Consider the following 128,054-nt stretch of genomic DNA (forward strand, 5'->3'; position numbering starts at 1 on the left):
GCGGGCATCAGTTTGAGACGTTAGCGGTTTCATCTCGGCGGTGATTTATGAAAATGAGTGCCTTCGTCATCTGTCCCTTGGTGACCAGACTTGTCCCTGGCTGTTAGCAACAGACTGCTCTCAGGGCAGAGTGATTGAGAGTAGCAGCCCTAATTACATGGCTGGTACCCACCAGCGGCACGGGAGCCTGGCTCATAAATCCCTTGAGGATCTGTGGTCCAGGCACTTGTTCTGCCAAATCCCCGGGGCCTGCCTGGAAGAGTCCTACTGAACAGCAGGATCTACCGGGCATATCTGTGTTCTGACCTCATGCTGACTTAGCTCTTCTGTTCTCTACTTCATCCAATTTCCATAGTCACTTATCTATATACTAGCTATGGTTTTTCTTCATATTTTGAGAGCGTTTTTGTTCGTTGTAGAGAAATGAGAAAATATAGATCATTACCAGGTGGCGGTGATGCACACCTTTAATCCCAGGACTCAGGAGGCAGAGGCAGGTGGATCTCTGTGAGTTCGAGGCCAGCCTGGTCTACAGAGTGAGTTCCAGGACAGCCAGGGCTATGCACTGAAATCCTGTCTGGAAAAACCTTGTAGTTAAGATGAAGTCTAACATCTGTTCACATCAGTTTAATATCCGATGTACCCTCCACCTGAAGATAATATAGTAATGGGACTCTTGGAGCTGGGGAATGGAATAGGAGCTGGTTTGCCCAGCCCACACTTTGGCCTGTCATATCAGTGAGTCCAAGAATGGTGTACTCCTGCCTGGGACTTGGAAACTTACACACTGGATACGGTAACCCATGCTCAGCACTCAGAGACCAGCGAGGGCTGTGAATTTGAAATAAGCATGGTCTGCATATGGAGATCCTGTTTTGAAAAACAAAACAAACAAAAAGCTATTTTATATTCATAACAACACTGAGTCAAATTACTTAACCAGGAACACATTACTAGTCACTTAGTTTAGTTCCAATTTTTTGCTTTTGGAAGCAAAGTCACTGTGAATATCTCTGGCTAGAATTTATCCAATTCACATTCTTTATTTCTTAGGACAAATACCTAAGTGTGGAATGGCTAGGTCAAAAGAATACACATTTTCTAAAAGATTTATTTTTACCTTTTGAAAGGTGTGTGTGTGCGCGCGCAAGTGCCCTGAGAGACCAGAAGAGGACGTCAGATCCCCTGGAACTGGAATTACAGGCAGTTCTTAGTCCCTGTGTTGAGGCTGGGAACCCAACCTGGGTTTTCTGCAAGAGCAGTGTGAACTTTCTTTCTTACTGTTATTATATTTTATTATTCTTCCTCTTCCTCATCCTCTTCCTCTTCTTCCTCCACCTCGTCCACCACCTCCTCCTCCTCTTCCTCCTCCTCCTGCCTCATCTCTTTGCAGTATGCGATCTTAACCACTGAGCTATCCCTCCAGCCCATTGATACTGTTTTTAACTTCATACTGTGAACACACAGCCTATGGTTTGGGATACAGGGCTGTGGCAGGATGCTTACCTAGTGTCACGAGGCCCTGGGTTTGATCCTCGCGCCACAAAAAAAACACCAAACCCAAACAGCATCCATACACGGACATGTGAGGCTGACTAACAGAGAGCCCTCCTCGGCCCGCTCAACAGTGATTAGCTTCTGGACGTTTCCCCACTTTCTCTCCCATCTCCAACCCATTCCTTCATTTGTTTTAGGAGCAGAGCCAAGACACTCTGCCAGAAAGAATCATTTCTGCTTTTTATCCTGCTCCACCCTTGAGGCGATGAGCTATTTGAAAGTGGGAGAGAGGTTCTTGCTCTCCCACTCCAGCTTCCTCTTTGCCTCTCTCCCCACCTCTGAACCAGCGCGTGCATTTTAAAGCAGATCCAGCCAGCCCACTGCAGAGACTTCGATTAAACTATTCTTCTGCCACCATCCCCGAGGAGTGCCCACGCTTACTAACCCTCAGGTCATTTTCCTCCACTCCTCATGGCTTCTCTACACCCATCCTTTCTCCTTTTTCAGTTCTTTTTCGTAGAACACAAGCTGTGTAAGTGCTCTGTCCTTGAACACCACTGTGGTGGTTTGAAAGAAAATGGCCCTCAAAGGGAGTGGCACCGTGAGGAGGTGTGGCCTTGTTGGAGTGGGTGTGGTCTTGCTGGAGGAAGTGTGTCACGATGGGGGTGGGCTTTGAGGTCTCTTGTCTCAAGCTTCACTCAATGTGACAGTCAGTTGACTTCCTGTTGCCTCTGAGTCCAGATGTAAGGACTCTCAGCTCCAGTTCCCTGTCTGCCTACATGCCGCTGTGATGATAATGGACTGGACCTCTGAAACTGTAAGCTGCCACCCCAATTAAATGTTTTCCTTTATAAGAGTCGCCGTGGTCATGGTGTCTCTTCACAGCAATAGAAACCCTAATTGAGACAACTGCCAAGAGTCCTCTTTTCCATTTGGAAGAATACCACTGTTACCTGTTACCGTGGGGAGTTATCTGGTTATGAATGAGTTCTCTCATTGAATATTTGCATTTCCTCCTTTGTGAATTGTCCTCTGTTAATTTTCCTGAGGAGTGTTTGCTGTTTTTGAGATTGCCATTTGTGTTTACCCAATAGCATTGTGCTTGCACCAGTGAATTGCTGGGACTGCTTTTTCAGACTCACAGTCACAGATATATGCTTTCAGAGGAGTCAGTATGCTTTCTAAAGCCAACAGCTGATCCGCAAATCACAGCTCACAGCCAGACCAACAAGCAGGGCAGACTGCCTGGAGGTGTGTGCATGCACGGGGTACCGAGGTGTGGGACAGGAGCCTGCAGGCACTGGAGATCCCAGCAGGGCATGGAGAAACACCCTGCATGGCTAGTTTATGTCAACTGAAAGGAGGAAGCCTCGATTGAGAGAATGTCTCCCTAAGATCTGGCTGTAAGGCATTTTCTTAATTAGTGAGTGATGGGGAGGGCCCAGCCTATGGTGGTGGTGCTATCCCTGGGCTGGTGGTCCTGGGTTCTATAAGAAAGCAGACTGAGTAAGCCATGGTGATCAAGCCAGTAAGCAGCACCTCTCCATGACCTCTCTGCATCAGTTCCTGCCTCCAGGTTCCTGCCCTGTGTGAGTTCCTGTCTTGATTTCCTTCAATAATGAACAATGATATAGAAGTGTAAGCCAAATAAACCCTTTCCTCCCCAACTGGATTTAGGTCAGGGTGTTTCATCACAGCAATAGAAGCTCTAACTCAGACACACCCCCGGGTCACTCAGTCTCTCTCCCTCCTCTCACAGTTATTATACCTGGGACAGGTAAGACAGATAGCATGCTTACTACTCCGAGTTCTTTTTTTTTTTTTCTTTTTTTTTTTTTTTTTGGTTTTTTGAGACAAGGTTTCTTTGTGTAGCTTTGGTGCCTTTCCTGGAACTCACTCTGTAGCCCAGGCTAGCTTCAAACTCACAGAGATCCGCCTGGCTCTGCCTCATGAGTGCTAGGATTAAAGGTGTGCACCACCACCGCCTGGTGCTACTCCAGTTTCTTATGATTTTAGGTCACACTCATGTAAGATCCTGTAGTTGGAATTTTCCTATCCTGACCACCCACTCCCCATCCAGGTAGCTTCTTCCAAATTACCACACAGAGACTTAATATTATTTATAAATGCTTGGCCAATAGCTCAGGCTTATTACTGGCTAACTGTTACGCTTAAATTAACCCATATTTCTGTTTATGCTTTGCCACGTGGCTCATGGCTTGTTACCTCATTTTCTACACATCCTGCTGTCTCGGTGGCTGGCTGGTGTTTCTCCTGACTCCACCCTTCTCCTTCCCATCATCCTTAGTTTGGTCGCCCCACCTATACTTCTTGCCCAGTTACTGGCCAATCAGCATTTTATTAAACCAATTCGAGTGACAAATCTTTACAGTATACAAGAGGATTATTCCACAGCAAGATCCTGCAAGCCCCAGTCTGGGAACTTTCTATCACATCATTGATGATGTGTTTATTTGTAGAAGGCAAATAATGCTTTAAAACACACCAAATGTTAGTGAAAATAAACTCTCTCTCTCTCTCCCCATTCCTTTTTAAACTATTTTTCAGCACGAAGGCCCTGGACCAGGTGAATATAACTTAAAAGCACCCTCAGTGGGCTGCATCACTTCTTGTTTTCGATCTAAGGTTCCCCGATTCTTGCCTGTCGGCTCAGTAAGTATTCCTAGAGAGAATGTGCGTTCGGGGGGGGGGGTGGGAGTGGGGGGGATGAGGGGGGAAATGGGCGGTCTTAGGATTCCACCTGTGTGGGTGGGGGTTGTCACACACAATGTAGGTTGCACTGAATTCCCAAGGCTTCGGTTAACCCTTGAGTTACTTCTGTCTTAAAGGCAGGCCACTGAAGGCTCTTAGGTAGGCCAAGCCTGGGAGTTATTCCAGAAAATAACATTGTAATTACCTCAGTCACCTTTTCTGTTTTACATGGGAAAGTCTCCTCCCTGTGAAAGTGTCTACCAAGGCTGGGAGATGTTTGGAGTTAGACTCACCAAGCACAGAGGGGTCTGCTTGTCAGTTTTTTTCAGGGAAAATGCTCTGTCTCTGGGTTCCTGAGGCTGCAGGCATCTGCTCAAGGGATTACTTTTTTGACACATTTCACACCTTGTACTGCCTGCTGGATCGTCTCACTTAAGCCTTGTCCTAGAAACATTTTTCCCCCCTCTCAAAAATAAATGTGTTTTTCTGTCTCGGGTGATAGATCTGATGTAGGGACTCCACGACGTTCCTTTGTAGGACACTGGCAAGAGCAGTTGGTCCTTTGGATGTTAACCACCTCCATGCCCTGGGGTCTGGATGCCACTCTGTCACACAAGCAAAGGCCATTTCCTCTGAGGGATATTCGGGTCTCCCGAGAGGCAGCAGGGACCCTTCCTGAAGGGTGGGGCTCTGTAGGTGTCTAGTGCAGCTCTCCTGGCCTCAGAATCAGCCGTCTAGTTCCATCTTGTGTAGGGCCATCCTCCCTGGTGCTCAGGGCAGTGCATCACAGCCACTGAGGTGGGTAAAAGGACCGCATCTGGAAGCCCGACAATTCTTGGGAATGTTTTACAGGGGTCAGGTCCCAGCTGTACTGGGGAGGCCTCTTTGCTTCCAAATAGTGTCATGGGCATGGAGGACAGGGAAAGCATATGTGGAGTCTGTGTAAATATTAACTCTCTTTCTTTGGGACCCATCTAGAGCCTGAGTGAGAGCTATCAGCTCTGCTGAGTCCTCTAGTTTCTAGGTGTCGGTCCTGATCCAGGCACCTCGAGGTCAACGACTATTGCATATTCTGCATATCGGAGCCCCTCTTTTACAAGAACTTTGTCTGTATAGAGGACCAAGTCAGGGTTTGCCAATGGTTGGTTTGAGAGATCGGGACGAGCTGTATAACCATCCACGAGGACCTCCTCACAAGAGTGGGCAGGCTCCCCTTCCTCTCCTGGTATATGTGAAGTCTGTTACCAGCCAGCCAGAGGTTTCCCTTGGAATTTTAGAATGTTTGTTACGTGATGAGGTTTATGGACCTTCAGGGGACAGCCAAGAGTCAACTTTTGGGCTTCAGGAATTAGGAGTCCAGTGGCAGCCACTGTCCACAGGCACCTAGGCTAGCCCTTTGCCACCTGATCTAACTCTTTACTTAGGTATCTTACAGGCCGAGGAGAGGTGCCTTTGAGCTGGGCCATCACCCCTGAAGCTGGGCCCTGTCTCTCAGCTATGGACTCATGATTTTGGGCTGAGTAGGTAACCCTAAGGCAAGGGTTGTCGCCTTCAGAACGTCAACCGCAGAGCGGCTGGACTACACAATTGGTAGAGGGACCTTGGAGAGTTGATGCAGACAGTCAGTGTAATTACAGACAGATGGACAAGTGGCTGGAGAACTTCCATACTTCAGCAGCATCAGCACTATCCAAATCAGACATCCGACTAGGTCTCTAGGGCAGACCTTTCCCATGATAACCAAACTGCCAGGAACACTGATAAAGTTACCAGAAACTACAGTGCCCACCAAGCAGGGGCTGGTGTCTGGGGTTGCTGCTTTCTCATAGAGGGAAATTTCAAGGTCACCTGGTGACCGTGAAATTAGAGCCAAGGGATCCTATTGGATGTTCTCCAGCGGGATGACAAGGTGACAGAGCCACAACCGTCAGCCTTCCGAGGTGTGGTTTTCTGTGTGTGAGTGTGTGTGAGTGTGTGTGTGTGTGTGTGTGTGAGTGTGTGTGTGTGTGTGTGTGTGTGTGTGAGTGTGTGTGTGTGTGTGTGTGTGTGTGTGTGTGTATGCACGCGTTCTGTGGGCCGGCCTTCCAGGACTGCACACTCTCGCTGCATCCCCATTAACAGCACTCATAAAGGCTTCCGCTTCCCTTGACGTGTGGCCGGGACTTGATTAGATTTCCAGGCTGCCCCTTTGCTTTTGGCCAAGCAAACATCCTGTCTCTAAAAAGCAGCTTTTGTCGGCGGCTGATGTCATTCACCAGGCTGACTGCTCCGTTCCATGCTCAGGGGTGATGCTGTTTCCACCCACTGCCTCCCAAAGGAAGAGAATGAGAAGCAAGGAAGGGCAGGCGTGACCAGGAGTGAGATTAGTGAATGACAGTGATGGAGCCAAGACGCCGAGTGCTGGCCGGCCAGAGCGCTGTCTGATTTGGCAGGGCTCCTGTGAGCCTTACATCCCCCTACCAGGCAAAACCACCGTACAAGTTGGCGGCTTGGGGCCATACTGGGTATTGGCACCGGGATTCCAACCCAGGCCTGCTGGATGTGGAAACCTTATCATTGTCCTTTCCTCCTTCCTCATTCTTTCTGTGTGTGTGTGTATGTGAGTATCAAGTGTGTGTGTGTGTGTGTGTGTGTGTGTGTGTGTGTATGAGAGAGGGCTGGAAGAGGACATTGTCTGTTTCTATCATTCCCTGCCTTATCCCTTTGAAGCAGAGTCTCTCCCTGAATGTGGAGCTCACATTTTTCATCTGAGAAGGCAGCCAGCAAGCCCAGAAGTCCTTCTCCCTCTGGAGTTATGAGCACACTCAAGATCATGATCGCCTTGTTCCGTGGGTGCTGGGATCTCAACTCAGTCCCTTCTGGTTACACATTCAAGATCATGATCGCCTTGTTCCGTGGGTGCTGGGATCTCAGTCCCTTCTGGTTGCACAGGAAGTCTTCTTGACCTACTGAGCTTCCTCTGAAGCCCCTTTCTTCCTCATCTTTTTTAAGACAAGGTCTTACTATATAGTCCAGTTGGGTCTTGAACTCATGACCTTCCTGCCTCCACCTAAGTGCTAGGATTACAAGTGTGTACCACTGTGCCCAGAAAGCCCTGCCCTTGGCCACCGCACTGATGTTCTTTCAAGGGGCCCATGATAATGACTCTGTGGCTTTCAAGAACATGTATGTGTGCATCATCAACGTGAGAATCAATGACCAAGAACTGGTCTCAGTCTGAGGGAAGGATATTCATTTCTGCTTTAAAGACAGACTTTGACTAAATACTTGATAAAATGTTTTGTTCAAGAATTTCAACAGCCAGGCAGCAGTGGCACACGCCATTAATCCCAGCACTCGGGAGGCAGAAGCAGGCAGATCTCTGTCAATTCAAGGCCAGCCTGGGCTACAGAGCTGGTTCCAGGACACCCGGGACTGTTACACAGAGAAACCCTGTCTCAAAAACAAAACAATCCCAGCACTCGGGAGGCAGAGCCAGGCGGATCTCTGTGAGTTCGAGGCCAGCCTGGGCTACCAAGTGAGTTCCAGGAAAGGCGCAAAGCTACACAGAGAAACCCTGTCTCGAAAAACAAAACAAAACAAAACAAAACAAACAAACAAACAAAAAAAACCAAACCAAAACAAAACAACAAAAAAGAATTTCAACAAAACAAACATATGATGTCTAAAAACAAGCACTCAGGCTGGAGAGTGGCTCAGGCTAAGAACCCTTGCTGATCCTTGCAGAGAACTCACGTTAAGAGGCTCACGACCATACCCTTGTGCATATGCCCACAAACATACACACAATTAAAAGAAGGTAATTATGGGAACTCACGGAGTCCATAGAGGGGGCTAAGATACACCTCACTCCATCATACTGCCCGTGGTGGGAACAAGGGAAGCAATCTGGGCTATGGATTTAGACATGTTGTTGCAGAATCCAGGCTTTCCAGCCACTTACTGCTAGACCAGGGATAGTACCAGAGGGGAGACGGCATCCTCTATGACAGGAACTGCCTGGGCCAGTGCCACGGGGAGAAATCACACTTTGAGGTATCTGGAGAGAGTAACCATTCCCTCACCCCCAGCAGGTGTCAGTGGTCTCTGGCTTCCCTGTCCTTGTCACAGCCTCGCAGTGACTCCAACAGGAGCCCCTTCAGTTCCCAAGACACACTCCTTATCTCTCTCCGCAGGGGATGGGTCAGCCACAGCTCATCCAGCAGCCAGACCGGGAGTTCAGACTGTCAATTTCACCAACCCCTCCCCCCTTTTTTTGTCTGTTTCAGAAAACACCGGGTCCAGGAGCATACACAGCTTCAAGACAATTCCCTAAGCAGTCCCCAACCATTGCCAAAATGGGTAGAGAGCACAGCCTTTTCTTCAATAACACAATTGGCTTTTAAAAATAAAAGAATATTGGTGCCATGCTACTTTGAGCTTTAACAAGTTCTTTTGTCTAGAAAGATCTTGCCTATTGTAATCCGGCCCGTTTCTATGGGTGCTGGCCCCGGATCAGTTGCCTGGGTGACCACCCTGCAGGGTCCTAGTCTGAACAATCGGTTGCTCTGCTTAATCCAAGAGGACAGCTGTCCCAGAGGCCGGCCCAGGCTGTGCCTTGAAGCAGTGTGCATGGCCGGTATGTCCAGGCTATGCGGTGCGTGGCCTTCTCCATCACACTAACGTTGGAAGACCTCCAGATCCCCTCGAAGGCTTCTATGGGTCGGTTGCTTCAAGCCACAGGTAGACTTGGCAGGCTCCCAAAAGGTGGCACTTTTTTCTTTTTCAGCTTCTTGAAAAGAACAGTTTGACTCAGCCATGTGTCACATCACAGCTAACATCCTGGTCACTGATGGATATATATGACAGAGGCGTCTGGACACTACAGTGTAGCAGAAAAACCTCCATGGCCTAATGACACTGTAGTGCAAGTTTGTGGTGTCAAAGCCATTAGCCTGCCTGTCGTGTGCAAGTATGACACTGTTCCACAGGACTGTTCTCCTGGACAAACGGCCACCATCTTCACCGTCTGCTTGGTGACTACCTGTGTTCCCTCAGAAGGAGGGGCCTGGTCGTGGGCCACCCGGGTGTCCAGCCACGCCACTCTGGTTGTTACATCAACTCTGTCCTAGTTGTACGTGGCCTCAGTGAGGAGCTTCCCGGAATGCAGGCTGGGAAGGACTAGGGAGGACGTCATTGTCCACACAGCCGTGTGGGAGCTATCATCCACGCTGGCTGCAGACCTTCCAGCGTGGATGCCTTAAGGCCACCCATTGCTCCTTTCAGTCCATAAATCCTCTGTACATGGAAGTTTCTGTCCTGCTAACAACTACCAAATACTCAGCAGCTGCTTCCCAAATTACCACACAGAGGCTTATATTAATTATAAATGCTTGGCCGATATCTCAGGCTAATTACTAACTCCTACACTTAAATTACCCGTAGTTCTCATCTATGTTTAGCCACAGGGCTTGCTACCTTTTCTCAGTATGGCATTCTCATCTTGCCTCCTCTGAGTCTGGCTGGCGACTCCTGACCCCACCCTTCTCCTTCCCAGCATTCTGTTTGACTTTCTCACCTAACTTCCTGCCCAGCTACCAGCCAATCAGCCTTTTATTAATCAATGAGAGTAATACATGTTCATAGTGTAGAAAGGATTGTTCCACAGCAATCCTCACCCATTACTCTGTAAGCCAGCCTAATAAACCCACTGGTTTCCCAGAGTGAACTTTAGAATTATACCCTAGTTTGTCATTGGGACCTTAGGAGGTGTAGACATTGTTTGTGTCTTCCTCAGGAAGGAATTTTATCCATAGATACATTATAGCTATTGTACAGAGCAAAATGCTTGGTAATAGATGGCTATATTACTGGTTTGATTATTGTATTACAACTTTACCCCTTCTCTTGCCAAGTATCACTTTCTATATGTTTAACCTATGTATGTGCACTTGTGTATGTGTGTGCGTGCATGCGTGCGTGTGTGTGTGTGTGTGTGTGTGTGTGTGTGTGTGTGTGTGTGTTGGGAGTCACACACAGGGCCTTATGTACGATAAGCATGAGTTTTATCACCAAGCCTCAGCCTGGCTAATTTATCATTAGTTTAGAGTGTATACCTTTTACTTATTAAAAAAAGAAAAAAAAAGCAAGTTCACAGTAAAACAGCATATTATGGGGTAGGGAGATGGCTCAGTAGGTTAAAGTACCAGAACCACATAAAAAAGCTGAGCATGATAGTGTGTGTATAACTCCAGTGCTGGGCAGAGGGCCAAGAGGCTGGGACAGGAAGATCCCAGGGTTCTCTGGCCAGTCAGTCTAGCTGAATGGCAACCTCCAGATTCAGTGAGAAGTATTGGCTCAAAAAATACTGTAGAGAATGACAGAGGAAGACACTCAAAGTTGACCTATGGCCTCACACGCAGGCATGGGCCTGTGGGTCAGTACACACTGGTGTGCACACATGCACAAATATCACACACATACACAAACACCCCACTGTACAATGTTATACCCATAGCAACCTCAGGCACTTCATGTTCACTCTTGATTATATCATTTTCTTGTATTTAATTGAATCTCATATTTTGTTCATCACAGCTATAGAAGCATGAACTATACCAATCACATAGGTGTTCCATATATATGCACACATATATATCATATAACATATGACATCTAGGTTTACGTTTGCATACAATAGTAAAATCAATTAGTGAGTGTGTATGTCCCCATTCTGATTCCAAGTCAACGGTAATCATAAGTATCTACTATGTGCTGGGTGCTGTGCTGGGGTTGAGGGGCTTGGATCAGAGATGAAGTGTCTTGGGATTGAATTTGGCAGGGCAGGAAGGGAAACCAGGCCTGAGAAGGAGCCTAGGAGCTATGCCAAGAAGCTCCAGCAGGTCTCTGAGGTCTGAGGCTCCAAGAATGTCCTCATGCAGGTGACGGCTCTAATGTAAAGACCAACCCTAGTCTTTGAAAGATGTCAGATCACTGCCAGTGCCCAGAAGAAGACCGCGACCTGCCACACGTGTCCAGTGGAGGGAGAAGACATCAGAGTCAAGCCCCAAGACATGCAGACAGGAAGCCTGTCCAGCACCCAAGGGACCCAGGCTGAGATGAGCAGGGAGGAAGGGGAGGCTGGTCAGGAGCAAGGACCACCCTCTGGGTAAAGGGCCAAGGCAGGGACAGACATTTGTTGAAGGAGGGAGCCGAGGAAATGTGTCTCTGAAGTGGGGGGAGAGGGCATGGAGCAGGTGTAGCTGTCAGAAGGCAGGACTGTGAGCCTCATACACCAGAAAGTCCTTTCCCAAGTCCAGGAGGATCAGCAGATTGGTCCTATGAAAGGTAGTAGGGCTCAGGGAGGAAGAACAGCCCAGAGTTTGGCAAACACTTTAGAAATTAATAAAAGTAAAAAAAAATATCCTTTTGCGTTGTGATAAGCAAAGAGTGGAAAAGGCCCCAGGGCCCCTCTCTGAATTTAGAAGCCCTTATAACACATACTATTCCTGTCTTCAGTTTTGGGGAAGAAACTCCCCTCCCACCTGAGAAAGCATCCTGGGCACGTGGGATGTCAGAGTTTCTTGCCTGTTTTGATCAGAACACAGTGACATGGCAGAGTTGTAGCTGGAGTTTTCTCCAGTCCTGCTCAGCCCCACGGACCCCACAACCACTTATAAAATAATCACTCAGAAGCTCAAATTAATTAAACTGCTCGGCCATTAGCTCAGGCCTACCACTGTCTAGCAATAACACTTAAACTCAGCCCATTTCTGTACATCTATATGTCGCCACGTGTTCTGTGGATTTACCTGTGTGCCATTACATGCTGCTCCCTGGATGGCAGGCTGGCGTCTCCTCCCCTCAGCCTTCCACTTCCCAGAATTCTCTCTCTTTGTCCCGCCTATACTTCCTGCCTGGCTACTGGCCAGTCAGCATTTTATTTAGCTATCAAGCATCCACAGCATAGAGTCTCAAGTTTTTTTGTTGTTGTTTGTTGTTTGTTGTTTTTCAAGACGGGGTTTCTCTGTGTGGCCCTGGCTGTCCTGGAACTCACTCTGTAGACCAGGCTGGCCTCGAACTCAGAGCTCCGCCTGCCTCTGCCTCCCGAGTGCTGGAATCAAAGGCGTGTGCCACCACCACCCGGGAGTCTCAAGTTTTATTCTCTGAATGGGCCAAAGTTCCTGCAGGATAATTCCAAGATGAGGAAAGAGAGGATAGACCTGGTTTGACATTGAACTTGATGAAAAACAGAAAACAACAAAAACACTCAGGAGGCAGAGGCAGGCAGATATCGTATAAGGTTCAAGGCTAACCTGGTCTACAGAGTGAGTTCCAGGACAACCATGGCTACTCAGTGAAACCCTGTCTAGGGGGGTGGGGAGGGGACTTGACACATTGAGCTTGGCTATAAGACTGGAATACTGACACTTAGCAGCTAAGAACACCCCGCTCATAAAATGCCATGTCTCAGAGGAAGCTCTCCACAGAGCACTAAGGGACTGCAGACCTCCCTGGACTGGTCCCCACCCCATCTTAACCCATCTTCAATTCCTGAGGGTCTTCCTTTAGGGTCTGAAGGAGGCAATCCTGCCTCCCCTCCTCCATTAGCTCCCCTAGGTCTCTGCCCTGGTTCCCCTGAGCAGCTTCCCCCTCCCCACCCCCACCCCCCTCCAGCTTCTCTGTGAGTTTGGCTCCAACCGAAGGGAATGTGACCTCTTGGCTGCAAATGTCACATGCTATGTCCATGTGAGATGTCCTCTTCATCAAGCAGAGGACGTCGAAAGTCACGGCACCGAAGGGGACAGCCAGCCTGGCCCTTTTCTCGCTTTCCCATCCCTGTCCCGTCTCTGCGCTCTGGACCCACAGGCATAATAACTCCTTCCTCCTCAGTGGCTGTGTGGCAGATGTCAACACTGAGGCTAAGGATGGCAGGTTGCCTGAGTGAGCAGCCCTGTGTCCAGCCTTATAGGAAACAGGCTAGATGTCATTTACACACACACACACACACACACACACACACACACACACACACACACACACGAGCTATGCTTAGCTTACCCAGTCATTTGTCAATGGACATGTGGATAGCTTCCATGGTTTAGCTTTTGTGAACAATGCTGCTATGTACACGAATGTATAGATATCTCTCTCTAGGACTCAACTTTCAATTCTTTGGGGAATCCCAGTAGAATTGAGGATCACAGTCGTCCAATTTTTAATCTTTTGAGGAATCACCATACTGTTTTCCACAGTGAAGGAACTGTTTCATGTTCCCAAGAGTGCATAAGGGTTTACAGTTTGCCATATCCTCACCAAAATGATTTCTGTCTTGGTAGCAGCCATCTTAATGGGTGTGAGGCGGTACCATGTAGCTGTGATTTGCATTCCCTCGAATCATTAGTGATGTTGGGCATCTTTTCTTAGACTTACTGGTCCTTAGTAAATTTTGTGGAGAACTCTGGAGAAATCCTCTGCCTGTTTTTAAAGCAAGCTGTGTGTTTGGGGTTGTCACTGTGTTTTAGAAATTCCTTGATAGTCTGGCTCTGGGCCTTACACATCCCAGGCAGGAGGTTGACCACTAACCTGTATCCCCAGGCCCTGGACTGTAGTATCTTTTTGTTTTCTTTGTTTTGTCTTGTTTTTCCAGACAGGGTTTCTCTGTGTAGCCTTGGCTGTCCCAGAACTGGCGCTATAGACCAGGCTGGTCTTGAACTCACAGAGATCCTCCTGCTGTGAGAGCCAAAGTTACATTTTAAGTTTTCATTACTATGCCTTAGAGATCCATGAAACAAAAATGCCACTGGTCTGCAAGCCCCTTGCCCAAGGATGGATAATTCCTGAAATGCTGGAGACTATTGTTTATATAAAATAACAAGTCACATGTTTTCACTCCCCCAAACGAGTTTGTTTGACTCATTTGTACCCGATGTGCTTGATGATATGTGGGAAGCAGGAAATATGTCAGGATGTATGCTTGCTCCTGATTGGACCTGACGGGAAATGCAATGAATCATGGGTTTTCCTTCTTAAGTCCTCGCCATACTTGATTCTGGGCCATTTCCCAGGAACCTGGGTATGGACTAGGCCAGAGCCCATCCACCTGGCCAATATGTAATTAAAGCTTGCATCAAATTTGTCTTTAAATTGTGGTAGTGGTCTTAGTCTCGATCAGTGGGATTAATGCTGCCTCTGCCTCCTGAGTGTTGGAATTAAAGGCGTGCACCACCACTGCCTGGCAGATTGTAGTATCTTAACAGAAACAATACAGTTTGCAAATATTTTCTCCTGCTATGAGGAGCTTTTTAACACTGTTGATAATGTCTTCTACGTAAGATTTTTAAATATGCATAAAATAGTCTCTTTTTTCCTGTTGCCTGTGCCTTTGTTACCACAACCAGGAAGTCTTCAGAATATGTTCTCAGGCTCCCCGCTGTGTTTTCTTCTAAGACTTTAATATTTCAGGTCTTATGTTTAGGTTTTGATCTCTTTTTACTTAATTTTGTGTATGGCTTTAGGCAGGAGTTCAACCCCATCCATTTGCATGTGGATATCCAGTTTTCCCAGCCTGTTTATTGGAACATCTATCCTTTCCCTATGGAATAGTCTTGGTGTCCTCGTCAAGTTATTTGGCCGTATATGTTGGCGTTTATTTCCGGGTAGACTGTCCATCCTACTCTGCTAGCCTGTATATCTGTCTCTCTGCCAGTAACTGGCTGTTTCGGTTTCCATAGCTTTGTAGCGATTTTGAAATCGGAACATGTGATCCTCTAGCTTTATTCTCCCCTTTAAGGGGTGTTTGGCTTGAATGAGGGATTCCTAACTGTGGCTGCGTATTAGAATCCCCCAGGTGTCTTTACAGATCCTACTGCTGGGTGGCTCTGTTAGGTTTTGGTGGGAGGGTGTTTTATGTTTCTGTGGTTGTAATAAAATACCCAGAAAAAGGGCAACTTCAAGAGGAAAGGGCTTATTTTGGCTCACAGTTCAAGTACAGTTCAACCTGGTGAACTCAAGGTGGCAGCTTGAAGCATCTAGTCCTGCCCACAGTCAGGAGCAGTGGGTGGTTTGGATGAAAATGGCCCCCATAGGTCCACAGGGAGTGGTACAATAGGAGGCGTGGCCTTGTTGGAGGAAGTGTGTCGGTGAGGGCGGGCTTTGAGGTTTCAGATGCTCAAGCCAGGCCCAGTGTCACTTTCTCTTCCTGCTGCCTGAGGGGTCGATGTAGAACTCTCAGCTGCTTCTCCAGCACCATGTCTGTCTGCGTGCTGCCATGCTTCCTGCTATGATAATGGACTAAACCTCTGAACTGTAAGCCAGCCCCAATTAAATGTTTTCCTTTATAAGAGTTGCCGTGGTCATGGTGTCTCTTCACAGCAGTAGGGCCCCTAAGACAAGCAGAGACAATGGGCTAATCTATGCATGCTTATGCTCAGCTTGTTCCCACTGTTTATGTAGCCCAGGTCCTAAACACCAATCAACATGGGTCTGTCCTTATCAATAAACACAAGATAATCCTCCACAGGCATGCTCAGAGATCCATTTCTCAAGTGATTCTAGATTTTGACAACACCAATCATCCCATTGGATAATGTCTTAGCCACTGTTCTATTGTTGTGAAGAGATGCCATGGCCAAGGCAACTCTTATAAAAGAATGTGTTTAATTGGGGGCTGGCTTACAGTTTCAGAGGCTCAGTCCATTATCATCACAGGTGGCACAGGGCCAGACACCAACATCTGAACTGAAACACTGGTAGTTTTAAGGAACAGGGTCCTGCTGGAGGAGGTTGTTCCGAGCTGTTGAGGACAAGATGGATTCATTTTGGCATCTGGCTAAGGGCTAGGGAATAGGAAGGCACAGCACAGAAAGTGTTCTGGGGGAAGCTGGAGCCTGGCACATTGGCAGGGGTTGGTAGTTCTTGCTAAGTAAGACAATTAGGGGCCTGACTCCTGGCTGAGGTCCCCAGACCCTTTGGTTTTAGCCAAGCATATGTGGAGTCTACCAAGCCCAAGGGGAAGGTTCCAGGCTTGGATTCAGGGCCTGCCTGCTCCACCTTCTCCTTACAGGAACTGGGTGGGGGTGGGTGGGTGGAACTATGCTTGAGGCTCCAGACAGGTTCTCCAGTGGCCACATTATTCAAGGGTTTTAATAGTATACTGAGAACAACAGTATACTTGGGTGAACATAAAAGCAAAGGTTCTGACAGTTGTCAGATGGCCCAAGTGTCCCTTTGTCTCATAGACGAAGATCCTAATGGTGACGGTACACATTTCTAACGTAGTTTATAGACTAGGCTGTGTAACTTTATAATATATATAGATATAGATATAGATATAGATATAGATATAGATATAGATATAGATATAGATATATAGATATCTCCAATTTGGGTCTCAAGGCACAGGCCTGTAGTCTCAGCTACTCTGAAGGCTGAGGCAGGATGCTTACAAATTCAAGACTAGCCTAGGAAACTTAGTTAAGACCTTGTCACAAAATAAATATGAGAGGGGCTGAGGGTAGCTCAGTGGTAGAGCACTTGTCTATCATGTACAAGGCCCTAGATTAATATTTTTAATATGGAAAGAAGGAGAGAGGAGAGAGAGAGAGAGAGAGAGAAAAGAGAGCATGCACAGGCCCCATAATCTTAGTATCTGTCACACACTAAGTAATAGTAGATAAGACATGATGATCTTTTTCTTGGAGACAGAGTCCCCCCCCCAACCTCCCCCACCTCCCGCAAGTTTGCGGACTATCAAAGGGGTGATCAGCAGTCGATTAGGAACAGACACTCAGGAGGTCCCAGCCCATGCATCACTGTAAGGATCCTAAGAAGCCAGTTCAGCTGCTGGAACTGGAGAGGCACGGGGATGGAATGGAGCCTGCGCTCCGGCCGTCCTGTTGCCCTGGAGAGCGGGCAGCCATCTCCAGACCCGAGTGTAGAGATCCATCCGCCCCCCACTCTGCTCCCATCCCCTCCCCCTCCCCGTTCCCAAGGCAGCTCTTCTCCGCTGTCCTCTCCACCAGGGCCTCTGCTGCTCCTCAGCTTCCTCAGCCACCGGCAGCCGCTTCTCTCCCTGTCTCCTGGTTATCCTGAGGTCAGACCTCCTGCCACCTCTGGGGCTGTCAATGGCCGGAGGAGGCAGAGAGGAGGAGGAACCGGAATGACTGAAAGACCAGAGAGAGGACAGAAGGGATTCCGGGCTGCTGGCCACCAGGAAGTACTGCTGTACAGAGCACTCCTGCGAAGCGGGAGGACGGAGAGAGGACTGGCTGAGAGCATCAGGTCAAAGGGAAGACAGCGAACTTTGGTTTGAAAGACGCCCCAAAGTGTGAAAGAGTAAAGGGGGCATGGTCGCTACACATATTTACCTCAAGTGGTTCAAAACCAAACAGTGGTTTTGAAGGTGATGTGTGACAGCTTGCCAAAGTCTGAAGACGTAGTTGAGAGAGGGAAAGGTCAAGTGATGGAGAACAGGAGGATGATGACCATCCGTACCTGGATAGGTTCTCCCATGCGTGTGTACGCCCAGTCCATCTGCCAGCCTGTGGACCGGCACATGGACTCACAACGGTCCATCCAGTCAGCTGGACATCAGGGTTCTGGAGTCCCACAGCCTGACACACAATTCCCATAGTCTATCTATACTCCTCTTCTGAGCACCATTAGTATTTGGGGAATCCACAGCCTCGTGAGTGACCTTTGCTTAAGGAACTACACCGCTCTAGCTTCAGAGGGGCCGGGTGATGGGCACCATGGAGCTCTGCCTTGTCTCCTTGCCAGACAGCCTGGAGATACTGATAGTGATGGTGGCGGGGGCCCTTCTAGGTGCTCAAGGCCCCTGGACTGGTGCGGCCTTCCCAGGACCCTGTCAGAGAAGACTCCCATGGTGCCAGTGTCCAGGAGCCCATTTTCCTTCTACCGTGGCAGTGAGAAATTGCTTGTGTCTCCTCCCCAGAGCCCCTGAGCTCTTTGTGTCTTTAGAGGATAACAGAGGGCGGAACACAAAGCCTGTATTCTCAGAGCAAGGATGGGTAAGACATGACAGTCTCTTTCTTTGGGACACAGCCTCCCCCTACAGGGCCGTGGACTACCAAAGGGGTGATGAGCAGTTGACTGTGAGTCCAGCGTCATGTAAGTGGCTAAGTGCTGGGCATGGATATGTGTTAGGTTTGTCTCCATCAACTTCATCCAAGAGAAGACCTAGGAGGAGAGGGACCCACCACGCTCCACAGGTAACAAGGACAAAGAGGAAGGTGGGTGTGCTCTCCTGTCTGCCCCTCCAGAGGGATCCATGCTGTACCCACCAAACGGAGGCGGCCCGGCCTTAGGAAGGACTAGCCGGTGGAGCATCTCAGCAGGGACTAGAATTCTAGTCACATAAGCTGCTATCTTTTGTGTCCTGAGGCCTATGGCTTCTGTCACAAGTGACTGGATCAGGGCAACGCACGTCCCCAAGGGGAGCCAGTCTGTAGGATGCCGAGCGACCCACACAACAAGTGGGACCAAGTGGACCCTCTGGCCCAAGAACCGAGTGCTGGGTGGCATCATGCTGTAGGAGTAGGGCAGGGGAGAGGGGGGCTGCGGGCCAGTGTGGTGGCGGTCGAGTCCTCGAAACCATGCTTACATAACCATAATCCACAAAGCAGGCGCTAGTCCGCGGATAGCTGCAGGTGAGAAAACAGGAACAGAGGTTCGGCAACGTGCTCAAGGCCACCCCACCAGGCGGGGACAGAGAGGGGTTCCAGCTCGGCCGGTAATCACAGTTGTCACTGTTCTGCCTCATCAGGGTACGATGGAGGTCACGGCCGCTTTCTACCAGGTCTGCTTCCAAGTACCTGACCTAGGGCTCCCCGGAGCAACTCTCTCGCCCGCCGCCCCGTTGTATTATTACCTCCAGGGAACCCGTCTTCTTTACATCTGAAAGCACTTGGGGACAGTTCCAGAGGACCCCTGGCAGGGCACAGCAGGAATTCTCCAGGCACCTTCCTCGAGCCCCAAGATCCCCGGCTCATCACTGCGGGGCTGGCCTCGAGGCCGCTCAGGGAAAGGGGAGGAAGAGTCCGCAGGTGGGGTGGGCAAATGGGAGGCTTGTTTCCCAAGGCCAGGAAATATTTGCATGGTGATGATATTTGAATCCCCGGTCAGGGTGCTTGTACAACAAAGCACTCTGGTACCCAAGAGGAGTTGGGAGTGGCGACATCTGAAATTCCATTCATATTCGGGTCCACAGATTAACACTGTTAATTGGGACGCCCACAAGTGTGTGTGTGTGTGTGTGTGTGTGTGTGTGTGTGTGTGGTGTGTGTGTGTGTGTGTGTGTGTGTGTGTGTGTGTGTGTGTGTGTTGGGGTGGGGATATGCCTTAGAAAGTGGAAGGTGGGTTAGAGGGTCAGAGGGAAGAAGGAGCATGGGGCAGCCTCAAGTCTTGTCCCCAGACTTAAACCCTTATGGGGCACAACGGGTTTAAATAGGAAGCTGGCTTTTTTGTTCTCTAATGAGAGCTTGTGAGCACAGGGTCTGTGGACCGGAATGGGGGCAGGGATGGGGTGGGGGTGGGTGTCAGGAAATGCCCGGATTCAGTGAGTCTCCAATGTCTGACCCTCCAACGTTTGACTAGTTCTAGGTCAGCATGGCAACACTTTCTCAGATAGAAGGCTGTCTCCGCCCTTCCCCTAGCCCCTCTCCTAGACTGGCAGACTCACCACCATTGTGTCTACGACAGCCTTAAAGGGCAGAACATTGAGGGCTCGGGCGTGTAACAAGTAATATGATCATTGTCAGCTGTCAGTCACTAAAGTTTGTGAGCCGCCTGAAGAAGAGGGGAGAGCTAAGGAAGCTGGTCCACTTGGGAGAGACAAGAGGATCCAGAATTCGAGGTCATCTTGGCTACATCCTGATTTCAGGCCAGCACAGGCTACATGAGATCCTGCCTTTGAAAGAAGGTGGGGAGGGGGCTAGGGATGTAGCTCAGTGGTAAAAGGCACACACATGTTTGCCCTTCTTAAGGCCCTGGGTTCAATGTGCAATATCACCATTACTGAATGGGGAAAAAAAAATCCAAAAACAGTTGGGCTCCCCCAAAAGCCCTTCCTCCCTTGGCTACCAATGTCACGTGACACGGGCAAGGGTAGGGATGGAGGCTGGCTGCAGTGGGAACCTGGGGCAGCAGAGGCCTCTGGGGGAAGTCACATAATGGCCGTCCTCAAAGTATGGGAGGGGGGGTGAGGGCTGCCGTTCTGGGGGTATAACAGGCAATCCCTTGGGGTCATGATAAAATAGAGCTTCCCTGGGAACTTACATCATTCTTTGAAGATATTTGGTGCATGTTTTGTAATAGCTTACATTTGTATAATTACATAATTACTGAGATGCATTGTTATGGGCTTCTCAGCAGACAGGTCCACCTGGATGTGGCCCAATCACCCCCAATCTTAGAGGTTCCCTAGTGGGCAGGCTTGTTTGAAGGATAGACCACAGGCCAGGACCAGACCTTGCTTAGCTCCCTCTGCCTCCTCCTAGCTCTCCCAGGCATTGGCCCTGACCCCTAGTCTCCCTGCTCACCCGACAAGGCTTTCCTCTTGGAGCTCCAGACCTTCTCGGAGGCTGGCCCATTTTTCCTCCTCCTCACCCTCCTCTCCATCACCCTCCCTGTCCAATGCCAGCCTTCGGGGCTTCTCCTCTCCCTTGTGTGCATGCCAGATAAAGGAACACACTGCTTCAGACAGTCCTGTTTCCCCGTCAAGGGTCTTTTATTCAACTTCCAAGGTCACTGTCAGGTACCGGGCCCTGTCCCCCACGGCCTCCAGAGAGGGAACTCTTAGTCAGAATGCATTTGGTGTCTCTCCCACTGCCAAGACTGACCATCTCTTCAAGATATACCAATAGTATCTGCTTAGGTTTCACTCTTTTTCTAACAGAATTCCATAAAAATATAGATCTCTAGCATATATATCTATCTATATTTATATATACACACACACATAGAGACCCTTCAACCAAGAAACCAAGGATTGAATGTCCTCCCTCTGGCCCGGGGCTGTGGCTAAGGCAGTATAGCATGGAGCCAGGCTCCAGTGGTCTTCTCCATCCAAGGAAGCTGTGGCCGGCCATGGTAAACCGGGCAGTTCTCAACCCCTTTCTAAACATTTTAAAATGAGAGCAAGGTGAACCTGAGGGAGATATGAGAGTGTGGGGCAGACAGAAAGGAACTCTCTGCCAGGCCTTGGGGGATGGTCTCCTAAGGGAACGTTCCAGAAGCAGAGTGGCGGGTCGACAAGCCAGCCAGGAGCACCTGCCCAGCGGCCTGGACCCTGGCAAGCAAAACACAGGGGCACAGCACAGGGAGCAGGCCAGGTTCCTCCTCCACCCATCCAAGCACGGCTTCTGTGGGGATCGGGGCAAGGGAGCCTACAGGGCCAAGCTGGGGTTTGGGTCACTCGACAAAGCCCAAGGTGAAGACCGGGCTGTGGGTGATGATGAGTATTGGGGTGAGTCCTATAAATCGTTACTTGGATATCACTCACCCGAGCGGGACCTGCATGGTAGGGAAAGCCTTGAAGGAATGTGTACTCAAGGTACTAGAAATGGCTAGGCCAGAACCCTGTTTTATATCCCAAGGCCCATCCTAGAGGCCACCGGCGTAAGTAAGGTCCATGGAGCCTACTGGCTGGGGCATGTTTCCAGGGAGACGGGAGTGGGTAAAAATGGAAGACGTAGGGACTGTGTTTAGGAGGTCTGGCCTGTCATGAGCCCCAAAGGCACTTAATGGCACAGAGAAAGCTCTCTGGAAACCTCCCCACGGAGGCAGCATCGGGCATCAACAGTGCTAATTCAGTCTATAGGAACCTCCTGTGTCTGAGACCTCACGCTGTGGCTGTCCTGGGCAGGGCCCAAGAACAGTCTTCAAGGTTGCCCTGCCCCGAGGCTGGGAGGTTCTCGAGCCCGCCACAGCTCTGTAGAGTCACTTAGATTGAAGCCAGTTTGTCTCCCAAGGCACCACCAAGAAAGGCCAGGAAAAGCCTGGCCCAGCCAGAGGCCCAGCTGGCAGGTTCATTTCTATGGGTACATCAACTCAAGATTGGTTCATCCCAAACCAGGAAATCTGGGAAGCTGAGGGTGGAGCTTGGGTCCAAACACACCTTGTATCTAAAGGGCCCCCCCTGCTCAGCAACATCACAATGCCAGTCTCCAGGGAGCAAGGCATTTGCCTTTGGATGCAAATCTCGTCCACCCCAGCTTCAGAGGGGATCTCAGGCCTAGTTGGCCCTGCAATGGGGGTGGGGGTGCAGAACCTGGCTACACAGCTTGTGGAATGTTCACTAGTCATCTATTCCCTGAGGCCCCACACCTGAGTGCGGGGGTCCTTCCCTGGCCCCTGCTTGTGTCATCTGCTGCGTGCACGGGACAGCCCGCAGCTGCTGTGGAGGCTCATAGCTCTCTGGGGATGATGGAGAAGGGGAGCACAGGGCTGCTGGCCTCCAGCTCCAGGGCAGTGAGGAAGCAGTCCACGGCAGCCTCGTTCTGGCCTTGGTCCTGCAGCACCTCACCCAGGCTCTGCCACGCTTCATGGCAGGTACTCTGCCTCTCCACGGCATCCCGCAGCACCTTCTGGGCCAGGCTCTTGTGGCCCAATTGACTCAGCATCAGACCCTAGGAATGAAGCACAGGGCAGGGTTAACTAGACCTGGGCAGGGGGAGCCTAGCAACCAGGGTGAGCGCAGCAGAGGCTAGCTCCTGGCCACCAGCCAGAGAGGCCCTAGGTCTGGCTTGGCCACAGACAAATGATCATGCCCTTTATTCATGCAAAACCTATCTGTCCTCCACCAAGCCCTGCTTCAGCTCTGCAGGAACTGGGTTCCTTTTATCTTCAAGAGACAGACCTTCAAGTCTAGACCTGATTTTGAGTGGCTCCATGGGGGCAATTCCTGGGGCCCTCAGTTCACCTTCAACAAATGGGAGAAAAGTTAATGAAAAATATCACAGCATGGCTGTTTAGCATGACGCAGCTGAAATGAGCCGGCGGCTACAAAGCTGTCCAAGAAATCCGGCCAGGAGCATGCTGCCTGCAGCAGGGAGCGGTCCCTCACCCCAGGAGCACTGAGAGCACAAGGCACATCTAGTCTGTGACAAAGAGGGGAAGCGTCTCTGCTTGCATCCGCATCTGGGGACAGCTGGGTCCTGAGAGCTGAGCACCCGGCAGAGTCCATGCTGGCAGGTGAGGGGCAGGGGCGGGAGAGGGCCGGGTCAGAGTTAGACGGGGCTCCAGGATGAAAGACCCTGGGTGTCCAGGTCAGGAGTCAGGAAGCGTGGTCCTGCAGTTTAGCTCCAATAACTATTACCAGAGAACTAGAGGGAGTGCCAGGAACAGTCACCAAGCAGGTGGGCAGTGGAGCTGGCAGCCTTGAACATCCTCCCCCTTCCCCCTCAACACACACACTGGGGACAAGGGACATGGTGACGGGGGACAGGAAGGCCTCGGGTTCCAGAAAGGCTGCTATGGACCATTCTACTGATCCCTTTGTCAAGCTTTGAAGGCATCCCAAGATGCTGAGAAGTGGGCCCTTTTCTTGTTCCGAAGAGAGGAGGTAAACCTCCAGCTCTGACTTCCTGGGTAGGCAGGGGACCAGAGTGGGTGTGGGGAGCTGTCTTTGTGCTCGAAGCCCCCTCTCTGCAGCCCGCCCACTGACGGCCATGTACATTTTTAGCTGGATTATTTTCCTCCTCCCTAAGCTCCCTAGAGTTAGGCCTTTGGTTTCTATGGAGACGCACCAGGAAAGATGTACATGGCTGACTTCATAAAGTCCTGAGAGAGCTTGGAACATGACCAATTAGGCAAGAAAGATGGTGCTCGGGAAGACCAGGAAAAGCTGTCTCCAGAGGTGTGGGCTGCAGGCCCCGAGGCCAGAAAGTAGGGAGGCAGAACTGACTTCCGGGATGGCACCCTCCTGTGACCCTAAGCATAGACACACCCAAGGAACTACTCAGCTCAGCAATCTCCAGGGAGGCTGTAGAAGAGCGGGTGGGGGCAGGGTATAACCTCAGAAGGGCTCTGGAGCTGACCAGACGCGCACAGCATGCTGACTCAGGGTTGCCGGAACCAGGGGCAGTGTCTGTCTGGCTAGCGGTGCCCCAGGCCACACTGTCCTGCCCACATGGCCCAGGGCAGGACCTTGAGTAGTTCGCCATGGAACAGGGCCCATAGGGTGGAGGAAAGGAAGGTTCTAGCTGATAGCTGCCAGACACCAAAATGAGGTACCCGAAAACGGGAGGTCTGGAGCCTGTGAGCGCTGACCGCAGGGAGTGACCGAGGCCCGAGGTGGCCAGCAGGGCCTACCAGAGAGGGTGTTCTGAGCTTGCTTTCTGGCACTTTCTTCCACAGCAAGTTTTACTGGCAAAAAAGAGTCCCACTGCAGAGGAGCTGGAAATCCCATGGATCTCTAGCTGAGCCTGGTGGTGCAAGCCTTTCATCCCGGCCACTTGGGAGGCTGAGGCAGGAGGATGACAAGTTCAAGGCCTGCCTGGGCAGCAGAGTTCCAGGCTGGCCTGGGGAACTTAGTGAGGTCATATCAAAATAGAGAACTGGGGGTGTAGCTGAGCGGTACACCGCTTGTCTAGTATGTGGGAGGCCTTAAATTCAACACCAGGATGACGAAGGAAGGAAAGGAAAGGAAAGGAAAGGAAAGGAAGGGAAGGGAAGGGAAGGGAAGGGAAGGAAAGGAAGGGAAGGGAAGAAGGGAAGGGAAGGGAAGGGAAGGGAAGGGAAGGGAAGGGAAGAAGGGAAGGGAAGGGAAGGGAAGGGAAGGGAAGAAGGGAAGGGAAGGGAAGGGAAGGGAAGGGAAGGGAAGAAGGGAAGGGAAGGGAAGGGAAGGGAAGGGAAGGGAAGGGAAGGGAAGGGAAGGGAAGGGAGAAAGAAAGAAAGAAAGAAAGAAAGAAAGAAAGAAAGAAAGAAAGAAAGAAAGAAAGAGAGAAAGGGAACGGGTGTTTGGGAAGGAGCCAGATGTGTCTGCAGGCTGAGTACGTGTGTCTCAGTAGAGGACAAAGCCCAGGGCTCAGCAGTCAGAAGGCCTGGCTGGGTTGAATCCCAGCTCTGCCACTGACATGTACTGTGACCCCAGCAAACAGACATCACTCTTTTCCCTATCTGAACCTGGAGATGGGACAGTCCTTCCTCACAGGGCCATTGGGATTCCGGAAGGACGGAGTTGGAGAATCCAGACACCGGGTAGGCAGCTAGCACACGACAGTCTCTTTAGGAGGAGCACAGGGGTGTGGGGCAGGGAGAGGCCAGCACTGCCCACGTCTGGGAGACGGCAGGATCCTCCGTTAGGGAGGGCTGCGCCGTGGATCTGGCTCATGGCCCCCTGCCCCAACATGCTGACCTTAGAGCCTGAAAGAAGACACCAGGCCAGGCCGGGGTCAGGCTAAGGCCTGGAGGCCCAGGGCCTGTAACAGGATCCGTGGCCACCTGCCCCCGACACCAGCAGTGTTTGTGTTTGGTAGCAACTCGGCACTGTTTGCTGCCCGACAGCTGGGTGGGACCCAACCACGGCAAGACGCAAGATCTCACCTGCTGTCCCCAGCCTGGCGCTACCCCAGGGGCCATCAGCACCCTCCGGGGCGCTTCGCGGGCTGCGGGAACAGGTCTCCAGGGAGATGGTGGGAACACAGAACTGGTGTCTCAGTTCCATCCGCATGTCCCCATTAAGTCCCCTCTCCCTCCCTGCCTGTCCCTCATCGGCTGAGAGGGATCTAGTCCTGTGAAGAGGCCCTTAGCTGCTGACCCTGCACTGGGGTGCCGTGACTGGGCTGCCGAGTCACAGGGATTTGGTAGCCATGGACAAGTCATCTGTGACCATGGAATACTATAGCTATAAGGCGTACTTGGGCTAGAAACAGCCACCACCGGGGGACAGGCCTGTGTTCAAAGCCTCCAGAAGTTCCTGTCTCTAGGCCCTCTTTCCCCAGCTCTCGGGGCGGGTACCTGCCCATATCCACGTTTCAGGGCTCTGCTCTCCCAGGAAGCCTTTCCTGAGGAGAGCAAGCCTCAAGAGACACCACCTCCAAATCACATTAGGTTACTGTGGGGCTCTCGCGTGTCTCCCCTGGCTTGTCCTCCAGGAGGAGAGGGACGGTGCCATTTGCCTGCCAGCCTCTCTGCTCTAGGTAGGGCAGCAGCTTAACAGAAGGAGGGACCTGGACGCAGAGCCAAGGGCACCTGGCTCTGCCTTAAGGGCTTCCTGGGCTGGACTTCAGGCCTCCCCGAGCCCCCAAAGCAGGCAGTCTGAGGGGTCTGCGCCTTGCCGAGGTCTGCTCAAGTCAGTCTGGAGACCAAGGGGGATGTGGGCATTTCCCTGTTAGCAGCCAGGTTTTCTGTGGAGCTACAGGTTAGAATTGAGGCTACAGTTTGGCGTAGAGAGGGTCTTGTTAGTCTTTTCCTGTGCTCTGCCACTCAACACCACCTCTGTCTCACCCCACTGATCCAGTGCCCGTGGTGTTTCCTAGAGTTGAGGCCAGGCCGGGTTGGGTGCGGCTTTATCGTCTTTTGCGTCTATTGCCTACCCTGGGAAGCAGTCCTTAGTTCTAGGCCAGCTGTGGGCCAAGCTGAGTGTTCCTCCCCACCCCTGCCCTAAAGTATTTATAGAAGCTATTTTGGGAATTTTCTTTCTGAGCTCCAGGCACATTCCTGGGATTCTGTAACAGCCTTTCCAGCTGGGAAGCTGGGAATCAGCTGGGAGGCTGCGGGAGACAGCAGGTCCCCGGAGGCCCCGTGAGCCATTGCATAGGAAGTCTCCTCTTCAGGCACGTTTGGGGAGGCTGCATGCTTCCGGGCCAGTGCTCCAGGTCTGATCAGGTGTGTCACCGTCAATCTGTCCAGCCAGACTGGGGACATACCCTTCAAGTCCCACATCCCGTCCAGAACATGGTCGCTGGAGTCACAGGCCAGTTCTACTTCCCTGTTGGAAGTGAAGGATGCAATTCTTTCCAGATCCACCCAGTGCCCAGCGGATATGCTAACCCCAGGTCTCTTGAAGAGGCCCTTACTGAGAAGGTACCCAGATTCACTGGGAGCCCAGCCCAGGAGGAGTCATCTAGGGTAGCTGGTGGCTGCTGACCTTGTGTTACCAAACTCATGCCCTTTCCTTTCTCTTGTGGGTCTGCGGGGTGCGGTGTAATGGTCTAGAGACCCAGCTGGCTTCTCTGACTGGCTGGGGCTATCTGTCTTCAAAGGAGCCTCTGGGCTAAGAGGCCAAAAGCACTGCCCAGAGGCAGGTCACATCTTGCGATGCTGTGGCTCACAGAGACCAGGAAATAGAAGCTTTCGAAAGCCAGGCCCACCTCTGGCCAAGGCTGGCCTTGACTCATCCTCTTAAATCCTCAGGGGTCCAGTAGGAGGCTGAGATTTAGCGGAGTGACCAACAGCCATTTGAGGAAAGGGTGGCTTATTGGACAAGGAGGTTAATTAGGGGGGTTGCACCCTGTGGCAACCTCCAGACCGTCTTTCCCGTTCCTTTGTTGATAAAATGGATTCTGGAGCTAAATCAAGTCAACTGTGTCCAAATGCCATCATGATCCAAACCTGTGCCCAGGCAGGCAAGCCAGGCTGGGCAGGGTGGGGGTGGGGAGGAGATTCTAAACCCTGGCCTGTCTGATGCCGGGATGGTAGCGCCTTTCACTACCACCTAGGGAGCACCCAGAACTCTTCCCCACCTCCGCTTCTGTTTGCCACCAGGAGCATGCCTCCAGGGAGAAGTGGAGAGGGACTCACAATGAAATCACCTCAGCTGGGGGTCGGATGGCCAAGATGGTCCTACCCAATGAACTTGCCTGCCAGAGGGCAGCAGAAGCGATCATGGCTCCCCCGACCCCCATTCTCCACAAACAACAAGATTTCTCCTCTTCCCACTCACCCAGTTGCCTGCACTTCTCAAGCCATGCACTGCGGCTCAGCTCCGGAGCCAGCAGCACACCGCTTTGGCCCCTGCGACCCAGGGCGCATGCAGCAGAGGCAGACAGGTCTGGGGGCCCTGAGGTCCGGATGCTCTGGGTGCCATTGCTCTGCCCATCCCTAGAGAAGCCCCCAGCCCCCAAACGGCAGGGCACCAAGCTTTACTTCTCAGCTTCTCAGGACACACTTCCTCTGGACCGCCAGCAAACAGATGGTGAACCGGCCTGGCAGGGTGACAGCCCAGAGCGCAGGGCCAGCAGAGCCAGCAGAGAGTCTCCTCAAAGCCAGTCAACCACAGTGCCTCTTCAGCTACCTCAGCTCAGCCAACTGGAGGCTGCAAGACGAAGTCGTAAATCCCCCCTCTTCCTGGATCCTCTGGGGAGGCAGCCACTCCTCACCTTAGCTAAGGTCAGTGTGGCCTTGCACTCAATTCATTCAGTCCCATCCAGGACACACATGGGGTCTGTGCCCTGAATACCTGTGCCCGGGCCACCTTTCTCTGGGGGACTTGGTGCAACACGCCTCCGAGCTTGGCTCAACCAGGAGCAGTTGAACACGGCCCAGGAGCTCCACTTCATAGTGACCAAGGTACAGATGACCTCAGCCACTAGCCTCTGACCTTACACAATTAGTTAACGTCATTCTAACAGCAGCCCCGTGTACTAGGCACAACCATGCCCATTTTACAGACAGGAACACTGAACCTCTGAAAAGGTGAAGGAACCTTGGCCAAGGTTAAACAGTGAGCAAGGCAAGTGCAGGTCAGGTGGGCTTGAAAGCCACGTTCAACCTCGGGCCACCTCTCCCCGAGCCAGCTCCTAAACTGCGGTCTTAAAACGTATTCTAGCTAACCAGTGCCAGAAGCAGTCCCAAAGGGAGTTCTGACCTCTCTGTCTTGGCTTTTCACTTCCTCCTCAGCTCCCTACCGATCATCAATATTCCCTGGAACTACAAAGCAATCTGTACCAAAGACCCTTACCCACATTGATACAATATGGTCCAACAGAAGTCCACATAAAGGTACGGCTAGAGCTCAGGCTGCTTGCCACTGTGGGACCCATGCCGATTCTGCACAGCTTTCAGCTCATCTGAGCCCTAAAATATGCTTTGAAGTAACAGGGGCCAAAATCGTTATTCCCCGTGACATAAGGAAGAAAAAAAAAAAAATCTAGCCCAGCAAGCGACATAATGCCTCAGCTCTCTCATAAGTTGTGGGTGGGCAAGGCTGGCCACTTCTGGTTTGCCACCCCTAGAATCTAGTACCACTCCTCCAGGACTGGGATGGCTGGGTGGGGATGCCACACAGGCCATAAAGGTTATAAAAACCAGAGTCCACCTCTCTGGCCTCAGAAACCAGTCCTCAGTGCTGTAGATGTCAAGAGTTGTGGAAGATGTGCAAAGATGTCTCTGAGGTCACGGCCATTTCTGATCCCCTAGGGTGGCTGCTGCGCGCTGTAAGGAGTGGATCAATGAGGAAGAATAGTTAAAGTCACTCTGCTTTCAGGGGGGAAAGAGCTGGAAACAGTGCTATCTCCCTGCCTTCCCAGGGCATGTGGAAGAAGAGATGGCCACAGAAGCTGCATCCCTGGGCATTAGACTATGAGCCAAAGCTGGTACAGAAGAGTTTCCCACTGTGACTGCGGTGCCCAAGGCGGAGAGGTTCTGGGAGAACCTGCAGCTAATTCCCAAGAAGTGAGCAGGAAGCTGTGTCTCTGGGGTCTGTCCATCCCTGGGAAAGCAAGGCAGATGCTACCCGCAGAGACCTTGCATGCCCATGAACACCCACTCAGGGCTGAGGGCCTCAAGTTGTCCTGGGAGCAGAGAAGCACCTTGAACTCCTTGGGCAAGCCAAGGGTGGAGGGAGCGGGGCCACCCGAGGCTAGAGCTCGAGTCTTCAGTGGAGCTGAAGGGCTGCAGAATGTACTATCCCTACATAGGCCACCTTGGCAAAAAGGCTATTTTGAGCTAACGGCAACTAAAGAGGAGCAGACACAGGAAAACCTCTGCCTTCTGCCCATTTGCCCAAAAGCAAAGACATTTACAAAGCCCGCTTTCATCTCTATCAGAGGGACAAAGGTTGGTTACAGAAGTCAACACTGTGTCCTTACGGGCCCCAGAACGGCACCATAGAACGTACACAGCCAAGCTCACTCAGGAGCCTCTGTCCACCATTAACTTCCCATTTGTCTTCCCCAAACCTGCTGTCCCCAGAGATTCGAGGTCCTACCCCTTTGTCTGGCCACCTCTCTAAAACCTCGTGAACGAGCGATGACCCGTTAAGGTGTCAACATAGGAACACCCCCTGGGAGGGCCCTCACTGACACGGCCAGTCCGTTGGCCACTGTCCGGGCTCCTGTGTTCCATTTTTGTTGGAGGTGTCCAGTGCTGCTGAGAAGTTCTGTGACAGAATGTAGGGCGGGAGCCCGGGGTCCCTTCCTGCCCTCCCTGAAGATCAGTCCTCCTCTGAGGACACTGGCAAAGGCCCTGATTCTCTACTCATGCTCTGTGGAGCAGGCAATGTCAGGCTTCTCAACTAGATCTGTACACCAACAGACCCAAGTAACTCCAGCTGAGGGGGCTTCCGGTGGGGGAGGAAGGTGGAGACTGCCTGGCAGACACTCTTATGACCTGCTCCTGTGGTCTGATTTTCATTCGGAAACCCCTGAATGTGGCATGGGTAACCGTGGATCACTGCTCTGGACACAGTAGAGTGTTTCTGGGTTTTTTTTTGTTGTTGTTGTTGTTTTGTTTTTTTCTTTCTCCTGACACAGAACTACCATGGAAGGCAATGCCTTCTTGCCTGGTCTGGTGCAGAATCCTAACTTGTGTGGAGGGTGAAGTTAGAACCAGGAAGAGCTCCCCCATGGCATCCAGGGAGGGTGATGGCGGAACAGAGCTACTGAACATCTTAGCTTTGCAAAGGCTTCTGCCCCCAGTGAGCATTCCTCTCCTGGTGCTTGCCAGCCCCACCCTGTGACAGTGGGGTCAAACCTGGCCCCCTACTACACAGTACCCTAGGAATATCCCCACCTCCTTCTTTCCAGACCCCAGGGAAGGGGAACTTCCCCATGACTTCAGAAGAATTTTCCAGCCCAGGCTTGTACGTGGCTGAAACACCACAGGGAAAGACGGCCCTCCTAGTTGCACCTACTACGGGTTGAGTTTATGTAAAGGTTCAGTGGTGTTGGAACAGCTAGACTGTCTTCCCTAGAAACCTGCCTTGGCAATGGCTTCATGGTGGGGAGCCGGTACCCACCCCTCTATGTTCTTTTCTTTGGATAATTCTCTAAGGCTGTATCTATCCCAGAATACACGAAATGATGTCTCTTTCATTCTCTACGGATACTTTCACAAGGAATTCTTGGTAGAAATAGCAAGCTGACTTAACCCACTAGAACTATTTTCCATTGTGTTATAACACATTTAAAAGGAGCCCAGGCTCCACTGATGCTCGGTGGAAAGCAGTGATATGATTGATTACTAATGTCTGTCGGTGGTGGAGGGGGCTGGAGAAGAGTGGTCTGTATGCTGTCTTTCTTCCTTTCCCATTTCACTGCAGACTTTCATGGGCACGATCTCATTTGATTAGAAAACCACTATAGTCTGGGGACAATCATTATCCATTTACAAAAGGGGGCATTGGGAACAGGGAAGTTAAGTCTCTTCTTAAGTCACCCAAGTAAACCAAGGCCAGAGCCAGGATGAGCACCCGCCCAGATGTCCTGAGTCGCAGGCCAGCACAAGGAAGGCATTTGGATGAGGGGAACACTCGAGATCAACATGCTAAAAGCATTCACACGTCTTTAGGAAAATATGCTTAGTAAATCTTCTCCAGGCTCGCAGTTTGCTATTCTTTATGCATATGTGTGGGAGGGCTGGCAGGAACAAAGCCTGTGGAAAGGGGATGGACTGCCCACGCAGGAGCCGACTGCCCCTCTCCTCGCGGGTAACCGAGAGTGGGCGACCTGGCTCCGACTCGCTCCAGTTTCATTAAATCAGCAAGGCACCCCAGGAAGAGAGAAAAGGGACCATTTCAGTAACATCTGCAGGGAGCGACTCTGGACAGCTATTCGGTTACCATGGAAACCCATGGTTGGCAACCGCTTCCATTTCAAGAAAATAGCTACAAACAATAATAAGCATAAATGAAAAAATGGTACGCTGTTCCTTCAAAACTGTACTTGTTAGTGGACGTTGTTGGGCTTTGGGGCTGAGACCGCAGGCTGGCATTCGCGAATCACGCCAGCCCAGCCCTCCTCGATAATGGGGTTTTCTGGACATGACCCCCAGTGAGGCATTAACCAGCAAAGCTGATGTCTGAGATGCAGGAGGAAGGGGGATGTGCCTTACGCTAGCGGGGGTGGGGTGGGGTGGGGATGGGGGGGGTGGGGGGTGAGGGGGGCCCGGGAGGGAGCTATGGGAAGGGACAGGGCTGTGTGATGCTGTGGCCTGTGATTTCTTTATCTGGGGCTCAAAATGCAAACAGCTGAAGGAAGAACGTGGCGGCAAGATGAGGGCTGAGCAGGGAAGCTTTGCTTGGCTCTGTTTTCAAGGACTGCTGGGGTTAGAAAGGATATAAAGATGCTTTGGTCCAGCCTTTCCCCCATTCCCTCAAGTGATTTCTGAGTATACACCCAAACTCTTTAAACCCAGTTTGAAAATCAACTCCTATGGCCTTTTGTCGGGGCTAAATTCCCTTCTGGCAATGAAAACCCTCTGACCACACGGGACTATTCCCATCCTGTGATCTCCACGTGCCAGATGTCAGGGATACTGCAACAGCCATCCTCAAGGTGAGGGGGCATCCAATCGGAACCTAGACCTCAACAGGACCTCGCTCACTGTGGGCTCCGAAATGGTCCTTCAGAGACCACTCGGGCCTCAGCAGGTGGGCTTACTTCATGTCACTCCATCTGTCCCGATCTCTGTTGTCCAGAACACAATGATGTTTCCTGGACCATAGACTCTTCACTGGATGGATAAGCAAAATTAAGGTTCAGAGGTGGTGACTCACCTACCCATGATCACCCAAGGTAGAAGATAGCTGGGACAGGATAAGCACTTCTCAGCTACCGAACCTCTCCACCCATGGGTGTAGGTGTATTACTGTGCCCTTGGTACCCAAGTCCTGAATCCGTGTTCTAGAACTAGCATCTTTTACAACCCCGGGGCCATTCTCCAGATCCACTCATGCCAGACCTGACATGGCAAGGACACAGAGTTGCCATGGAATGAATGGAAGAGGCAGCCCAATGTCTGGGGAAGAGTCTGAGGACCCTCATACAAGGTATGTTGGGAAATGCCTAAAGTCTGGGGTAGCTCCCCGGAGAAGGCTCTAACAAGTGACTATGGAATCTTGGGGTATAGATCACACATAGAATTTCACAGCAATATGGAAGCCTCAAAAAAAAAAAATGCCAACCAACCCTTCTGGATTTTCTTTTTCATCAATGTAGACTCTGGTGGTGGGGGAAACAGCTTACCCCTCTAAGACACACACAGATGCCCCTCCTTTCTAACCCCAGCAGTCCTTGAAAACAGAGCCAAGCAAAGCTTCCCTGCTCCGCCCTCATCCTGCCGCCACGTTCCTCCTTCGGCTGTTTGCATGTCTTGCAAGAAGAAGCCTAGAGACGCCCGCCCGGCAGCAGCAGCCGCAAGGGGCTGGTGTGAAGGGTGAAGAGATGGGAAAGGAGGTGGGGGGAGGCGAGGGGGACTCACCAGGCTGTGCATGATGCACACGCCGTCCGGGTTCACGGTGAGCGCTTCCTTGTACAGCTGCTTAGCCTCTTCCAAGTTGCCCTTCACCTCAGCCAGCCGGCCTCGCATGTAGAGCACCGAGTGAGAGGTGGGGAAGAGGCCCGCAGCCTCCTGGATGCAGAAACCTGCTTCCTTGAGGTGTCTCTGCTCCATGAACAGCTCAGCTGTGAAAACAGAGGGGCCGAGGGACGTGTGAGGGGCGGGTGGTTAAGTCAAAGGCAGCGAGCAGCCCCAGCCCACATCCCTGAGCCAAGAAAGTCACAGCACAAGGCTATCTTGCTGGGAAGTGTAAGGATGACACGGGGTACCGGGCTCTAAGTGCCTACTCTGTCAGTCACGTGCTGGGCACAAACTGTCTCGGCCAATGCCACACAGACCCTGGAGAAAGCACTTTCACCACCCCACTTTAGAAACCCGGAACTGCATAGGCAGAAACTGATCGAGTCAGGGTTGGTGCCAGGCTGTCTGACTTTAGACCCACCCGGCAGCGGGGGAATCGCGTGGCCCGGGGTGGAATGCCTGCTTGCGTGTCTCTGACACACTTCGGTGTCTGCCCACTGCCTTTGTCCATTGCTTCTGTGGGCGGATGACAGGGTGGGGACAGACCTGGTGACTCTCCCGGAGGCCTCTCCATCCAAGCAGATTAGCCGAGGGACTTACTAGGCCCTGGCACGCTCAGGATGAGGTGGGAGTGTGCTTGGAGGCCTGGAGGGTACCAAGTCCTGTGAAGGATGGGGGCAGTGAGATCTGGGGCCTCTGATGAGGCACCCAAGGCTCAAACCAAGTGGCACAGTGACATGACTTGTACTTAAGGAGGCCAACTGGGGGCAAGCCTCAACTTCCCTTATAGGTAGTCTTGGAGGGAGGCACGCGTAATTAGGATCTTCACTATAAACAGTTAAGCTGAGGTGGCTCTTAGAAAGGCCAACTGCTGGACTGGCCTCCCCTCCCCCCACAGCCTGTCTCTAACTCTGTCTGTCTCTGTCTCTGTCTCTGTCTCTCTCACACACACACACACACACACATCCCTTGCGGCCAGCAGGCAGCATCATCAGCCCCTCCTGCAGATCTAGGGGAAGAGGTGCAGTTTCTCCCATCCCCGGGCAGCCCACAGAACTGCGCATTTCAGCCCCACACGGCCCAGGCATTCGCCCACCACCGACGCTTTTAGCAACGCCGCCGCCGCTCGCTGGCCCACTCTGCCTTTCTTTCCAAGCAGCTCCCCGGGACTGGGGCTGGGGCTGGGGCTGGGGCTGGGGCTCGGCTGCCCCCTCCCGGAGCTGGTGCCCATACGGAAGTCACAGGAGGATGGCAAGGCAGATGGGGAGCGCGGGAGGCCAGCGGAGTCTGGCTTGTGGCTCTGCCAAGAGCTTTTCCTAGCGCGGGCTGCAGGCTGAGGTTACACCAGTTCAGAGCATGTCTGGGGTGGGGAAGGTAACAGACGTCCCCAATGGAAACTCCCAGAGAGAGGTGGACAGACCTGACTCAGGCGTCCCTTCTGCCCGTCAGGGAAGACAGCCTAAGAACTGTAGTAGGCAGCAGGGGGGTTCTTAGGCAGGAAGGCCACCTAAAGTTCATTGTATAATCCAGTCAGCTTGCCTCATCCCAAAATATGACAGAGAGCGTTTGGAACACTTTTTTTTTTTTCTTCTAATGTGGTAAGACGCTGGGATAATCAGAGGAGGCAAACTCTCATGCTGTGGTTACAGGGACAGGTAGACATCCAAGGCTCCTCTCCTTAGAGGCAGAGGGACACCAGGAGATGGGGGCTTTGAGCCAGGGCCTCACGGGGCGGGGCTGGCCAGTGGTCAGGGATCCGGCTCCCTCCCTTTTCTGCTCTCCTGCTGAGCTGTTCCCGGGGCCTTTGCACAGGCTGTATTCCTAACTGAGTGTAGACTACCCAAGTATATTGAACACTGACTACATGTCCAGTCCACCCGTAAGGAAAGACTCTGTAGTGGCAACTGAGCCACCAAAACACCTGAGGGGTCCAGGACAGTGACAGGACAGGAACCATTTCGCGGTGTTACAGGGACGGGGCGGGCCAGGTCGGTGCCACTGTGGTGTGGCCGGGGAGGTGTTTCTAGAGGAGTTCACATTTGAGCGGGTAGAGAGAAGGGAGAGGCCAACCTGTAGGCAGGTTCTGCTGTGGCAGAACCCCCAGGGGCGGTGGAGAGATTGGGGGCTGGGTGAGCCTTGGTGCAGGGTGGATGCCCCCCCCACACACACACCAGCACCTGTGGGGGGCTTCTCTGTGGATAGGAGCTCTGAGGATCCAGAGTCACACTCTTAACGCCTAGATCTCACTGAGCAGTCCCAGCCAGGCTGGGCCCACTTGGCTCCCGTCATGGCTCATTAAGCTGTTTACAACTTGCTGCCCTGCGCCTCCAAGGCCCCAGGAGACTGTCCCTAGTCCCAGCCTTGGGTACTCCTCAGTGTGGTCCTATCAACAGATTTCAATTAGTGCTGGGGGCCCTGGGGCGTTCTGAGGCCCTGGACCCAGGCGGGAAGCCACACACCAAGGACCACTCCCCGAGAAGTAAGTGGGGCTACTCTGCTCTCCCACGGGTCTCTATATCACTTAGGAAGCCAGGTGACAGAGTCAGAGAGGCAGGTCTCCTGAGGGCTCTGGCCACGCTGTGAACAGCCCCTCACACACAGGTCCAGCCTCCTTGGCAAGGCCTCAGCCTTGGAACCAGCCACACAGGTTCTGGGGGCTTTGATGTACCATGTCTTCCTGCCCTCCGTCCTCTGGGCAGGTGCCCTCAGCAACTGCTTGCTGTTTTACCAAACATGGTGCTCTTAGCCAGCCAGCCGGCCAGCCAGCCGAGACTGCAGCAGGAGCCTGGTGGCATGGTGCCCACCACTGCCTGGATCCTCTTCCTCCTGGCTGTCGGGCTCGCCATGCTCACACCCGTGCGCTCCCCTGGCCAGGGCTGGGTTAGTACGCATTGCTCCGAGCTTAGCCTTATCTAGGGCAGCTAGCAAACCTTTGTTCTTCCCTGAGTGCCAGGGCACATCCCTCCCCCAGCTCCTTTTCTCTCTTCCTCCCTTCTTTTCGCTGGTCTCATTAACCTCCCTGCCGCGGGCTCTGCCTCCTCTTCAGTCTGTTTCTGGTTCTCTTCCTCTTGGCTCCCGGGTTCCCTCCACTACCCTCCACAGGGTACAAATGGAAAACATCTGCTCCCTGGAGCTTTGCAAGCGGCCCTTTTATTGTTCTTCTCGGAGACATCCTGGTCTAACCCTGCCCCTCCTGCTAAAACCAGGGCTCTAGGCCCCAGGCTGGGGACTGAGTTCTCTCTCTAAGGCCCATTTCCACACTCTTGTGCAACAAGGGGGGGGGGGGTCTTGTCCTCAGGCTGTTCCTACACTAAGAAGCAGGGGGCCCTTCCAGGACCTCAGAAAAAGGAGGAGGTTGTGCAGGGCCTGGGACAGGAAAGAACTAGACACAGCTCTAAAACAGTGCTTCTCAACCCATGGGCCATGACCCCGGTGGGTCCAACGACCCTTTCTCACAGGGGTCGCATATCAGATATTTCCATCACGATTCATAACAGCAGCAGAATTACAGTTATGAAGTAGCAATGAAATAATTTTATGGTGGGGGGGTCACCTCAACATGAGGAACTGTATTAAAGGGTCGCAGCGTCAGCAAGGTTGAGAGCCACTGCTCTAAAAGGAATCTCCCCTGCCTGGCCTTGACCTCCACAGTGAGGGCATTTTTATCCATCTCAAAGGAGGTAAGCGTGGCTCCCCCATGAAGCAGGCCCTCAGGAGATACGGGATGCTCAGAATAAAAGTAGAGAGAAAAGGAATGTGGGTAGAGAAAGGTCAGAGGGTCACAGAGACTTCACAGAAGAGCATGGCCCTCCAGCACTGAGTCCCAGAGAGCGTGGCTGAGGCGCGGGCAGTCAGGGCCCGGGACCTCACTAGTCCTGACTGTGGGAAGGGGGGGGGGGGCAGTGTTGGAGCGAGAGAGGAGCAAGCAGGGTAGGAGCCAGGCAAAGAGCCAAGGAAGACAGAACGAAGAATAATGAAGGGCAAAGAGGGATAAGGGGAGGGAAGGTTGAAGTCAGGTGGCTTGTGCGGCGTTTTTCTACAACATGCTGTCACTTGGCTCTGCCCTGAAAGACAAGGTGCCTCCTAAGGGCTCTGTGTGACTTTCTAGCAAACTTCAATTCAGACACACACACACACACACACACACACACACACACACACCCGGGGTGGCTTCCACTTGCAGGGTGAGGCCCCTGAAGATCTCAGGTAACATGAGTGACTGGGGACTGGAGACCAGGTCAGCTTCCTGCAAATACACAGAGAGCCCAGAGCTGGCCAGGAGTCCTTGGACCTCCAGGGCAGGGGAGTCCCTGTGTCCACCCCCCTTCTCTCTGGTACACCATATGATGACAGAGATGCTACCAGGAGTGAGAAGAAGGGGTGTATGTGTGTGTGTTATGGAAAGGACCTCTCCACACTGAAGATTCTGGAACACACATGGGTCTGGTAGCAGCATTCCCATTCTCACAGACCCACTGCCCAAGAAGCAAGGACCCCCCCCCTCCCCCACCGCTAGCCTAAGAGCAAATCCTCCTGGAAGCTGGGGGGTTTGAGGGAGTAGAAGGAGAATGTAAGTGTGGGAGAGAAAGCATAACTTTGCCAGCCAGAGTTGTTTCATGGTGGTCACTTAAGTTTCACTTACTGACCAGACTCGGCGGCGGTTTATTCCGAACCAAATTCGGGATGAGCTGGCTCAGAAGTGATGAAGGATCGTTTTCTTCTCGGCACATTCACGGCATCTATTAGCATTAGTGTGTGCAGGGGCGGGGTTGGGTTGAGGGGGGATGCTGACCTTTATATGCTCAGCCTGGGTCAGGTAGGGCAGTTTGGGGATGAGTTGTGGCCTTGGTGACCTGGTCCTGGCAACTTTTCCTCCAACAGGTACTCAGTAAGTGCTGGTGAACATGGCGGCCCAGGGACAGAGGATGCAAATGGGTCCCAACATGCTCATGATGAGGGACCTAGGACACATTCTCTCACTCCCTTCTCGGCCATGGGAGCTGTACACCCATCTATTTCCTGCTTCCAGAAGGACAGATCTCATGATGTATAGTGAGGCATAGGGACATGCAGAATAATCCCAGAGTCCTTTGCAGTTGGGGACAGTCAAAGAATGGAGCCCCAGACAATGAATCATGAGATGAGGGGATGCATGCAAATTCTACGGTATGTCCTTATGGGAAGAGGGAGGGCACTTTCCCCTCCATGTTTATCTTCTGCCTCAGAACTTGAGTGTCACAAGGAGCCACTGTGAACTACATGGAGGTGAGCAATGCCCTAGAGATGGCAGAGTGTCACCCGAGGCTGTCATTTCTGTATGGGTGAAACAGGCTTCTCCCTTGTATAAGACAGTTTCGGATCTGTGACCACACCCGATTTGTCCGCTGTGACTTATGCTCTTCCCTGTGTCCAGAGGCTGCTCTCAGATTTCTCTGGGCAGTGACATCCAGGATGATGTCCAAAGCAGAAAGGCTAACGTGTGACTTACTGAAGGGTGTATGCTTACGGTGTCACGCCCAAATTTTGCTCCAGGTTTCGAAAAGCCTTCCCCTTTCCTCGGAGTTATTGCTGGCATGTGCCACTACCCCAGCATAAGGTGATGCGTCTGAGAAACCCAAGGTGCCTTCAGACGCATCCCAAGTGCAAATCTAAGACACATCAGGAAAACAAAAGGCCTGGGGAGCTACCAGCAGGGGCTCACGGGTGCAGCCCTTGAAGCTCACATGACCACGGTGAGCTCCAGCGTGGGCTCTGTTACACCTGCCTCTCCACAGCTCCCTGAAGGGAGCAGAAGCATCACTGTTTTTCACGCCTTTACACTCCTTCAACGTTCCCTTTACTCTGCAGCCCCCGCCCCCTGCTCCCCAAGCATCCTAAGGAATCCTGAGATGTGAAGTGGGGCAAGATTTGCATTATTATTACCATGCTGTCGTGTCTAGGCTTCCTGTGAATCCTGGGCCACTTTTTTCCCCCTCCAGATTCAGAGTCCACGACAGGATGCATACTAATGTGTCCACATGTGGATAGATGGCCCGGGGTGTAGCCTTGGGCTCTCATTAATGAGCATTCTAACTCTTGCCAACACCACCTAGCCAGGGAACTGGTTATCTACTTCCTACTGCTTTCTATTCCGTCCCCCTCCTTGGGGACTATAGCCCACTCCAGTGAGGACATGGGGGAGGGTGAGACTAACCAGGGGAACAGGGCCCCAGGGCTCCAGGCTTTGGCAGTTTCAGACCAAAGGCAGGGTGGCCTGGTGTAGGTTCAGATCTCCTCTCCTCTTCCTCGACTCTGCCGGAGACATTTAATTCTACTGTTCACTCTTACTCTCGATTTTTCTTTCCCCTGTAATCCACCACACCACGGTCAGGTTAAGTTGCCAAACACTTTCCAGCGAGTCACTCCTTGGCATTTCTGAGCCAAGCACACAGTCTGGGGGTGCCTCACAGCCTCTGGCCCACCATGAACCCAAAAGGCGGCTCCAGAAGTCATGTGCTAGCTGCGGAGCACCCACGATGGGCCGATGGGTCGTAGGAACTGCTTTTGCTTGTGAGTCATTGCAGACCGGGGCTAGCCGGTTGTCGGCACGCACGCACGCACGCACGCACGCACGCACGCACGCACGCACGCACGCACGCACGCACGCACGGGACTCTAATCTGGGTGACTCCAGCCAGGGCTTCCGGAAACCTAGCACTCATTTGCCTGTAGGAAGAGTGCTGGCTGGGGATCAAAAGGCATGTCACCTGGACATCCGTCTCCATGTCATTCGCCCTCTGGACTGTTCACCCTCACAGCCTCGCCTGACCTCAAACCTCTCTAACTATTGCCACCAGGAACCTCTCAGGTTAGGGGGGCAGGCATTCTCCTCACTGGGCAAAGAAGAAGACCCCCAGCCAGCCAGCCAAGACAAGCAGAAACCTCAGGGAAAGGGAAGCAGGTGGTCTTGTTCTTCTGGAACATGCCTCTCCTGGGGCACCAAGACAAGATCCCAGTATCTGAGTTCTGAGTACAGTCTCTGCGGCTAGGATGGGGAAACTTGAAGAGGGGAGGGAGGAGAGAAAGTGAGTTTGGAAAGAGAACTACAGAACTCAAGAGTATAAGCCGCCGGGCGGTGGTGGCCCACGCCTTTAATCCCAGCACTCGGGAGGCAGAGCCAGGCGGATCTCTGTGAGTTCGAGGCCAGCCTGGGCTTCCAAGTGAGTCCCAGGAAAGGCGCAAAGCTACACAGAGAAACCCTGTCTCGAAAAACCAAAAAAATAAATAAATAAATAAATAAAAAAAAATAAAAAAAAAAGCAGTGATTTAAAAAAAAAAAAAAAAGAGTATAAGCCTATGTAAGCTTCTTCAGAAATCTCCACCTCCCCCACCTTCATCCTCAAGGACAGGGTCTGGGCATCTGGCAGCTTCAGCCATACATACAGATGAGCATGGATCAGGGGACACTCACCAGCCTGGAGCCAGATCTGTTCCAGTGTGGTCCACAGCTGCATGGGGCCCTGCTTCAGGACTGAGGTTGTTATGGTCAGCTCCGACATGGCCTCCTCCAGCCTCGAGGCTGCGATAGATGATGCCCTCCGAGAACCTGCAGAGCAGGAGGGCATAGGGCTGAGCAAAGTCAGGGTACCACGTGCCCCTGGCCTAGAGCAGTCAATGCCCAGCACTACAGGGCAGACAGGGCATCCTGGGCAGCTGCCAAGAAACCAACTCACGGACTCTAGGAGGGTCTTCTGTCCACCCCTCTCCACAGAGGGGCAGGTGTGCTTTTTAAGGGGTAATTTGGTAAAAATTCCACTGAGGATTTATCCCCAGGGAAAATAATCATAAATGTCAGCAAAGGTGCCCATTTGACTCCTACCTTTAGTACGGGAAACAGAAAATTACCCAAATGGTCAACAATAGGAGCTGATTAAAAATAAGTGAAAGTGTAGTCACACAAGGCTCTGAAGACACGCTCGGGCGGCACTGATACGTAAAGGTAGTTGTCACATTCTTCAGGTGAATGGAGAACAGTACAAGCACATTACAACAACTAAGTATGAGCATGTGTGTGGAAGGAATTCCCTTTCCTTAGGTGGTGAATGGAGGGGTGATTTCTTTCTTTCTTTTGTGATTTTGACTTTGTTTTCACAGTACACACGGTTCCACAGATGTTGAGACCCCACACATTTGAAGCTGGGAGGCAAAAGATCCTTGGACAATAGCTCACAGGTAACCTATGCCCTCAGAGAACCTCTCTTGCTGTGGTTGTGGGCCGTGTGGGCCCTGCTCAGGATATATAAGCTGTTGACATTTGAAATTCCCATGCAGGTGAACCACGAGCGCTTTCTCTTTCTCAGAGACAATAATGGCTGCAATAAACTCAGGAGGCCTCAGGACAAACCACAGACGACCAGTTTATGAGACAAGAACATGGGAAGCCCTGACAACTGGACGCAATTCTTCTCTCTTTAATTACAAGAGTCTCCCCCCCCCTCCCCCCACCGAAACACACACCATGCCCTTCCTTGGAGAAGGTGGTTTCCCAAGCAGCCAAGCAACCTCAGAGTGTGTCTCTGGCGTCAAGTGCTGGGTTTGGCTAGTGAAATCCACTCCATCTCTCTAACAACAAAGCATGGCTTAACCAAAGTGGGTGGGTGGGGGGACAGGGAATAGGAGCGGTTTTACCAAGTCCAACCCCACTCACACTTCCATCCTGCGACTAATTTCTCTCGTGTCCTCGAGGAAGAGTTCTACCTGAAGCAGGTCCTCGGTTTAAAGATGTACATTTGTAATTCCTGATCTCATTTGAATTTTATGAGCCCTGGGTTTCAGGATTAGTTTTTCAGTAAAGAGTCCAGTTTGAGGGGCTGGAGAGATGGCTCAGTGGTTAAGGGCACTGCCTGCTCTTCTCGAGGACCTGGGTTCAGTTCCCAGAACCACACGGTGATTCACAGTTGTCTGTAACTCCAGGTCCAGGGGATCCAACACCCACACACAGACATGCATGCAGGCAAAACACCAATGCACATAAAATACAAATCATTTTAAGAGTCAGCCTTGAGCTTCGAGCTGGAACGAACTCAACCCGTTCCTTTCTGTTTGACCCCAGGGTCAGACACTGGGCAGACTCTGGCTTTGCTCTGAGGGGCAGCAGTCTCTGTCCAGGTCAGCTTCCTGTCCCATTCTCCTCCCTTCACTCTGCTGAGGAGGTATGGACCTCCTTCTGCTGCCCACGAAGGGTGTCCACCACCCCTCTGTGGGCCAGTTGCCAGCCCCACCCAGAGCCAAGATCAATCCCGATCTTACCGGAATCTGCGTCATGGGCATCCGGCAGAGTCAGGTGAATGCCATTCTGTTTCTTCACCGTGAGGCCTTCAAAGCTGCCATCCCTCTCCAGGCCTCTGGAAGGCAAAGGAGGGCAGGACTCCATGATGCTGAGGACCGGCACCCTCAGGGCCAGCAGGGAGCATGAGGGAACCCCATTTCAACAGACTCTAAGGCTAAGAGTCCAAGCTCAAGGAAGAGAGAAAATCCAGAATGGCCGGAAAGGAAAGAGACAAACAGGACAGACAGACAGACAGACCGACCAGTGTGGGTCCTATACACACACGGGCGGACACAGAAACCCCAGTGTCCATGCCCTCTTTGAAGGTGAGGCCTCTACCTCCAGGTACAGGGACTGTTGGCTGGCTCCGGTCTAAGAACAGTCTGGGTGAAGGGCCAGGGGCCCCACTCTGCAATGGAACCCCCAGACTGCCAGGCAGCCCCAAAGGAGCTCAGATGAGGGAGAACGAGTGGCAGACAAGCAAATGTGGGGGGGTCTCATTTTGTTTTCCATCCATCTCTCTAAGTCCCTGCATCTCCCACCCCACTGGGGGGAGGGGCTTTCATTTTCTCAGAGTGGGAGGTGGGAGGGGCCAGGAAGGAACCTTTGCTCAAAAAGGCAGTAGCTGTTGTACTCTGGACCAGCCCCTTCCCATGGCCGAGGAAGCCCATGGCACTTGGCATGGGTTGGGGAAACTCAGGAGAACCACCACAGGAAAGGTACCAGGGGGTGTCTTCCCGTTGGAGGTACACGAAGATGTTGGCTCCGTAGACGATGGCGCCACAGTCCAGGGCATCTTTGTTTCCTGACAGAATTTACACTGGCCCTGACTTGGTTTGTAGATGCTCAGCCATCTTAAGTGGGCATCAGAGAAAACCATCTCTCCAAACATAGCAGATCAGGAATGGTTCCTTTCCTTCCCCACTGTGGTGGTTTGAATAAGAATGGCCCCCATGGGCTCATATAATTGAATGCTTAGTCACCAGGGAGGGGCACCGTTTGAAAGAATTAGAAGGATTAGGAGGCGTGGCTTTGTTGGAGTGTGTCACTGGGGGAGGGCTTTGAGGTTTCAAGCCCAGTAAGTCAGTCAGTCTGTCTGTTTCTGTCTGTCTCTCTTTCTCTGCTTGCAGGTCAGGATGTAGCTCTCAGCTACTGCTCCAGCACCATGCCTGCCTGCACGCATGCTCCCTGCCAAGATGATAATAGACTAAGCCTCTGAAACTGTAAGCAAGCCCCCAATTAAATGCTTCCTCTTAGAAGGTTGCTTTGGTCCTGGTGTCCCTTCACAGCAACAGAGCAGTGACCAAGACTTTCTTCCCCCTAACTCCAGAAGCGCCTGAGTGGGAAGTCAATGATGTCCTACTCCTTCTCGCCTACCTGACTTTTCCCATGGTCCTTTCCTTTTGAAACCGAGCATGATGTGCAGCTTCAAGGCTATTGACCGACACCTGCAGAGGGGCCTAGGTTAGAGCTCCCTTCAAACTTTTTCTCTTTTCCCATGAGAGATCCTCTGCTCAGGCACTGAAACAGCCCCTCTTGAGAGACTGTGCTGCACAGTTTAAGGTTAGTTAACACAGTTAACATTGCAACATGTTACTTTGAAGGACCTGTACCAGGTTGTGGGAGCCCGTTCTCGGGTTCCTTGTGGCTTTTACCCAGCAGGTCCGCATAGAGGATGATTAGGACCACGGGCCTGAGTGCAGGTGTCTGAGATGGTCTGCACTTGGCTGTGCTGGAGGAGGAGGTCTTTTGCTCCACCCCTTGGCGTCTCTATAAAAACCCTGGGGCAGAGACAGTTGGGGCCCATTGGAATAGGTTCCAGGCCCTCTCGAGGCTATCCTTTATTTTCTATCTGTCTATCTCTGCGATATTCTCCACAATAAATCCTTCTATCTAATATTTCCTGCTGCTCGCACTCAAGAAAACTCTGGGGAACTGTGGAGGTGGTGGGTAAACGCCCCACACTGGGTGAAGGACGGGCCAAACTAAGCAAGTCACCAAGACTGTTACGGACAGGGCTGAGTGGCTGCTGGGTGGCAGTAGCTTCATGAAGCAGGGACTAGGGGTGCTGAGAACATCGGGCTAGCAGCGCGGTTTGAGCAGAATACAGGGGTGTTGAGTGTGAGTGGTGTAGGCTGGCTAGGTCGTGGTAGGTAGGTCAGACCCTCATGCTGTGGATTCTGGTCTTAGTTTATGATTGCCCCAAATTAGATTTTACAAGCAGTGGTTTCTGGCTCTAGGTTTCAAAGAAAAACCCTTCCTGTCTCCTGAGGCAGCCAGGAGGGACTGGATCCAGATTTGTGGGCCCAAGCAGTGACCTGGCTGAGCTCTGCTGTATGTTAGGGTGAGATAGTTGTGGCGGTTTCCTGAAGAGGTAGTCTGCATTATGAGCTCTACCAGCCTCTCAGGACAGAATGGAATATGTGTGTGGTGACTTGGAACATCAGGGTAAGCTCAACTGTCCCTGCCCTCGTGAGAACACCTGGCAGCTCCACAGCCTGCTGCTGAGTCAAAGCTACCACTCTGTGGGGCCTTGTCTAGACTGGCCACATGTACAGCCTACCCGCCCGCCAGATAAGGAGCAGCTAGCTCCAGGGCAACTCCTGGGCAAACTGAGCCAGGCTGGGAACCTGCTCCAGCAAAAGGCATTTGAATGCAAATCCACCCAGATCAGGGAATGGTCCTTGGGCTTACAGTGCCCATCGCTGGGGAGTGTTTCTACTACTTGTGTGAAAAATCCATCACCCATAGCTTTCTGGAAGTTTCTACCCACTAGTTCTGCCCTGCTCTGGAACCTCCCAGGCTTGGTAGCCTGCAAAGGTTTTTTTTTTTTTTTTTTACTCCATCCTATTTCCTTGGGTCTCCTCTGATTTCACTAGGAGAGAGGTTCCTTCCTCTAAGGAGAATTGAGGCCTTCTAGGTTCCCAGAGTGCCTGTGCATAGGCTCCATGGTCTGGGATTCAGGGTTCACTTCCCAGTATTGTCACTTACCAGGTAAGCAACTGGCAAATTAGACAAATCTCCAAGTCTCAGACTCTGCTAACGCAGAAGACCTAAGAGGCTGATGTATCACAAAAAGGAAGAAGCCCAGGACCCGACTCAGGAGCTCAAGCACGGCTTTTCTACTTTTCCACCACCCTGAGCTCTGTCTTCTTTTTTTTTTTTTTTTGGTTTTTCGAGACAGGGTTTCTCTGTGTAGCTTTGCGCCTTTCCTGGGACTCACTTGGTAGCCCAGGCTGGCCTCGAACTCACAGAGATCCACCTGGCTCTGCCTCCCGAGTGCTGGGATTAAAGGCGTGCGCCACCACCGCCCGGCTGAGCTCTGTCTTCTAACCAGGTCTTCATGTGTGGTATAGAAGACTGTCAAGGGATTAAAACTGAGCCACGAATCTAAAAATCCCTAAACACCGAGTTCCACATCTCCCTCCAAACCACCCACCACATTTTGTAGGGAGCGTGGCCTTTGAGACAACTGTTAGCCTGGCAGTTACCACCTGTCACCTCTGCCCTCTACCCTGGGGCAACCCCAGGGGCAATGCCAGCCACTTACCCCAGTTGAGAGAAGTTGTAGAGGGTCTGCCACAGCCTCAGCATTTGCCTGCAGGTCACGAGGGCTTCTTCCGGGCCCTTGAGCACCTGCTCCAGCTTCACCTTGGTGAACATCAGGCTACGGGGAAGGATAGCCACAGTCAGCAGGCCCTGGCTTTCCTCCAAGGTTGGGGCTGGGGGGGAGGGAACCCCACATGCTCGCCTCCCCAGCCCACAGAAGGCACAGCCTCTGACACGCCCATCAGACTTTCTCTCCATGCCTCAGTTTCTTCCCTTCTTCACAGCCAAACAATGAGATACCTTTCAGCGTTTGCCGGTGTCTGCCCTGTTGACCCTACCATCTGCCCTTGATCAGACAGTGTGTCTCTCAGCTGGGACTCCCAGCCCTGCCTGGTGTACTCTGCCCTTTTACAAGCTCAGCTAAGCAACATCTGGAATACTACCAACACATGGCCAGGATTTATACTTCTGTGCCCAACAAGGCACAGGATGGCACCTCAGTAGGAGCCACACTTAGAAAGCAGTCTTTTTATCTTATGTGTATGGGTGTTTTGCCTTGCATGTGTGTCTGGGCCACACTCCTGCAGTCAGAAAGAAGCTCTGAATCACTACCCTGAACACATCAGCAAAGGCCAAAGCATTTAACCCAGATCATTAGCACCCTTGTTCACTAAGGACTAGGAAGGGCTGGGAAGCCCTGCTGTGTCAAGTGCTAGCCCTTCCTCATTAAGGAGGTCCACCTGTGCTGGAGGAGGGGGCCAGGAAGCATGGAAGCATCACAGTGTTTTGGTGTTTTGAGATCAGCACACTGGCAATACTATTTATTATACAGCCGCTACCGGGGCAGTCTTTGCAGAATGGCTGAGCCACCGAGACCCACGCAAGGCTGGGGCCTAGCTCCCAGAGTGGTCAGCAAGGAGCCAGGCCCCTTCATCCACTGCCACCGCTGCTGGGAGAATCAGCATGACCATAGACTTGGTCACGGTCCGTGCTGAAGCATGGCCCACGTGGCCACACATGCCAGCTCCAGGAAAGCTGAGCGGTGCTGGGAGCCCCACCTGAGGTGCCCGGGCTGCGGCCTGACCCAGGGAGAGCCGGTCTTACTTTTCTCTGCAGAGACCTGGGCCTCCATGTCCTCCCCCTGGGCTTTCCACCTCTTTTTGACTATGACTTCATATAGAATAATAAAGATGGTGGAATTTACCCTTGTGTGCATTTCAGAAGAGGGGTCTGGGCTCTGGGCACATATTTGTTCCCACTCTCCCTCAAAAACGCCTTTTATGCTGCTGCAGATAGCATCTGCCCTCTCCCTACCACGCCCTCATCTCTCCATTTCACACAACCTGGGCTTACCTTATTTTTGGTAGGCTCTCACGTAGCCTAGGATCGCCTAGAACTCACTATATAGCAGAGAATGACCTTGATCTTCCCATCTCTACCTACCAAGTGCAGTGATTACAGGATTACAGATGGGTACTATAATGCCCTTATGAACAAAAACTTCTAAAGGGAATCTGTCTGCAGAGGCTGACTGGCTGATTAGAATTTCAGGATTGTGGAGCCCAGAATGTTGCAAGTCCAGAGGCTCCCTTATCTTTGGCTAAGTTCTGGGCCCCCAGAACAGCCATTCCTTGCCCACATCTTTGTTGGAACTAACATCATGTGACAGTAGATAAAGAACTTTCTAGAATTGATCAGCTTAGCAAGCAACTAGCTTCTACCGATCCCAAAGCTGAGAGCACCGTCAGGCAGGACCCTGGGCCTCTAGAAAAGCTTCCCCCATCTCACTGACCCCGCCTCTGATGCACCCGCCAGTGCATTTTAAACTTGCCGCAATTTATGACATCCTCTGTTCTGTAAAACTAGAAAACCTTTTAAAATGGCTCGCCCATTGGAACATGGAATTCGGGGTAACCTAAATCTGTGTTCCTAGGACTGTGGTCACCCAGAATGGCTCCAGAATAAACTCTCTCTTCTTCCCTTTAAGATGGGAGCTATGGTTTTTTATGTCAATACCCTGTTCTGTGTGGTGTTGGGGATTCACCCTGAGCCTCTTACATGTTATAAAAGCACCCTACCAATTTTGGGTTTTTTTGTTTGTTTGGTTGGTTGGTTGGTTTGACTCTTGAGAGAGGCTCTTGCCATGGAGTTCTGTCACACCTGGAACTCTCGATGTAGACTAGGCTGGTCTTGAAGTCGTGGATGAACCACTTGCCTCTGGGATTACAGGCATGCACCACCATGCCCAGCTCAACCTAGACTTTAAACCCCACTTTCCCCAACCCTTCTGCAACCTTTCTTAAACATGAGCTCATGACCCATCCCCTGCCTATGAGGTCCTGAGGGCAGAAACTGGGCAGAACAGGGCCCAGTCCTGAGCGGGGGGAGCTGCAGGGGACAATGGACACCTGTCCTTTCCAGATCCCCACAGAGCCCAATGCCACTGTCAGGAGGTGCCTCTAATTCTGGAATTCGAAGTAGGAGAGACAATTTCTGCCTCAAGGCAACAATTAGAGTGTTATAAATGTCAAGCTGCCCAGAGCCTCAAATGCTGGGTGTGTGGATCTGACTCCAGCGCAAGGGAAGGAACAGGGAAGGGGGGGTCTCGCTGGAGCTGGTGTCTGATGACAAAGTGGGTGGGGGACAGCAGGAGCGTGGGAGAGTGAGCAGGGAGGAGGAGCGTGGGAGAGCGACGGAACTTGGGCTGGACAGGAAGACAGCTTAGAGCAATGGTGTTGGGGGTGGGCGTCGGTCTAAACCAATCTTCCCTTAGGTAGCCAGAGCAGCAGAGTTCTAGGCCAGTTACCGGGGCTGACCAGCCTCCAGCTTTCCGGGACCTCTCCACAGACAGTCCTCTTGGCCAGATCCCCCTTCCCATGGCTGCCACTGAGTCACACCAAAGTCCCGGTGTCAGAGCTAGGATGGGTCCCTGGAAGAGGCCAGAGGTACCATGTGCCTGGGATAGAGAAAGCTGAGCTGGATGGACAGTCTCTGTCGACACAGGACGTGTCCTCCTGGTGCCTGACATTCCACTTGCATGGAATTTCTCAACCCAACCACATCCTCTCCAGGTTGGGCAAGAGCTCCAACCATCACCCTTGGGTGTGAGCCTCAGGCTGAGGGTCCCGAGGCTCCAGATTAGCTCCCGAGGAGTCTTCCTGGGTGGGTAGTTGAACACTGCCAGAGGGCTCTTCCGACAGAACTTGTCCTGCCTGATGTCCACACCATCAGCACACATGCCTCCGTGTGGCCTCAAGGCCTGCCACGTTGGGCTCCAGCTCACATTCCTGCCTCTCCCCCTGTGACCTTGGCCTGAGGACACTGGGGTCAGCAGCTCCTTGACACCTTTTCCTGCTTTGTTTCACATTGTGGCCTCTGCTGAGGCTCACCCTTCCCCCTGTCACATCTGGCCAAATCCTGCACAGATGTCACCCTCCAGCTTTTTCAGTATCTCCACGGGGCTGTGGCTCAGTCAGGGTTTCTACTGCTGTGAAGAGACACCATGACCATGGCAACTCTTACAAAGGAAAATATTGAATTGAGGCGGCAGCTTACAGTTCAGAGGTTTAGTCCATTATCGTCATGGTGGGACATGGTGGCTGGGAGTATGGCAGTGTACAGGCAGACAAGGTATTGGAGAATTCTACATCTTGACCCAAGGGCAACAAGAAGTGAACTCAGACACTGGGCGGTACCTTGAGCATATATCAGACCACAAAGTTCACCTCCACAGTGACACACTTCCTACAACAAGACCACACCCACTCCGACAAGGCCACACCCCCTAATGGTGCTACTCCCTTTGGAGGACATTTTTTTTCAAACCACCATAGGCTGACTCCACCCCTTTCCAGTGTTAGACTTCACAGTGTCTGGAAGTGCACACTGTTATCCTGTCTCTAACTCAGCGATCCACAAACTCAGGTCTGTAAAAAACTTGGATCCAATTCTTCTAAGACATTTGTATCTAGCCCAGAAAATGCACACATTTGTTCCCTGCCCAGCTATTAAGACAGAGCCCTTGGCATGCCATTGAGGCTGGCTGGAGTTATGGTCACGGCCTCATCAGAACCCTGTGCTCCCAGGGGAGTTTCTGGGGGACAGGTAGGGCAGATTGAACAAGCCTGGCTCCCCCTCATCTTTAGGCCCATCAGATGCCATATAGGTATCTTTGAGTAAGTAATGATAAGACTTTAGGAAAAAATTCCAAGGCCCAGGTCCTCTTTCAAGAAGCCCCTGGGTGGCTGTGTGTTCAGTTGGCACTTAATTACACGTCATGTCTCTCTTGCTTAAAAGTTTTCATGAAGGTAAGTTCATAGGAGGCATTTTTAGGCAGATATTCCAGGAACAAGTGTGTGGCCAGTGCCGGGGTAGGTGGAAAAGTCAACGTTTATCTTTGCGTTCCCATCTGTTTGTGTCCACCTGGCCAAGGAGTTTCACCAGCTTGCTCACGTCCCTCAGGGGCAGTGTGCCTCACTTCCCCAGTTCCTGGGTGGGTACTCAGCATAACACAGTGTGTGCTCGGTACGGGAGTCTGGTCACTTGAGTTCTTAGGGCTGCAGTGTGGGAGAGACACACAACACCAGGCAGGCAACACACCACCACTCCAAGCTGCTCACAAACAGGGTCTGACCTCACAGGACAGGCTCTGAGGAGGAGCCACATGCTCTAGGCGTGCCGTGTGGGTTCTAGGTGCGCTGTGTGGGTTCTAGGTGTGCTGTGTGGGTTCTAGGTGCAATGTGTGGGTTCTAGATGTGTGGGTCCTAGGTGTGCCGTGTGGGTGTCTGGCTCTTTCTGACTGTGTGTGTTGGTAGGGTCTTCCTCTCTTGGGTCAAAGGTAAAACTATATAACTGAAACATGTCCATAAGACTGGAATACCAGAATCTACCGGACACCCCAACAAAAGCTATTCCAGGAGAGGGATGGTCATCTTTGATCACATTATTGTCTTTAAACTGCACCGTCAATACCGGCCTGGGAGACAGAAACTTGAACCAAAGTCCCTCCTCTGTTGAGCATGTCACAGGTTCCATACCTGTCAAACAGGAGGGAAATCACCTACTCACACACTCCCCCTGAGGCTGAGCCCTGATGAGCTGGCAGCAGCAGCAGCTGAGAAGCCCCAGGGAGGCACACAGCTGTCCACAGCTCATCCTGCCTGATGTTCAGGGCAGGCCCCTGCTTTGAAGCTGAAACCGTACGAAACTCAGAAGACATTTCTAGGCCAGCTGCCTCTGAAGGCTCTGGAAAGTGCCTTAGCTTCCTGGCCTGTTCAGGAAGTTCTCTAGCCTCTGAGATGAATGGGAAAGCATCCTCCTCAGTTGGGATAACCCTCTTGCAAACGTCTGGTCCTAGCAGGGAGCTAGAGTGCAGACTTCTAGAAGCCCATTGTCTAGTTCTGCTCTCTGGAGCATGTCCCAGGCTTGGGCTCCCTCACACACATCTTAACTGTTCACCTTGTGTACTGTGATGAGTTAAGGGAGTCACCCTGGCCCTGGCTCACTTCCTGCCAAATGGGATCCGGGGATACTTCATCCTTTCCGGCTCATTTTGGGTTCTCTACCAGTGCCCCAGCCTCTCCGATGAGCCTCTGCTGCGTGACCTAAGCTGTCCAGGGCCTGCGCACAGTTCCCCTTGAGAACCATTCGCAGTTGCCCTCAGACCTGTCTTCCTGCCAGGCCTGGGTTTGCCTAGGCTGGGGCCAAGCTCTTATCTTCCGGAGTTTTTCCTTCATACCCAACTAACAAACCTGTGCCAAAGCACAGAAGAATGGAGTTGAGTCGGAAGGATTCCTCAAGGCCTAGAAAGCTGTGGAGACGGGGGGGGGGTGGGGGGGGGGGGGTGGGGGTGGACTCCCCACCCACAGCACCACCCAGTCCTCTTGTCCTGCTTCAGCCTGTAATCACCTGGCTTTTGCAGGTAGGCCCAGACCTTGTTTAGGATGCCAGGGTCATGCTAAGCAATGCAGGGCTCCCTAGATCCTCTAAATTCCACTGCTTTGGGAAAGCCACAGGGGCAAAGGACCGATTACACACCCACATGCTCTTTGACAGTGTGATGTGTACAGGGACTCTAACAAGAATGGCCTCCCTGGAAGGAGGAGGGGCCATCTCTAGTCCTGGTTTTATTACTTTCCCCCAGACTAATCTTTAACACTCAAGGGATCCTTTTTAGCAGTCCTTAACCCCAAAGCTAATGATTTTTCCCTGGTGCGGAGGATTACTGTGACCCCTGTTCCCTAATCCTTGAAGGCTCACAATGATCCTGCACCTCTTAATGAATTGAACTCGATCCGACTCTTTAAAAAGCAGCGGCCCCAAAGTCTCAGCTTCCTGGAGTAGCTCCTGTCCTTCCGAGTTTCTGCTCCACCGGTGAGGAGCCCCAGCCCGTGGATCTGGCACACCGTGCTCTGAACGGGCTATTCCTATCCGTGGGTAGCGCCGACTGCTGGCTTGACTCCACCAGCCAAGTCTCCCAACCTCAACTTCCTTCCACCACAGGCCACCTCCAGACAAACTCCCAATGACCTCGCCAGACTTGAACATAAAGCACAGAACACAGGGCCTTGCCATTCCAGGTAGACTGTCGGAGGAGATCTTAGGTAGGACAAGGGCAGGTTCTGACCTGGTATATACAGCTGTAGTCTTTTTATCTATCATCCCCCGTCCAGTGGGCTGACTCTCAAAGACCCCATGACTTCCCATTAAAGAGGCAGGCCAGCCCTGCTCTTGCGGGCAGAGACCTCTCAAGTCACACAGGGCGAGACCAGAGGTGCTCACGGGATAGGCGAGGAGGGGAAATACTGAATGTCAACCCAGCTCAGCCAAGGAGGAGCTGACCTTTGAGAAGGATCCCACGGTGCCAGTGATTATGCCTGGCTTTAGCACTTCCTCGGCCACATGGCCGGCGAGTCCTGGCTGCCGTCCCCACGCACTGTGGCAGCCAAGCATGTTTAATGAACTCAGCAAAGTGATAAACTATGTTTGTGTTAATACCTTTGATTCCAACCCCCCTCCGTGAGTGTTGGTATTTTAAGCATCCTTTTGATGTGCCACAAGTCCTTAATAAGAACAATCAAATAAACACACTGGGTTTAAGGCAGAAATGCTAACAGGAGTCCCAGGACTCTGGATCCCTTCTGCTTGGTGGATTGCACCTCCAGAAATATGTCACACGCAACCTGAAAAACAGGTGAAGGGGGCCAGGTGGTTCAGGGAAATGCCCTGGAGGTTCAACTTTAGCCTCGACTGGATCTAGCTACAGTCTGGCCCCAGTTAATACCTAGTTATTTCACCTCAAACATTTTCCAAAACAGCCCTGGTTTCCCGGGGCAGATGGCTGCAGTACTGCATTTGTTTATCTGGGGCGAGCAGGAGCATGTAGAGAGGGCTATATGGTTCCTACCCTGGCAAGTGCCTCTGGGGCTCCAACACACCTTCCCTCAGGACTTCCCAAGCCTCCTGGGACTAGGGGCTGGGCCAGCAGGGGCTCTCAGGAATGGCTATTCTGGCGGATAAGGGTGGGTAGCCCTGCCCACTGTGGAGCAGGGGAGAGAACACATTTACTCCCCAGTAAACACTTTTGGTATGCCCTGGGCCCTCAAAGTCAGCCTGGCAGGCTGCCAGGGCTGGGCAGGGGACATGACTGACAGCTTCGTTATTGGAAAGCTCCCATCATCAGCCTAGGAACTTTGTTTGGTTTCTATGGTGACCTTCACTACAAGGGCCTGACTAAAGCTGCAGGAATGTGTTACCTAAAACCATCGCCTGACAGGGCTCATGGCTTCAAGGAAGTATGCTCTTCAGCGGTCCATTCCTCTCCGCCCCGTACCCCTGTCCCTCCTGGTCAGGCTCCCCAGCTGCCTCTTCCATGAGAAGGAAGGACCAGCAAAGACAACTCTGGACCTGATCCAAATTCTCACATTCCCCACAGGAAGCCTGTGGTCCTCCTGGCCTCGGGCCTCCTGGCCAGCTGGCACATGTGTCTCGGGCTTAGTCGGAAGCCCATGGGATTTCAGGAAGCTGCTAGGGGTGTCTGGTTCCCATCATACCAGGTTCACACTGTCCCCAAGGAGGCATCGTCTCTGCCTCATCACGTTTCTCCCTTTTTAAACCTGAGCCACACTACCCAAATGCCATCCTACAGCATGGAACTCAAGGGTCCCTCCATTTTGCTTCCTAATCTCTGAGTCAGAAGGGTTTTCAGAAGCTGGACTCCATGAAGAATGGGTTCTGCTTTGTGGGCCTAGATGGTGCCTAGAGCCTGTGTGGGAACAGCAATCCCTACAATGGACTCCAACAAAAGTTGGTTCTGCTTCGCATGCCTAGACGGTGCCTGTGTGGGGTCAGCGATCTCTCTACAATGGACTCCATAAAAGCTGGATTCTACTCTGCACGTCTAGACGGTGCCTGTGTGGGATCATTGATCTCTCCACAAAAGCTGGGTTCTGCTCTGTGTGCCTACATGGTGCCTGGTGCCCGTGGGGGAACAGTGACCTCTCCATAAAGCTTTGCCTTGGTCCCCAGAGGTGCGTCACTATTTGGCTCAGCCTCACCAGTATCCCCTTCCTTCAGCTCCTGGCTCACTGCACACATTCAGTTCCAGGTGTCAATGAGACTGCTTGTGGCATTCCCTCCACACTCCGACCTTAGAGACAGTTGTCCATCAGCCCATGACCTTCTTTAGTGTGTCTCACAGTACACTTCAGAAGCAGAGGAGGCAGGGCAGATTTTTTTTTAAGGAGGTACAAGTTGCTGCGGTTGGCATGGGTAAGTAACAGAAGTAATTCCAGGGCCGTGACCTAACTGGATCTCATACTGGGATAAACTTATAAGATGGGGGTCCACTCCCAAGCAGTGGAAAAGCCGGTACCCCTACATGGACCTGCTGGCTTTCTTCCCCTGGGGGACAGTTCTTGAGTCTGCTACACTGATGACTTTGCAGACAGGATAAGCCTCTAGAAGGCCTGGCCACCAGGATAATGGCTGTAAGTTGCTTGGTGGGAGACAACCTATATCATGGGCCTATAAGTATCCCCTAAGAATAGACTTCGATCGGGACAATGAGGTCAGGCCAAGGAGGTACGGTCTGTTGTTTTGCTGAGTGATATTTACTGGACTGGTTGTTTAATTAACTGCTACCAACAGCTGGAGCCACACATGGCTTGTTCCCAGCTCAGAGAGCAGCTGGAGAAGCAGGACGCACAGTCAATCGAAGAGCAATGACATTTTTCAGTGATCCCTGACCCGTAATGGACTCAATGACATTTCCTGCTAATCCATGGGTTTTTGTACTCCAGGGTTTCATCTGTGGGGAGTAGTATTGACTTATCTGCAAAGGGACATGGTCACTCAATAGAACTGGGAATGTATATGCATAATTTTTTTTTTCTATAAGACAGATTTATTTTCTCACACTCCCATGGCCTGAATCCCATGAATTCCTCTTCTGGTTAGTTTTGTAGCCTTCTAGGGCCAGATCAGATCAAAGCAGAGCTCCCGAGTCTGGGAACTGAGGGGCTCATGATAAAGAATGACTTCTCCACCTCATCTGACCCTTCCTAACTGAGCAGAGTGAGTGGGGGGGGGGACTTCTCTTCGGGGTAGAATACACTCATTCCCCGCTACTCTGCAGAACACTCTGTAGGACAAGGAATAAGAACGTGCAGGGTCTCACACCCTAGAGTTCCCGCTGTCCCTCGAAGCAGTGTTATGTCTCTGGAGGAGAGCAGTTCCCATGGCATAGGCTGCCCCCTTAAGGCTCTGCCTGCAGAAGCAGAGACTCTTTTCCAGGCTGCTCCACACAAACATGTGCACAGGGCTTGGAAGAAGCACCAGGGAGTGGGCACAGGTAGGCTGCATGATGGCAAACAGCACAGTCTACACCCCACTACCTCTCTGGGGTCTTGGCCCATCTAAGAACCTGCTGAAAGCTAGCTCCCTGCCTGCAAGTAGGAGAAGTTCTCATCCATGTACACCCATAGGGCTCCTCTTGAAGGGGTGAGGGTAGATGTGGTGTGAGCTCAAAACCTCTCTGTCCTACTGTAAGGACACTCAGGGGAACAGGGCACACCCAGGTAAGGGGAAAGGAATGTGTGGAGAGTGCAGCCTCATAGAGCAGTGGGGCTCACTCACATCACATGGGAGGGAGGGGGTTGCCCAAGCATCCTCAGAGCAGGAAGATGGGGAGGAAGCCACCGGGAACAGGAAGACGGGAAGAAAGCCACCGGGAGGAAGCGTCTTCCTGGGGTGGTCCAGGGAAGCAAAGGAATAGATCTCACAATACCCCAGTACACCTCACACTGCTTGGGGTTCAATTAGACTTTCAGCAAGGGGATGAGCCTTCCACAGCAGGTCAGGGAGGTGCACGGGGCTAGAAGGACAGAGCTGTGAAGCCGTGAAGAGATGTTGAGGAGCAAAGTGGGAGACCCAGGAGTGGAAGGGAGTAGCCCTGCTCCTCCCTGTTCCACGTTTGGGTTTCCATGGAAGAGCTCATTTAGAAAGGAGTTGGGGCTAAAACAGCTTTTAGCACAATGGCCTTGTGGCACCTTTTCTCTCCAGTGCTCAGCCCTGGCAGTGGGCAGGGAGTTCCTGCTCTTCCTACCCTAGGGTTCCAAGCTTTTTTTTTTTTTTTTTTTTTTTTTCCTTTGAGCGTTTCTTTTCCCACTTAGCCCAACTGATAGAGTAAATACACATGCACGCACAGGCACACACAGAGACGTGCAAGCATGTAGAGAACACACACATGGCACACGTTCCAGCAGCAGCGAGTCAGGACCTGCCAGGCCTGTAAGGATGGAGCTTGGAAAAAGCAAGGTATCACCGTGAAGAGGACAGGCCTCCTCTTTCCTGGATTTTTACTATGTATAAAATTCATAAGGCTGGGAAGACGTCTGAGTGGGTGAAGGCACTCACCGCCAAGCCTGCAGACCCAGGTTCTATCCCCAGGACTCACATGATAGAAGGTGAGAACTAATGACCTCAAGTTATCCACATAGGTGCCACTGCATGTGTGTACCACCCCATATAAATGTCACTTTTTTAAATTAAAAATAAATAAAATAAAAACACTACCACCTGGTCCTGCTGCATTGTACTTGGGATTCCTACTGTCCACACCTGATTTATCTGTGTTTTATAATTCCTGAACGGTGTGTCTTATAAAATGAATAATCACTTCTCCAAGGCTGGAGCAAGGCTCAGAATCAGGGCCATTCCTCAGTACATGGATGGATTACCAAAGTGGACACACACTTTACTTATACCTGGCTGTGTATGAACAGCTGGGATCCACTGGAGCAGGACAGTGCGGTATGCATGGGAGGACCAGATAGGATCCACCAAGCTGGGGTGGTTTAGACTTCAGACAGCAGACAGTCGGGGCAAGGAGAAGCAGGAGTCATCAAATCATGACCTCCCCCTAGATCCCTTCACAGAGCCATGATGCAGCTTTTGCCTTGGCTAGGTCTGATGTCCTGGTCTGATGGCAATAGGTCCTCCATGGTGGGTAGGGGAAGGAGACCAACTCCTGCTCCACCTGTGGCTGCTGCCCTGTCCCAGTGCATGTGAACCCTGCTCTAAGAACCCCGCAGGGCACGTGACTGGTGTAGTAAACATGCAGGGTCAGGGCCACCCTGGAGGAAGATAATGATTTCCCCAGCTTCCAGTAAAGGATGCAGTTAGGATGGCTCCTTTGTCCTCCCAGTTAGTTTTAGAATTTCATCCTTGGCGAGCGGTGTCAGGGCCATGATTACGTCTCATGCCTTACCAAGTGGTACCCTCTGCACTGGAGGGCTGGGTGGGAAGCTTTGCACATACACAATCCAGCAGTTTTTCCCCTCTGGGCCCACAGCCTCTAGGGGGGGCCCAGGAGCACAATGGGCTCATTAATCCCCACCAAGCATCCTGTGCATACTGCCACAGCCCCTTGTCATTCCTATACCACCTTGTCCCTCTACCCAGGAAGTGTCTAAGCAATGGGCATTTATTCTCCATGTACTGGCTAAAATGTGCCAAACTGGAGCATGCCCAGGCAACTATGCAATAACCAAGCTAGCCCTCTCCCCAGCAGTGAACCCAGGAGACTCACTTGAAATTCTCAGGGTACTCGGTGATGGCCATGTTGATGACATCCAGGGCGTGCTGGTAATGCTTCTGGGCAGAGAAGAGCAGTACTAGCAAGTGGAGGGCGTTGGCATCATCTCTGCACAGCGTCAAGGCCTCCTGAAGATGCTCCATGGCGCTGGAGATCTGCCAAGAGAGCCCGTCAGTGTAGGGACCTTACCCACGACTCAGATCCCAGCCGCGGCTCAGCTCAACTTGAGGGAGCCTGGGCCAGTGGCAACCAGGGCGTTCATAAAATATTTCCCATCAGGCAGCCTGGCAAGGGGTTTGGGGAGACGAGGGCAAGTATTTTAAAGGGGAGGAGTTGGGAGCCTGGACAGGCTGCCTGCCACATGTGGAAACCCCTTCCCAGAGCCTTGCCAACGGGTCAGAGTCCCACCCAGGGGGAAGGCAGGGAAAAAGGGGTGCTCTAGGGAGGCGGTGCGGTGTGGCCAAAGGCAGCGGGGAGGGGCAGCAGAGATGAACGGCAGAAAGGAGGGTGTGTCCTCCAACGTGGGCAGCGTGGAGCCCAGCTAGAGGTGAGACTTGGTTTTTGTACTACATTGGGTTTTTTCAACTTAATAATTAAGTGTGGTTCTCTAGTCAGCTTAGATAAGGAGGATGAGGCCAGTTGTAGAGGTCTGAGAAGCTACCATGGGTGGTTCCAGGGTAAAGCAAAGCCTTTCCTTCAGGTGCGGCAGACCTGATGCCACACAGAGCCCCAGTGTTCACGGCTTGGGTTTGCCTCCCTTCCCGGTGCTGAGTGTGGGGGCTGGGAGGTGGGGGTGGGAAGGGGGCAGGCTCCCACCGCTCTGAGAATCCTGCAGACAGGCAAGGAAGACGACCCACCCCTGGCCCTGTCGTCTTGCCAAACCCTTGCTCCTTGCTGGGCCTGGGAAAAATCAGGTGGTCTCCTCTGTTGAAGAAGTTGTATGGGGTACAACACGGCTCAGGATGGATTAATAGGTCACCCTGGATGCTGCTCTCCATCCTACCTGAGTACCTCCACCCACCCCCTGCTCAGCCACATAGGTCAGTAAGCTCAACGAACTCTCCTCACATGGCCTGGCCTGCGAGCGCTTGGCAGAGTCTGGGGAGTTTCCACAAGTATTAAAGAGTGAAAGAAATTATGGTCGTCACCAGTGTTAACACGCTCCTTCAAAGGAGGCTGGGTCGTCCTGGTGACTGCAGCAACTCCTTCACTGTCCAGTGTGACCTGCCAGGTGGTCCTGCATCCCCCTTCACTACCTCCTCCTTCTCCAGCAAGACCGCCTCTTGTTCCCAGTCCCCTGCGCCCCGCTATTTGAATCCAAAGAGCATGCTCTTTGGGGGGACTATTGGGGTGTTAGAGAAAGGAACACCTTACTTGTGAATTTGAAAGGTCTGGGTCTCTTGTGCCTGGGAGCCCCTGCCCCTCGGAATTCCATGTCCTACACATCAGGCTTATGGCGGAGCTGGAGAGTTTCTCTCCGGCCCCCGCCAAGCCCTGGCAGTCCCGCAGCCCACTTATAAAATAAACACACAGATTCTTATAGTATTTAAACTGTTTGGCCTAATGGCTCAGGCTTCTAGCTATCTAGTTCTTACATCTTAAATTAACCCATTTCTATAAATCTATACCTTGCCACATGGCTGGTGGCTTACCAGTATCTTACATGTTGCTTCTCATGGCAGTGGCTGGCAGCGTCTCCTGCCTCAGCCTTCCTGTTCCCAGAATTCTCTTCTCTGCTTGTCCCGCCTATACTTCCTGCCTGGCTACTGGCCAATCAGCATGTTATTTATACAGAGTGATATCCACAGCAGCCAGGGAACCCCCTGCTTCTTAGAATTCCATGTCCTATACATGAGGCATATGGCTTACCTGAGATGGATTAAACTGGTAGGTTATGTACACCTGGACATGCTCACTTACCTTCTAACCCTTTGTCTGCTCAAGCATCCCTGTCCTGAGAGGTTGGTGTTTCAGTGCTGATTAGCATAGGCTAAACCCACACAGCCTGCTAATGCCACACTGGGTGAATGAGGAGCTCAGTGTAGGCTGGCGGTTCTCAACCTTCCTAACGCTGTGACCCTTTAAATACAGTTCCTCATGTTGTGGTGACCCCCCTGCCCCAACCATAAAATCATTTTTGTTGCTACTTCATAACTGTAAGTTTGATACTGTTATGAATCGTGATGTAAAATATCTGCTATGCAGGATGTCTAACATGTGACCCCCTAGGGGGGTTGCGACCCACAGGTTGAGAACCACCGATGTAGGTCAACTCTCCTTAAGCTGCAGGTTCAGAGTGCACAGTACAGCAATGTCCAGCCCGTCATCTCCGTCCTCAGACTTCTGGCATTCACTCGGCTTGGTTGCCCAGAATGCATGAGGCGTGTTCTCCCTGCTGCCTCAGTAAATGGCACCCTCATCGCAAGGCCCTGCTTCTGTGGAAATGCCCATCCATCCCCCTGCCTTCCTCTCAGCCACCTGCCTCTCGTGTGTGTGTGTGGAGACTGTGACTGCACAACCAGAGGGGACCGGGAGAGACACAGCACCAGGCATGGGAGAGGAGGGCTAGGATGGCCTGTTTGGATAATACACTAGCTACGAGCCCTGCACACAGGCTCTTCTGTTACTCTCTTCATGCACGCCACAGTGGGGTAGACACCTTACAGGACAATGATGGAGAGACATCCCTCCTGTTCACACCCTCACAGAGCCAAAAGTGCACCCCAGCTCTTCCACTGCTCTGCTGGTACCTAGAGCCAGGTAGACACCCCTCTCTGGTCTGCATTTCCTCCATAGTGGTCAGTCTCCTGTGGTTGCTCCAAGGCTCGGGTATGAGACACATCCTGCAGCGCCCCAGCTCAGTGGCGTTCCCAAAGCCTCTCTTCCCCACTTCAGCTTCCCGAGACCCCGCAACAAAAACTGTAGGATTCTTCCTCCTAGTTCAAGGGCATGTGCTCAAGGCAGCTGCATTTGTTTTGGTGACTCTGTCCACATCAGGACTCCTTAGTCCAAAAAACATTTTTTTAATGCAATGCCAGAGACTATACCCAGGGCCTTTCATACGCTAAGTACGTGCTCGACCACTGACCAGTGCATAGAGCCTTTAAGAGTCTTGCTCCTTAGCAGACCTGAGACACCAACCTCTTGTGTCCCCTATGGTGCTTTGCATTCCCAGTATGCCAGGCCCAGCACGTGGTCTCCTTCTGGCCACTAAGTGCCAAGCCCAGAATTGTGTGTAGGTCAAGGAGTGTGTGAAGAAGCAGCTAATAAGATCGCTGTGGCTACCACCTTAGCGTATGTGACTCTCCAAGGCTGGTCTTGCCCTGTGCCTCACCAAAACAGACCCCATTATCCTGGGAGGGTTATCCAAACCCCAATATCACAGCTCAGGGCAGTCAGCCATGCTGTAGGCAGAAAGTCACAGATACCCAAATAGGTGAGGATACTACCTTAAGCATCCACTCAAGGTCCTCAACCTTCTGGGACTCTCTAGATGTGGTGTCCACAAGAAAACAGCACCAGACCCCACTGGCCTAACAAACATCGTTTTTGGAAGATGGGCGCCCTTCATCAAAGACGAGTGAATAATTGAAGAGATTAAAAAATGCATCACCGAAGGTTTATCATTAACGTAATTGGCAAAAAGCACCAGGTTCCTTTACAGGGGGCTAAAAATAGAGTGGTCTCAGGTACCTTTCCGTCTGTTCCCAGAAGCTGAGTGATGTTCCTAGAGGAGAGGCATTCAGTGAGCAGGGCCTGGGAGTCAGGATCGTGGATAAATAGTGGAGGTGGCGGAGGGATGAATGAGTCACAGGGGAGGAGGAGGTGTGAGAGGAAGGGAGAGGAGGGGCAGAAAGCAGGAGCAGTGACGTGGGGGACCGCTGGGTAGAAAGCAGCGGAGACAGAAGGACTCGGAGGTGGAGGTGGAGATGGAGATGGCGGATTCAGACCGACAAGTCAGGCTGGACAAGCACTGCTAAGAATCCAGGTGGAAGGCAGGAGGAAGGGCTTTTGGTGGTGGGACTACCGGGCAGTGGGAAGCCAGAACATGTGGGCTCCAGGGGAGGGTGAGGAAGGAGGAAGACGAGCCCCACTGCTCCTGAGTCAGAGGAAACAGCTGGTGAGCTGCTCCAAGGTCAGGGGTGATCATCAGAGCAGCCTCCTGGCAGGGATCCAGGTACCCGGGACCCTGTCTCCAAATGGGCCAGGCGCCTCTCAGCTGGGGCAGGGTGAACTTGGGGTCAAGGCGTGAAATGAGGTCGTGTTGTCCCTGAACGGGATGTTGGCGCCCACTCCAGGGCTACCCTCTCTTGTCCATGTATGAATGGGGATTTCTTTTTTTCCTCTTTTGCTCAGTTTCTTGAGACAGCATCTTGTAGTGTATCCCAAGCTGACCTGGAGCTCACTCTATAGCCTAGGCTAGCCTCAAACTCAAGGATTCTGCCTTAGCCTTCTAAGTATCAGGACTGCAGGTGTGCACCACCGTGCCAGGCTGTAGACAGAGCCTATGAGGCTTCCCTGGAGCTGTCCTGGGGTCTCAGGCCTCCTACAGTCCCCAAACAGTCAGGGTGTATCAGAATCAGCAGACACTGAGTCAAGGCCACCACAGATACCCAGAGTACAGCCTGAGGGCTTCAGGGTGCATGAGATCAAAGGAGACTCTGAAAGGCATGGTTTAGGGGAGTGCTTATGAACTTGGGGTCCCCTGACACTGACCTCACAGATCACTGGGGGAAAGGTGGTTCTACCCGGAGAGCTGCTGGTGGCCATGGTGGTGATGGTCTTGGTAGGGCAAAGGTAGCTTCCCTACTGAACCCCCGAGGTCAGGAGCCTGCAGTGGGGTCTTTGGGGTCAGGAGAAAGCTTTGGGGGTCACACAGAACCCATCCAGAAATAGCCCCACGTGCCAATCACACTTTGCCCATGTCGAGGGTAAGGCCAGGACACAAACAAATGATGCTGTGGTCACTTACCCATTTCTCAGGAGACTGCCGTATTCTAAGGAAAGTCAGGGCACTGAATAACCCTTTCTGTGTGCCCATCACAAGTGGGCTGAGGTGTAACCACACTGACCGAATCCTCACTGGACCCCTCACACAAAGATGCTCACATCAAAGACAAGGCTACCGAGGGACAGACAGTCACACAGATCTGAGGATTAGGAACACACCTGTCGGACGAGGGCAAGCTGCAGGGCAACATAGAAGATAATCTGGGGGTCATCGGGTGCCAGTGCCTGGGCTCTGCAGGGGAGAGAGAGTCGAAAGTCAGTTACTGTCAGCGGTGTGCTGGGTGCGGTGGGCAATATGGTGGGAGATCATGCCAGCCCCCCTCCCCTCAGAGGTCCCCAGGCAGTTCATGGTAGAGGACAGTGGCCCATGGAGGGCTGGCACAAGCTGAGGTAGGACATCACCGAGGTGACAGATCTCAAAGGAACGGTAGGGCAGGGGGAAGAGAGTGTCACATCTGTGAATGTCAGCCTGGCTGTTTCTCTGTGGACATCCCGGTTAGTCTGACTACGGCTTTCCTACTAAAGGACACTCATACTGCCCCGAGGAGGATGCAGGGCCTCTGAACTGCCCATCTGAGCGAGAAGTCCCAGGAACGTAACACTGGCGGGGAGAGGTGGGGGAGTCCCAGGGCTGGAATATCTTGCTTTTTTGGTTGGGGAACAACCTGACCCAGAGGGAGGCTGGTGTGTCATATGCTCCAATCACATTGGTGCAAGGAGTCCTAGCCAGGTCCTCCCCAGTAACAACCCTCTGCCATTTCAGTGTGGGGGATGGGGACACGGTGGGTCAGACCGGGGGAGGGAGGAGCAAGGCAGGTCTGATGAAGGAGCTTCAATGCCTTCCTCCCTCCCTGACTCCAGGAACTCTCTGTGAAGCTGGGGGTGGGAAGTTCCTGCAGCTCTGGTGTGGTCAGGCTAGAGGATGCCGACAGCACTCCCGAGGCCCTGCTACCTGCAGGACACCGTGGAGCAGTGGTTCTCAACCTTCCTGATGCGGAGACCCTTCACTACAGTTCCTCACATTGTGCTGACCCCCCAACCATAAAAAGATTTCGTCGCTACTTCATAACTGTAATTTTGCTACTGTTATGAATCGTAATATAAATATCTGATATGTAGGGTATCTGGTATGGGACTCCCAGAGGGGTCATGACCTACATGTTGAGACCCATTGATGCACAGACTGCTTTTCCTGCTTTCTGTCCAGCATCACAGTACCAGTGGGAGCCTGAGAGCCCCAGGAGCAAGGGCTGGGCCTGGCAGCTGTAGTAACCCAGCTCCGAGCTGAACACAAGGCTCTCCAGTGCCCAGCGCTGAGGGCAAGGTCACCTGATACCCCAATAACCCCCTCCTGCCTGCTGGGTGACCGGCTGGCCTATGGTTTCCTTATCCATAAAAGGGACAGCAGAGACACCCATCTCAGAGGGTGAAACCTCACTGTGGGACCCTCCATTTTACCGCTCTGCACGTGAGGAAGCAAAAGATTAGGCGGGCGTCTCCTCACCGCTCAAGTGTCTGCAGGGCCTTGCGGTGCAACTCATCTTGCTTGGACTTCAGGGTGGCTGCAGGAGACACGATGGATCAGGGGGTCACTAAAGAGGTGCAAGCATCTCCCTAGTCCATCCCCAGGGCACAGGAACCTAGCAGGAAGGAGCCTAGCAGGGCCCGATTTGCAAACCCCAAGGTCCGGTAACAGGGTTCAAGACACAGAAGATTGCTGTGGCTAAGGGACAGTGCCTGAAGATGCCATGCCTTTGGGTGTGAGGAGCAGAAGAAGACAGCCAATACTAGATGGTCCTGTTATGGCTTCCAGGGTCCCTGGAGCCTACACACAGGGGCTGGCACTAGGGGACACGGGCAAAGTCTGGGTGGGGGTCATTGCTCCCTCTCTTCCAAACTTGAAGGACACAAAATCCAGTGTCTGCCTGTCCAATGGGGAGGCACTGGGCTATACTAGAAGGGCTGAGAACAGAACACCAGGCCTGGGCCAGGAGGGATGAGAGCCATATGAAACTCCCCTAGGTGTCTGGTACTGTGTAATGTTTGAGAAGGGACTTCAAAGACCCCAGAGGATTGCTGCAGAGCTGAGGACAAAGGCCCATGAGAAGCGGAAGGAAAGCCACAGTGGGGTGGAGGGCCGACAGCACTGTAGATAGGAGGTACCCGGAGGACCACAGAGGGCAGTGTGGGCTGGGCAGGACCTACGTGGTGACAGACCTGGGTCCATGAAGAGGAATGGCCCATTGGTGGTAGGTGTCTGAGCAACTCTGGGAACTGAGAGGTGTGTGTGTGTGTGGTGGGGTGTGTATATGCACGCACATATCCCAGAGGATTGCTCCTGTCAGTGGAGAGTAGCAAGGAGGGATCACGAGTGGAATGAGACCCCTTGGAGGCAGCTGGGAATCCCGAGGCCTCGTCCACAGGCCTGTTCTCCTGGGACCTGGCACTCACCATCGGTGGCCTGCAGGCTGTAGGTGAGACCCAGGGCCAGGTAGGCTTTAGGCAGGAACTCTCCTGCTTCCTCTCCAAGGCTGATCACCACCATGGCAAAGTGTTCCGCCTCTTCCAGCTGCAAAGAGGAAAGGTAGTTAGTGGTCACTGGAGTGGCCTTTGCTGTCCTGAGCAGGAGAGGGAACAGAGTCACCAACCTGGGACAGTGTCAGCCCCAAGTATAATATAAACAGAACAATTCCTTATGTTGGAACTGTGGGCAACATGACTTCTCCAGGCCATACAACTACTGAGCAGAAGAGCCAGCTGTTTGCTATACCAGGAAGTACCTCCCTGGAGCTATGTCCCCTCCAAGGAGCCAGTACTCAAGGTCACAGGTGCCAGCTCTTCCAAAGAGACAGACAGACAGACAGACACTCCCTGCCTGGGAGAGCCAGCTCCCAAAGCCTGCTGTGCTGAGAGTATGAACTCAAAACAGGCCAGAATGTGTGGCTCCCTCCTCACGTGGTCTCTGTAGGGAGGACCCGCTCAGCAGACAGAGGGGAGCCAGGGCTGGCTGGGCCTTGGGAACATGTGCCTTGCTGAACATGGCCGGCCCTGCAGGGTAGGCAGGCTGCCACACAGGCTAGTCTGGAGCTCGCTCCCTCCCTTCCTGAGCAGGAAGCCAGTGAGCTTGAACATTGAAGGGAAAAAGGCCTTAGGCTGTTTTTGTCCTGGGAGCAGAGAGACTGGTCCAGTTGGAAAAGGCCCAGCTGGCACGGGCCATGTGAGCACACACCACACACAACATGGGACCCAAGGAGAAGGCACATGAGCGGGGACTTATGGACATTTTGTGGCACCCCTAGCCATGAGGCTGGCTGGGGTGCAGGGCTGGGGCTAAGGCTGTATCCATTCTCCTGTGTCTCCACCAACGCTTTCCCACATGCCCCTAACCTGCCCTGTGGAAAGCACAGCAAGATGTCTGTGTGTCACCCAGTATATGTCAGCTCCCAGGGCTGCTTCAACATCTCCCTCCCACTCACACCCCGCTCCCACACCGCCAGACAGACAACCATGTTCCTAGCGCAGGCATCCCGTCCAGCTAGAGAACCACACAGGCGGACCAATGGAGGCGAGAGTCACACTCACATTGGCTTCCAGCAGGGCCCGACCCTACTCATATCCTGACATAAGCTGCTTCCCTCGGGTCAGAGTAGGGTAGCTCTGACTGCTGGCCACAGCTGGGGAGGGTGCCCAGGTAAAGCATCTCCCTGGCGGGTGGTAGAATTGCCCGAGACAGAGGTCACGGAGAACTGAATGGGCTGAGTCCCCAGTCTGGACACATCCATGATGAGCCATGTGCAAAAAAAGAAAACAAACAACACCCCCACCCCAAACCTGAAGGAGCGGAGCACCCACTGGGCGAAGAACGAGACTCCTGAATGTACCACGTTCCCTACAGGGCCAACACTATTTTGAGATCTGTTGCCACCCACAAAGCAACCCTTCTGCATGTGGATTTACTGCAGTAATTATACAGGAAAAATAGTATTAATTCCAAGTAAGTTAATGTACAATACAATAATTACACATGGTATTAATAGACATGGGTGCCTTAGCTAGCAAATGGGGAGAATGAAAACCGAACAAAAACAAAACATTTTCCTAGGCACACAGTCTCTCCTCATCTAGAGCAGGTGTGGCAATCTGAAAGCCTTAGAATTCGGCTCTGAAGGGCTAGGAGCCCAACCAGGCCCCCAAACAGCCCCTGACTCCCAGGTCAGGTCTCTTCGCAGAGGCAGGGGCAGCTCGGGGACCAGGACAGTGCTGAGCACGCTGCTTGGGCTCCACTCCTTTGAGGTTAACTTACAGGCCTCAGTTCCTTCTTCTGTAAAATGGGGACAACGGTGTCACCCTCAGAGGGCTGCTGGGAGGACTGATGTGATGTGAATGCTTGGTGTGTTTGACTAATAATTGTCAAAGATGAATAGCAGTGAGTACATGTTATATTATAGAGGCCACAATTACTACGCATATATGTGTGCATATGTATATACTAACCACACATCATTGTGCTGAAAAATTTGCAAGCGGCATCCAAGGACCTTTGGAATCCAAAAAAAGGACGCTAATACAGCCTGCCTTTTGTCTCCCGGCCTGGCGGTTCATCCCAGAAAAGCTTCAATGACACAGGACAAGCCGGGACCCGGCAGACCTGCCCAGTCTGCTGCGCAGGTACATATGCTCTCCAAGCCCATCTGAGGCCGAGGACACATTTGCCACCAAAGACCACTAGACACTCACCCTTTGCATGGAGGACAACAAATCAGAGTATTTTCCACCCTTCTCTTATAATTTTTTTTTCTTCCAAGTGTTCTACTCCACAACCCATTGAGTCTTTGACACATGATCTGAAAACACGGTTTCCATCTCTCAGCCGCCCAACACCATTTCTACCAAGTAACCCTTGCCAGCCTCCTCCTGCTGGGGACCTCAGGTCCAGACTCCAGACACTTCCTCCTGTGGCCTCCTGGACGATGCTGTCTCTGCCACCAGCTCAAGATTGTGGCACGAGGTCCTCTTTCTCATCAAAACACATCTCGATGAGGGGTTCCCAGTGCGGTCTCCTCCCCACCCCACTATGACACTGTCTCTAACGCCCAAATTTGGAGCAGCCAGGTGACCTTGCCATGGCCACCTAGGGAAGGTCCTCCCTGCCTCTGTGTTTCTGAACAGCCTGAGGCCTGACCGCCATGTCATAGCACCATGGCAGGAGATTATGAGGCACAGGGAGCTTGTGTGACATCCCCACCCCACGGTCAGCCACTCAGCAAATGTAGAACTGTGACCCCAGCCCGGGCAGGTCTGAGGGCTTCATAGCTGCCCTCTGCACTTTCTCAGTTTTCTCAACCCTGATACTTGGAAAGAACGATGCACCGCATAGGGTGCCCCTTCGGTGGTTTGGCCTTGCTCTTTGTAAGTACGGAAACACTCTGTGCCTTCCCAAGTTCCTTGGTCTCCGAGGCTTTCCTAATTTGGTCCCTGCGCAGCAGACTCGGCTGAGCTGGCACACTGGCTGGGGCTCAGGGCTGCCTTCCGTGTCCGGGCAGCCTCATTCACCTGCACTGAGCAAAGAGGGTCCCACCTGACTCGCCACCCGCTTTCTCTCTTCCCAGGGACGGGGGAGAGTTCCATTCTGAGACTGCAGGGCTCTGTTTAAAGACCTCCAGCTTCTCCTGAGCCCCTTCCTGTAGGACCTGGAGCTACTTCGTGGAAAATCTGCTTCTATTTTTTTCCTCGGGGTGTAATGGGCACGTTTTAACTTCTGCAAGATGGTGGCAAAAGAGCGGGTATTCTTCCCTGCTCCGTCAACAATCCATCTTCCCGGGCTTCAAAGTCGAAAGCAAAGGCATGTCCTTTCTAAGTGATTACTATTTTGAAGGTGCTAAGAAGAGTTAATGGCAACCATTTGTCACATGCCTGCAAAGTGCCATGCAGACACACACCATCTCCTAAGGCTCACAGCCACCCTACTAGTGGGCATTCCAGTCCCCAGATTATAGACAAGGAAACTGAGACACAGAGAGAGTGAGTCACTCCCTCCAAGTCACACAAGCCAGTGAGTAAGGTAGACTGAAGGGCTTGAACCCGATCTGTTCTCCACAGCCTACGCTCTTTCCTGCACCCATGCTGCTCCCTCAGGGATATGAAGCCTGTGAGAGGTATTACAGGCCTTTGCACAGGGAGCTTACCTGCGTCTGATTTCACCTCTTCTGCTGTCTGTGTGGTCCTCTATACCTCCTGAAGGGGTTCCAACTTTTTAAATTAAATCAGTTTTAAATAACTGGGTTGGGAGGGATCCAAGAAAATATCTACATCTTCTTTTCTATCTCCGCCCCAAATTTGCCTTGTGGCCAGAGTGCAAGGCAAAAGACGAGGAGGAGGCGGTACTTAACCGGACACAAAGCCCATACTAGGCAAAGTTCATAGTGAAGGACAGAGTTCCTGGAGGGAAGGGGCACAGGCACTGGCCGGCATCACCCCCTGGCCTCAGGAAAAGACACAGCTCTGTCCTGGAGAAGCATAGAGGATCATACCCCAGTTCATACCCCAGTTCAATCCACACCCAAGGGAAGTACAAACCGGACTCTAAGAGGTCCAAGAGCGGGGCTGGTAAGGTGGCGCAGCGGGTAAGAGCACTGGCCGCTCTTCTAGTGGGCCTCCGTTAGATTCCCAGAGCCTACAAGGTGGCTCACAACCCTCTGTAACTCCAGTCCCAGAAGATCTGACGCCCTCTTCTGGCCTTTGTGGGCATTACACACGCATGGTGCACAGACATACAATCAGGGAAAACACTGTCACTTAAAATAAAACAAAGGAAAACTAATTTTAAGGGAAAAAGAGGGGTGGGGGCCCAGAGGAGGCATCCAAGTCCCCAGCAGCTCACCCCCATCCCTAATCACCTGCAGAGCCTTGCTCCCTCCTGTGTCTGACACCCCCCCCCCAAACTCTGACCCCCCCCCCCCCCCAGTAACAGACGGCCTTTCTCCCTTTTCTGATGACAAGTCTGCGTGTTTAAGTTTCCTTCTGGGCTTTTCTATTTATGTTGTCATTGATTCCTTTGCTCCTAACTCATCTGATTTCAATTTGGACTGATTTGATCCTAATTTTATTACCATGTAATCTGAATGCACATAATCACTGTAATTATGCTGCGGAGGGAAACAGCTCCTCCACGGTGGGAAGACCTAAATTTAGGGCTTCCTGGCAAGGGCGCCATTGGCTGGGTGGACTCACAGCTCCTTGGAGCTGGCAGCTCGGGGGAGCACATATGCCCTCCCCAGCCCTGCTCCCAGAGACATGGGTATTTTGGGCTGCATCGAAGGGATGCGCCCAAGGTTTCCTCTCAGAAGTCCTGGAATAAGAGGAAGTCTGACTGGGGGTTGGGTAACAGCACCTCCAGCCCTCTTTGCTGCAAGGGTTTGGCCCGGGACTCGGCAGCCCGTAGCCTGCAGCCTGCAGCTGCATGCCAGCTACGAAAGAGTGCGTGCTTACTTCGGATCTAGAATGCAGAGGAAGGAATGGGGGTTACACAGCCTCTTGGAAAGGATGTGTGGGGTATAAGATGACAAGTGAGAGGGATGAGGAACTTGTTCTGTGTCACTCAGAGCATAGAAAAGGGGGCTCTCCCTGACATCGGGAAGCTGACTGGGGCCAAAGACAGTGAAGAGCATCTGGATAGAGTTACCGGTTAGAGACAGTATTAGTGTTGTACTCCCTAGGGTCCAATGCCCTGGGTCTGAGCTCATCAAAATCCTGGGGCTCAGGGCTCCAGGCTCTGTTTCCTCACTGATCTTTGGGGGGCACCTTCATGACCCTCCAGCAAAGACCACCAGCTGAGAAGTACCCTTGGAGCTACAGTCTCCTAAAAGCCGCCCCCGTAGAGAGTGGGGAGCAGACGGTAGGACCAGGAAAGAGGCCGAGGGGTGCAATAAGAACCTAGAAGGGATAGCAAGGAAGCCATCTTTGTTTTGTCTCAGGCTAGGGTTGAGATCGACCCCCACCCCCCTCCTCTATTAACTATGCACTCATCTGTAGCCTCTTTTCCAACAGGCTGGTCTACGTGACTCTGAGGACTTGCCAACTCCCCTCAGGACTTTCCATCTGTCGGACTCTCTGGAGATCACATTTCAAAGGGGCTATGCTGTCAAGGTCAAAGTTAGGGGGGTCCTCCGAGACTCTCCTCCTGTCCCTGCACACAAGTGGGACCCTCCTTTCTTCTATTCACACACCCCCACCTCATTCCCACTTGCTGGACCCCCCCCTCCCCCCCAGCTCACTCACCCAGTGCAGGGACCCGATGCAGACCTTGGCAGCCATCAGGGGCACCGTGGGATCCGAGGGCTGCAACTTCATGCACTCACGCAGCAGGGACACGGCGTAGGCCGACTGCAGAAGAGAGAGGAGGGAACACAATCACTGGCCACGCTAGCTCCCCATACTCGGGGGTGCCCTACGCCCTCGGGGGGTAGTTCTCCCAACAGTGCTTGCTCTGTATCCCTTTCCTTCTAGGAACCAGGAAGGGAGCCCGGCGGCGGGAGGAGCCCGGGTGATAGTCACTGCCGGTGGTGAGCCCCCCTCTTTGGAGAATGGAGACCATGATGAACCTCACCCTCTGGAGATGCGAGAACAGTTAACATGATAACAAACAGAAACTTTCCCAAGAGAATTCAGATCGGAACTACAGAGATCTGAGACACAGACAGGGCCCCTCTAAGCCTGTACTCGGAGAAGATTGCTGTGGCAGGACTGGACAGCTGTATAAAGGCTGGGAAGAAGGTGAGGAGGTGGGAGGGCCAGAGAGACCCTCCAGACAGGAAGCGGAGGCCCCACAGGGCTCCAGGACTCAACCAGGATTTGCTGAGGATAGGCGGAGAAGGTCCAGAAGGGAAGGGCATCCAGGCCCAGAGAGGAGTGTCACCTATACCAAAAGCAATGACAGATAATACTCCAGATCTTACCATGTGCCAGGCACTTTTTTTTCCCTAAGTCAGGGGCTGCTGAAAGAACCTGAGGGCTGAATCTAGCCTACTGCCTGTTTTTGTAAATGGGGTCCAACTGGAACTCAGTCACGCCTGTTCGTTTACATACTATCTGTGGCTGCTGCCTGATACCACCTTGGTGGAATGGCTGAGAGAGACTGGCTATTAATAGTCAGTCGAACCTGACTACTGCCCGACCCTTTACAGAAAGTCCGCTAACTCCTCTGTGAGAGTGTTGGATTGTCATAACATTCCTACCAGACAGACAGCTTTACAGCTGAGAGAAGAGAGAGGCTGGTTCAGAGCCACGTAGCCCGTAAATGACAGAGCAAGGGTTTGAACACCGCCTGGGCCTAACTCGTAAACACTACCCTGTGTGGCCTCTGTGGTGATGACCTGGGCCAGAGGAAGCTGGTTTCCTGGAGAGATGGAGGGGTGTTTGTGTGTGTGTGTGTGTGTGTGTGTGTGTGTGTGTGTGTGTGTGTGTAGCCTGGAAACTTCTGCTTTCTGAGCCCAGCACTTTCTGAGGGAAACTCAATAGTTACTTTCCTGTCATGGAAGCTCCTACCTGTGACCCTCAGGTATGTGCGTGTGAGCAGGACCATTACCAGTCCTGGGTCCCACTGTGGGCCGAACTCCTCACTTTAACCTAGCCTTCCTCTTCCCTAGCAACTCTGGGGGTGTCACTAAGGAAAAGAGGGTTCTGGCAGGCTCATCTGCCTGCAGTAGGCTATGACTGGAATGTGTGACTCCCCCGGCCCCAGCTCACCTCTCCGGTCCCCACCATCTATGGAAGAACTTTCTTCCACCCAGTCTTACAGATTTCCTTGGGCTCTGACTGGGCTATGATGTGCATACATTTTGAGTGTGTTCTCCAAGAATCCATGTGCTGGAGCTCGACCCTCAGAGTGGTTATAGCCTTGAGTAGTAGAACATGAAGAGAGAGGGTCTAGTGGAACCTGGTTAGGTCATTGTGTGTACCCTAAAAGGACTGGACATCTTTCTCATAATTAGTTCTTGCAAGGGATTGGTATAAAGTGAACACGGCCTGCTCTTTCCCATCTGGCTTCCTGTCTGGCTCTACAATTTCTCCACTTGCACATACTCCTGTGACGTCATCCACCTTGAGGTCCTCACCAGAACCCCGCCAGTGTGGCACCCTGTCCTGGAGCTCCAAAACTGTGAGGCAAATAAGCTTCTTTTCATTATAAATTCCTCCGCCTCGGTTGTTTTATTATAAGTAACAGAAAATAGACCAATGAGGCTAATTGTAGGTACCTTCATCCAGGGCCTGTACTGGGCTCACAGTACCAGGCTGGGGTGGTGGAGCCCGATGAGACCTCTAGGGAGGTCACAGAAAGCAGGGCAGCTAGGGGGACAAACGCCCAAATCCCCGGATCATTCTAACAACACAAGAGGACAGGGCAAGCACAAGAAAGGGCCAGAAAGTGATGGGCCTACCAGGAGTACCCAGTCCAGAAAGCAGCAAGAGGGCTGCCGGCCCCACCTCCTCAGAGCCCCTCTCCTGGGAATGCCACACTAAGTCCCTCACCACTGTCCCTCGACCCACACACCCCAGCAAGCCTCAGGCTTCTCCTCAGCTTTCCTTAGGCTGTGCTGACCTTTGCATATTCTGGAAACACCAGATTCTCTAGTCCTGACCCTCCCCAATCCACCCACCCCTTCCCACCCCACCCCCACGCAGACCAAAAAACACTGCTATTTAAGGAGCCGTCTGAGGACCCAGCAGTAGGAGCAGCCGGCTTCTTTTTTTCCCCCTGTCATGCTGGTTACCTAGCAACGCAGCCAATGCAACTGCCTCGTGGAGACCAAGAGAGGGGACGACCTAAATCATGCCACAGAACTCATCCGTTATCCCCGTGGGGCGAAACACCAGGCATATTTATATCTACCCGGCTGCACCTTCTGGAAGGTGCAGAACCTGGATCCCCACCTTGGCCTCGGCAAAGGCAAGCTCTGGCCACTCCCCTGAGGTCTGCCCAGGGCAGTCAGGTCAATGGTTTTGGCAGGCAGGATTCCCTCCTTACAGAACAATCTCACAGTGCACCGAGTGCATGATGGGTGGAGCCTCACATATAAGGAATTCACTGACCACTCCAACTCCCTACGCCCGCCCACCTTGCGGGATCACCAAGGAGCCAGAGTAGGGAACGGTTTCCCAGAGGCGGGATGCTAAGCTGTCTGGACCTCTTAGGATCCAGCTTCTCCATAAGGGGGTGGGACACCCCTCAAGTCCCCAGACAATTGTGGTGTCTTTTCCTGAGGCTGGATTCTCCAGGAACTCCCTCAAAATTAAAGCTAACTTCCATGGATAGTTTGTGGGTTTTGTTTTGTTTTGTGTTTTAAAGGCAATAGCTTTAAAAAAAAAATCCAGCCGGGCGGTGGTGGCGCACGCCTTTAATCCCAGCACTTGGGAGGCAGAGGCAGGCAGATCTCTGTGAGTTCGAGGCCAGCCTGGGCTACCAAGTGAGTCCCAGGAAAGGCGCATAGCTACACAGAGAAACCCTGTCTCGAAAAAACCAAAAAAAAAAAAAACCAAAAAAAAAAAAAAAATCCACAGAACAGTGCCCTGCTCTAGGCTGTCTCCATCACTGATATTCTAAGGCTAAAGGTGTTTCCTGTTTGGGGATGGCAGGAAGAAGGATCGGCATAAGCTCCAGCCACACCTCCCCAGCCTACCATTACTACCTAGGCAGTAACAGGCTGGTGCCTTCAAGTCCTACGCACCTACTCCGGGTTCATCTTTCTGGCCCTCTCCCTGGTTCACACTCCACCCCCCCCCCCCATCTACTTATATGATCCTGCCAGGTGCCTGGGAGTGCCTCTAATCCTGCAAGGCCAGCCCTGTCTGTATTCTGAATTCTCCTTGAGATCCGACAACACCCTACCGGGCAGAGCCAGTAAGGTCATGCTGTGACTTCAAGATGCTCTGGGAGGTGGCTGCGAAGACAGATGCCCAGCAAAGGATGCTCAAGGAGACTCCCCGCTGACTTTGGCTGTGCTCGGCAGCCTCTCCCTGCAGTCTAACAAGACTGCAGCACCTGGTCCCTCCTCCCCCTCCCTGCCAGGCCCTGGTCTGTCTTACTGCAGAGACCCAGGGCTGCCTGGCACTCCTCCATCCGTGGAGGCGGCACTGGCACACTGGGAGGGCCCTCCTCAGAGACGGCTGTGGGGCTAGAAATGGAATGTGGCACAGATGGGCCAGGGGGCGAGGGATTCCCTCAGCCCCACGAAAGGGCCGTGGGTATTTACAGCTCTTGGAACCATCTACGAGCTCATGCCACCTTATTTCCTGCATTCATAGCATCCTTAGCCCCAGCTCCCTCGGCCCCCGGCTCCGGAAAGGTTTTCCTTTCATGTCGCTGCTTAAAATAGAGGCTTACATAAGTGTAGTTCTGATCGGAGAGAAAATCAGGGATGCCGGAGTAGGGGCCGGGCAGATGGAGGGCGAACGCCTGCCCTGGTGCCTGCCGCGTGCTCCGGGCAGCGCTCGCTTCTTCTGCTGACCCCACCCAGGTACCTCTCACTACATCCGTCACATAGTCTCCCCTCCAGATTCCCACTCCACCTTACAGCTCTCCCTCCTAGGCAAGTTCCCAACTCACAGGCAGGCCTTCTTGGGGGCAGGAGCAGAGTTCCTCTCTCCTAGAGCCACACCAGCAGAGATGCTGTGATACGCTTGTGGTGGACCATAGGGAAGAGAGAAGCATCCAAGCTCATACCTGCATGTGGGCACACTCGCCATCATGAGCACGTATTATACAGGGCCTTCCCCATCCACGTTCACAGTCAGTCATAGCAATACTGGGTCAGTTCCCAGTCAACACACATCTCTCCGGCATCTAACGCCGAGAAACCCCTGGGAGGGACCGGAGGTCCCTCAGAATCCATAGAATCCAGAGTTTAACCCCCACCCCCACAGCCCTGGGCCTTACCTTCCCACAAGCTACCATGGAGAGGGCCACTTGGTACCAGAGGTGAAATTCTCCAAATGCATACTTCATGGCTCGCTCTAGGCACTGGGGAGGAAGAAGTGGTCGGTCAGCACTGGCCCCACTACCCAAGCCACTGCCTTCAGAGAGCTGCAGGGCAGCTTCGTTCCTGTTGGAAACACAGGGGTAATCCAGTCCCTGCCGTGGCATTGCCGCGCAATGCTTCACATCTCTACAGCCTTGGTTCCCACCTCCATAATACAGGGATGATCTCATAGGGTCATTCTGACATGCAAATGACATCCGATTTGCGACCATGTTTTTGAAGGACACCACCCAATAAAAATAACAACTAGTGTTTATTATCATGGGACATGGTGGGGCTCTCAGCTTTTTGCATGTATCAACTTACCTATTTTTCCCAACCACCCTGAGGGGAGATCTCTAATAATCCCCACCCCATAGATAATGAATCTGTGACTGAGGCTAGGGTGGCTTGCCAATGTCACAACGCTAGGAAGAGGCAGGCCAGACCGAGACACAAGCGGCAAGCGAGCAAAGACAGATGTCACCTCATGTGATTCCCTTTACGAATGACCTAACTCCCAGGAAGTGAGGGAGGTAGGGCGGCTGACCCTACCTCAGAAAGCATGACGTACTGGCCGCGCCTGCCCAGTGTGATGCTCAGGAGGTCATAGATGGCTGATGCATTCTGCAGGCTCACTTTCCGGTCCTTCTCCTGCTCTGGTGACCGACTCAGTACCACGTCCCGAGTTGCCTGTGGGTGGGAGGTGGTTTGGGAAAGATGGTGGGGATACCTAGCATCACAGGTCCCATATTGCAAAGTCACTCACTGTCACATTTCACTACTGCCACAGCCAGGTAACTGACCACTCTCTCAGAAACGACCTCCCCTAAACCCACAAAGCTCTCTCCAAAGACAGAAAACCCTTGGTCCAGATGAGTGTGGGGGTGCCATCCTAAGGCTCAAGGTCCTCCTATTCATTATGGAACTCTGCAAGACTTCAAACCTACAGAGAAGTTTCAAGGACAGTGGTACAGCTACAAGCGTTTATCTAACTTTATCACCTGGTGACATTCAACACTCCCGCTCTGCTTCAAACGTATTATCATTAATGCCCTCTCTCAGTAATGTTCACTCTTCCTTCTTCCAAGATCTCAGAGTAACTGATCAGTCACAACAGTTGCAGAGCAGGGGCATCCCGGGGCCTGAAAGGACTCTCATACACTCTCGTGGCCGCGCTTGGCAAAGCTGAGCTCAGGGCCCCACACTCTTGCCGATAACTCCCAGCGTCCCCTCTCCAACCCCTCTCCTTCTGCCAAAGAGGTCCTTGTCTAACATCACCCTCCCTGCCTCAACCTGCTCTGCTCCCCACAGGCTGTCAGCCAAGGACTGGCCTGCTACATAGAACACAATTGGCCCTGAAACCTCAGTATCCCACCAGAGCCCAGGCCCCATCCTGCCCACCAGCCCTCCTCACGGCCTCCTTCTGCACAGAGCCACCCTCTCTCCTGCAGGCAAGGGACTGGGGCTCCCATGAGCCAGTGGCTGAGGAGACAGGAATACCCTTACTTGAAGGCCCTGGGTTGAAATGTGTTCCCTTAGAGGCCCCTAGAAGCTAACAGGCCTCCTAGCCCCAAAGAACTAATACTCTAAGGGGCATCTGAGGTAGGGAGATAGACTGGTGGCCATGGATCTGGGCAGGTGCCTCTTCAGCCATGATTGTGATCAGTGTTCCTCCTCCTCCTCCTCCTCCTCACAAAACACAGATGGCCGACGAGGGGATGCCTGGGAGACGATGCCAGTAATGGCAGGAAACCCTCAGAAAGATCAATGCTAGAGCCAACCTGATACACCGAGCCAGGAACTGCAAACAGTTAAGGAAGAGAAAGCTCCAAGAAATCCCTCTGCCTCCCGGAGAGACCCGCCCCCACAGCCACGTGGGAACACAGCCTGCCTCCCATCCCTCGCAATATGCCTCTCCACTCCTCCACCTCCAGCAGCTCTTAGCTCCAGGCACCCAGTGGGGACCGTGGGTGAGTGGGCTCCTCCGGGCAGCAGGAAGAGGAAGACAGCATGAAGCACAGCGATTCGGGAGGAGCATGCATACTGGAATCTAGACTTTGGGTAGGAGGAAGAATTCAGGACGGAAGGGATAGCTAGGCCAGTGTTCCGTAGGGGTGGCTTCTCCTGAGGTAGAGGGACCCTTGCTGGGCATATCCGAGGACTGAGGAATCGACCCTGCACAGAAGCCATGTTGGGGGGTGGGGTAGTGAGGAGTATGCTGTCACTAATTCCCTCAGGGTGACACTTAAACTCCTTTCCCTGGCGGCCCTCCTAACTGACTTCTCACCAGCCACACAACACTCCCTGCTGTTTTCCTGTCTTCAAGGCTCAGCTGAGTTTGGTCGCTTTGCGGTTCTCTGTGTCAGCCTGCTGGCAACTCTCAGCTCAGGTGGCTGCTTTCCTGCAGCTGACCCACTTCTCTGCATCACAGGCACACACCAGGGCCCTGGCAGCCCCGGCCAGCTGGCTCGTCACTCCCTGCGGCAGGGCACGCCATTTCTCACCTGAGCTCCTTGAACACAGAGCTTCAAAAATCCACCTTTGTGGGGAGAGCAATACCCCAGGCAGACGACTCTGGGTTGGCACAGAGATTCCTTTCTCTGTCTACCCTAGACCTTATCCTCTAAGAGGACAGGCCTCTGGGTGTGTCTGGTGGGGAGGAGGGGTGGATTTTCAGAACTGGGTGTTATTGGAGCAGATGGAACATAAGACAGAGCAAGTCCTCCAGATGACCTGGCCTCTTAACGGACAGACAGCAATGAAGACATGCTCTTGTGGATCCTTAGTGTTTTTTGTACAAGAGGGGACCATGGTTCCCACAGGACAGCCAGAAGCAGAAGTCTGCCCAGCTGTTACCATGGCTTTGGGGGCAGGGCTAAAAAAAAAAAAAAAGCTGGGTTAGTGTTGGTTGCTGGGCAGTGCCTGTGTATGTAACCACGGTAACGGGTTTGGGTAGGGAAACTGGAGCAGAAAAAAAGGAAGTCAGTCCTAGGGCTGGCTAGTAAGCCACAAAGGAGCATGAATTCACGTGTGGCTCAGGAGCCAGAACAAACCTCAGAGGCACGGGACACCACCACTAGGCTTACAGTCCGTTCCCAGGGGCGCCCCAGCCTTCCCCATCCCTCTACCCTGGGCTCACTGCCCTTAGGCACACAGCCCCACAGGCTTCATAAGTAGCCCATCCACTTAGTCCCAACCACATTCTTTCCCTTCCCTATGTACATACACGGCCTCGGAGTCCTTTCACTGGGAAAACTTCAGAGCCAATGAAGACTTCCAGACCCAGCGCAGCAATGTGAATGTACTTGCTAGAGTAGATACAGCGACTGAGCTGCCTTTTGTGTCCCCCACTGTCCCCCACTGTCCCCTGCCGTCCCCCGCCGTCCCCTGTGCCGTTCCTGGGATAAAGGTGGATACTCTCCCTGGGTTTTTTCCCTGCCCACCCTGCCTACTACTCACTGCTGTGACTCCCACACCAGCCTCTGGCTCCTGCTATGGGATGCTCTACCCTCAGTTCAGTGGAGCATTTGATCCCCAGGCAGGACCCCCAGAGGTGTCCCTATTCCTCACCTTTCTCCTTCTGGTCATTCTCCCAGGATAACCTGTCCAGGATAACCAGCCACACACCAATCATCTAACAGCTCCACACCCCACCAGAACCCACCACTGCTCTTTGGACAAATGTCCCTGAGACAAAAACAGGAATCCTCTTTTCCTCAGGCAGGCCCAACTCTTTTTGAGACGCCTTCCCTAGGTGCAGGCCTTGCGTTACCTTCTCTGGAAGGGAATTCTCACATCCATCAACTTATCTGGCCCATGAACCCCAACGTCAGTGAAACAAGTATAACCTTCCCTGGGAGGGCTCTGAGCCCCTGGAGATGGACATCCAGAGCCATCTAGGCCCTGCAGCTTTCCTGTCTACCAGGTCAATTATCCCAACAGTTCTCAATTTCTGCTGGATACAGCTCAGCTCTGAAGAGCCCCGTCCTCCACTTAATCCTGGACCTAGATAGACCTGGACCATCTAAGTGGGGTAAATGAAGCACTTTCTAAGTGGCATCTGATCATTCCCACGCCCTCTTGCCAATGCTCATCCTATTTTACAGAAGACTGAGGGAAGCTGAGGGAGACCAGTAAACGGACCAACACACACTGAGGGCAGAGACCCCACTGAAATCCAGACACCCTGGTTTCACCCTGGCTGCTTCCCTGATTCCAGGTTCCTCTGGGAACATGTCCAGTAGTCTCAATACTACCAGGGCTGGTTTTTCGGAAGAAGGAACCAAAGCAAAATGCAGACAGGGTCTCCCCAGTGAAGTCTCGGGTGCTGTCTCTTTGCAAAGAACAGGGTCCTAAAGCAAGATGCCCAAAGCCCTGGTCAGAGATTTCAGAGTCAGCTTCTCCATCAAGCAAGAGAGCCTCGGGGCCTACTGACACCCCAATAGTCACCCCAGAAAAAAGGACCCAGGGAGCATCTGTGCCCACTGATGCTCCCCCTCCCTGGAGGACACCATCGTGTGCGGCTCCTGCCGGTGTCCCCCACTGGCAGACATGATTACCACCACCAGCTCTTGAGCTACCGGTCCAGAGAGCAAAGAGCTTCTGTGCTCTGTCACAGGCTTCATCTACCCAGCGACACAGTTCCTGTGGCAGATGTCACAGTCTTCCTGTCACGGGTACTGAACCACGGGCTCTGAGCTGGCAGCCTTCTGCAGAGCAAGGCCTTGTGTCAGAGAAGAGTGAAGTGCCAAAAGCTAGGACGCCGTGTGTCTCATCGCCGAGTCCCAGATGGAAGCACGCCTAGGAAGCCCTTTCCTTTAAGACGACGGACTAATAACCTCAACCTCCCAACTCGATTAAAACCTACGTGTTTCCAAAGGCAACTAAGTCAGAATCAAGCCTTCCCTGCCCCCAGGACAAAAACATGCATTGAACAAACCGAAGAGACAGCTTTGTGTTCATTTTCTTATTTAATCCACCCAAACTCCTTCCACGGAGACCTCATTAACTCCATCTGACGGATGAGAAAACAGGTTCAGAGAGAGAAGACTCTAGCTCTGCTATGAGTGATAAGTACAAGACCCACAGAGCTAGGTACCTGCTACTGAGTACATCACGGAACTAGTTTGTTAAGGTGCAGGGACCCAGTCCCAGCGACACCCCCAGCCTCCGACACTTGCTCCATATCAGGCCTCTGTACCTTTCCAGTTCTGAGAGGCCACACCAACAATGCATTCTTTTCCGGCTCAACAAAAAAGGGATCAAGGATTTAGCTGGCTTCTGCACTCCCTGCACTACGTGGGAGTGCACTAGAGATCAGCACTTCGGATTGTTTCATTATTTTATAGACGGTGCCGAGCACGGTCCAGCCCAGCCAAGCTGCTCAATAAGATTAAGGGATAAACAGTGTTGAGAACGGGAATCGACTGTTGGAAAGATGGCGGGTGAGTGGATGGACAGGTGGGTGGGCAAATAGATGCATGCATGGATGAGTGTGGGTAGACTGGTAGATGTATAGATACGAGTGAGTGGAATTTGACATGCTCTTTTAGCCCGAAAGATAAAAAAGTAGGTCCAAAACACAATTCTTAACCAGTTATAAATCAAATCCCTATGTTACTGGGAAAACGCTGGTGGGTTTCTGTTTATCTCTTGGAAGACATGGTTCCATCATCTGACCACACAGGTTAGCACATAACAAAAGCCATATCCTGGCACCAGACACGCACGTGGACCCCATGCAATTATTCCGAGTTCCCAACCGTAAAAGCGGGCTACAGCATTCAGAAACCCACAAACACCCTCTGCCAGATGCCTGCTCTGGACATCCTGGGGTTGGGGAGTGACGGTGACTGTGACCGTGGGCTGGCACGGCAGGAGTGGCTGCAAAGTCACAGCCGAGGCTGCCAGCGGCCGCTCTAGAGGTTTCTCTACAAGCCTGCCATCTGCAGCTAAAACGAGCCAGCAGCAGAGATGGGAAAAATCCCTCAGGCGCACAGAGGCCATGCTAAAAGTTCATGGAACCTTAGGATGAACTGAGGGGTTAGAGCACGAGCTGACAGTTCAGTTCATCTTCTGGCTGATCACCAGTGCAGCTGGAGGAGTCAGCAAGAGACAGGGTTTCTCTGGGTAACAGCCCTGGCTGTCCTGGAATGAGCTCTGTAGGCCAGGCTGGCCTCGAACTCACAGAGATCCGCCTGCCTCTGCCTCCCAAGTGCTGGGATTGCCACCGCCCTGCAATATTGACTGATATTCCCAGCACCCACATGGTGGAAAGAGAGAAATGACTTTGACAAGTTGTCCTCTGACCTCCAGAATCATGCTATGATGTGTACATGCCCACATATACAAAAATAAAATAAGTTAATTAATAAAAAGAATGTGCTGGGCGTGGTAGTGCATGCTTTTAATCCCAGCACACAGGAGGCAGAGACAGGTGGATTTCTGTGAGCTCAATGCCTACCTTGGTCTACATAGTGAGTTCCAAGCCAGCTGTGGTGGCTTGAATAAAAATGGCCCCATAGGCCCATGGGGTGAGGCACTATTAGGAGGTGTGGCCTTGTTGGAGTGGGTGTGGCCTTGTTGGAGGAGGCGTGTCACTACCGGATGGGCTTTAAGGTCTCAGAAACTCAAGCCTGGCCAGTGTGTCAGTGTTACTTCCTGCTGCCTTAGGAATCACCTCCCCAAATCCCTCATTTCCAAATGTCTGATGGGGTTGCTGTGGGCAAGAGGAAACAAATCAGCCAATCCGAGCAGGTACCTCTCCCTAGCAACCATGCAAGCCAAACCATGCAGCCTCTTTACCTAGCATGCTACAAGGCTGTACTTGACTAGCCAGCGTGGAGCTCTGCGTCTCCTGGACAAGTCATCAGGCTACGCTCAAGGCAAAAAGGAAGAGCTGCTTGGAGAAAGGTCTACGTTCAGGGAAACTCACAGGCTCCGGGTGTGGGCCACAGTCTAGTAACAGGCCATTCTCTGCTTTGAGACTTAGGGCAGCTTAAGGTATCTGGGCCAGTGGTGTCGATAACCTTAAAGGAGAGCCACCTGAGCTCCGGTCCCTGCTCTGATCCAGAAGAAGCCACTGGGGGTGGGGGTGGGGGTGGGGAGTATGTGACAAGCGCAACTGAAGACAGAAGAGAAAGGGCCAGTGGGATGTAGTGGCACATGGCTTTAATCCTAGCACTTGAGAGGCAGAGGCAGATGTCTGTGAGTTCAAGACCAGCCTGGTCTACATGGTGAGTTCCAGGGCAGCCAGGGCTATATAGTGAGACCTTGTCTTGCACACACACACACACACACACACACACAGAGGGCTTATTTTAGTTCCCAATTCCAGGTTCCGGTTCATCATAGCAGGGAATGTATAGCCCCAGGAACATGAGGGAACTGGTTCCATCACATGCACAGCCAGGAACAGGGAACACATGCATGTCTGTCAGCGCTCAGTTCCTCCATTCTCACAGTCCTGAATCCCTGCCCAGGAAATGACGTCACCCCACAATGAGCAGGCCTTCCCGCTAATATAATCAAGACATTCCCCCACAAACAGTCCCACAGGCCAATCCGATCTGGACATTGTCTCATGGAGATCCCCCTCCCAGGTGACCCTAGATTTCGTAAAGTTGGCCAAGTCAACCGCCTCACTCTCTTCTGAGGAGACAGACAACAGCGACCCTGGCCCTGCCCTGTTAACAAACTCTCCCAAGACGTCACACATTTTATTTCCAAAACTACCTCATTGGCACATTTATGGATGACAGAATAAGGAACAGGGGCAGAGCCATGACTGAGATCCAGGAGCCTGGGGTCTGGGTCTTGTGCTTGTAGAAACTAGTTAGTGACATCAGCGTGGCTCATATCATGAACACAAAGCTCATTGTGATGTGACCTTGACCAAGATACCCTGGGACCCTTCCCTTATTTCCTCTTCTGTAAAATGGAGACACACTAGCATTAATCTGACCTGAATGAAACTATCAACAGTCCTTTACTCTCCTTCTTCTTTTGGAGACAGGTTCTCAGGTAGCCTACATTGGTACCAAATCTCTCTCTCTCTCTTTTTTTTTTAAATCTGAGAATGACCTTGAACTTCTGATCCCCCCTGCCCCTCTTGAACCCACCTTCTGAGCGCTGATATTATAGACAAAAGGCAGGTTTCACGTCATATTGGGGACAACCCAGGGCTTTGTACATACTAGACAAGTGCTCTCACCCCAGAGCGGCATCCCCAGCCCTGATACTTGTTTTTGTAAGCCATAAATAATTGAAAATAGGTAATTTCATATGATTCAACATAATGTTTACCCAGTGAGGATAGCCCCCTTGGCCCCTAGCAGAGAAAGGTCTACATGTAAGTTACACTGTACCCCTTGGCACACAAGGGTGACATTTGCCCACGTCTTCAGAGACGGGGGGGTACAGTCTCACAGGAGGGTATAGGTGATGCCATGGCCAGGTGGAGGGGTTCCAAGAGTCTACAGCAAGACTCTAAAACTCAAAACGGAGATTCAGTCTGTGCTCAGAGGAAGGAACCATTTCCAGCTCCCTAACAAACAAATCTGACACTCGGTACTTCCGTCTCCAAATCCGGCTACGCAGCTAGGTGTCTCTCCACCCCGAAGCAACACTTACCCACTGCACAAGCATGCACTCAGCGTGGCTTTAATGACAATGCCTACTCAGATGGTACCCAGGTTCCAGATGCCCTTTACACAGCAATGTTCAGATCTAGAACATCCTGGCCTAGCCTGGCTGAGGAAGGGCAGTCTCCCTGCCCTGCAGACCAGTCTCCCTCCTCATGTCTGCTTACCAGAAGACCTGTGCAGCCACAGGTAACCCACCCAAGTGCCCTGGACAAGCCCTGGCACGACCCACACAGACACCCAAAGAAACACTCTTTTGTGATCACCGAACGGCCCAGCTCAGGGCGTCTCGTTTTCTTAACCTCTACTTCTCAGATGCAACATCTAAGAGACCTGTTTCTCGGCTGGCTGTCCCAGTTCCGCAGCACCGATGGACTCCAGAGCTGAAGGACTTGGACCCAGTTGTATGGACATACCCCCTTACTCCTGACTTCTACAATCCACATTCCTCCCTTCTGAGCTTCCCTTGGTACAAGAGGTCCATCCTTCATCTCACACCTCCAGGGCTACCTGACCACGCCATGTTCTCCTTCGAGGAGTCTCCACAGTACTCTGAAGACAGTGCCTACTACTGTGGTCACCATGGGCATGTATGCATGCACACTCTCACATACGCATCTGCCCAGGGTACGGGAGATGGGTCCCCACTGCCTATTTCTCCATAGTATGCAAACACAGATAGCCTGGATACCGGAATCATTCACTATTCATGACCACCACCCCTGACCAAAATCCGAGCGTCATGAGGTCAGGGGCCTGGCTCCATTGTGCTTGCCGCCACATGTCTGGCTTCTAGAACAGGACCAGGCACAAGACAGATAATCAATAGTTGTCGCAAGAATTCTATCCAAACTTACCTCTGAGTTATCACCATCTTAGGAAGAGGAAACTGGGACACAGAAGGATTGAATGCTTTGTCCCCGGCCCTCAGCTAATGAGTACAGCGCCAGAGCCCCAATCCAGGTCTTGTGCCTCCAAAATGCATACTCCTTCAGCTCCTTGCCTGTTCTCTTACATCAGTCACAGCACCTAGCTGCTCAGCTCACACTGCTGACTTGTTTGTGATCATCAATTTTTTGTAATCCCAGAAGGGGATTTCACATGCACTCAGTCCCTACCCACCTGGGACATTGGGTCTCTCATCATAGCCCAGCATAGCTAGCGTGGCCAAACTTAAGACTGATGAGCCAGACTTGCAGGATGAGAGGGTGAGAGAGAGAGAGAGAGAGAGAGAGAGAGAGAGAGAGAGAGAGAGAGAGAGAGAGAGAGAAGAGGAGGGAGGAAGGAAAGGGAGGGAAGGAAGCAGGGCCAAGAAGCTCACACCTTCAGGGCATCCCTGGGAGGCAGAGCTTGACTAGACCATGGATACCCTGCATCTATCCCAGCACTCCCCACAACCCCAATCCCCTGGGGTCAGTGGTACCTGGGGCTTACCATGGACTCACTGATGAGCAGCAGTAAGAGCGCCTCCTCTATGTTGTCCTTCGGGCAGTAGAGGCTGGAAAAGACAGCAGCATTCCAGCATTCCTGGCTGCAGCCCAGCCCACACCGACAGCACCTCTGGCCCCCCAAGCAGTCCTTGTGCCCCGAGTCAACATCAGCCTGGTAAGGTGACCCTTCTCCTGCATAATTCACAGGCACCGAACACCATGTGCAGCTCTTAACTAGCCCCAGAGTTCTGAACCTGAAAGGCTGCTGCCATCCTGCAGAAGAAATGGCCCATCCATCCCCAGGCTGAGGCGAGGCACAGGGAGAAAGCAAGAGGCCCTGCCGGGGACTACAGACTCCACCATCAACTGGCACATAGAGGGGTGGGCTGGGAAGACAGGAACCTCCAAAGGCGTGGCTTCCGGGAGCCATGAAGAATTCTCCCCCAACCCCACCAGAGACCATCTTTCCTTAGTCTCTAAGATGCCCGCCTGGCACTGGGCAGGGTGGAGGCTGGGAAAGCAGGGTGCAGTGAAGAGCCAGCAGCAGGGAACGGAGCCTGTAGAGATAGAGAGCGGTGTGGTACCACGGGGCGGGCGGTACTCACTTGTCTCCCTCATAGAGGTGAGGTTTCCGGAGGCTCTGGGTGATGAAGGAATTCTCCTCCTTGCTCATGAACTCAGGCAGAGGGTGGGACAAAGGACTCCAGTAGCATTCCTCACTCAGGGAATGCAGCAGAACCCCTGCCAGGTGCTTGGCCGCCACCTGACAGAGATCGAGACACTCGTCGGGCTGGGGTCAAACTTCTTCAGCCTGCCTAGGTGACCCTGGTTCCCAACTAGCAGATCTGCCCACTGCACGCTGTGCTGGGCCCGGGTTTCCATTCCCAAGTCCCTCACCGTCCCCCTGGCATCGAAGCTCATCACCCCTCCCCGGATGGCCTTGCATAGCTCTACGCCATTTCTTTTCTTCTCTCCTTCCGGCTCTACAAGTGAGGACACTGAAGTCCCTTCCAGGTGGGAGAAGGCAGGAGGCCACAGGTACAAGAGGCTCCCTACCAGACGCCTTCTAGAGATTGACAGTCCACCCAAAATTCTAGTGAGAGACACGGCCGTGGCTCTGATTTGGGGGGAGCAAAGGTCTAAGAACACAGACCTGAGTTGGAACACGAAAGGAGAGGCAATGACCTTTATTAAGGTCGTGAAGAAACGAGCAATGCCACACACATCATTAAGATGGTTTTGCTCGTGCAAGGGATGGCGGTAGATTTCAGCTCTGCTCTAACGCTAGGAGTCATCTTCAGTGCCCTGATGAAGAAGATGAGCAGGGGTGCTGGTGGGAAAGCATTCTGGGATCAATTAGCAATGTCTGCTGAGAGCAGAGGAGGGTGAGCACAGGCATGCGTGTGACATCTCTGGGTCAGGGACCTCTTGCTCGGGCTTGCGTTGTCTCCCACCCAAATCGACCTCTGCCTAAACCAGCCACAGCCCCCAGTCAGTCCCATTACCACTTTGAAGTTCTGCGTCGCTTTGGTCTCCACAGTCCTCAGAATCTCCCGGAGCTCCCTCATGCCTTTCACGATGTTCCTGGAAGAGGACAGCAAAAGTGGGATCGTGGCTCACTGAGCTCCACAGACCCCCCCTCCTATAACCCAGCACCTACCACAAGGCCTGTCTGCTTGGGTTTCCTTTGAACACCTTATCAGTGGAGTGAAAAGCCAGAGCTGTTACTCCCGGACCCTCAAGGCCCTGGGGCTGCAGGCTGCAGCTGGTAACCAGGAAACCCGCTGCTGCCCCCCACCCCCTAACCCCCATCCCCCCCAGCTCCTCAGTCTCCAGGGGCTTTGCAGCCTGGGAACTACACAGGACAAGATTGTGCAGATCAAGTCCTTGGCCTCCAGGGAAGCTCTGGAAGCTACACACTCCCAGGGTTATAAATGCAGAGCTTTGTTTGTAAGCCCGAGAATGTAGACACCTGGAGGAAGGTCAGTCAGGACTTCCCCGGACCTGCCCAGTTCAGAGAAGAAATGGACAGAAAGCAGGTGGGGAACCTCAGCCTCCTGATCCCTCTCTCTCCTGTGTCAGGGAAGCAAGCCTTACCTCTGTGGCCCACAGTCTCACCTGCAAAATATGGGCTTATGCTCAGCTCAGTGTCTCCAGACTCCTGTTGGCATGCTACATTCTCAAATTTTACTACTGGTCCATCACCATCATTATTATATTATTATAATTATTAATATAATATTATAAATATTAATATAGTAATTATTATAGTATTACTTTTGCTTACATCTTCTTTTTACTTAGTAGATATCTCACTTTAATTTAAAAAAATACTTGAAATCATGGCTTTGTTGTGCTAGTTGGTTTTTGTGTTTGTGTTTTTTTTTCCAAAATATAGTAAGTGCGGAAGTATTTTTAAGCACAGAAGTAATTTTTCAAGCTAGTGTGTGTACTACTTAATTCCACTGTGCTTATCACTAAAGGTACTCAGCCTACACGCTAGGAAATGATGACTCACACCAGAGCTTTGCAAAGCACAGTCAGTCCTGGACCAGCAGCACCGATATCCTAGGAACTTCAGCATCCCAAGAACTTGTCAGAAGGGTCTGGAGAGACGGCTCAGTGGTTAAACACACTTTCTGTTCTAGCAGAGGACCCGGGCTCGGTTCCCAGCACCCACAGGTGGCTCACAACCATCCATAACTCCAGTTCCAGGGTTATCTGACCCTTCTTCAGACCTCCATGGGTTAACATAGAACATACATACATGCAGGCAAAACACTTAAAATACACGTAAAAATAAATGAATCTAAAGAAATTTAAAAGAGAAAGAAAGAAATGCGAGTCCTATGCCATTCCACCCCACAAGAAAACTCAGGAACCATTGCTGAAGAGGACACAGAAAGAGCCAGAGGTCAGGGAGGACCAGACCGAAGCAGGATTTTCTAGAAACCACAGGACTTCTGCGCTCATGATCTCTCAGCGGCTGTGGTTGCCGGCTGGCAGACCAAACCAGTCAACATTCTATCCTGGATGGGGGAGGAGCCCATGCGCCCCCATCCCTAGCTGGCTGAGGAGTTATTGACAGGGGATGGTTTCTGAGGGAGAATCCGTTGTCTTTAAGGGTGTGGCTCTGGTTAGGCTCCACACCAGGAGTATATATTCAATACCAATTGGACTCGGTGGATTAGAAAAGAAAGAAAGAAAAGGACATGAAGTGTGGAGCAGGATAGGGAGGAGGTGGATCCAGGAGGAGTTAGAGGTAGGAGGAGGTGAGTAAGACCAAAAGACACTGTGTGCATGTATGAAATCCTCAGACAATTAGTAAAAATGTTATATTTAAAAAAAAAAGACGCCGGGCGGTGGTGGCGCACGCCTTTAATCCCAGCACTTGGGAGGCAGAGGCAGGTGGATCTCTGTGAGTTCGAGGCCAGCCTGGTCTCCAAAGCGAGTTCCAGGAAAGGCGCAAAGCTACAGAGAAACCCTGTCTCGAAACACCAAAAAAAAAAAAAAAAAAAAAAAAAAAGACATGTAAGCTCGGAGGCCCCATCCCGATCTATAATGGGGGACTCAGGTGGGAATCTGGCTTTGAGCACACCAGGAGGCACTCAAGTCTGAGAACCACTGGCTCAGATGGCCCCAGTGTCCTCCTAGTCAGAGAAGCCGGGTTTCAGAAGAGGCAACCGGACATGGAAACACCACACTCCTGGGAATCGGAGGAGGTTGGTCTCTGTGTGTCTCCTGACTACGGGAGGAATCCTCATTTCTCCACAGAGCTCTTGGGAAAGTGATAAGGCACGTCCAAGCACACCATCGCACGCGGGAGAGGGGTCATTCCGAATTCTTCTCTTTTCTCCTAACTGGGGTTCTAAAGGCTTTGTTACTGACATTGTAATGTTCATTAGACTTTACAGGGAGCTCAATAATAATAATAATCTCTAGCAGAAGGCAGAAGGGCTTGAGGGACAGGCCCTAGTCCCACAGTCAAGTTCTACCAGCACCCCCCCACCCCCACAGGAAGAACAGATTCCCAGTAGATGACCCAGGCCCATCACAAAGAGGGAAGATAAACACACATATAGCGGCTCCCAGGAAAGAGGAGACAACCATCCTGACAGTCGAGTCCACAGCTGAGGCAGGCTGGTCCCCGGGGCTGTCTAGAGCCCTGTGGCCCAGAGGAGACAGGCCACTCCTGGGGCCGCGGGTGATTTTCCACTCTACGGGCGACCTGCCAGCCTCTTCCCTGGCAGCCTGGCCCAAACTGCTACGAGGCTGGAGCCAAGAGTGTCTCATGCCTCTTCTTCCTCCGCTGCCGCAGGAGGGACTGTTCTCTCTGTCACTCCCAAGAGTCTTCACATCCCCAGAGCAGCAGAGAGGCCGCTCCTGGAGGCCAGGGAGGGGACCCCGATGTCCAGGCACTGACCACCCCAGTACACATACAAGGAACTAGTACTGCATTCTAACACAATCCTGTATTCCAAAGCTTTCTGTTTGTTTTTAATAATTTTCAGATCTATAAGGGATCTGGGCATCTGAATAGGCTCCCAGGAATTCCTTTGCAGAGTAAATCATCACCCTCAGGCATGTTTTCAGTAAATCTCAATTTCTATTCACTGCCCTTAAAGAAACAATCCACATGAGAGGTTCCAGTGGCCACGACCACACAGGGAGAGTTGGGCTCCTAGCCTAGGTTGCCTGGCTCTGCCATGTGTGCCGAGAACCCCCCCCCCCCCCGTCTCAGCTTGCCCCTCTAAGAAATGCCGAAATGGGGGTTCTCAAATGGCCCAGGTGGCCACAGCCTCAGCAGTCCTAGCCTAACCTGCGCCAGGTGGAGCCGGGGCTTTCCTCAGCCATTTCTGGCTGCCCCGTGAGAAACCAGCTTGAAAGATCTCTTTGTTCTGATCTCTCCTGCTGACCTTTCTGAGCCAAGCTGCCCACTTTTAACAATATCCAAACAGAGTCTCAAATAAACCTTGGCCCAGAAACGGGCTACACGGGGAGAAGCCAGGAAGCCATTTATTCCAACTAAAGTCAAGTCCAATTGGCCAAGAGGCAGAGCGGAGGGGTGTGCAGAACAGCTCCTCTTACAGAGGACTCCAGGTGGAAGGTGTAGGCCAGCAAGCCCCTCTGCCCCCTCATGCCCCCTCAGGCCTCGGTGGTGCTCATTTTCCAAAGCCCTTGACCATGTTCAGGCTTCACAGTTTCTCACAAGACTACATCATGCCAGTCTAAACAGAACGTGTGATTCAATGTCCTTAAGAGATGACCACTGGGACCAGTGGTGGCGTACACCTTTAATCCCAGCATTTGGGAGGCAGAGGCAGGTGGATCTCTGTGAGTTCGAGGCCAGCCTGGTCTACAGAGTGAGTGCCAGGCAAGCCAAGTCTACACAGAGAAAACTCTGTCTCAAATTAATTAATTTATTATTGTTTTTTAAAAAAAGGAAAAGCCGGGCGGTGGTGGCGCACGCCTTTAATCCCAGCACTCGGGAGGCAGAGCCAGGCGGATCTCTGTGAGTTCGAGGCCAGCCTGGACTACCAAGTGAGTTCCAGGAAAGGCACAAAGCTACACAGAGAAACCCTGTCTCGAAAAACCAAAAAAAAAATAAAAAATAAAAAAAAAAAAATAAAAAAAGGAAAAGAAATTACCATTGAGACATAGGCTGTAACTCAGTGGCAGAGCACTTGCTAAGCATGTAAGTGGCCCTGTAATCCATTCCAACACCATCAAATATAACTAATGTAATAAAATACTCCACCCTAACCCCTTCTAATGGGGAACTAAAGCTGGAAGGTGCTAGTCTTTCTGGGCATTACCTGCCCAAGGCCATCGGCTGACACAGCCCTTTCAGCTCTGAGACCCTGGAGGAAGACAACATCTGTCTTCCCACCTACAGACTCACTCTTTCCTCTCCTGGCCTTTTGAGCTCCAGAACTCCTGGGACTCAGTTCACTGTGTCATTACAAAGTGACTTTGCATGCTAAATACCTGGTCGGCTGCCCTGTTTGCAACTGGCAGCCCGTAAGTCACTGTGGCGTAAACAAAGAGAGACTGAGTGAATGAACAGCTCCCCCATGGCCTTGCATATAAGGCATCTGCCGTCAGTTAAACTAACCGTTCCTGATTCCCCGGGAATCGTCAAAAGGGTTCTGCACACAGTAGGTACTTAATGATGAGGGTGTTGATTTGAAATAAAATTATAAATTAGAACTTTTTGAGAAGGTACTGGTACATACAACCCTAACTCTAAGTCCCCATTTGAGGGCTGGCCCTGTACACGAGAGATTTCCAGGCAAGTACCCGGAAGAGCATGACAAGGGGCAGACCCCAGACACTGAGGACAAGGTCAGGTGAAGGTCAACGGTTACCCAAGCTGTTCATTTTCGCCAAAGACCCAAGTCATCTGCTTCAAAAACAAACAATTTCCACCTTCCTAGTCAGGCTGGGCATGGAAGACAGAAGGTGTCGGGCGTGGAGTTCTCCCAGACAGTGAGCTTTCTTTTCCAACGAGCTGGGGAAGGCTGGGGAACTGGGCACGGCCAACAAAGAAGAGATGTGCCTTGAGAGAGGTCTGTGCCCCCAGAGCAGAGCACCAACCCAGAATGCTGGGGGACACAGCACAGGCTTTGGTGTTGAGCCTTTCAGGTCCCTGAAACCTGATAACAACCCTGTCCCCCTCCACCGCTGGGTCCCGCAGATACATGTATCCCTCCGCCCGCCTCTAGGCCCTGCAGATACATGTATCCCTCCGCCCTCCGCCAGGCCCTGCAGATACATGTATGAACATGGCTGCTGAGAACGAGACATTACTGCCAATAATCTAAAGTGGCACCTTGCTTTCAGATTAGCACCTGGCAGACAAGGTAGGGCAAATTGGGGGGAGGGGATTGACTGATTGATGATTGATTGATTGATTGATTGATTACAGGACTAAAGGAGCCACCTAGCCAGGGGCGGGATTAAGGTGACTCCCTTGGAAAACACTCCTTTCTCTCTTGGTTGGGGTGCAGTGTAAGGTACACATTGCCTTGGTCATTAAAACAATGCATTAGAAAGAGTAAGCATAAAGCACACAGCCCCCCCACCCTCCACCCCCCACCCCGGCTCAAACTCACCCCAACCCTGAGCAGAGCATGGGTTCTGCCAGCTCTAGGCAGAAGGAAGGGGAAATACCAACCCAAAGAGAAAACGGCCCTTTGCCCACGATGCGTGAAGGAGCAGAGTTGGCTCCCGCTCCTGTTCTTGGCAGGTGCCCGGGGCCCTCAGTCCTGTCGTGGTCAGACCACGGACAGGGAGGGACACCAGCTTTCTTGGCTCACAGTGCACACTACCTTGCCCACCTCACCGTCCCCTGCTGCCTCACCCCCGAAGCTGCTCCGTGCAGACCCAAGCTCCTTCCTGAGCCTCCTCTACAGGCAGAACTCTGGGTCCAGCTGGCCATCAGTGCCCTCCTCCAACGTTCAGAAAGGTGCCTCCTCCAGGAGGCCCAGCTGCCACAGAACTGCCTGAGGCCAGACTCCAACTGGAATCCACGCCTGCCCTCTAGTGGCTGAGGCTGGGAAGTGAAGGGCCCCAGCTTCCTGGCCCCCCATCCTGTTCTCGGGGCCTTTTTAGGTTAGGGCTTTCTAATTTAGCTCAGTTAGTTAGGAGCAATATCACCATAGCACAAAGATCAGGAGTCACTTGGAGGGATTAGCTGCCAAATAAACAGGGCAAGGCCCCTGGAAAAAGTGAATGTCACTCAGACACATGAGTAACTAACTGGGCACGGGTATGAAAAAGGCCTAGGCTTCTGGAGGCTCGGAATAAGAAACTGTGGGGATCAAGTGAATGACACCCACTGTGTGCAGTGGACAAGATCAGTCTCAGGAATAATATCAAGTCCTTGGCTGGGCAGGGGTAGACTCTGCTGAGGTGGGTGTTTTGTGGGGGCCGGTAGACATTGCTTGGTCTGGCTCCACCCCATTCTCAGCCGAGGCTCCTCCTCCAGGACAGCCGGGCTCCCCTAAAAGAACCAACCTCAAACACAGAGCGGCACCGCAGCTGGCCCCACACCTCAGCCACCCCATCCCAGGCAGCAGCCCACTCCCGGACCTCTATGGCGCTGCCTAAACCTGTCCACAGGTCCAACCACAGCTGTTGCAGACTATTTGTTTACACTGTGAAGATGTGTCTTTGCTAAGGCGCTTTCTGATTGGTTTAATAAAGAGCTGAATGGCTGATAGCTAGGCAGGAAGAGGTTAGGCAGGACTTCCGGGGACAGAGAGGACTCTGGGAAGAAAAAGGCGGAGTCACCAGCCAGACACAGGGAGGAAACAGGAGGTGTAAGATGGAAGAGAGGTAACACCACGTGGCAGAACATAGATTAATATAACTGGGTTAATTGAGACAATCCTAAGCTAAAGGCCAAACTTTTATAAATAAGTCTCCGTGTCATTATTTGGGAGCTGGCTGGCAGGATAGAGAAAGACTTATTACACACAGCAGGTACTGGGAGCTCTTTGGCTGGTTTCTGGGCTGTTTCGGGACCTTAGTCGTGTTCCTCCACTGGTCTGGAACCCTCTTGCACACCGACAAGGTTGTCTCTTACTTTTCAAGGACCCCACAAACTCAGACGTGCAGGGCTGTAATTTATCCCGCTGCAATGTAACCCTGCTACCGTAAAAGCTAAGACAATGGTTCTCAACCTGGGGGCTGCCTGTCCCCCACCCCAGCGCTCCAGTGAATGCCTGTGGACACACTTTCGGTTGTCATTCTTGATGGGGGTGCTTCTGGTATCTCATGGGTAAAAGGCCAGAGATAGGGATGTTGATGAAAACCTACCATGGCCCAGACAGTCCCCAAAACTAACGCAAAACAAAAACAAAAACAAAACGGTGTTAAGGCAGGGAAATTTGGGGCTAAAGAGACTAACACACTTGTGGAAGAACAAAATTAGAGCCGGTGATTCCCAAACGAGGATACAACTGTGACCAAAGGACGACGAGATGTGATTCCAAAGGTCGCTGATGCAGCCCTACTGTGGGCAGGCTGTGCTGGGTCGGGATTGTGGAATGAGCAAAGCCGTAGGTGGAGGGGTTGGACGAACTCAGGGGATATGCCTGCTTCCAAGGCTTTGCCACCCAATGGCCTAGGACTTCCGACGAGACCCTTTCTTCCTCTTTTCCTTGGTGACATGGGGACTGTATCGGTTCCTCCTTCACAGGATCACACAGAAGGGCAACACCCTTCTGCCTGTCATGCACTCAGCAAACCTTAGCTACTAGTATGAGAAAGGGTTCTGAGAAATAATCTGTGACCCAGGTGGCCCAGAGTACTGCAAGGCCTGCTTTAAATATGTCTGTAACTCAGAGGCCATGGCTGGCAGGGGGCTGGGTAACTGCCATATGTCCCGTGGACTTCTACCCACACTCAGATGTTAAACGCTTGAGCTGTTTACTTGGCAAGACGTGATGATTAATTTCCATTCCTCTTTATGTGCTGTGGCTAGGGTGGAGCCCGGGTCTTGGCTTCTGGGACTGAAATGCGTGCTTGGGGGGTGGAGGAGACGTGATGAGGAGAGGAGAGCTGAGTTACATGGGACAGAAAAACATCTGAACTGACTTGCCCTTTTTCCAGGGAGCCCTGGCAAGTCAATGCTTCCACCCGCCGGGGGTACCTCGCACACACTCTCACTCACAATTTTCCGGTTTGGGTGTGCAGGATGCGGACGGGAGCAAACAGGCAGCTTGGGTGTGGTACAGAGGAGGGAGGGTCTGCAGCCAGAGCCACCCTCTGATCATGTGACCGAGTCACAGAGGGGCAAAAGGAACCGAGTTAGTGCACCGAAGATCCACTCAGGGGTCCTGATTACCGAATCAGGGCACAGCCCTTTACACAGTCCCTGGACAGCCAGAATGCCTTTCTGCACCCCAAGCCTCGGAGAGCGGGGGTAGGGCTGAAGGGCACTCAGTCCTGTCCTAGAGTCTTAGTGGGTGTGGTTGAGCCAATGACTCCTGTCCCTCAGGAGTGAAGTAGGGCCACGTGACCTTCTTCAGAGGTGTATCTACCAGGCACATGATCCAGGCTGGCACCTACCAGATGCCTGATAACCAACAGCTGTCTCTCCTTCCCTCCTGGCTGACCTCTGCTGAAAATGTGGAGGGGGAGAGGAGAAGGGCATCATGGTGTGTGTGTGTGGGGGGGGTAACAGCAGCACCTCCCCAGCCAGATTAAGCCTATTCCTTCCCTCTCACTGGATGATAATCAGAGGACAAAGACTTGAGGGAGTAGAGACAGAGTAAGAAAACCACAGCCCCAGATTTCCAGTCCCCTCATGACTTTCTCTAGGGCCCACTGACTTTTCCCATCAGACTCCCAGCCGCAGCATCAGCGGAGCATGACCAGGCTCTGGGAAACCACCACTAAGCTGCAGGCACTCGGAGGGTGGGGTGAGTTCAGTAAGAGTACTTCCGCTATGAGAGGTGCAGCCTGCCTTTAAGAGTGCCAGCTGCGGGCTGTGGATGCAGCTCGGTTGCTACAGACCTCATTCAGCACACGTGACGCCAAGGGTTCGATCCCAGCAGCACATAAACTGGCTGCGTGGCACACACCCGCTAAGGCCAGCACTCGGGATGTGGACGTGGAAAGATCGGGAGTTCAAGATCATCCTCATAGAGTTCAAAAGGGATGCCGACTCCAAATACCAATCAGACGGATCTCACCTGTGTGTGTCATCTTAGCTCCAGCCGAGACAAAGTTACGTTTGTTCTCTGCCTCAGTTTCCCATATGCGAAGTAGAGATGCTAACTATGATCTCAGAGAGCTGTATGGGAAGACTAAAATATGCAAGCAAAGTACTTAACACGTGTCCGGTGGGAATTCCGAATGGAGTTAAGTGGTACAAATTATTATATGGATTATTCACTAAATGAATGGTTAGAAAGAGAATATTGAAATTAGAACTGTCCCTGCCCTACAGATTTTATTCCACAAGACCTGTATACGTAAGAACATCCTCTCTTTCATTGTGTCCTGCAGGATCCTGGAGGCTTCTAAACTCTACAGCAGGGGTCAGCAAAGTTTTCTATAAAGCATAGATGGTAAATATAAGCCGAGTGTAGTGGCGCACGCCTTTAATCCCAGCACTCAGGAGGCAGAGGCAGGCGGCTCTCTGTAAGTTCGAGGCCAGCCTGGTCTACAGAGAGAGTTCCAGGACAACCAGGGCTACATAGTGAGACTCTGTCTTGAAACACACCGCCCCCCCCCCCAAAAAAAAGATGGTAAATAGAAGTTTGCTCTAAGGTCTGTGCAGAGACAGTTCACGAATGAATGAATGAGTGTGGCTGATATAATGACAGCTTTGCTTACGGAAACAGGCGGCAGCCAATCTGCTCTGCAGGTTCCCACGGGGCTTCATAAGGGGCTGACAGCCTTAAACAAAAGACCCCGACCTTCCCTCGAAGCGCCAAGGCAGGGATCTGAAGGTGCCATCGTCTGTTCTTGTGCATGAGAACTTCTCACTAGCAACTGGAGAGGCTCCTGAGGGGAGGGATGTCAGAGGGCATCCCGGATGCAGCAAGGCCAGGACAATGCAGCCCCAAGCTGTAATCTCTAGACAGTCAAAACAGGAACCAGATCGCTACACCACTGTCTCTGAAACAAATGATCCGCAACTGAAAAAGGACCCAAAAACATCAAAACATGTGGCGGTGGGCGGAGGCAGCTGGGCTCTCCAGTGCCTCTGTGTGTACTCTGGGGCCCTCCATAGCCACAGGTGGTCTGGGCAGCCCACCCAGAGCAGTGAGCTGCCTGGGCTTTCTGGACTTTCAGATCCACATGTCTGTGGTTAAATGGGGATACCAACGCTGCCTGGCCTTGTACTCAAGAGACTAAAATAAGAAAAGGGTGTAAAATTTATACCTAGGCCAACAGCCTCTTCAATCATTAACTGAACGAAAAAAAAAAATCACTAAAAACAGCTGACAATGTTCCTGGTTTTCATGGTTGTAGCAGTTCTGACCCCAGCATTCTGGCAGGTGTTCATTTGTGGTTTAATACCCACAATGCTGTGAGGCAGGCATGGTCCTCCCCGATATTTCACAAGCCAGGGAAACAGGTTTGGAGAGGGGGCATGCTCATGGCCACACAAGCCCTGGCAGAAGCTTGTGGATTGGCTCCCAAGGGTGGTGGTTTTATGGAAGCCATTAAACAGGCATGATTGGTCAAAACTGGTGATCAACTCAATCTTCAGCCTCTCCCTGGCAGAGAAAACCTGTGGCCCCAGCTCTGGATAATCACTAGAGATATTTTGAGGTCTATTGTATGTGTTTGCTAACACATATATGCTGTGGAATAATCCTTCTGTACACTGTGAAGATGTGTTGCTGTCATTATTAACAAAAAGCTGATTGGCCGATGCCTAGGCAGGATTTTTGGGGCAGAGAGAGTGCTGAGAAGAAGGAAGGGCAGAGTCAGGGAGTCAGGAAAGTCATGAGGCAGACATAAAAGAAATAACACGGGAAGTTCATGGACAAGGGGAATAAGCCTTGGGGTAGCATATGGATTAACAGAAATGGGTTAATTTAAGTTGTAAGAGCTGGCTAGAGACAAGCCTAAGCTATCGGCCAAGCATTTATAATTAATAATAAGTGTAGTAGACAGCTGTTTTGTCTATGACTTTGTAACACCACCTCTAGAGATGTAACAGGAAACTGTCCTACCTACCTATGACCTTGAAGTACCTGCCCCTGGGGTGTGGCTTGGGGCTACCCTTAAGACCTGAGACCACATAGGCCCCTCTCTTTTCTCATTCATGGGCTGGGATGGTGTGGACCATCTCTGCGGCAGAACAGTGTTGGACTGTACCTTAGCTTTCCAGGACCCTATGATAAATTTCCCATGCTACAGTGAGTGTGTCCCCCCCCCCCAATAAATTCCTTCACCCTTTAAGCAGACTCTGTGGACTTCTCGAATTAAATAAGTCTCTGTGTGGTTACTTGACTCAAGTCAACCCAGGGCTAGGTGGACACAGACACCCAATGACCATGGCCTGCAGCTGGGAACAGCAGGCTTTAGCTAGGCCCTAGGTAGAGACTCACAGGAATCAGGGACAGCCAACCTTTGGGAAAAGGTTCTGGCACATAAGCTTGAGAAACAATGGGTTGAAAGACATAGACTCTTGACACGAGACCAAACAGAGCAGGTGTAGACCTCTGGGAGGAGGCAAAGGCTGTAAAGTTCTCTAGACCTTATTTGATCTGAAACCCTTGTTTGTAGGTATCACTTGGTGTATGGGTGCTCCAAGTGCCCAGGGCCTCTGGTACAGCAGGGGTCAGTGTTTCTATCCAAGGGTATCCCTGTTCAACCAAACAGCCCTGTACAGCCAGAGCTATATCACTTTCAGGATGTGGGATGCCTCTGAACTCTGTCTTCAGTGCCTGGAACAAAAGTAGTAGAGTCCTTTCCCAGATTTTGGAGCTTGGCTCCATGAGGTAGAAGCAGCTGCGAGAGATGTAGGCAAGCATGTGGCCTGGACCCTGGGAAGACCTATAGCCCCCTCCCCCTCCCCCCATCGATGAGAAAGGGATACTGCACGAATTCCTGAACAGGATTAAAGGGGTCCCAGGTGGAAACAGTTTACCTCCGTACAGTCCTCATGCCTGGCAGGGCACCAGGGCAGGAAGTAGAGCCCTAGAGCCACCACCCTTGGGAGTGAATGCACACTCTGCTGCCAGAGCCCATGTGAGTGACCATGGGCAAGTTCCCAAGCTCTCCAAACCTGTTTCTCTTGCTTGTGAAATGGCGGGAAGGGCTATGCCTGCCGCAAAGCACTGTGGGTATCAACCATAAGGGAGCACCTGTCAGGACGCTGGCGTCACAGCAGAACATGCAAAGGTTCCGGGTCTAGTAGCTCTCAGGCTGCAGGACACACGGAGGGTGGCTTGTTGAGGTGGCATGGAGCCTCCGAGGCCGGCTACTGCACCTCCTCCTCTCTGTGTGAGAGGTAATCTAGGAGATGAACCACTCCTATGTCTGTGGACTGGTCTAGCAAATCACCGAACCCGGGAACAGTTCATGGAAACTGTGGTTTGCTGCCAAGTGGGTAACCTGGCACCTGTTCTTCACGAGTAGCATCTAGAGTGATGGATGGAGAGTCTTACGGCTCTGAGCCTGTTGGTTAATGTCAAGATTGATCTGAATTGTAAGGGGCACCCCCTATTGAAGTCGTTGTGGGTGGAGGAAACCCCACATCACAGATGTGGTCTGCGTTGAGGACAGAAGTAGAGAAAACGTAGTGTTTGGTTTTCTAACTAAACAGATGCCATGTGATATGCAGGAATTATCTGCTCAAATGCAGGTTAAATAAAAAGAATGAAGTCACATATCATACCAAAAATGGCACAGGGACTTTAGAGTCCCTGTGAGAAGGAAGCCATGTGACCCGGATCTGACCCTTGGCCACCTTGAGAAGGAAGTAATATCTTCCTAACCCCATCTACTGGCTGGCTGTGAGGATGAGTGAGGGGAGGTGAGACACATGACATGCCCCTCTTCCATGGGGACAGGCTGCACTCAGTGACATCCTCCAGCCCCAATCCACAATGTCCAGAGGGGACAGTAATGGTTCAAAGGAAGGAGCTGAGGGAGCCCCAAATCTCTGCTGCGGAGGCAGCCAGGAACTCCTAGCTCCACCTGGATGGCAGCCTGCAGGGCCACCTCTGAGTCATGCCTGCTTGCAGGGCACCCTCTGATGCTCTAGCTTCCTCCCTTACAAGGATCACCCACCGCACACCAGAAACCACCACTCCCCGGCTTGGCATAGAACACCGCCACCACCTCACTGGTCATCGAAACAGATGACGAAGACTGACATTCTGGGGCCCCAAGGTAACGCACAGGAATGCAAGCTCCCTGTTCCCTCTGACGATGGCTCCCCAAAAGGATGAGAGATTTTACTTTCACCATCTTTCATGCCTCATGATCCCTTGAAAACTGAAGCGGGCAAGAACCAGGCTACGGAAAAAGAAATGGCTTTGCCTGTAACTTCCCAGTGAGCACCACCAGGCCCGTGCTGGCTGGCAAAGCCCCTTGCCCTCAGCACCAGCTCCTAGGCCTTGGGCTGCCATGGGTCCCTCTGAAGAGAACCACTCCTGGCTCTCCATCCATGCCTGCCTGGGCTCCTCCTGTGCACACCCAGGCTTTACTGCTGCAAATGCGTGTACAACTTGACCCTCTGAACAGTCCATCTGACATGGGCACGGCCTAAGCAAGCCAGCTCTATGCAATTCTCTAGGAGAGTGCGCACGCACGCACGCACGCACGCACGCACGCACACATACGCACGCACGGGCCCAGCCAGAACAGAGTGTCAGGCAGGTGTGGAAAGCCCAGACCCAGAGAGGAACATCCAGGGCTTCCTGGGCCAGCAGCCACCTACCCTTTCTTCAGGTTCTTCACATACGCACTCTGGAGGGCGGCTTCCAAGAAATAAGTGAGTTCATAGTCAGCTGAGGGACTGCCTTTTAGGTGCCTTGATGTGCTGTTGTTCGAGGTCTGAGGAGGAAGGGGAGAGGTACAGTGGTCATCTAGAGTTCAGAGGAGGCCTGACAGGACACCAGGTGCTCTTTACATCTGAAAAGCACGTGGCTCGGAGCAGACTTCTATGGAAAAGAGAAACGTAAAGAGCTCCTGGCGTAGCTGTCCATCAGTGACCGGAAGGACCTTGGTGAGAGTCCACCCAACCAAATCTCTAAGCAGCCTCTGCCAGAAATGGGTGCTGAGTTCTGATGGTAATCTCCTCCTCTTTTCTTGATAGCCAACCAAGCCAGAGGCTCCAGGGCCGGGGCGATCTGACCCTCAGAGACCATCCGGTTGTTCCACTTCGGGGTGTGAGCTGCTAACATCATGTAATACTAGGCTGGCCCTCATCGCAAAGAAGATTCCAGACCCAAAAGTCAATAGCAACGAGGTAAAAAAAAATCCCATGATTAATGACTTGATGACCCAAGGTGCACTGCTCTGGAAGGACCCATTATGAGAACAGGTGGCAGCTGATTTACACAGCAAAGGATATTTTAGGTATCTTCTGGACTATCATGGCTCTCAGCTCCCATTCACCCCTTCCTTTGCGAACTAACTCTAACTCACTCGGCTAAAGAACCTTCCATCGGGCTGGAGAGATGGCTCAGTGGTTAAGAGCACCGACTGCTCTTCCAGAGGTCCTGAGTTCAATTCCCAGCAACCACATGGTGGCTCACAACCACTTGTAATGAGATCTGGTGCCATCTTCTGGCCTGCAGGGACACATGCAGGCAGAATACTGTATATATAATAAATAAATCTAAAAAAAAAAAGAACCTTCCACCTGCCAGACAGTGGTGGGGCCTGCCTTTAATCCCAGCACTCAGGAGGCAGAGGCAGGTGGATCTATGAGTTCGAGGTCAGCCTGGTCTACAGAGCGAGTTCCAGGACAGCCAGGGCTACACAGAGAAACCCTGTCTCAAACCACCCCCCCCCCAAAAAAAAACAAGCAAAATAGAACCTTCCATCCCACCTTGACTAAATATCTACAATACCTACAAAGTATAATTTCTACTTGCACACCACAGAGATGTGCACAGGTGTTAGAGATTATGCCCTGGCGTTCCTGCCAACACTACTCATTGGCTGCATGAACTTGGGAGGCTGTGTAACGTCTCTCTAATCTTGACCCTCTTTAAAGTGGGAATTGTAGCAGCACCTGTTTCATCCCCCATGGAGAGGGTTAAGTGACAGAATGTATATAAACCCCTCAGCACTGCATGACATGAAAGTAGGTCCTCCATGCGGGGAGGAGCTGAGCTCCTCCGCGAGGCATACTGGGGGTTGATGTCCTATGTACCGTTAAGACAGGCCCGCCCTGGGAAGGTGGGCTGTGGCTCTGGGAACTTGTTCAAATCCTGCTGGCTGCCTCTGTCAACCTCTGAAAGACTTGGAGAATGAGGACCACAGCCCATCTTCCCTGGAAGCTCAGCAAAGCTCTCCTGAGGAAAGCAGGGAAGGATGAAGGATGGCAAGAATCAGCCTGACCCTGTGTTATGCCCAAGAGACCAGCGGTTTGATCTCGCTAAACTTCATTTACTACAGGGCCGCAGAGGCGTGACACCTCTGACCCAGGGTTGTTGTCGGGGGTGATCAAGTGAATAGATACAAACAGGCATTGTCACATCTGGCCCTGCACGTTCAGCTCACCCTGGGGTTCCTGCTCCCTCGAGTGTGACATGGACCCACTTATTTATTAAAGGTCTCCTCCTGTGGTAGAGTTCCTAACAGAACCGTTGCACTGTAATGAGTTCTCCAACCAAAGAAGTAGGGAGTCTGGAGAGGAGGCACTTTCTTCTAATATCCAGGAGGACCAAGGAGGTTTGTGCTCAAGAAGTAGGAGCTATTTGCATAGTACCCCTATCCCCAGCTCACCTTCTCCAGCTCCTGCAGGAACACCTGAGCTACCCAGGAGGCCCTCTCAAAACAGGCAACCACTTCCTCCTCCCGCTCTGTCAGGCGGATGTGGGAGGCGATGGAGTTGGGAAGACGTTCCAGGGAGAGGCCTGCAGGGAGAAACAGAGAGCCTCAGACCTGCCCTGCTTGGGCCCCGTACTCCAGGCCCTTCCCACGGGCACAGGGTAGGCGCATCTGAGGGGATGCATGGTTTGGAGCAGCCAGTGGGAGGCCGAGGTCCATGGAGGGGAGGGGGTAAGCTGAAGCAACAGTGGTGTTAGCAGCAGCAAAAGGCCCCGGGGGTGGGGTGGGGGGGCACATGGTGAGTCCTACTGTGCCAGCCCTGCCCATCCCTGCAGTACAAGGTCAGCCCCGTGGAGCCGACGGTTCACCTCCGGGGAGTTATCTGTGTGAGGAGCTATCTGCTTGCAGTGGATACCTGCTGCTCTGGCCTTGTCTCTCAGCAGCAGCATCCCGCTTTTCCTCTCACCACCCGCCATTGTCTCAGCACAGTGACAAGCTAAGGGTGGCAACATGGCCCAATACGGGCCAATAGAAACGGTCTCATAATTGCTACTCATTTCACCAGCATTGTTAAGCTGGTACCAGAGGCTCACCTGGAAATGCTAGAGAAAAGTCTGCCTTAAAAAAATGTTCCAGGGCTGGAGAGTTGGCTCGGCAGTTAAGAGCATTTGCTGCTCTTCCAAAAGCCCGAGGTTCGATTCCTAGCACCTGTCTGGCATCTCACAAGCTTCTGTAACTCCAGTCCCAGGGGAGCCAATGCCCTCTTCTTACCTCAGTGGGCACCAGACAGGCACATAGTACATAGACATACATGCAGGCAAAACATCACATAAAATCATAAAATCATATGTATTTTGTACATATGATACACATAAAATCATAAAAAAACTATAAAAAAAACTTTTAATATCTAGCCAGACTTGGTGACACATGCTTATGATGTTAGCACTCGGGAGGCTGAGGCAGGAGGATCATGAGTTTGACGGCTACCTGAGACAACTTACTAGGACCTCATATCAAGAAAAGAAAAAAAAAAAAAACAAACCAAACAAAATAATGTCCACACAGAGTAAATTTAAATGACGCTACTCAAATGCATACATTAAAATGATTAATTTTATGCCATGTCATTTTCTTTACTGCAGTTTAAAATGTCTTTCAATTAATAAGCATAGAGCTGCAAGGGCCAGACAGAAGTTACTAAACCAATCTGCAGAAGACAAGGGAGGAAAAGCATTGTTAGACATATTGGAGAGAGAGAAAGTCCACATAGAATAATGATGGGAAAAGTGCAGATTCCAAAATACAGTGTTGGGCCGCCAGGACGCTACCTTCTCAGCTCCACCTCCTAGAAGTGTCCACGCACGAGCCAACATCCACCCACCCACCCACACACGTCCTTTTTCCTTCTTACTTTGCTTTGTCAGAGTCAGTTTACTGAACTATTTCTGTGGCTTGCAGCTCACCTAGACCTGACTAGAGAACGCTGCCCCTTGGAACCAGGGTTTCCCAAGAGGCAGAACCACCGTGTCTCCCATCTTTGCGGGCCACGTTGCCTTGTGTGTCACAGACACTGATGACTTATTCATGGAAAGGATCAAGAACACAGTCCTCTAAGCCTCAACTAGCTGATCCTCCCGCCCCTTCTGCAGGCTGCATCTCTCCGGTGGGTGGCCTCAGCAGCCTGCTCCACCTGAGGAGGTCTTGCCTCACTCTAACCCGAACTGTACTGTTTCCAAGGGACCTTTCCAAAGTCCCCAGGGGTGCTTCTTGCTACAGAGAAGGTCTAAACTAGGGTTGCTTCACCCCAGGCCTGCCAAGATCTATCCTGATCATCTTTCTGATTCTTCTTACCCCACCTGCTTCATCCATCCCAACCTCCTGCTCCCACCTGCCCGGGATGCCATCCTGGCTTGCCCAAGTTGTTCTCCCCACCTGGATTTCACCGCCTCACCAAGTCCACGGAGTTACTGATCATCTCCTGATCTACTGAATACCACCTCCTCTATGAGGTCCTTCCAGACAAACCAACTCTTCTCTCCTCTCGGTCCTGGCTTATACTTCTCATGTCTCACTTAACTCATTTTTCATTGCTCACCAAAATAGATTGGTAGGCTCTTTCTAGTACCGGCTTTTTTTAAAAAATAATAATAATAATTTATTTAAATTTAATTTATTTTATGTGCATTGGTGTGAAGGTGTCAGATCCCCTGGAACTAGAGTTACAGACAGTTGTGAGCTGCCATGTGGGTGCTGGGAATTGAACCTGGGTCCTCTAGAAGAGCAGCCAGTGCTCTTAACCTCTGAGCCATCTCTCCAGCCCCTCTAGGACCAGCTTAATGGGGTTCATTGTCCCCCACTTGGCACACAGTAGGTACCAGACAAGCATGGGCTATCTGGGTGGAAAAAGAAGCCCAATCATGGCCGACAGAGTACAAAGTGCTCTGCAAATACAAGGAAAGGACTTAGCATTGTTTTTCTTGGCTACGATATCAACATATACAGATTCAGTGACCTTGCTCTCTTGCCAGGCTGGGGTGTGACCGTGTCCAAAGGCCAGGAACCTCAGCCTGGGGGAAGGGTAGGCATAGAATGTGAAGGCCATTGCTCAACACAAAGTTACCCAGGTCACTGAGTGTCAACGTGGCATCTGCCAAGTGACTCACTGTGGAGAGCAGCAGAAAGCTCTCCACTCTGCAGGACCAGGGAGGAGGAACCGAAAAGGCAGGAGGCAGGCTCCATGACCTCTTCCACGGCTGGCCCAGACCTCCCTCCCGAGGTGTGCTTCTTGTCATCGTGCAAGAATGTGGGACAAGAACAAAGCTGCTGAAGAAGACCAGCCCAGAACACTAACATCAGGGGACAGGACACGGCCAACTCCGAGAGATACAGAGTGGATCTGCTCTAAGGCAGCGGTCCTGGGCTGCCCAGAGATGAGCTACAGTGGACTCCCTCTGCACACTTCTCGGTCAGGCTGCTGGACCAAGTCTCCCACGGTCGGGCTCCTACAAAGGTGAATTGAGAACACTGATGTGGGGCCTCCACCTTCCTCCCTGTGATACAACTGTCCCCATCGCATCCTCCCCCGATCCTCCGCACCTCCCACCCCCACCCTGCTCCCAAGCAAAGCTGCCACCGTGCTTCTCCAAGAATTCTAAGCCCACTGTTTCTAGTAAGCTCAAAGCAAAACTACCTCCTCCGTGAGACCCTCTGTGATGTTTAGTATTGATGGGCAAGTTGATGATACTATCCATGCCTCTGAGCATGTCTGTCAAAAGGATTTTCTGGACTGGGTAAATTGAGGTAGGGAGACCCACCCCAAATGTTGGCAGGACCATTCTGTGGGCTGGGGTTACAGAACAGACTGGGGGTGTCATGTGACCAGCAATGCCTTCCTGCCCTTGCCATCACGAATTTCTACTCAAACCTGAAGCTGGAATAAACTCTTCTTTCCCTGAGGTGCTTTGGTCAAGGGTCTGTCTCAGCCAGGAGGAAAGTAACTAATACCCTCTCCATCAAGGATCTGTCTTAGCTAGGAGGAAAGTAACTAATACCCTCTCCATCAAGGATCTGTCTTAGCTAGGAGGAAAGTAACTAATACCCTCTCCATCAAGGATGTGTCTTAGCCAGGAGGAAAGTAACTAATACCCTACCCCAGGTGTTTATCTTCCCTCCCTCTGACTCAGCAGAGAATGTTAACTGCATTTCCCACTTTGTGTTTTTTGATTTTGTTTGGGTGGCTCAGGGGTTGGAACCCAGACGGGCACGCTCTAGGCAGGAGCTCCGCCGACGCTCTCCATCGCCAGCCCCAGGATCTCCTGTTCATATACCTTTACCCTGGCTTGTCACCACGCTATTTCTGATGGATCCTTCCAGCCCGGTGATAGCTCAAAGCCTGTTGTTTAGAGAGTCCACGGAAATGAGCTAACCGAGATGAGCAAAGCCAGGCATGCCGAGCACAGTGCCCGGGAGGGAATGGCTCCACCCTCCATTTAAAAAACACATCTTGAAGAACTCCCTACCAAACTGTGACAGATCCCTGAGGCTTTCCTGTCTCAGAGAAAGGTAAATGGCCTCTAAGGAATAAGACTTAAGACTGTCCTCTGGCCGGGCGGTGGTGGCGCACGCCTTTGATCCCAGCACTCGGGAGGCAGAGGCAGGCGGATCTCTGTGAGTTTGAGGCCAGCCTGGGCTACAGAGCGAGATCCAGAAAAGGCACAAAGCTACACAGAGCAACCCTGTCTCGGGAAAAAAAAAAAAAAAAAAGACTGTCCTCTGGCATGCACCTGCATCTACAGAACACACGCATGCGCAGCCATGAAATACACATGCATACAAACATAGACACACATGAACATACACATACATACACAGATTAATTTCTTATAAATTATAATAGTCAAATGAAGCAAGCCATCAAAAAGTGTATACGATGTGATTTCACTTACATGGCATTCACTATATTAGTGGTCACCCGGGGGATGATGGTGCGGGTCAGCTGGGAGGGGGTGCTAGGAAATCTTCTAGGGTGAAGGGGATGCTCTACTTCTAGGGTGTTGGCTATGGAGGTATTCACACTAGTCCAAGTCATCAAATTATACACTTCGATCTATATGAGCTCACAAATAGGAAATTTTATATGAAAAATATTTAAAAGAAATAAAAGAAGTCAAGCAGATATGTTCAGTGAGGTGATCCTCTATAGGATACTTCCTTTCTTTTTTAAAAAAAAATTATAGCCGGGCGGTGGTGGCGCACGCCTTTAATCCCAGCACTCGGGAGGCAGAGCCAGGCGAATCTCTGTGAGTTCGAGGCCAGCCTGGACTACCAAGTGAGTTCCAGGAAAGGCGCAAAGCTACACAGAGAAACCCTGTCTCGAAAAACCAAAAAAAAAAAAAAAAAATTATTTGTATTTTATGTGTATGGGCATTTTGCCAGCATGTATATATGTATACCATGTGTGTGTCTGGTATCCAGGGACACCAGGAGAGGGTGTTGAATCCCCTGGGACTGGAGTTACAGATGGTTGAGAACCACCATGTGGCTGCTGGGAATTGAACCTGGGTCCTCTGGAAGAGCAGTCAGTGCTCCTAACCACTGAGCCATCTTCCTCCAGCCCCTGTAAGATAACTTTCAACATGCTTAAGACCAATAAAGTTCCCAGAGCCAGAAATCCTTGGATCTAACTGCTAAGGAGGCCAACCTCCTGCCCACAATGTTTGGAAACCTACACCAGCCCTGAGAGATCTCCCCTCCTCCTGGTGAGTCCTTCTGCACAAGTGGCCAAAGGGTAACACAGCACCAGGTCCAAGTGGAGACACATAGCTCTTGAGCCCACCTCAAAGGTTCCTGGTGGTTGTGGATCAACCCTGTGGTCTGGGCAGGAAGCCAACAGCTCCCTGGCCCTGCTTCCTGTGCCCACTGGGGACTTTCTGTGAAAACAACATCAACAAGCCAAGGAAAATGCCCCTTTGAAAGGAACTCGGGAGCTCTATATTTTTCAGGTCCAGCCCTGGCCTTAGCACCAGGCTGGTCTTATCTCCTTCAGTCTGAGATGACTCATCACATCCCTGCAGCAGGCCCGCCCTTGGATCCTTGAAGCCCTGGGCCCTGGATACAGAAGTGCAGAGCAAAGGAGGCTTCTTTTGCTAAGAGACTCCCTTTCCATTCACCCACTCTGCCAGCAAAAGAGCACCCACAGCATGTACAGAAGATGTTTAATCTTGGGTTTACCAAGCATGGGCACCCTGAGTGGCGGGGTAGAAGAAAAGGAACCCTATTTCTTCTTTAACTTAAAGGTCAGGTAGGCAACGGTTGTCACAGATCACATCACATTCAAAAGTGGGCAACTTCCAAGCAGTGGTGGCGCATGCCTTTAATCCCAGCACTCGGGAGGCAGAGGCAGGTGCATCTCTGTGAGTTGGAGGCCAGCCTGGGCTATAGAGTGAGTTCCAGCTACACAGAGAGAAACAAACAAGATAAATACTATGAGATTATAATTAAGTGAATTCAAATTTATAGAGTAAAAAAATTAAAGGATGGTCACCGGGTAGGAGAGAAAAGAGGAAGTATTGTTTAACCAACACAGAGTTTCAGTTTTACAAGAAAAAGAGTTCTGGAGACTGATTGCACAGCACTGTGTGACCCATGCGAAAATGCATGCTTTGTGTTTTCCTTGTTTGTTTGAGACAGCGTCTCAGTACCCCAAACTCGATCTTGCTATGCAGCTGAGGATGGCCGTGAGCCCCTGATCCTCTTGCCTCTAAAACCCAAATGCCCACACTACAATCGTGCCCACCATGCTCACCTCTTGGAATTTTTATGATATATAGGAACCTATGTATCTCTGATACTGGGGAATAAACTAAGCGTGACTCAGCCACTGAATATATAAACTACCGTGTGTGTGTGTGTGTGTGTGTGTGTGTGTGTGTGTGTGCACCTTTTAACATAATTTTTAATATTGTCTTTTGGTCTTAAGTAGCCCAGGCTAGCCTCAGGGATGACCATAAACTTCTGGTCCTCCTGGCTCCATCTTCCAAGTGCAGGATTACAAAGATGTGCCACCACCATGCCTAGTCTTATGTGGTTCTGGGGAACAAACACGAACCTTTGTATATACTAGGGAAGCATTCTACCAACAGAGCTGCATTCCCAGCTTTAACATCATTCTTTAAAAGATGTATTTCTTTTTATTGTTTGTATATGAATGTTTTGCCTGCATGTAGTAGGTGCACGCCTGGTGCCTGTGGACACCAGAAGAGGGCATCAGCTCCCCTGGGACTGGAGTTACGGGTGGTTGTGCACCACCATGTGAGTGCTTGGAACAGACTCAAGGTCCTCTGCAAGAGCAGCAAGTGCTCTCAACCACTGAGCCATCTCTCCAGCCTCTCACAAAATATTTTAAAAATAATTTCCAGACAGGGTTGCCCAAATTTGCAAATCTCCTGCCGCAGTCTCTCCAGCAGCTGGGGTTGCAGGCAAACACCACTGTACCTTGCAACATTAACTTTTAACAGTAGATGTCAACACACAGCTTATGGACTGGTCCATATAAATCTGTAAGGAAAAGAGACTGGAAGGATATATCTCAAAATGTTTACAGAGACCAAAATCCTAGTTTATCCAAACAAACAAAAAAAGAAAATGGGATTACCCACAAAGCCTAGCTCATAGGGAAGCCATGTGAAGTAAACAAATGAAATATGATAAAGGGCTTTGCTATGATGCTCATAATAGCCTCCTAGTAAGCACACTTTTCTCCAGGCCCACAGGTGAGAGACCTAACTCAGGGAGAACAGATTCATTCCAAGACCCCTTGGGTACAAGTACCAGAAAATAGACCAGATGCCAGTCCTCTGGCTTTAACACTTAGACTCTCAGGCGTCTTCCTTGCCCTCGGCATCCACCAAGGCTCTCCAAATCCCCTCTTCTCTCGCCTATCACTTGAGTGCCTGACGGCTGAGTTACAGCTGTGTACCCTGCTGGTGGGGTAGGTCCAAGGATGCATGCTGACTTCTCAAACGCACTCCCTAAACCCTATCTACACCCACACCCCTAACTACTTCCAAGGAAGGCTTCAGTAACAGAGGAAAGGGGCTATGGATTGGATGTGAACTGTCCCCCATGGGCTCATGTGTTTGAATACTTTCGACAGTGGGTTGATGAGGGAATGTCTTTCTGTACGCTGTGAATATTTGTTGATCTGATTGGTTGATAAAGAAAGTTTTGGCCTATGGCAAGGCAGCTTAGAGGCAGGCAGGAAATTCAAAGAGAGAGAGACAGGAAGAAGGCGAGGAGAGATGCCAGGAGCTGCCCAAGGAGCAGCATGTAATGGCACACAGGTAAAGCTATGGAACATGTGGTGACATATAGATTAACAGAAATGGGCTGAGTTTAAGTGTAGGAGCTAGAGAGTGGTACGCATGAGCTAATGGCCGAGCAGTTTTAATTAATATAAGCTTCTGAGTGATTATTTTATAAGTGGCTGTGGGGTCCGTGGGGCTGGGTGGGACTGGAGAAAACTTTTAGCTACAGCTGATGGTACCACTCGGAGGTTGTGGAATCTTTACAAAAGGGGGTCTAGCTGCCAGACACAGACCACTAGGGCTGGGCCTTCAGGAGTCTAGCCTAGCCCCAATTTTAGTCCAGCTATAATGTGAGCAAGCAAGCCCTGCTGCCATGAACCAAGCTGCTCTGCCACACTATCCTACCGTGACAGGCTGCACCCTCTCACACCAGGAGCCAAAGCACACCTCTCCTCCCTTGGGAGTCACTTCTGTGGGGTTGCCAGGACACAATGCAGGAAAACCTTCTGCCTCCCCAGCCCATGGCCTCCATTCTGTGGGGGCCATCTTGCCTTCACGGCCACAGACAGTAGAAGATGCATCTTTACCCTGTCTGTGTTCTGTCAGCCCAGTGGGCATTTGGTGCATGCTTGGTGAACTGGCAGTGAACACACCCAACCTTCTCCTGAGATGCCTCCTCTCTATCTGGAAGCCAGTCTCTCACTCTGGGGCCTACAGCCCGGGGCCCAGGCTGCAGCACACGGGGTACATCCCTTCCCCACAAGCCAGACAGCCTACACCTTGGGAAAGACGCCAAAGCCAACACCTAATTCCTGCCATACCAGGGCAAAATACAGCAAAACAAAAACCAGATATGCTACTATATCCTGGCCCGGGAGCAGCGGGTGCTTTTATTTTTAAAAAGTTTAATAAGCCATAAAAAAAAAGCCCTTGGTGAGAACAGAATATTTTAGGATTGCACTGGCAGAAAGCAAATAGAAACCACCATTGCCACACCTAAAACCCGGAGCGGGTAAAGGGCTCAGGTACCAGAGCCCTCAGAGATACCTCGTTTTCCTCCTTCCTCCCTCAAAGTTAACTAGATGTGAACAAAGGTCACGTTCCTTCAGAGCCCACAAGCTGGTCTGCCCAAAGATGGACAGGAGAAATGAAGCCAGCTTGGCTGAAAACACAGGGCAGCGCTGGTCCTGAAGGACCCCTACCCTGACCCCAATCCCATCACAGACGGAGCCACAGTGATTCCAAATTAGGAAGCTCAAGGTGTATGTCTGGAGACGCAGGGGTCTCTGTGTCATCAGCACACTGGACGTACCAGAGACATGGAAGGGGCAGGCAGGAGGCGAGGAGAAGGAAGCTGTTTGCATCACGACGGCCCTCTGAGCCAAATGACGGTAGCCTTCTGGTGCCAAACTACTGCAGGCCCAAGATGTTGAGAACAGGCCTTAAAGCATCTTGGAGCTGGTCAAAACCTCAGGGCTAAGACCCACAGAAAAGCGGGCAGCTTGTGACCCTGGGCCCGCAGAGGTCTAAGACCCAGAGCTTTGAAGAGGGAACAGGCTATGGAACACTTTATGGTGATGCAACCCAGGGCCAAAACTCTAGGACACCAACCAAGATACCTGAACCTCTCTGCCAGCTCTCAGCTCCCAATGCCCTCTCAGTGGGACACCTGACCCCCAACTCATACGTCTCATCTCTCCTATACTCACCCACTGAGTTAAGATATGGTCCTCCCCACTTCCCGGGGCTTTACTCTTCCGCTTAGCCAGCAATGGTTCGCTCCAGGCTCAGGTCACTTTCCTAGCTCACTGGGAAAGGCTCTACGATCAGGTAGTGCCTGTCACCTCCCTCTCCCACAGTGGCTCGACTGGACTGGTACTCCTTGAACATATGGGATGAGCCCAAAGGTGCTGTCAGAGAGAGCTGGGCTCACATCCTGCTCCCGCTGCTCACGGTGTGGCCTGACAGGAGTCACTGCAGCCTGGACTCCAGAGATCTGCCCTCTTTGCCTTTTATCCACTTCGGTACCAGCACTCTGATTTCCTCCTGAGAAGTCGTCCCTATCAAACAGGCCATAAGATCAGATAAGGGAATCCCACCCCTGGACCAGGCCAGTGTTCTAGGTGTAGCTCCCCATAATGGCCTCAAGGTCAGGCATCACCAAACCAGATGGATGGGAACCTTCCTCGGGCACGTTTTCCCTCTGAGGTTGACAGTGCTGGTCTGCAAAGACCCGTAAACTTGGAGACTTTCGTCATCGCTGCGAGGCCCCAGATCCAGGTATGCCTGATACCATTCCACACTCAGTTCCTCCTCTGTTTTATGAGTATTCTTCTAGCATTTCTGTCTCTATAAACCTAAGGCTGGTGATGTAGAAACCGGCCCCCAGAAACATGGTGTCAGAGGGGACAATCCCTGAAGTGTCGGTGTGACTGAGCCAAAGTAATAGAGGAGCCGTGAGGATGTTGCCATCTCTCAGCTGAAAAACTGAAATTCCAGATACACAGCCTCAGCACCATGGGTTGAAATGCAGCCCCTACAACCTGTAGGAGAGAGCTTGAGGCCATGGGGCCTGGTAACAGGGCATGTGCCCCGGTCCCGCCCATCGCTTCTCTATTCAACCGAGGGCTGAAGGCAGAGAGAAGCCCCAAAGCCTGCTGCTGAGGACGGACCCCTCGAGGCCTGAAACAGATCCAAGGACTTTGAGAAACAGTCGGTAGCTCGGGTTCCTCATCCATGGATCCTGTGCCAGTTGCCAAAGGCCAACCAAGAGTTCTAGGGAGCCACAAAACCAGAGTTGCAAAGTTGCAGACAAGGCCTCTCCACCTGTAGAGACCACAAGGACATCTGATGTAGTCCATTCACTCATACTAGAAGGGAAGCCGCCCAGCAACAGCAACAGCCCATTCTTCACAAACCCTCTCCTTAAACGTCCAGAAAGAAGACTGAGCATCAGGGCAGATCCTCTCATGAAATAGGCCGGGGCGGATGTGGCCAAGGCATCATGGCCACGCAGAATCTATGGCCACATCTTCTCTGGGGGTTTCTAATTCCTGCTTTCTAGAGTTGGCAGAGTCCACTGACGTTAAGACTGCCTAAGCTAAGGACACGGAGTGGCACCAGGGAGCTCATGCCACCAATTCTGGCAATACTTACCTCCTCACAGAATGCTGCTTCCCTTGGAGCTCCGTCACACCTGCCCACCGTTCCCACAAGGGAACAGACCCAACTGTTCACCCTTGGCATCTCTAACAGGGGCCTGCTTAATCACTGCTGGCGAGTGATACTTTTAGTGGGATGTGGGCCAGAGACCTCAAGACACACCACTAGAGGCCAGACCCCTGACGAAGGAGCCCACGGAGCCGACAGAAGAGGGTAAACATACGGCAAAAAGTTCCAAGTGAGCCTGGTGGAGGAGAGGCGATAGGCCGAAAAACCTAGGAAACTCCTGTGCAGGGGTGCTTAAACTGTCCAAACGCAACGTCAGGGTTCGTGCATAGAGTGAAGAAAGAAGGCTATGACCACCAAGGACAATGACTCAGGAGAAAGAAAGAGGACAGAATTTCAGAGATGGAAGGTCTTTCCATCAAAGTATCTCCCTACTTCAGTGGAGGAAATGTATGGTTGTATTGTTTTCGGCTTCTTTATACATTTATTCATCTAGGTGCACACAGCATGGGAATCAGTGGACAACTTTCAGAAGTGAGTTCTCTCCTTTCACCCCGTGAGTCCCAGGGACTGAACTCAGGCCATCAGGTGAAGTGGTTTGGATGGGAACGGCCCCCCCTTAGGCTCCCACATCTGAAAGCCTAGTCACCAGGGGGAGGAACTCTTATAGGATTAGCATTAGGAGGTGTGGCCTTGTTGGGGGAAGTGTGTCACTGGAGGTGGACTTGGAGGTTTCAAAAGCCCATGCTGGTCTCCCTCAGCTCCTTCTCCAGCACCACATTGCCTGCTGCCATGCTTCCCACCATGATGACAACTCTAAGCAAGCCCCCAATTAAATGCTTTCTTTTATAAGAATTGCCCTGGTCGCCAGGCAGTGGTGGCGCACGCCTTTAGTCCCAGCACTCAGGAGGCAGAGCCAAGTGGATCTCTGTGAGTTCGAGGCCAGCCTGGTCTACAGAGTGAGTTCCAGGACAGGCACCAATACTACAAAGAGAAACCCTGTCTTGAAAAAACAAACAAACAAACAAACAAACAAAAACCAAACAAACAAACAAAAAGAATTGCCCTGGTCATGGTGTCTCTTCACATTTTGCAGGAACAGAATAGTGACGAAGACATCTTGCTTGACAAGAGCCCTCACCCACTGGGAATGCCACCAAACAAGGGGGCCACTCTTCCAGTCCTCTATTGTTTCTGAATGAACCTGACATGGACAATACCTCTTTTTACCCTTAGAGAAATTGAATGGTCATATATTCCCCATCCTATAGACATGCTGTTCTTTAAACAACAGAAACCCAACACTACTACAACCAGCCCTCTTTCAAGGTCCCCAGTGAGGTTTAGGGTCATCTCTGCCTCCCTGGGAACAAGAGCCCCAGTCTGATAAGGAGGTGTACCTCAGGTCCTTCTAGATGCTCTGAGGGCCACACTGCCAAGTCCCTCTGCTCTGAAGGGGAAGATGGTGAGCTGGATGTGCTTGCACATCTTTGAGGACGGGATAGAGAGATCAGAAGCCTGTCTCGAACCCCAGAAGAAGAGTAGCAGCTCACATTGGGCCCCATCAAGTCTCCCAGGCTGGCGAGTTCAGGTTCCCCTCTAATACAAAAGCTCTGTGCTCTCTCTCTTAGTCAGGTGTGCACTGGGTGGCACCACATGGAACCCCCCAACCAAAGAGTCGGAAAGCTGTAGTCTAGGGCTGTGGAGATGGCTCCGTGGTTAAAGGACCTGCTGTACAAACACAAAGACCAAAGTCGGGACCTCCAGAACCCACAGAAATGCTGGGTGAGCATGACAGCCTGCCTGTAGTCCCAATCTCAGAAGGCAGAGACAGGATCCTCAGGGCAAGCTCTGGGTTGAACTGAGAGACCGACCCTGCCTCCATGAATACAGCGGAAGAGCAATTGAGGATGTGTCCCGACATCAACTCCAGAGCCCCACATACATGCATGCACACACAGGCACGAGGACCCACATACACATACACACAAACACATATCCACACATGCATGCACGTCACACACACACAAACATGAGCACGCAAAAATGGTAAAGGAAAAAGAGAAAAAAAAATGGTAAAAGGAAAAATAGTCTGACAGCCGGAAGTGCTGGAACTGGGTCAAGCTGGCTCGTTCGGAGACCACCCAGAACCAGAAAGAGCCAAAGCTGACAGGCTTATAGGGCATGGAGGACGCTAGTCCCAATAGAAGCTAACTGATGTCGTGGGGAAATGGCTTCCCTTCCATCACCCTGTTTCTTTATAACACAAGGATTTGGTCTAACTCTTTTCTGCCTAGAATTCTGAGCGCGACATCAGAGGTTGTCTCTGAGGTCCGGCTGCCCAGGTTCCAATCCTGTGCTGGGTGCTCTGGCAGAAGCCACCTGCTCCAACCTCAGCTCCGCACGTGTAAGACGGGAAGACGAGAACACCGACTCAGGGGTGTGCGGATTCGGGTGAGGTCACACCTGACTTGGAGTGAGGATGTAATGGCTATTATTAGTATATGACCCAGTGAGCTCGGGGCTCCTGCCGTCACTACAGCCGTGCTCTCAAATGAAGTCAGTCCGACAACCAGCCCTTCCCGTCTCCTTTGGTGCCCTCTGGGTGAAGAGACCCACCAGACCCCACAGGTTCGGTTAAGTCGCAGCATGCATACACTGACGGCCTTGTGCATGGTCTCGAGCACACAGGGGCTCAGGCAAACCCCAACATGCCAAGCAGCAGGTGTGGTCACTGCAACAGGACAGGGAGGACAAGCGGAGAGGGGTCAGGCAAAGGGGCAGGGGTGGGCACATGCAGTCACTGAGGGGTGGGGAACCAGCACAGCCTGCAGCTGAGCGGCCCACGCGAGCAATGCCGGATCCTTACCTCCCTGGCAGGACCTCTGACCACCAGGACTGTGTTCCCCCAAGAAGCTGGAGGCATGCTGGAGAGAGTAGAGAGCAGGACACAGAGAGCAATATGTACTGAGCCAGGCTGACAGGAGAAAGGACCGAAAAGAACCCCAAGGGCGGATGTTCAGTTCAAGACATCCACAGCTCAAGTGGTTCCCAAGAGACCCCCAAAGACCTGAGCACCAAAAACCGTTCACTCCCGGCTACCGGCCGGTGCCACAGGCACAGAGCGAGGTGAGCAAGCTGAGGAGGAAGGCCCTTCCAGACTGGCCCTTACCATGTGGGTCCTTGCTCTCCAGCCCACCTGCCCAGGGAGACCAATGTGGTACGCTTCCTAGGATGATGGGGACCCAATAGGGAAAGGACTCAGGGACCTCAGGCCCCTCCAGCCAGAGTCTAGGTCATCCATAGATGTTACAGTTACTCCTCTGAGGACCCAAAGCCCACAGAGGAATGTATCAGGACAGGGAGCAAACACTCGTTTTCCCATGCCAGCATCACAGACTAAAGGTTCTGGTCCTCACTCCATCTGGGTAACTTTGGGTAAGGTACATTTCCTCTCTAGGCCTCAATTTCCCCATGTAGGAAGAGGGTACCACATACTCTACCAGAGCCAAATCCCAATAGGAGTACAGGTGACTTTTCTCTGAGGGTTGATTTTACTGGAATAGAGAGATGTTCAAACATCCCAGAATTTCAGTAACAGTCTGGGAGGAGAGGATTTCACTGCCCCTAAGACCCAGGGCAGAAAGTGTGCCACGTGAGTGTGTGTGTGTGTGTGTGTGTGTGTGTGTGTGTGTGTGTGTGTGATATCAACACAACCGGGAACCAGTCCCCTTCGTGAAACTCCTCTCACTGATCCTGTGCCCCTGTGTTTCTTCTAGAGCGTTCTTTGCCCTGGGAGGGTGGAGAGCTCCTCCAGGACAGGAAGTCTTTATCACTGGATCTCTGCAGCCCCTCTCTGTTCTTCCCCTCTCTGCTCACAACAGGAGGGGCCCCACACCTGGACAGTGACAGATCCTAGCAGTGCTGATCACTAGGTAGAGCAGCCCTGACAAGTACTGGCATGCCCATTAAGGTTCTCCTTGACCTGGTTATACAACTCATCTGGCCCCGAGAACGCTGGGAGGGCTGGTATCGCAACCTCCTTTTACAAATAAGTCAACAGAAGCCAGGAAAGGTGAAGAAGAGGCAGTCTGCCCGAGGGCGTCCAGTTTGGTAACTAGTTGTCAACAAGGCCCAGGTGAGAACCTGAGTCCTCAGAGTCCCCGGAGCACCCGGCTGCCGTTCCCTGACTAGCGGTGGGTAGCTGTGGCCTGGGGTTAACATCTGGACACTACCTTGCAGACCCACCCTCATCACTGCCCACTGCCCTGTGCGGCTGCCTGCTCTAGACACCTGAGAGCGGAGTGGAGCAGCTGGACGGTGGGGGAGGCCCAAACAGCTGTGCACAGCTACCTTTGATGACAAACGCCTCTGCCAGCAGCCGCATCTGATACAGGGGCTTGTTCTCCACGGACATGTCATCGATCCCGGCCCGTGCGTACATGCTGACGGCATCCCGGTACGAGCCCTCCACATAATGCAGCTTGCCCAGGATCAGCATGGCCTCACACATGTACTGTGGCTGAAAGGGCAGAGATACATTAGCAGGTCCCTGCTCCAAAGCTTCCACCATGTCCATCCTACTCCTCCCCTACTGAGCCCCAAACCATGAATTGCCCAAGACCCTGCTCAGAACTCTCCTTCCTCCCCCAGGAAGTCTTCCATGATTGCCTGTGCCCCGCTGCCTCCACACCCGAGTCCACTGCCTACACTGTGGCTCTTAATGCTATGACATGTCCCCAATCGCTTCGCGTGTGTGTGTGTGTGTGTGTGTGTGTGTGTGTGTGTGTGTGTGGTGTGTGTGTGTGTGTGTGTGTGTGTGTGTGTGTGTGTGTGTCTTAACTTGAGGCAGCTGCAGAACTGGGTCCTGTCTTCTCTCTCTCTTGAGGCCCCCACAAGGCTCTGATCTAGGCTGGCTCCTCAGGAATTCAGCACTTATTCTGAATACTTGAGGACAGGAAGTGAGCCAAAGTTTATGCGTGCATTCATGCGTGCATACATGAGTGCGAGAGTGTGTGTGTGTGTGTGTGTGTGTGTGTGTGTGTGTGTGTGTGTGTTGGGTGAAATTAGAGAATTAGGTGAAAGGCTTTAGAAAGAGCCCACGAGGACCCTGAAGTTGGCACGTCTAACCCTGCAGAAGAACTTTTAGAAGGGGGACCAGCCGCATTAGCAGCATGGGACAGAGGACAAGAGATGAAGGTCTGCTGGGTCACCATTCACATCTTATCAGAAGTAGGGCCAAGTGCAGAGCCTGGGAGGCTCCAAATACCCAATCCAAACCCTGCTCTCCATAGCGCTGTTTATATGCAAACCTCCACCCTCTCAGAGGACTCTCCAGGCCTCCTTAGGGACTCAGCTGCCCTGCTTGGCCCTGGCCAAGCCACCCCAGCAGGGAAGGTGTTCACTGTCAATTCAGCCAGTCCTGCTGACTGAGAGAGGCTGAGCTGGTCTGGCCGGGCAGTAGTCCTGAACTCTAAACGCTAGCCTTAGATGTGAGTCTAGTCTACTCTGAAGATTTCCACCTCTTACGAGAGCTTGCTACAGCCTTGTGCACAACCGGCCTTTTAGACCAGGCTCTGGCCATTGCCCTTGGCACAAGGGCACTCTGGAGATGAAGTTCTGGTCCCAAGCCCTAACCTCTCCCGCTGGCAGGAGGGTGATTTCCCGGTCTGCAAGGGGGTAGGTCGGTCAAAGTATCTTGATCCCAGGGCAAGCCTCCACCGCTCCACCATCACCCTCCCTCAGAGAGGCCAAGTAAGAGAAGCGGGGTGAGGCAAAGCCAAGCCCCACCGGAAGCCACATTCTCCACTCCCGCTAATCTCTCTGATTTTGGAGAGTTCTCATTCCTTCATTGCCTTGGCTCACTCAAAACCTTTCCCATGCCTGTCCAGACTGTCATCTGTTCCCTCAGCCCCACCTCCCCCCAGAAGCCTCCCCAGCTCCCAGGAAGCTCTCTTCTGTTAAGTTCCCACAATGCCTCACAATGTAGAGGTGGCCCTACACATGTATCCTGTTCTGTCTGACTACTGTTAATGCTCAAAGGCTGATTTTTTTTTTAAAGCCATTCGTTTCCCCAAAGAGGCCACCCACTTCCTCAATCATGGTCACAGGTGACACATCCCCAGAGGGATCCACCTCACAGTGCTTTTGAGCTGTGTGGTATCTTTGCCATTCCCTGGAGAGGTCTCCCATCCTCCCTACTCGGCCCCATCTTCCTTGAGGGTGAAGGAAAGATAGCAACACCCACCCCTTGCTTCTCATCCCAGGAAGCTAAGGACATCAATAGGGCAAAGTCTAGAACACAGCTTTGAACTGCCCCTGAGAGAAAAGCAAGATAAACGCAGGCCATGAGCAGTGATTGGGATCGTGCACATGGGAGAAAGAGACTCAGGAGGACACGTTCAGGGCACGATGAGTGGGCGTGGCTGTGGGTAGACCCCTGCGGACTAATGACGGCTTACAACACTGGCATCCACTAAGTTGTGGGGGGGGAGCAATACAGTGAAGGATTTCTAAAATGAAATGTTTACTGTTTTAAAAGCTGCTCTCGGTGCCAAGAAGTATATCCATCCTGATCTTTGCTGTCTCTGATGAAGCAAGGGTAATCATAGAGTTCTACTGCTATAATGTGATTTTTTCCCCTAATGTCTTCACTTGACAACATTAAAAATCAATTACCCTGACTCTGAACTTGGTCTGTCGACCCAAATCTCCCAACCTGGCCAAGTAGAAGGATGCCTGTAAGACTTCCTCAGGTTAGGATAAAGATTCCCCTGCTAAATAGATCTTAGTCACCTCTCGTGTCCCTGTACTCTCGAAAAGATGCCCCACACAAAGGAACAGACGAGAAAGTATTTCACTCTCAAAGCGCAGCCTGTAGAAGCCATCCTTCAAGCAGTCCAAGTCTCTTGGTCCTCTTATTTCTAGTCTAGTTTTTTGGGGAGACAGCACCAAACAGTATCGGGGAGCATCAGAGCCTGAGACATCACAGCAAATGGAGCCGTATTGGCTAAGCGACCGCCTCTCCCAGGTCACAGAACTGGGGCTAACAGCATTCCATTGTAAAAGGTCCCCCGGAAGCCTTGATGAAATGCTGCAATTCCCGAGCCCACTGGGTGGCAGGAGTTAGCACAGTGGAAGTGGGCTAGCCAGGGCTTCAAGGACCACCCAGATCGTAGTGGACGGTCAAGATAACAGAAGGCACCCCAGGGCTACCCTCCCCATCTCTTCTCCATCCGAGCAACTTGGATACGGAGGAATCCAACTGAGGACACCTGCTGCCTAGAGACCCCAGCCCCACCCTGACCTTTGGAGCAAGATAACCCGGAGACTCACCGGCAGCTTCCCGTTGTTCAGGACGCTGCTCAGACGATCTTTGGCTTCGGTTAGCCTGCACTCATTCTTCTCCAGCAGAGGGATGGAGTCTTTTATTTTGTCGTGGTTATCCTTCAAACACTGCTCCAGAAGGGCCTCCGCTAGCAGCAATTTCGCAAAGTCATCTGAAACACAGGGCAAGGATCCCTGAATCCTTGAACATGCATGGTAGATAGACATTCTGGGCACCTAACTGCCCCTACCCAGTACATGAATGGCTCGGGTCCAAGAAATAAAAGATGCATTTCCCATAAACCTAAATAGTCTTTGAGAACGGCAGGGAGTGCTGAGGCAGCCTGGGTAACAGAGCAAGAACTCATCTAAAAAAGAAAAGGACCCAGCCAAAACGTGCAAGAGGGAACCTGTATGGTGCAGCTTAACAACACATTTTACTCTCCTGCTTCTGAGGTTGAGTGCAATTGATTTGCTCCATCTTTAGTGACTTTAGTGTGGCTTGGGATGACCTAGGAGCCAGAGCAAAGAGTGAATGTGGCATGTACAGTTTCTTGTGTATTTCCAGCATGTTTATGTTCAAGAGTCCTCTCACATATAGAGCTCATTTGCATATCCCATTACCTGGCGAGCAGCTTTAGACTATGTGACTGTGCTTCCCCCCCTACCACAATGAAACTCCAATCTTGTCACCACTACATTCCTGCTACCTGTGACAGAGGGATGGGCACACACACACACACTCCCCAGAGTCTGGTGTGCAAAGCTTAAAGTCCAACATCCTCAGGTGGCTCTGCTCACTGCCTGCCCATCACCCCGATGAGGAACTAGTCAATGGAAGTGCCTAATAAATGCCTGTCTGATGAACAGACCCCTGGCTCTCGGGAGAGGAAGCCAACAGACCAGGGGGGTATGTCAATTCTGTAGTGTCTCTAAGAACAGCCGCTCTGTCTCACCTTTTCAAGATGCTTTCGGCTGCCACACTGCTTCACCCTGAGAATCACCGCCTTCGCTCAATCTCCCTCTCTAAAGCACAGAGCACCCTGACCTGAATCTCAGCCACACAGTCCCTTGTGGGTTTTGCCCCAAGGAGGCACCATCAGACCCTTTGCTACCAACCTCAAGATGTTAAAAATTAGCATTTTGAGGACTTGCCTATGAAAGCACCCCTTTCAAACTACCATCCGGTGATAGTGGAGCATAAGCTGAAGAAACTTCTACAAGGGCCTACTTGGCACTATCCTACAGATGCGTTTGCACATGTAAAACAACCTACTCATAATTCCTGCTCACTCAGCAGCATTTACACTAGCCAAAAAAAAAAGTAGACAGGCTGTATGTCCATCAATGGGCGGCTAATTAAAATTCCGTACGGCCATAAAAAGGGACACCCTTTAGCCACAAAAAAATGACTGAGGATGCTTTGTACGTGGAACTGTGGGAGGAACATCAACAGAGCAGAGCGAGGAAGAGGCGGGCAGATCTCTCTGAGCTTGAGGTCACCCTGGTCTACATAGTGAACTCCAGACCAGCCGGAGTGACGTGGTGAGACCCTGTTGTTGAAAGGAAGGAAGCAGGTAAGGTGAGCAGATCCTGGTAGTGACACAGCAGCATCAGATCTCCGCAAGTTCCAGGCTAGTCTAGTCTAAAGAGCGAGTTCCAAGCCAGCTTTATGAGACCTCCGCAGTGTAGCAGTGTGCACAACAGTGCCGGCAGTCATAAGCCACTGTGTGTTTGTCCGTGCAAGTGACAGAACACACACACACACACACACACACACACACACACACACACGCACACGCACACGCACACGCACACACACACACACGCACACGCACACGCACACGCACACACGCACGCACGCACGCACGCACGCACGCACACGCACGCGCACACACACTCGAGCACATGTGTCAGAAAACCTTGGGAACAGGCTGGAGACGCAGTGAGACTTTCCACTCCTGTGACACCTTTGTAGGTTTGAAGTATATGAATATACTACCTACTCAAAAATAAAATTCAAATCAACCCAGGGCTGAAAAAGGAGAGCTGCACTTCCAAATCTCAGCCCGGAAAGTGGCGGATGTCTAGCAAGGATGCACAATGCTCAGGGCTCTACCCTGCTTTGTAAAACCCACAGCGGGGTTCCGAGCCAGCTCCAGGGAATCCAGTCCCCCCCCCCCTCCCTCTGTGAGAGGGTCCCGCCCCTCAGCCCCAGGAGCCTCTCCACCTCCTGAAGCTTCACTGGCCACCTTGCCACAGTGTCAGCCACCTCTGCTGGTCACCCTCCCAGAGCTCCTGGCCCCTCATCTAGATGCCTTCCAGGCCAAAAGAAACTTGCTTTGCTCCCAGGACGCGTCCCTCTCCACAAATGGGAGTGCCCTCTGAAGCCATGCCGCCCAGGGTGGCGTGCACCAGCGCAGGTCTTGGCTTGTGACACCCCTCCACGTGTGCGAAAACTTGAGTGCACATGTAGAAACCAGACAAAGCACCGTTGAATTGACTGAATCGAATGACTTTAAAAAAAATCAGAAAGATGGTGAAAACTGTATTTTTTTTCTTTTCATAGGGCCTCATGTTTTGGGGGAGGGGGGATCAGAGCAGATGGGGCTTAACCAAAAACTCTCCCCTCTCCAAAGTTGAGCACTGCTCTAAATTCTGAGCGAACAGGACTGTGACAAGGACACTAATATTTGTCGTGAGCCTGCTAAGTGCCAGGCATTTTTATCGTATAGGTGTATCCAACCTGCACAGCCCTAAAAGGCAGATAATGGTCCCACGGAGTTCATGAAGTCTAGCGATTCGTTAGGGTTGTAGCCAACCGCACAACACAGACCAACAAGAATGTCTCTCCTGCCTCTCAGAGCAGAGATCTTGATAACTCAAACAAACAAACAAATGAACAAACATTTACTTAACATACGTAAGGGGTGGCACGCAGAGGCTGGTGCCCAGTGGCCATGTCTGGCTTGTGGAGGTCAGAGGACAACCTGTAAGGAATCCGTTGCGTCCCACTTTTCACCGCATGGGTACAAGGAGAGGGCCTAGGCTGTCGGGCTTGACAACAAGCACCTTTAGCCCCCGAGCTACCTTGCTGGCCTCTGATAGTTTAAACACAAAGAAGAGTCTGCAGTCTCTGATGTATGATCAAGCTGAAAGCTGCTAGTGAATCCCACAGCAGGGGTGAGCGGCTCTCATTCTACCACAGGTAGTCAGCCTTGTGTTTGTGTGTGCTGCTAGGGGCGGGTTATACTGAAGGGGGGGGGGTGTCTACCAGAGCCGCACCTCCAGCCTCTCTGACTGTCTACTCTTATTTCTACCCTCCTCTGCCTGATCTGTTGGCTTAGCAGACCCTCACTCAGCAGGGATCAGAATTCATTTTACTTCCTTCGCTCAATTCTCCTTCTCCTTACTTCCTCCCCTGCTCCCTATCCTACAGTTCTTCACTGATAAAGCTATGAAACTAAAGGGGACCTGGGGATCCCCAGGCCTAAACTGTCATTGTCAAGTAAGAGTTTGGTGGAGAAGCACACCCCTGTCCTCCAAAGGCCAAACCTGCCCCCTGTTCAGGCCTGGGTCAGAGGATCCAGCTTCTCACCATCAGGGTTATGAAGAAGCCTTCCTGACAGACCCACGGTGACCCCACTCTATGCTCCAAGCCCTCACCAGCAGGCCTCCCTGGGCGGCCACATCCTCTCCTCCCCTGGCCTGTTCTGAATGCCCGTGGCAGCCACTCTCCTCCCAGGCCTCTAGAGATCTCGGGGGCAGGTGCCAGCACTTTCCTTGAAGCTACTGCCTCCTGCCTGGCCCTCACATTTGGAAAACACATGTGCCCATTGACAGCTAGGAAGTGTGGGTCAAGTCAGCCCTCTCTCTCCTCCACGGGCAAAGGAGTTTCTGTGGCTTCCATCCCAGAGGTTTGCAGTGATGAGGCCCTCCGCGCCCGGCCTCGGAGGGGAAGGTGAGCGCGAACACCTGATCTGACATTTAAAGGGCAGCTGTGTTTAAAACACTCTTCCCACTTGAAGAAACAAGTCATTCAGCTAAAACCCAAAACCAAAAGCTGGGGGGCTTTGAGAGACGATAACGGTATCGTGGTGACATTTTAACAGGTTCTTAGTTCACAAATGCATACTGAGGTAGTAAAGCGTGGGACAGCAATGTGCTGAGGAGCGCCAGTGAGCCGGAGCATCGAGAGGGCTCAGTAAGTAAAGGTGCTTGTGACCAAGCCTGAAAAGCTGTGTTTGGTCCCCAGGACCCACACAGGAGGAGAAGACTGCCTCCTGCAAGCTGTCTTCTGACACACACCCACATGCATGCACACACACACATGCACACACACACAACACACCCCCACACACCGCACGCACAATACACACACATGCACACAACACACACACACACACACACACACACACACACACACACACACACACACACGTGTGCATGCACCAAATTAAGTTGTATGTTAATTTTTTTGTTACTGTTTTTGTTTTTGTTTTTTTGAGACAGGGTTTCTCTGTGTAACAGCCCTGGCTGTCCTGGAGCTTGCTCTGTAGACCAGACTGGCCTTGAACTCACAGAGATCAGCCAGGCTCTGCCACCCAAGTGCTGGGATTAAAGGCGTGCGCCACCACCGCCACCGCCGCCGGGCTGTGTGTTAATATTTTAGAAGAGTGTTCATGAGTTCATAACCCTGAAGCTGGTTGGTAATAGAATGAGCTTCCTTCTTTTTCCTGAAAGTATTTTGTAAATGTTTCATAATAAAGTGTTAACAAAATTAAAACACTGGATGGCTGCTCAACTCAAACTTGACACCACCCCTGGCGACCTGAGCTAGTTCCCCAGAACCTAAAGGGTGGAAGGAGAGAACTGGCTTCCTGCACACTGGTCTGACTTCCACACCTGCCCCTCAAATAAAATAAAGAAAAGTAAAGAAAAAAGTTGTTTAAAAAAAAAAAAATCAAAGTAACTGCCACGGTTTTGTTTTCACACGACCAGACCTCATCGCCACAGGCGGTGGGTGCTCCATGGTTCCCTCTCCCAGGCTCACCAACCACCGGATGTGAGTTTGAAGAACACACACAGAGGTAGTAACTGCCTCCCCCCGTGGTGGGAGCAGCCGCCTCTGACAGGAAAAAGGCCTGCGGCTGCTCTGCTTCAGCCAACCAGCCCAGGAGCCGGCTCCTCCCCCTCCTCCCTGCCTGGCATCTAGGGTTCTGATGCCAGGCTGAGTCTCACACAGCAGGACCTCAGTGAAACGGGGACCTCTGGT

At 52.0% G+C, this 128,054-nt stretch overlaps 1 protein-coding gene, 1 long non-coding RNA gene and 1 other non-coding gene across 3 annotated transcripts; 2 read left to right on the forward strand and 1 right to left on the reverse strand.

The window, feature by feature from the left end:
- Nucleotides 1-570: 570 nt before the first annotated feature.
- LOC131897755 (U2 spliceosomal RNA) lies at nucleotides 571-764 on the forward strand. The gene has a single exon (XR_009375778.1). It is a non-coding gene; the product is annotated as a U2 spliceosomal RNA (small nuclear RNA).
- Nucleotides 765-4,032: 3,268 nt separating this feature from the next.
- LOC131897544 (uncharacterized) lies at nucleotides 4,033-8,621 on the forward strand. The gene is made up of 2 exons (XR_009375723.1): nucleotides 4,033-4,170; nucleotides 8,478-8,621. It is a non-coding gene; the product is annotated as an uncharacterized LOC131897544 (long non-coding RNA).
- A 13,875-nt stretch (nucleotides 8,622-22,496) lies between these two features.
- Ttc7a (tetratricopeptide repeat domain 7A) lies at nucleotides 22,497-119,929 on the reverse strand. The gene is made up of 19 exons (XM_059248720.1): nucleotides 119,807-119,929; nucleotides 118,323-118,380; nucleotides 104,433-104,563; nucleotides 102,415-102,530; nucleotides 88,502-88,580; nucleotides 87,602-87,759; nucleotides 87,001-87,064; nucleotides 77,477-77,614; nucleotides 76,840-76,923; nucleotides 72,186-72,290; nucleotides 66,360-66,477; nucleotides 65,413-65,470; nucleotides 64,068-64,140; nucleotides 58,893-59,053; nucleotides 46,806-46,922; nucleotides 43,237-43,331; nucleotides 41,399-41,533; nucleotides 33,850-34,052; nucleotides 22,497-22,835 (listed from the first exon to the last, which is right to left on the reverse strand). Exons 1-19 carry the CDS (start codon nucleotides 119,927-119,929, stop codon nucleotides 22,614-22,616), a joined length of 2,238 nt encoding a protein of 745 aa, XP_059104703.1. The 3' UTR covers nucleotides 22,497-22,613.
- Between the last annotated feature and the right edge of the window lie 8,125 nt (nucleotides 119,930-128,054).

The sequence above is a fragment of the Peromyscus eremicus genome, chromosome 22, assembly GCF_949786415.1.
Source record: "Peromyscus eremicus chromosome 22, PerEre_H2_v1, whole genome shotgun sequence".
NCBI classification, from domain to species: domain Eukaryota; kingdom Metazoa; phylum Chordata; class Mammalia; order Rodentia; family Cricetidae; genus Peromyscus; species Peromyscus eremicus.

Coding starts and splice junctions, on each gene's coding strand:
- Ttc7a (XM_059248720.1), bottom strand. CDS start 119,929: ATGTGGAGGGCTCGTACCGGGATGCCGTCAGCATGTACGCACGGGCCG. Junction 102,531..104,432: donor TCCTGCAGGAGCTGGAGAAG/GTGAGCTGGGGA, acceptor CTTCCTCCTCAG/ACCTCGAACAACAGCACATC. Junction 66,478..72,185: donor GCATCGGGTCCCTGCACTGG/GTGAGTGAGCTG, acceptor TCCTCTTTGCAG/CTGGAAGAGGCGGAACACTT.